This window comes from Nelumbo nucifera, chromosome 2 (genome assembly GCF_055504915.1).
Source record: "Nelumbo nucifera cultivar China Antique chromosome 2, China Antique-T2T, whole genome shotgun sequence".
In the NCBI taxonomy this organism is placed as follows: Eukaryota; Viridiplantae; Streptophyta; class Magnoliopsida; order Proteales; family Nelumbonaceae; genus Nelumbo; species Nelumbo nucifera.
The window spans coordinates 12,603,227-12,747,405 of NC_142650.1; the positions used below are offsets into that span (position 1 = coordinate 12,603,227).

Consider the following 144,179-nt stretch of genomic DNA (forward strand, 5'->3'; position numbering starts at 1 on the left):
ACAAAATTATATCATTTTTTGTAATGTGGCAGTTGTTTTTTATTTTTAAAAACAAAATCATGTTATCAAACACTTGACTGGCTTTAAGCTGTGGATGTTTCTGACCACCTGTGCTTATGTGTTTGTTAGGAGTAATCATGGAATCAGGTAATCCAATGGACACTAATTTACTAGATTCAGGTAATCCAATGGTATTTACTTGTAAAATTGACTAAAAACTTTAATCTCTGGTTAATTCAACACGCAATATATTATCCAATCATTTTCAGTTCAACTGTATGTAGAAATATATACAACTTTGCCATGAATGAGATTGCATTAAATTCAATTAATGCTCTGAAACTCGGATTGATGTCGACCTGTTAAGGTTGAAGGATCACGTCACGTTCTTAATTTCAATATACTATGCTCCAATAATCGGATACAAACGAAACATGAAAACAATTAAAAAATGGTGATTAATAGGAGTACCACAAAATCAAATAGTCAAAACGTATAGGCAACTTATGATGTCGATTTAAACGTGTACAAGTAGTTTAATATAATCATTATTTATAAATGTTTGACCAAATAAGTTGCACACAGGATTGAACATTGATACATCAAATCCCATTTGGGACCTGAAAGTCGGTTACGGTCAGAATGTAAATGATATCCGATTTATTTGAATGCAATCTCGTTCAACATGATCATCCGAATTTGATCCATTTGTGATTGGATTGAATATGGAATCACTCCTATCTAAATTAATATAGTTTGGTTCGATTTGATATGAGAAATGCTGGTATAATGGGCTTCTGATTTATAAATTGGAAAAATTCAAGAAGGGCCAAACTGTCATCTATGATCTATATCTATAATGCTATCAAGCATAGTAGAAATGTTAATTGTTTGATGACAGTTTGGTTCACAGTTGGAATCGGAATAGTGTATTTCTCATATGTTTGAATTAGTTTGGAAAGAGAATAAGAATTGGAATGGATTAGATGGATCAATTAAATAAATTGAATTGAATCAGTCCATGTTTAATGGTCTAAAGTATTTATTGGATTAGATTGGACCTGATCCATTGATAAAAGATTTATATTGGATTGGGTCGGATTGAACCAATATCCAATCCATTGACATAAGATAAAAATACGGATGTCGGTGGATCAGGATTGGGTAAACCCAAAAAACACAATTTGAATGATTCAAATAAATTGGACCAGTCTAGAATAATCCAAAGTACTCATCAGATTTCACCATTGACAGCCTTATGTAACTTCACTCCCTTTTTAGTTATTATTTAGCAGCCAGGATGAAACTGAAAGGGGTTTCACTTTCCGGCCATTAGAGTCATAAGGTGTGTTTTGTTTGGTCGATGCCTGATGAACTATTTTTTCTCTTTCCTTGTAATAACGATGGAGTGTAATGACCTACAAGTGGGCGTGACAATATTGACCCTAACCCATTTGATTCGCCTAACCCGCCTGCTTATAAATCCATTCATACCCACCCATTTCAGATTATGGGTCGAATGACCCATTAGGGTTAGGGTGGGGTTGGGTCGAGGGTTCCAATGGGTCATAAAGGGTCAGGGTTGTAAAGGATCAAGGTCCCAAGATCAATGTCAAAACATGAAAATAAACGAAAGTTTCTCTGTCATCTGTTCCGACTTCCTGTGTTCTGCCGATCGCCATTGCTAAATTGTCGAAGCTAATAGGGTTTCTTCATTCCGCCATTATAGAAGCTTTTAATGTCATTGTTTTCACCATAATAGAAAGATTTGATGGTTAATGCAGTCTCTGATAGAAGGAGCTTGCCGCCTTTGTTCTTTCTTCCACCCCCTCAGATACCGAGGAATCATTTTTGTTTTCTTCTTCCACTCCCTTTGTTTTTTTATTCTATTGCAGTCCACAACGATTAACACTGGTTCGATCTTAGCAGACATTTCTTGTCACGGGATCTTGGGGCATATGCTGTTTTGAGGGTTTTATTGCCGATGAAAAACTCTAGAGCTCATCAACGCATCCAAATTTTTGCCAAATCCAATCGAGTGTCGCCATTACTAGTGTACACAATATCTATTCAATTTTCTGCAATTGAACAGGTATGAAAATATTTTTTGTTAAATATTCTTTTAAAATTTATTTTTTGTTGTTTAATTTGTTCTAGTTATTTGAATGTTTGTGCTTTAGGTTTACCGTTTTCCTTTGAATTTCTTGCATATCTTTTTTTTTGAAAATTTAATGGAATTTCTTTTTGTATTTTCATATTTTTCTATCATTTTAGTGTTTTAACATTTTCTATTTTTTTGCCATTTATACATTCCTATATTTTTCATTATTTTGCAATATTTGTGTTTTTCTATAATTTTTATCATTTCATATAATTTCTTCAGTTTTCCGTAATTTCTATTTTTTAAGGGAAATTTTCCTATTAGTACCCTACACTTTGAGCTTAGTGCCACTTTGGTCCCCGAGCTTTAAAATGCAACAATTTAGTACTTGAACTTTTAAAACACGATAATCCAGTACCTGTTGTTAACTAGTTGTTAACTAGCCGTTAAGTGGAATTTGAAAAAAACACAAATACCCTTTGAGTGTCATTTAATTTTTTTTATCAACCATTCAAACATTGACAAAAAATTAATAGCCCCAAATCCTTGCATCTTCTATTCAAGAAAGTTGGGGTTACTGGAAAAGGCAAGGATTTGGGACTGTTAATTTTTTATCAACGTTTAGATAGTTGATAAAGAAAATTAAATAGCATTTGAAGGACATTTGTGTCTTTCTCAAATGCCACTTAACGGCTAGTCAACAACTAGTTAACAGTAAGTACTGGATTGTCATGTTTTAAAAGTTTGGGTATTGAATTATCGCATTTTAAAGTTTGGGGACCAAAGTGGCATTAGGCCCAAAGTACATGGTACTAATTGGGAACTTTCCCATTTCTAATTTTTATATTTTTCTAAATTTTTGCATTTTGTATTTTTTTCATTTTCTATGTTTTTACAATTTTTTATTTGTATGTGAAATGATAATTTTGTTTAAGTGTTTTATTATTTTTATTTGTTCTATAATTTTTTTATATTTTACATTAAATATATTTATTATTTTCATTGTTTTTGTGCAGTTTTATTTTTATTTAGAAAAGTATTTTTGAACTTTTTATCAATTTTAATTTATATACATGCATTTGGGTTAGGGTGGGTCATATGGACCGATCAAGGTGGATCATATGGGTGGGTCAGGGTCAAGGAGGGTTGTGACCCACTAACATCAATATGGTGACAAATGGGTTAGAGGGTCAATATGGGTTGTGACCCACTATGCAAAACCACCTCTACCTATAATCATTGAATCCATGGAAATGGAAGTATTCTTTTCCAATGCCAAGTCGGAAAGTCAGGTTTGGTTTATAAGAAATTGTTTTGATATATAATAAAAAGCCCATTATTTGTTAATGTTAAAGGTCAAGCTGTCACCTATGGAGTCTGGTCTAGAAAGGGGGGACGAAGACCGTCAAATATTGCCATCAATAGAAATTTATGACCATCAACACTTCAGGAAACCATTTATTATGAGGAAAATACCAAGAAATTAATTTTAAGTGTATTTTTTTTTTAAATTTTGTATTTTATATATATTTGTATTTGTACTCTTTTTAAATTGAGCCTTACCTGCATTTGATTGTAGTGCAATTTTATTTGCATTAGTACAAATGTGTGCAATTTTATTTTATTTGTACTGCAATCAAACAAAATAAGCTAAAATTAAAAACAGAAATATGTCAGAATTTACACTCAAACCATTTGCATTAGTATGGTTTTGCATAGTATAAATTTATTTGCATTGCAACTAAACACAGCCTTGACTACAAAATTTTTATATCATAATTTGACTTGCCTTGTTATTATTTTTCAACGTTAAAAATTAATTAGTAATGCAGACGCTCGAAAGGGGGTCTCAAGTCTAACTTGTTTGTCAAAAAAAAAAAAAAAATAATAATAATAGTCATATCATTCCCACTCAAATATTAGAAGGGAGTGTTGGAGCTGCGCAAGGTATTTTATTTAATAATGCGATTCCTCATGATGGGTGGCCCTCAACCACGGACACGCTAACTGTGTGTAATACATACCGAATATCGTTTTCAATATAGTTGGATTGGTTTGATCAAGTTAATTTGTACACGGCGCCATTAATTTACTGATCTGCATTGGTAAGCTGGATTAATTTATTTTAATTAAATAGAGAACCCTGAGATGGTATTGATGTTTTAAGAACTATTTAAGGATACCAAATTATCGATCAAATAGGACCATTTCATCAACCCATGTGCTCTTCTGTTTTTGACTTTTTTTCTAATATTTCTCCACCTTGAATAATAGGTTATTGTTCTACGTCAATCGCATGTCCTTTTTACTCCCAAGGAATAGCATGGAATGCTCGCCAAAATAACTGAGACTTAAGCCTAGTGTATGTTTTATATGTATAATATTATATGGAAAGTTTTGATTAAATTTACGGTTTATGAACCAAATTTTATTCGGTTAAAGTTCAACTCGATTCATAAATGAATCTATATATGTTGGACTAGAACTCAGCTCCAAGCTTAATTTAGACCAAATCGAATTGAGTTTTCACGAACCAATAAAAATCATATTCATATCCATCCCACTGCCTTCATAGTTCATTCTTAACTAACCACTACCACGTGAATCATGTGGTTGATCCATCCATATCAGGGTACCGTTGGTCTTATGCATTGATATAAAACGCTGGACCCTACCCTACGCTGCTACACGGTGTTAAAACAACAGTCCTATAGCTAGAAATTCCTCAACATATATATTTTTTCTTTTTAACTATTTTTAATCCTCCACAAAAGACCCTGTTTGGTTTGTTTGTAACTTCGTATTTTTGTAAGGGTAGAAATCAATGCATATATGCGTTTTTTGTCCTTTCGAAATGATGAACTGGAAAGTTCATCGAGTATCCGATCACTAACCTAACCCACTTTTCCGTCTTGTTACATTCATCGTATCCCATGAAAAGAATTAACAACAAAAGACACACCTTAATAATCTTATTCCCAAATCACCCTTCCTGTTTTCGAACTTCTCTTCATGGAACTTAATAATAAACGGTGTCACTATCGTAATCCCACGCAAACCAATGTTTAGCGTGTTATAAATACAAAGTGATTGTGATCAGAGACAATTGAAAGAAAAGTTTTTCCAGAAATAAGAGAAAATCCGAGATGAAGATGAAGTGGGGAAACAAAGATGTGGAGACAGCAGTTCCCCTTCTGCCGGAGTTCGTCTCGGAGAGGAATAATTTCGAGGGAGCTTCGGTTTCCGGTGCAGTATTTAACGTCTCTACCACCATCGTCGGTGCTGGAATTATGTCGATTCCAGCTACTATGAAAGTGTTAGGCGTAATTCCGGCCTTCATCCTCATCTTTGTCATCGCTGTCTTATCAGAGATTTCCGCGCGTTTCCTCCTGAAGTATACTCATTGTGGCGACTCAACGACTTACGCCGGCGTCATGGCTGAGTCGTTCGGGAGGCTTGGAGGTCTGGCGGTTCAGATTTGCATCTTGATCACCAACATCGGTGCCTTGATCATCTATCTTATTATAATCGGTAAGCAGGCATGCTTTAACTTTAATTTTTCGAGTTATTTCTGACCAGTCCGAATCATGTTATCGCTTATAAGCTGGTATCCTGAACGGGTCACTTATATCGTTAATTCGTTATCCTTTCGACGCAAGACCAACCAGATTCCTACTCTGGATCTGTGACGTGCTCTAAGCCCCAATCGAGTTAAACATGTGAAATTTCAATGGTTCAGAAATAGAATTTGGTACTGATTTGAAATTCCGAGTAAATCGATCCCCTCCGAACAGGAGAGGATTTGATTTCCTGACAAGTTTAATAAATCGATTGAGCCTCTGCTTCTGCCAATCTGAAAACTCAAAACTGAAATAACCCAAAGCGAGACAGTCAAGAATGACAAAGCTGCTTGTATTAAACCTTAGAAATGGCTACACTTTTTGGCTTTCTATTTCCTCACCTTACAAAAAGCGAAAAGAGGCTCAGAAAAAGGTAGAAGAAATGAAAAACGAATGGGGAAACAAACAAGGTATTTATTAATTTGACGTTGCGAAGTAGCAATCAGGCGACTGCGAGTGATGTGAGCTGCTGTTGATGGTAGCGTTGGGAGTTGTTTAACCAATAATAACGGCCCACGTCAGCCTTCACGTGAAGTGAGAAATTGGAGTGGGGCGTTATTAGTAGTTAAAGCAGCCAGGAGCAGCTCATTCGGACTCTGGATTGAGATGGTAATTAATGAGAATCAAAAGTGCATGAGAGTGAGTGATGTGGCTGGTACCTACCCACCCCCACCAACAGAGCCGGTTTTGGTCGACCCTCGAAACCAAATGACCACGGTAACCCTTCCGGTCCGCACACGAACCCAAATGGTGAGATACTCAGGTGAAGGTCGAAGAATAGACCATAGAGTAGACGTTGTTGGGTGGTATGGCGGGGTTGAGGTGCGGTGTCGTTGAATCCGAACTCCAGAATTGAAATCTGGTCGTGCGCCGCATATTCTGATCTCAAACGATGGCTGGCTTGCTTTGCGTATTTAATTGTCGTTGGTCAACGGTAAAACTTTTTTTTTCCTGGAAAAGTACGGAATACGGACATTGCAGATTTCTGAATGAGACGAAAATAGCCTTACTCGAAGTTCGGATTTCGGCAATCGGAGTTGAAATCCAGACGCATCGGACTGAACGGAGTATTCCCAAACTTCATGATGGACCGACAATAGACGATCGGGTCGCCGTGCCAACCATGACGTCATTTGAGTTCTGAGTGGATTAAAGATTAGCTTTTTGGGTTTCCTTAGCTTCTAAAGAACATTCTTTCTCTCTCTCTTTTTTTTTTTTGTTTTCAGGGAGTAATTTTGAAAGAGATTAGAAGAAAGGATCATATTATTATTATGCGATTAGATTTTGAAACAAGTGTTTTTTTTTTCAATCTTTAAATTGGGTTCAAACTTTTGGCAGGTGACGTGCTTTCTGGGAGTCAATCCGACGGGACGGTACACCTGGGTGTACTGCAACAATGGTTTGGCGTGCAACTCTGGAACACGCGTCCAATCGCGCTCCTTTTCATTGTGCTGTTTGTGTTGCTTCCCCTCGTCCTGCTGCGCCGTGTAGGTTAGTATTTAATAGAAATAGAACCCCTAAATCACTACCCTGCAGCAGGAGAGGAAACTGAAAGTCGAGCTATAATAAGCTTGGATCAGACTGCGGCAATCTGGCCAAGGCATGGATGACACTGTCACTGTGACGAGCCAATATTATGTTTTCGAACCATTTCTCAATGTCTTTATTCCTGCATTCAGAAAAAAAAAGGGGTAGCATACAAGGGTAATTTTTAGGGTTTAATATCAATAAAAATAATATATTTAAAAAAATTTCAAAAATAGATTAATTTCTTAAAAATAATATCAACAAAGAGTAAAAATACTCTTCATCTTCTTCTTATTGTCATTTATTCACCATAGCCACCATCCGCCGCCGCTTCCGCCCACTTCCGTCAGGTGGCAGCGGCGGCGCTGGTGGTTTCTCTGTCCAACGTCGCCACCTCCGCCTCCAGCAACATTGCCGAAGGTGGCCGGAGCAGAGGTGGCGGCGTTAGACAGAGAAACCACCAGCGCCGTCGCCGTCGCCGCTACGGCGACTCTGATGAACAAAGGCAAAAAGAAGAAGATGAACAGTATTTTTGTCCTTTATTAATATTATTTTTAAAAGGTTAAATTATTTTTAATTTTTTTAATTATATTACTTTTGTTGATATTAAACCACAAAAGTTGTCCTTGTATCATAAAAACCCAAAAAAAATAATTTGGAATGAGATCATTCGAAACAGTGTTACCCTCCTTTTAATTTCTGTTGTTTACGGTGTCGCCAGAGTCTTTGAGGTTCACATCAGCCATATCCGTTTTACTTGCTGTGGTGTTTGTGGGCATAAGCGCGGTGATAGCTCTATCTGCCCTCTGGGAAGGTAAAACAAAGACCCCGAGACTGCTACCAGACTTGGTCAATCAGGCATCCTTTTTTGATCTCTTCACTGCTGTTCCGGTCATTGTGACGGCTTTCACCTTCCACTTCAATGGTAAGATTTCTAGTCCAAATCCATGACACTTATCACCGATGATTTGTTTATATTTGATTCTTGTCTACCCACGTTTTGGTGCTAGTATCACTATCTCTAGTAGTTGTCAATTTCATACCCCCCACCCCCCCTCCCAAAAAAAAAGATTTTAGTCAAGAAGCCTGTTTAAGCTTTAAAGACAATTTCATTCTTAAATTGGTACTAACTGAATTTGAGACCTTTTTTTGGTATTTAACTGAATTTGAGACCTATGCTATACCATTTAGCTGACCCTAAATAGTTGGGATTAACTTTTCTATTTTGAAAGGTCCGATTATGATACTGGAAAGGCATCATACCTGAAAAACTGATAAGACAACCTGTAATCATAAAGGTGGTAACCATAAGCTGCTAGACCTTTCCAGCATGCCTTGTAATTTCTTCACGTAAAAAAAGGGGATGGAATATGAATAAAAAAAAAGGGATGGAATAAATATTTTGGACAAAGAAAAATCTATAATGCGGGAAAATATGATATGGAAAGAGTTTTGATCAATCAAAACCCACCCAAATTATGATAAATAACATCTTATTGGCTATCAAATTTATGATTCTAATTTATTATTCAATTGTTTTTTGGATATCATATATTTCCCATATCATAATAGAACTCTCTTGAACAAATAACTGCATGAAATCATAATTACTAACCTTACTAAATGTAACATGTCCTCTTTGACAAGTTTTTATTTGGGGAGAACCAAAAAGAACGTTCAACCACATTTACTGCGACCAATCGCTGCACTCCCTTGTGAGTTGCGATCCCTAATGAGACATGGGCACGCAATGGAAATTGAAAAGCAGTTCGCATGATGTCGGGAATTTATTTCAATTGCTCGCGCGTCCATGTTTCATTGGGGATCGCAAGCAAGTTCTGCGACCTCTCTTCAATATATTTGTGTCGAACAGCAGCCAACAATTAATATTTAAGAAAACACAGGTGAAACCTTTTCTCTATCTTTAAGGAAGATTAAAGCAGCTTGCCTAATTTAGTAGTTTGATATCATTCATGGGCTTCCATTCTGCAGTTCATCCGATAGGAGCAGAGCTTCGGAGACCTTGTGACATGGTCTCAGCTGTGCGGATTTCACTAATACTATGCTCCATCATATACTGTTCTGTTGGATTTTTTGGCTACCTGCTATTTGGTGACTCCATCATGTCTGATATACTTGTCAATTTCGATCGAAATTCTGGTTCCACGATCAGCTCATTGCTTAATGACACAGTCCGCTTAAGCTACGCACTCCATCTTGTGTTAGTCTTTCCTCTTCTAAACTTCTCTCTAAGGGCCAACATTGATGAACTCCTGTTTGCCAAATCCCCCATCTTGGCTTCAGACAACAACCGATTTTGGGCCCTTACCTGTGGTCTACTTGGGTTAATCTACATAGCTGCGATAGCCATCCCAAATATTTGGTATTTCTTTCAGTTCATGGGATCAACAACAGCAGTCTGCCTTGCATTCATCTTCCCAGGTGCAATAGTCCTGAGGTACAGACGTACAGTTCACAGACAGATTTTGTTTTTTATTATTTTTTTTAAAACGTAATTTCCATTACATCTTGACCTATGTGCATCTATTTCTATCAGGGACGTTCACGAAGTATCCACAGGAAGCGATAGGATCTCAGCAGCAGTCATGATAGTTTTGGCTATAGTTACAAGCTCTATTGCCATTTCCACCAATATTACAAATTTAACCAGAAGCAAATTGTAATTCTTGTTGTATTAAATTGAAAATGTTAATTCCGGTGGTCACCTATTATCAAATTTCAATCTTAAAATTCCATGTACAATATTAAGTGAGATTAATAGATAACTGTTAATATGGTATGGTTCTACACTAGATAATACAGTGAAATTGTCAAAATTTTCAAGCACTCAGAGAATTGCCAGTAGATATGCTGATCAGCTTTTTCATTATGATCAGTCCCTTGCAATATCATTTTGGATTCATCAGAACAGCAAAGTTGCAATTGTCTGCTCAGCATGTCTCTATAACCAGCTGACTTGCATGCATTGACCCTTGTGCCAGGACCATTAATAGCAACACTGTATGATATTTCTATCTTAAATCCATGCAGATGCTGTACTGCTGAAATCCCAATTCACATTGAAAGAGGATGAACTGGGAAAAACACATTCCAATTTGTACAAGTGTAAATGCAGACTGCAGTTGACATGTATGAAAAAGCAGGGAGGGCATCTGTCTCTCACCTTACCCATATCTTGACTATCCGTTGATGAAAATAAGATCTATAGCTGAATGCTTGCAATTTGTTCTGATCCATGAGATGGAGGTGAACTACTAATAACCATTTTTCTGTATATCTTGAACTTTCTAACTGCATCAAATAAACCACTTGTAACTCATTCTACTCCTTTAGTGATCCTCCAGTCAAACTACATTTACACGCAATAAACCACAGTACTTAAACCCTTGAACTGGTACTGGATTTTCATTCACAATAGTCCCAGCATTTACACTCTCTTCACTTTGAACAGTCTTGATCTGGTAATCAGAATGGAGATTGACACAATGGGCAAGTTGATTTATGTGAGGTTGAGAACCATTTGTATAGACATGCTGAATGGAACTTGTGCTTGCAAGTCTTGCAAGCGAGCCGAGGAAGGCTGTGGTTACTAGTATGGATGATGCTGTAACAGATGGGGCACTCCTCAACACCTTGAAATTCCTTGTCAAAGTTGCTTTTCCATATCCGTATTGCTTCAGCCAAGGCTCCATTCTGTATTTCATAACAAACAAATAAGCTGCTTATCAACCTAACAGGTTCAATTGGTTGAGTTTACAAAAGCCACATAATAATGCATATCTAGGAGGAAATCCTAAAAATCTCATTTGGCATGTTCTTTCCCCATATATATGCAATATTGCATGTGAAAAGGAAGAAAGATGATAATGACCCCTATTTCAAGTGTCCTGGTAACTAGAGGATCAGGAAATGAAGCAGAAAATTCACAAAGATGATGGAAAGCTATTACAGAGACCTGATTACGAACAAATGCCATCATTGACATCAACCATTTCCTCTTCTTTACTTCGCTTATCCCAAGACTCCTTGTGCAGTCAACATCTACAGGCCGTAAAGGGTAGGATGCAGGAAGATGAATAACCAAATCCATTCCTGTCTCCTCCTTTTTATAGGTAGCAATGACCTCGCAAGACGATTTGTTCACACTAACTGAGAAATTTTCATCAGCAACATCAGCCTTCTTGATCTGCATAAAGAGAAGCAGATAAGTTTCAGAGCTTTTTCTGATATGATTTACATAAAATTGATGAAAATTTCAGATACAACCATGAAAGACAAGTTCAAACAACTAAACACCATTAGCAATAATTCTAGGGTATCCCTTGGATGCCATTAGAAGATCTAGAGCTACATTCTTTCTGCCTTTATTCATTCATGTTATTAGAATTAACAAGAAATATTTAGGGGTTGAACTGAAACCCAAAATTCAAACAGATAAATAGTGTTCATATATACCTTGAGGCCCTTCTAACATACTCCATTTATTCAAACAAACAAACAAACATAAAAAAGCATTTATGAACTAATAAATCAGTGGTGCATAACATGCATAGGTTTCTTCACTTGTATTTTCCAAACTAGATTGTTTTGACCATCATGTTTAGGAAAACCTCAAGAAAAATGGACTAGAGTTTGCAGCAACACCTTCCATGTGGAAGGAACCCAATATGTTCACACATTTTCAATATTTTCAACATTTTACTTTACATAGAATTTTGTTGTACAGATTTATCTATCAACCAGAAGAGTCATTTCATATGATAATAACTACAAAAGGAAAAAAAAATCTAGAAAATCCTAGAATAACTTCAGTAAATTCAGGTTTACAATAGAATTTGCTTTCTCTTTCAAAAGAGATCATTTCTTTGCATAGCACTATGTGGAATATGAAGTGAATGGTTTCTATATGCACCTGTCTATTTCCACATTTTGCAGTTTACTGCCATTTCTGTCAGACTTAAAATGTTACCTTCTTAGTCCAACAAGTACAATTTTTCTGGTCTACATAGAGGGATTTGTCATGGGCCATTTCTTAAATATCAGGCTTACAAGTGTGAGAATGATGGTTTGAGTCTGAGAGCAGCCACTTTGTGCCAAAAGAAAGGTCAGCTTGCAGTTCACCCCACCCAAGACCACAGATAGCTGAGAGTTTGAGACCCACATTAAGTAATGGCCTTTTACATCCAGGGAATTGCCAAATAAACAATAAGAGTTGAAGCATGCAAGCCTCTTGTTCTCACACTCCTTCAACTTCAAAACTATATAATGTGATTATCCCTTCTTCCATAACCAGCCTCATTTGGTCTTTGTTAAGTTCGTTATCATTGTTGATGGAAATTTGTTGAGATGTGGAGTTGATTGGTCGTTTCTTGATTAAGAGCCACAAACCACCTTCAGTGCTATCTAATTAGTTGAAGGTTTGTATTGCCATGGTAAGAGCTGAAAGTACAACCATGCTAGAATCTTCAAGTTGCTTTTTTCAAGAAAAGCTATGAAATGTTGCCACCAAATTATATTATTTCTTCCTAGGCAAGTTAGGGTGCTAGCTTGAGGGCGAGTGTTGGAGTATTTAGTTTGTATTTGGAATGCAGTTTATGAAGAAAATATACAATCAGGAACTCTAAGTAATATGAAGCCAATTGAGGGTTTTCTTGTAAATTTGGATACTTCTAATATTTACATTTTATGTAAAGAGTGTCCCGATAGATTTTGCTTGTGTTATTGTTAGATTCTACGCCTCTTCTATTCTCTCTTCTCCTCTATCTTCTCATCTTTTCCTTCCTCATTATTTACGACTAGAATTAGCTACACTGATATAGATCCAATTTCAGCATCATGGTTACACCTTATCCTCAGGTAATTAGGGATTATTTTTGCTATTAATATGATTTTCTTTGATGAATTATGGTACTTTCAATATTTAGAGTGATCGGGGAATGCATCATATAATTTTTCCAGTCTTAAAGACCAAATGATCAATGTCAAACTCACACACCTGATGGAGTTCATCTGCAATCAAAGAAGGGCTGCACCATATTTTTGTGAAAGACTCAATTGCAGATGAAGTGGAACGATCACGTATTCCAGCAAAACAACCACGGACATAAGCAGGAAGAACACAAAGCATCAGACCATACACTGCACCAGCAAGTGAAGCCATTTGCTTTGTTCCAACAGGCCAAAGTGACTCTACAGAGAACAACAAAGAACCTGTTGTGATAGCACGTGTTGCTGCATTAGCAGCCTCTGATATTCCAGCTGGAAGTTCAACATCTTTTTTTGAGTTAGGTAACATTCCTGACTTCCAAGGAATATGCTGGAACAGGCACTCTAATATTATTGAATCAGCAAAATCTTGTAAGCACTGGACCAATTTCTCTCTTGCCGGTGATGATAATGGTAATGATTGTAGGTGTGACAATAGCAAAGCCCAAGCAACAAAGACACTTACCTGCCAATAAGAAGAGGAAAGCATCACAAACATCAAACTCCAAGATGGAATAAGTATAATACACATAAGCAGAAGTTGTATCTATTTACCCGATCTTGTGCCAGCAGATCCATTTTGAGAAGATTATAAGGGGATTTTCCTATCATGCATGAAATTTCCTCTCTGAAATGGAATGCTTCCTCTGCAGAAGAACTACCAACTTGAGATTGATTAGGTTCACTATCATCAATATCCTCATTGAAGTAACGAGCAGTATCTTCTTTGGTGAAAGCCATATGTGAAACAGGTTCAGTTGTAAGAATGGTAAATGCAGCAAACTGCAAAGAAGAAGTAGGTTCAGAGGAAAAAAGAATGGCATACAAAGAGCTTATGGACCCTTTGCTTAGGCCCCAAAGTTCCACTGATTTGACTGCTGAGTTTCTTGCATGATAAGAGGAGTTAATAACACTTGATGCAACTAAATCCCATAAATGAGAATGTGCAAGTCGAGTTGAAGCTACAATAGATGCGGCCTCAAGACAACAGGATCTGGAAATAGCCTCTGCAATACCCGTGGCAAAAAATAAACGAAGAATAGCTTCAACTATCCGATCTCTAATAGGATCAAACCTTTCTAATTTTAAGGTGTTCAATATCTTAGTATCTTCTGCATGTAGATCAGAAAACCCACAGAAAAGGGAGAATGAGAAAAGGGCAGTCCTAGCAATAGTCAGAGGAAAAGGATCCAAAATTTGAACTGCTTCCTCCAGCTCCTTTATGGTGACTTCCATGTCACCAGAAGTGGGCATGTTCACGACAATATTATCTACATTCTCTGCTATTTCTTCCATTAATAGAACTGCAGATTCAGTCCACCCCTGCAATTGAGACAGTAAAAATTCCCAGTCATTTTCATCAAACTCCTTCCAGCAATACCCAACTGAAACAGCCATAAGCTTGGATAATGTCATCTGTGCTGCAGGAAACTGACTAACTGCAGTTGATGCATTACTATCAGTTCTCTGCTTTCGAAATAAAACTAGAAGCAATTTTTTCTCCAAATGGCTTATCTCTCTTTTTTGTGCGATTTTCAAAGCTCCTATTTCTCCTATTGCACTTAATGGATAACAAGAAATAATTAACTGAATCCATTCTTCTATATCTGCAAGGGGAGATTAAAATGTATCAGTGATACCACAATGCAATGTTGCTTTTCAACAAGAAAACAACAGAAAGATATAATAAATAAATAAAGGTAGCATAGTGATAAGACCCAAGATGTCCACAGACAATGGAAACATTCAAACTGTGGCTTACCAGTACAAATATGCCACATGCAGAGCCCCACTACATGATCCCAACCAAGGGACAATGCCAAAATCGCTTTGTAGTCCCCCCAACACACACTCTCTCTCTCTCTTACACACACACAAATACGAAAAAACAAAGAGATTGTTTTCCCTTTTTAGAGTCATCACAAGAACTGGACAAAGGAGAGGATCTCATACACCAGATCTGCTTTGTTTTTTGGTGTAGGGATTGCTGGTCCTTGGTGGATGCATGAAATGGGGGGCTACACATTTTGCATGTGGGCAACATATATAATATATTAACAGACTAACCCTGCCAACCATCCAATAGGAGATCCTCTCTAATGTAAAGCTATAGGATTAAGCCATGTAATTACTTTTAACATCAATTTGAAAGAGAATATTGTAATAAAAAGCTACCTTGTCCACTTTCCCATGAAACTAAAGGTGGCAATGAGAGAGCTCTTTGAAGCCATTCCTTGATGATATAGTGGACATCACTTTCTTTGAATGAATCAATCTGAGCATTTTCACTAGATCCATCAGATCCAGATCCTTTGTGCCTTAATGGTTGAATAAGAACATTCATGACAAAAGGAAGAATCCTCAAACAGTTTCTGTTTACTGTTTCACCAATAAAAAGTTTATTTACAAGGAATTCAAAAAGGACAACAACCTTGGCTTTTCCCCATATAACATCCTTGATAATTAGAACTGAAAGCAAAGATATCAGAGCTCTCAAGAATGGCTCTTTGATAATCTCCACTTCATCATCTGAAGCAGGCCATACATTGAAAAGACCAACTTGACAACTGGTTCCATGAACAAGAGAACCATCAAGTAGGATATTGATGATGGAGTCCAACAGGCTATCTTCAGCTGGAGAATTTCTATTCTTTGCATGCTCTCTTAGAAGAGGTAAGAAGGAGCTCAAAGCAGAGCCTCCAGGCCACTTCCATGTGCACAAGATTTCAGCTGCAAGCCATGCTCGAGGAAAAGAAGATTTGGATGTTACCAACTCATTAGTTGCTTCTTCTGATGAAGATGGAACAGTTTGTGAGACCGCAAGAACTCTACCAACTCCAAGTTTAGAAATAAGCTTGTCAGTAAAGGCAACGAATTGTTGATGCCTGGATTCCTGTAACAGTAAATATGTTTTTTCATTTATTGGTTGTGTCTAACCTCACTACAAAAGAGAGCATTTATGTCATCAGAACTTTTGAAACTAAATTTAACAAGGAACCTCAGCATTCATGACAAAGATTCATTCTGCCTGTAACAAGTATCTGCATACTCAAAGGAGGACACATGGACATGGTACTTGAATGATGCCATCCTTCATTGAGTTTACTTATTCCCATAATACTTCTGTCTCTATAAGCAACTTGGATGCCTATCCCTTAATGATTTTTTTTTTTAAATTATTTTATGAGGTACAATGTCCTGATAGGTTAGAGCAGCCAAAACCAGAATTTGACCCAATGACATCCCCTATTAAAAAAGCTTCGAAATTGATCAGGAGAGAGGTTCTCCAATCCATCTTATTCTATGAAGGAAAAAGAAGGTAGTTCATTTTGGGAGTGGGACTATCAAGAACCGAGTTTATTTAAAATTTGAAGTCCTATAGTGTTGGCATAGACTTTACACCTAGAACTTCATGTGATAAACTGGCAGGTCAGAATAATTAATTATATTTTCAGTGCCCTTTAAAGATTCTTGGGGCATTTTAAACTCGTTCATATATCACTGCCAAAACTCTACAGAATTCTTGTAATAATGAAAGAGGTTCATACGTGTCTCTGAACTTGTTATTTAATAGAAGTACATTATTCAACTCATGCATATCCTCTTAGGTATTGCCTGCATTTTTTAGGGGAGACTCCAATATACAGAGACTGCATTATTTGTGTGATTTTTTTTATGAGTATTATTTGTGTGATTCCTCCTAAGAGAAATGGTACAGAGTTTGTTCCTTTATTCTAATACACCATTCTACTTGGGATCAAGGCAGTGGATAATACACAAATAAGTTCTACTGTTTTACAAGTTAGTGAATAGTGATACAAACAGTATTTGGAGGAGAAGATGCTGAAGAAATAACCAATAAATTCCACAAGCTAGAGAGATGTGCAATTAAAGGTTGTTATGTAGTATTAATGGGGTTGAAACCACAAGGAATGGATTTTCTACTATATAGCACACAGTCCGCATTGTGTTATAAATAAAGGAAGATGTGAAGTATATGGTGGTCAGAAGGCTGAACTTTGAAGATGCTAGAATCGATGAAGGAACTGCAAGTGAATGTGACTGACAACCTAGAATTTACTAAAATTGTGAGAAGCCGACAGAACTTGACCAAGCTAAGAAAGATGAAAGAAGACGTGAAATATATGTCCTTATGAAGGAAACAATGAAAGTAATATGTACAGAGATGTAGGAACCCTTATGCAGACTCAGCTACCTATCAACTTTTAAACCCTATGATGTTGATTAGATTTACAAGGGCTATATTTGAGAATCTCCAATCACCCGACAATCCAGCTGGTCTCTGTTAACTCTTTGTTTGGCTTAAGGCATCTACTAGTCCGTTTGTTTCCCTTATGATCCAATGAAATTCAGCTCTTACTTCTTTTTCAACCTTCCTAGTTTCTCTCTACTGCTGTATGCAAAGTAAAACTGTGGAAGTTGAAGCAAACATCTGCAGTTTGTACGGATGTACCCAAGTGCTTCAAGCACTCAACAATTCAAACATGTAAAAATTTCAATCTGTTTATTTACTTCCTGGTTGCATTACTTCAAATAGCTGGTCGGATAGTAAATATCTTGAATTCCTAATACTAGGAGATTGGCCCTCTGCCTATAATAAAGGCCCTTTAGGGAAGCCCAGAGACAAGTCTATGTAGGGATTTGGGGCAGTGCCCCCAACCTAAATTTTTGGCCCATATATAAAGAGATTGGTTTCTGATTTTAGTAGCAGCTCTCTCTATTTTAGGATTAGGAATCGGATATTAGTTGTATTTTTGTTCCTCTTTTAGTGGAAACTTTGCTATTTGAGATCCTATTTGCAACAACTAAGGCTTCAGATATTTGAACAGTTTCTGTTTTTGTTTATTTTAAAAGTTAATAGACCATTACTGGTAATACAAACAAGAGGTAATTCATTAGTTGATAAACCATTACAAAGGTGTGAATCTGTTAGGAACCTGCCTAACTCAGGGCTCTTCGAGGGAGCCAACCTCCTGAGGCCTTCTCTTGTAAAACTGATTAGCTGCTTTCTGTTGGTCTGTTCCAGTAGTCTTTACAGAATCCATGAATCCACAAAAAGAATAGCAGAGGCACATTTAAAAAAGGAACATGCCTGGGCTAAGGTGCAAGGCACAACAAGTGTGTACCTTTTGAGAGGGGTTCTGCGATTCTGTCTGGGTTCACACATGGAAAATGTGTGTGCCTAGGCGCACTTTTAAAACACTGGTGTGTTGCCTTACTCCTCGGGATTCTTCAGTGTATTCACAGGGAAACATGTAGAGAGTTTTTGGATGGACAGTTAAGAAATGTGTACTCCACTTATCACAAGAATGACTTAATTTGTCAATGACTTTCTTACTAAGTTAGACTCTCGTGTTATTTTTGAACTATTTGGCTTCTGCTTAAAACTTTGAGAAGACAAATATACTAGGTTCTTGGATTTGCATGCACCCACTATTTATAGCAAATGATAAACTTGCTAATTATTTCTATTCTTAGTAACTTTTAGATTAATTATTGCAGTGCCATTCTTAACCTTTTATTTAGTTTCTTACTCATGCTTTAGCATTAGAAGTTAGCACCAACTTTCATGGTGATCCAAGTTGGAAACTAGGAATATCCAAGGTAATCTTTCATAAACTACAAAAAGGAACAAATTTTGTAATCCATATAATTATAATAAATTAATGGTGGCCTTTTCTAATAGAATCTGTGATAGTTTATATAATTCAGTGAGATATCCAACTTGACACCATTTTACTAGATGCTGATGGGAACCACAGACAAAAGATAATAGAGGCTTATTATAAAGAGAACTTGCTAAGAAAAGTGAATATCAGTGCAAATAACTAAACAAAGATTCCTCACATGAGCATCTGTAAGAATACTTTTAGCTTTAAGGATGGCTGATCTTGAATCATTGTCAAGTGCAGGCGCAACCCACAAAGGCCAAAAATCTCTCTTGTCAAACAACTGGTCTAACAAAGTTTGCTCTGAACAATTATCCCAACAGAGGATATCAAGAATCTCAAGCATCCATTGACAGCACAAGGATATAACCTTGTCTGTATAAAAGGTATCTGTCTTGAAGATGGCATCCCTAATAGTCTGAATCAAAATACTTGTCAACTTCTTCAGATTGCACATGTTAAAACCCTTCCAGAAATTAGGACTTATCTTGCAACGAAAAGCATGCATGGATTCTCCAAAACTGAACTTAGAATCAAGCCTTTTCTGTGACTCGGCATCAAGTATACACCCAGATGTCATTGAACTCCCATCTATAGCAACCTCTGATGCCATGCTATGCTCCCAGTCAATAATAAACAAGACGGTTGAAATACATGTAAGAAGTTTGTGTTCCTCACTGAAAATCTTTAAGCAAAAGAAACTACCCTTGAGAACTTCAAAAGCAAATTGTGCCATCTCAAGTATGTTAACATAAGATTCACATTTAGGCATTAAATCTTTCTCCATGATGCATTCTATTAAGGAGCATGCATCCTTAGCCCATTTAAAAGGGGATTCCATGAGAAATAGGATAAACTTTTTGAGAATCTCCTCATATATCAGGAAAATTGCATCTCTGGAAACAAAATAAGATTGATCATCTTCTGTTGATCCACCAAGAACAGAACTGCAATGTAAGATGAAAAAGAAATTTTAAACCATAGAACAAGAAATTGGTAATGTATACATAGACTAGTATCTCTTTATCAAAAACAAATTTCATTTAATGAATAAAAGAGGGGACAATAAAGTGCAACATGCAACAAACTGCCACTTTCAAGAGGAAGGGTTGTGAACCCAGGTTTTGTCATGCAGATTTAGAAAGCAAACTATGAAGAAATATTTTTTGGTAATAAACAAAGAAGAAAAAATTACTAGTGAAAAGGAAACAAGGAGTACAAAGGATAGGGGATGAGAGATCAGCAAAAGAGGTAAAAAACAAATCAGTACATTATTACGTCATCAAGCCCCTCAATTCCAATGTCAAATACAGATCAAAACCTGGAACCAAAGGATTCCTTGCTATCCCCTGCAAAATCTGAAAGAATCAAGACCGACTCCAAAATCATTTTACCGATTATTGATGATTGTGACTTTTGTCTGTCTTCAAAAACTATTCTATTTCTTTCATTCCACAACTCCCCACAGATTGCAAGTGGCACACAGCTCCAACTATCTTTGCCTTTCTGTTTCCATTTTAGACTTGGCCAGCGAGCAAAAATTTCTCATGGAGATTCTGAATTCCACATCTCCATCTTGAACACTGAGAAAAAAGCATCCCCAAATGATCTTCACATAGCATCTTGAACACTGAGAGGGATGGCATTGCCACGAACACCTTTAATATCTTCCCTTCAACCTGACTCCTTGCTAGTGCCTTGTAGAATGACTTCACAGTCAACATGCCTTTATTACTCTCCTTCCAGCATCTTGAATCAGCACTTTCCAAATCCAACTCTGCTGCATGCACCTTGGCTAAAAGATTAACACAATTCTTCAATTTCCCAGTCAAGGAGGTATTTTAAATCCTGGAAACCATACAACCAAACCCTGAACTACTTCATAGCATCGAGAAACTGGTATGTTTCTCCTACTCAGTGTATACAGCCTTGGGCATACCACATAATTTTCCAATCCCAAACCGATCATCCTCCCAAAACCTAATACTTGCTCTGTTTCCAAAATTAGGGCAAACAAAATTCATTATCCCCTTCCACACACAAAAACCATAGGTTGACTTTACCTCATCCGAATCCCACCCAAAGTTCACCACCCCATATTTTCAAGCAATAACTCCACAAAGAATGCCTTTCACAACCAAACCTCCATAACCATTTTCCCAGAAATACTTTATTAAACAATCTCAACCTTCTAATCCCCAAACCCCCATATTTTTTTTGTCCTTACACACCTCCCACTTCACCAAGTGATACTTACTTGGCCCCTAACACTCCAATAAGAACCAAGGTTTGCACTTCAAAATAATAAACTGGTAAATTAGACAGCACACTCTTAATCAAGGTTATCCTTCCTCCTAATGACAAATACTCCTTCCATCCTGCTAATCTTTGATAAATTCTGTCTAAATTTGATTGCAAAATATAAGGTGATGATGATTTTGCTACAATTGGAAGTCCCAGATAAGTGGAAAGGGAACTTGAAATAAATGGAATACATGAATTGTTGTCCTGGAATATCACCCCCCTATCCCTCTCATTCTGCACCTGCCTAAACTTTCTGTCGGGGCATTAGTGGACTACAAATTCCAGCTGAACAAGATTTCCGTTCTGGATGCCAATACCTATAGCATCTCTCCAATCATGTCCCATACTCTAGGGGCCAATGAAGCCAAATTCCATCTGAACAAGATTTCCATTCTGGATGCCAATACCTATTGCCCCTACAATCATATGTCCCATACTGTAGGGGCTAACCACCAAAAAAGCGATCTCTCATTCATCCAATGACCATCTGAGAGCCCCCTTCTAATCTAACCTGAGCTTTCAGTAGTCGATCAAGACTACAATCAGTCTTGAATCCCAACTGATTTCTGATTGAGAAAATAGAAGGAAGAGGAAGAAGAAAGGAGAAGAAAGGAGAAGAAGCAGAAGTGCACAAGGGTTTTGAAAGGAGGGACAGATTGAATGAGTCTGCCGCCGCCACTCTCTTAATATTTATAGGTTATGTTCACTATATGTAGGAAAGGACAGAACTGCCCTTATTACTTACATGGCAAATAAAACAAATAAAAGACTGAAATAAATAACAAACTGAAATAACAAGCTGTCTAAGATAACTACCAACTAACACTAACATGACTAACAAAGGTTACACATGCTGTCATACGAACACAGTGGGGACCACAGCCGTGGGGCCCACATTAGTGTTCAATACACTCCCCCTCAAGTTGGAAATAGATATTTGTCATTCCCAACTTGAATAGGTCTGCCTCTAACTTCTTCCTTGGTACAGCCTTGGTGAGAAGATCTGCGAGCTACATGTTGGAGGTGATATACGGGAGACACACTTCTTGTGATGAGACCCTCTCTCTGACAAAATGTCGATCAACTTCGATATGCTTAGTTCTGTCATGCTGCACCGGATTGTGAGCTATATTAATAGCCGCCTGATTATCACAATACAGCATCAAGGGCTTCTCATAATCAATACCCAACTCTTCAAGTAGTGATTTCAGCAACTCTGTTAGCCATTCACCTGTATTCAGCTTCGGCACTAGAGCGGGAAACGACACTTTGTTTCTTACTCCTCCAAGAGACAAGGTTACCTCCCACAAGGGCACAATATCCAGAGGTAGACCTCCTGTCATCAACACTCCCAGCCCAATCAGCATCTGTATAGACCTCCACCTTCATGTGACTATTGTTCTTGAACAGTATACCTCTACCTGGGCATCTCTTCAAGTATGCTAATATTCTCTCTGCTGCAAGAAGGTGAGTAGTTCTAGGGGAATGCATGTACTGGCTGACAACACTGACTGCATAATTGATATCTGGCCAAGTGAGGCAGAGATATAGGAGCTTTCCAACCAACTGTTGGAACATAACTTTGTCTTCAAGAGGCTCCCCACCCTCTGCACTGATCTTGTGATTCTGTTCAATGGGTGTATCGGCAGGCTTGACACCTAACTTTCCAGTTTCCGCCAACAGATCTAGAACATATTTCCTTTGGGAGATAAAGATCCCCTGTTTAGATCTAGCAACCTCAATATCCAAAAAATATCGCAGTGCACCAAGATCTTTCACCTCAAACTCTTGATGAAGAAGCTATTTGAGGGACTCAATCTCACTACTATTATTCCCTGTCACTACAATATCATCCACATATACAGCAAAGCAGGGTCAAAGAAGAGTCCACCCTTTTAATGAACAGTGTATGATCTGACTGGGCCTGTACATAACCGAATTTTCCAAGGGCTAGCCTGAATCTATCAAACCAAGCTCTAGGGGACTGCTTTAACCCATACAATGCCTTATTCAATCGGCAAACCTTCTTACCTGTCTTTGTATCATAGAATCTAGGGGGCAACTGCATGTAGACCTCTTCCTGTAAGTCTCCATTCAGAAAAGCATTTTTAACGTCCATCTGGAACAAGGGCCAAGAATGACTTGCTGCAAGGGCTAATAGAACTCGAATAGTGGTCATCTTGGCTACTGGGGCAAAGGTCTCCAAGTAGTCTATACCGTAAGTCTGAGTGAACCCTTTTGCAACCAACCGGGCTTTGTACCTTTCAATGGAGCCATCAGCATTATGTTTCACAGTGAATACCCATCTACATCCAACTGGTTTCTTTCCTTTGGGTAGGTCAACTAGCTCCCAAGTATTATTTTTCAAAAGGGCATCCATTTCAACTTTCATTGCACCTTTCCACTCTGGAACTGATAAGGCTTCTTGCATTGTTCTGGGGACAGGGATATCAGCAATGGAAGTGAGATAGGACCTGTAAGAGGGAGACAGGCGATCATAGGATAGAAACCGGGAAATGCAGTGAGTTGTGGATGTGGTGCAGCGCCGTTTCCCTTTACGGACCGCAGTAGGGAGGTCAAGGTCATCCGAAAAAGGAGGGGAAGTAGCAACAGTGAAAGGTATCTCAGTGGGCCCTGGGACTGTAGTACCTGGATCTGGATCCGCAGAAGGAGCTGGGGCTGGCCTGGACTGCTGATGACCGAGATCAACCTGCCTGCATCGCCTATGATAGACTTTCAACTCCTGATCCCTCGGACAACCCTCACCAGTATAGCCTTCATCACTCAATAGAATGGGTAAAGGAACAACCTCAGATGAGTTAACCCCACTCTCACTGCAATCCCCCTGAGGAAAAAGACCCAAATTCTCATTCTCACTACTCTCCCCCTGAGGAGGAACCCTAGGATAATAGGGTGCCTCCTCAAAGCAGGTGATATCCATCGAGACAAATCTCCTCCTTGAAACAGGATCATAGCAGCAATAACCTTTTTGAGTTTGTGCATAACTGAGAAAAATGCATTTGGAGGCCTTGGGGTCAAATTTTGAATGATGAGGTCCAAGAAGCTGAACAAAACAGGTGCACCCAAAGGTTTTAAGAGGAACAGTAAACAACTCCTCGTCTGGGTATAGAAGGATAAACGGAGGCTTCATATCAAGAACCTGTGAAGGAACCCGATTTATGAGATACACTGCCGTGAGGATAGCATCACCCCAGAAACGGATAGGCACATTGGAGGTAAACATAATGCTTCTAGCCACCTCCAAAATGTGCCTATTCTTCCTCTCGGCAACCCCATTCTGCTGTGGTGTATGAGGACAAGTGCTCTGGTGAATAACCCCATGATCAAGTAGATAAGAGGCCAGTGGCTTAGCAAAGTATTCTTTTGCATTATCAGATCTGAGAACTTTGATTTTGACCCCAAACTGGGTTAAAATCATCTGATGAAAGTTTTGGGTCAGAGCGGGAACCTCATCTCGAGAACGCATAAGGTAGACCCAAGAAAAACGGGTATGGTCATCAACAAACAATAGAAAATACCTGTACCCACCCATAGAAGGGATGTGATATGGCCCCCAAACATCGGTATGCACAATATCAAAAGAATTATTACTTCTTTTATTACTCAAGGAATAAGATGTTCTACAATGTTTGGCAAGCTCACAACTCTCACATCTCAAATCTGACATCTCAACAGACTCAAATAAAGTAGGAAACAGACTCTTCAAAGACTGAAAAGATAAATGACCTAATCGATTATGCCAAAGCATAACCAGACTCACACACTGAGAAACAAAAGACTTCTTATCCGCTGGCTCTTTCCAATGAGGACTCTCTCCAAGCAGGTAGATCCCATTCGTCTCACGGCCAATCCCAATCACCTTCCTCGTCTCCAAGTCCTGAAAAATACATCGGTCAGGGAAAAAGGTTACTGAACAGTTTCGATGTTTGGTAATACTACTGACTGAAAGCTAATTAGTGTCAAGTTTAGGAACATGCAAGACAGAGGATAAAGAGATAGTATCAGATAACTTGATGTCACCCTTGCCAGAAATGGGAACAAGAGAGCCATCAACAATGGATACTTTATCTCTACCAGAAGACAAATGATAAGTAGTGAACAATGATGGCAAGCTAGTCATATGGTCAGATGCTCCTGAGTCAATTACCCAACAGTGTTCAGTATTACCTGGAGCTGAAGCATGGTAGGCTGAGGCCCGGGTACCTGAATGAGCAAATGCAGAGGTGGCAGAGGCTGATGGTGACTGAGATGACTGGGCCGAATTCCCAACCTCCTTTTCCAACTGTATCAAGGCAGCCCAAACAGTAGCTAAGGTATCTAGGGGTGTGCCTTTTGTGCCTGACGAGGATGCAAAATCAGTATTCACAGCCATGTGAGCATTACCCCTTTTATTCCTCAGTTTTGCTGGGACTAAATGAGGATGGAGCTTCCAACATGTATCTTTCGTATGCTTGGGTTTCTTGCAATGTTCACATACTAGATCCCGTTTGTCTTCCTTCTTCATGTCTCCTTCTGTATCACCCCCAGACTTAGGTTTAACTGCTGCCAGGGCTGGGGGAAAGGGCTGATGTTGCATCATAACATTCCTCCTGGTCTCTTCACTATGCACCAGAGAGTATGCTTGAGAAAGGGTCACACTGTCTCTTGTTAGTATCTGCTGTCTCACAATGTCAATCTGAATTCAGGCCAGCCAGAAATTCAAACACCCTATTGGTCTCGACTTGCTTTCTATGGGTCTATGCATCTTTCGGACTTTCCCACTCAAGAGTCTCAAAATGGTCAATTTCATGCCACAGTGATTTTAGTGTAGAGAAATACACAAAGACTGGTTTCTCTCCTTGTTTAAGGTTATTCACTTCACACTTTAGTTCATAGGCCCTAGCAACATTAAGGGGTTGGGAGTAGGTCTCCTTCATGACATCCCATATCTCCTTGGCTGTCTTTGCCCACAAGTAATTTCGGATGATATGTGGCTGCATCGAGTTGCACAGCCATGTCATAACCAAGTAGTTCTCCTGAACCCACTTGGTATACATTGGGTCCTCCTTGGAAGGCTCTTTCACATCTCCCAATAGATAGCTAAGTTTTCCCCTTCCCCCAATAGCCATCATGGCTGATTGGGCCCATTCCAAGTAATTGGATCCATCAAATCTCACAGTTGTGATCTGAAACGCAGTCTCAGACATACTACAAGAACTGCTGTTCCCAAACACACCTTCTCCCTGATTTTTGAACTCCATTCTTGGTCAAGAATCAGTAGTTAAGAACTATTAGGGTTTCCACACTAGAAAACAGCACTGAAGCAATCGATCACAATCAAAAAACTGTATGAAATCAGTTCAGATCTGATCTGAAACCAATCGGCAATCAGAATATATGCAGTTTGATAACAGTTCTCACTCTCAAAACAGGCTCGGAAGCCAAAACCAGGTCTGAAACTCACTTAGAATGTACTCAATCAGAATTAGGGTTTCAATCGTAGGGTTAGGAAGACTCTTGTGAGAACATAAACTGTGCTCAGCCGCACTTTCCAAGAGAATTCACAGTCAAGTCTAGACGTAGGGTTAATGACAAACCTATCTTGACCACCTCTGAGAGAAAATAGGAGGGTTCGGCCGCTCTCCTCCTAGATAGGTCCAACCTATCTTGACTGACAGATATCTCAAGGGAAAAATAAAGACTTACCCAGAGAATTCTGATCGCTACCTTCAATTGTGGCCTGAACCCTAACTTCCTCTGATTCTTCCTGATTACCAAAACATTCTGCAAGCCGCGACAAGTCTTCGAACAGCTGCTAAACTTTTCTGGTAACCTCCAAGAATCAGCCAACGAACAGTCTTTTGTAAGCTTCCAGCCCTAAATAGTTCTCATGTGGTCGGCTGGACTAGACTCACATGAGAAACCCTAGATAGGCTCTGATACCAAGTAGTCGATCAAGACTACAATCAATCTTGAATCCCAACTGATTTCTGATTGAGAAAATAGAAGGAAGAGGAAGAAGAAAGGAGAAGAAGCAGAAGTGCACAAGGGTTTTGAAAGGAGGGACAGATTGAATGAGTCTGCCGCTGCCACTCTCTTAATATTTATAGGTTATGTTCACTACATGTAGGAAAGGACAAAACTGCCCTTAATACTTACATGGCAAATAAAACAAATAAAAGACTGAAATAAATAACAAGCTGTCTAAGATAACTACCAACTAACACTGACATGACTAACAAAGGTTACACATGCTGTCATACAAACACAGTGGGGACCACAGCCGTGGGGCCCACATCAGTGTTCTCTACACTTCCCAAGGAATGTCATGGTCTTTTCTCTGATCAGGTCCCCCATGTCTCTTAAATAAGCTGCCTATTCCTGGAGGTCCTGCATTCCGTGACAAATTTCAATTCAAATTAAGCCCAATAGCTCTGTGGAGTGAGGTGCACACCTAAAACACTATTAATGGCCATCTATTCCTTGTAAAGTTTAATGTCCAAATGAAACTGTATCACGTGGAATACCTAACTTTTAGTGTAAACTCCATATCCAACACCTTGTCCAGTCATGTTGCTGTACCTGGGTAACAGACAAGAATAGGTTAGCCAACGCACCTCCACATAACCCTCTCTCCTCATGGAAAGGGCTGGGAATTGATCTACAAATATATCTGGAATGTCATTAAGGAGATCCAGTAGGCATCAAAACAAGGGGAAGAGATTAATAAATATCCCTGCACAACTAGAGGCTGTACAATGGGAATGTACAAACAAAAAATATCCACCGTCAATGTACTGATGTAGCACTACAAAGATATCCCATGAGTATCCTCAGATTTTGGATGCATACTCAGATCAGATTCATAACAATGTATAATGCTCTTTCTGGATTGGCTGAATACTCAATTTAATAGTGTTGTGCACCACAAGTGGCTATGGATAGTGTTGTACCAACCCTACACCAAGAGGGAAGTAGAGACAATGAACTTTGTTCCACTAATCTATCTATGATTGATTTTGGACAATCATAAAAGATAGGTGCTTTCTCTAGATTATCATGTTCTCATAAAAACACATTATTTATCCCTTGAAATATTTAATTTCCACTTCTCTGTTCCTTGGCAGGTGGCAACTTTAAATGTTTTTTTGGTAAGTTACTGAGACTATTATATTAGGGTCTTACAAAAGAAAAAACCACAGAGTCAGCTAGTAAAACATTACACAACTCAAAAATCAAGAGGTCCATGTAAGATTGCTTTTCTTATCCATTCCTTCATTTACAAGACAATCTGCAGCACCTTGAAATGTTTTAAACTGAAAAAAAAAATTCTAACTAGTATATGGCACCAATGCTCATGATGCCCTCAGGCTTATCCAGAGAATCCTTCCCTTCAAGTAGAAGATATATATGGATGCACCATCTTGAGTGGAATAACCGCAGAAGATTTGTTTTAAAGAACTCATTTTTCTATAAATATGGTGCAAATTCTAGACATTAGTATAGTGAAAATTGTCCATATATACAAATTCCAAATTATTCATTTCTTCATGATACTGATGGCAATTTTTTTTCTAATTGCTTGTACATATGATTCCCGACTCATTCTATTATGGTAGGAAAAATAGATAGATCCATTTCATGAGACAATCTAAGCATCAAAAAATGTCTTCTTGTAGAAGCACTTATTATGAGCAACAATAAGTTGGATAATGGGAATAAAATACATTAGACTAAGGTGAACACTATACTTACCCTAGAAAGCGAGCATGGGATATCCAGAGAGAAGGAGAGCAGCAGGCAATTGACACAGCAGTTGAATCTAAAAGTTTATGTTGCCATAGTTCTAGGTAGGAGCCATGCCAATGACCTAACTCTGGTACAGCCTTCTTTTTATTGATTTCTCCTCTCACCTTCTCCATGAGCATTGCCAACATGTCAATGCGGTCAAAATCTAATAAGAGCTCAGTTCCAGGATGTTCTAGTATTGCATATTTGATAATGCTAGGCCATTGTTCAGAGAAATGTTCACCATCAAGTAAAGCAAGTAAAAGATCCAATCGAGCAGAAGTGGAGCGGTTGTTTCCATATAAACACCAAGGAACAAATATTTCCTTGAAAGATTGCAGAAAATTCTCTGATTTTGATTTTTTGTCACCTCCGATAGAAATATCACTGCTCTGATGTCTTTGACCACCAATAGAGAGTTTTGATACTACTTCTTGTGGTCCAAATATTGAAACAGTAATAGATAAAAGTTTGACAGCATCTGGTGAATCCTGTTGGCAGGATGAATAAATGAGTACAAAAAAAAACAAAAAAATAAAAAATAAAATATTCAGGAGATAAATGGCTGCACACATCCTATGCAAAACCCCAAATTAATGTTAATGTGTAGCACATGATAAGGGTTTCAATATCATAGCAGAGGATATTTAAACTCATTCAACTTTGTATCCAATATCTGAAACTTTTACCACAAACATCCTTGTTGTCTGACATCTTGAAGATGCTCTGGTGATATATTCTCATGGAAATATTAATCTAGAACATGTTCCATTTCCATATACACTTTCAGATATACGGTTTACATGATTCTTACTTTCCTGTTAACACCTAAGGGGGAAATTTGTGTCTCTTCTCAATCCCTCGTTAACACCTGGCCAGCCAAGGCACTTAGAAAGAGAGAGTTTTGTGGGATGTATTATTTATCTAAAATTTTGAAGTTGGCATACTGTTATGTATTTTTTTTTCTGCAGCAAGGATTGGTGGTTGAGGAAGAACACTTGGTTGCCTCCTGGTATGCCCATAAGGTCATTTAGTTTTGAGCATGGAAGGCTTATATGGGGATGACCTCACATTCAGCAGTAAAGGGCAGCCCAGTGCATGAGGCTCCTGCAATTGTGGGGTCTGGCTGGGGAGGGACGATGTACGCAGACTTGCCCCTGCACATACAGAGAGGCTGTTTCCAAGATTTGAACCTTGGTCACCCAGCCACCCAGATTGCAATGGAGCAACCCAACCGTTCAGCAGTAAGCCATAATTTTATTAATTTAGGATAATGAATTACAGCCATAGTTTCTTTTCTCTTGAATTGATTTCTGTTCATCATCATCATCTAAGCCTTATATCAGTATATGGGGGTTGGCTACATAAGCCCTGTTTTTCCATTCCGCTCTGTTTAGTGCCATATCCATGGCCAATTTCCCAGTTCCAGAGCAGGATATGAAGAAGGAACTTTAAATGGTTCTGACAACCATGCCAAATCTGATCGACAGGATGGCTGGCTTGAGGTGTACGACTCCACCCTGATTATGGAAAAGTAGGGGTGTTTCAAATGATGTTAGACCAATGGTGTCGGTGAACCACAGCTTGCAGAAGGAAAATCTTTAGCAGAGGTGGCAGGGATCCAAGGCTGGCCAATGGATGCCATGGGCAAAGTGTTGTGAGGAGCCAAAGCAAATTACATTGTAGTGGAGCACAAGGACAACAATCAACGATTGCAGAGGTTCTACACATTGACAATGAAATTGCTATCTTGGAATGTGAGGGGCTTAAGGGTCCTAGAGAAATAGAGTGTTGTAAAAGCAGTGATCCAAAAATGGCGCCCATATGTGGTCATGCTACAAGAGTCTAAAAAGGAAAAGTGATCGAATGAATTTAGGGTAGCGGTGATTGTCAGTGGTTTGGAAGACCTACTGTATGGGACCTCTGGTAGTACCCTCATCCTTTGGGATCCAAGAGTAATTAGGGCCCACTATGTTTTTTGTGGGGACCTCTCTTTCAGAGGTCTTTGCTGCATCTAATGGAGATAGTGGGTGTTCTCATGGGTTTATGGTCCAACAGAGAGCAACCAGAGGGGGGAAGCTTTGGAGGGAGATTGAAGAAGTCCATTCGGTAGTCGCTGCCTTGGTGCATAGCTGGAGACTTCTCAATGTGGTGAGGTTTTCCTTTGAGAAGAAAGGAGGTTCTATGGTTTACAACTGATACATTGGTTTCTGGAGACTTTGTGAATAGAACGGGGTTGATCGACTTGCAACTACAGAGAGTAATTTTTGGACAAACCTTTCTCTATCAATGTTGGGTTACTTTCTAATCAAAATTGATCGGTAACAGGCTTTTCCAGATATAGTGCAATGAGCCCTGCCTTAACCTGCTTCAGACCACTTTCCTCTGCTTCTATTGTCTGCTGAGGTTTCTAGATGCCCAGCTGCTATTCGTTTTGAACTAATGCTCTTGGAAGTTCCTGGATTCTATGGTAAGGTTAAAAAATGGTGGGAAGTTGATGACGCATCATTACATTTCAAATAGAAGCTCTGATTCTTGAAATCAAAGATCAAGATCTGGAATCCTGAGGAGCTTGGTTCGCCAAAAGGAGAGGATGCTAAACACCATTGCTGAGTTAGATGAGAAGGAAGCTTCGAGCAACTTGTCCAAGAACAAAATCCAAAGGAGGGGTCTGGCAAGAGATGAATTCAGTAGGGTATGTCATATGGAGGAAGTATCTTGGTGACAGAAGTCAAGACATTGTGGTTGAAGTGGGAGACAAGAACACCCAGTTTCTTCACCAGATGGCTAATGCCAGAAGAAGGCAGAACACAATCACATCGCCTTTGTTGTAGACTTCTATGAAGCATTATTTGTCAATGGAATGCAAAAGCCCCGGTTAGATGGTATCAAGTTTGCTCATCTAGAGGAAAGGGGTCGTGCTTGGCTGGAGAGTGATTTTGAAGAATTTAGCAGGCTTTACAGGACTTGCAAGGGGACAAAACCTCGGGCCTGGATGGACAGCTTCTCTATAGGCTTTTATACAAGGTGTTAAAATATCATAAAGGTGGATCTGCTAGCCACAAACAAGGACTTCCAACAAAATGCAGAGCTTTCTCAAGGTGCAAGGTCAAACTTCATTTCTCTAACACCGAAAGTGTCTGGTGCCACTGAGTTGAGGGATTTCAGACCTGTTAACCTGATAAGCAGTGGGGAAGTTGGTTATTCTATCAAAGGGTGCATTCATGGACGGGAGACAAAATCTGGATGGCCCACTTATTGCAAACGAGTGCATTGATTCAAGACATGACAAGGGGAGTTGGGCTTGGTTTGCAAGATTGACTTAGAAAAGGCCTTATGACCATATGCATTGGCTTTTTGTTAATTATGTCTTGACTAGGATGGGCTTTGGAACAGTTTGGAAGTAGATGGCTGGATGAATTAGTGATCCATGGTTCTTAGTCATTGTTAACAGAGTCCCAGTAGGCTACATCGAAGGAGAAAGAGGACTTTGGCAGGGTGACCCTCTTTCATGATTTCACCTTTTCTATTCTCTTTAGTGGTGGATCCTTTGGGTAGAATGATAAACAAGGTTGTGGAAGGAGGCTACTTAGAAGGCTTCTCGGTTGGAACTGGAGGTCCAATGATATCTTTATTGCAATTTGCAAATGACACCCTAGTTTTCTCAAGGGCTGCTCAAGCAGACTTAATGTTTCTTAGGTACCTTTTTATCTGTTTTGAAGTGGCCTCTGGGCTGAAGATTAATCTTCAAAAAACCAAAATCATCCCAGTGGTTGAGGTGCCTCACATAGTTGAATTAGCAAGTCATTTGGGGTGCAGAGTGAGTACTTTGCCTTCTAAATATCTAGGCTTACTTCTCAGAGGGAAATATGGATCCAGTTCCCTGTGGGACCCAACCACTGAAAGATACAAGAAAAGGCTCCCCGAGTGGAAGGGTAGGTTGCTGTCCAAAGGGGGAAAAGTCACCTTAATTCAGAGTGTCTTGTCTAGCCTCCTGATCTATTATCTTTCACTGTTCTCTCTGCTAGATCCAGTTGCAAAATCACTTGAAAAATTAAGGAGAGATTTCTTATGGGATGGCCCAAACAATGAGAAGAAGCTGCAATTGGTTGCATGGGATTCCATATGTGAACCAAAGGAGTTAGCTGGAGTTGGCTATAAGAGGTTGAGACAGATGAACGATGCCCTTCTCTGTAAATGGTTGTGGAGATTTGTGGAGGAACCAAATAATCTCTAGCGCCAAGTCATCCACTGCAAATATGGTAGCGCCCCGATTGATTGGGTTTCCCTTCAGCCATAACAGTCTTTTGGAACAAGCATTTGGAAAGGAATAATGGCTCAGCTCCCTTTGTTTCAAAATCACATATCTTTTAAAGTGGGAGATGGGAGTCGGGTCCTTTTCTGGAAAGACAGGTGGTGTGCAAATCAACCGCTGGCAGAGGCTTTTCCTTCACTATTCTCCTTAGCCTGTAATGAAGACAGTGCTGTAAAAGACTTCTTTTAGTTGGTTAATGGTCAGGTGGTGTGGGTTCCAAGCTTTCAGACGAACCTGAATGATTGGGAGGTTGAAATCTTGGGTGAGTTGCTAGGCAGTATACAAACAGCCCAGAAAAAGATTGCAATTTTTCTACAAGATCTTTTCATTTAGCTATGCTGGGCACAGGACAAAAAGTAGATTGGTCAAAAAGTCCCATCTAAAATCAAATTTTTGTGTGACTGGCTGCAAGAGAGAAGGTGCAGACTGCTGAAGCTCTTTTGAAGCATGGATTTGAGGTTGATAGTGTTTGCAGCTTGTGTGGTTTGGTCTCAAGAGTCTATCCAACACCTGCTAATTCATTGCTCCTATTATCAGGTGTGGTGCCATTTTGCAAAGCTCTTCGAGCTGTTTTAGATCCCCCCACACTTTGTTAAAGGAGAGGTCTGAATTATTTTCTATTTTTTTTATCAGCAAGAAATTTGGATTAAGTTGAAATGATTTCAAATTATTTTTTGTATTCAAATCCTTCTTTATGGAAATAAGAACCTAATTTGGCTCCATTGTTTGTGTTATTCAATCTGATAATGCTAAAGAATACATGTCTTCACCATTTACTAAATTCTATAATGAGCATGGAATCCTACATCAACTTCTGTTGATATACCACAACAGAATGGTGTAGCTAAACACAAAAGCTGCCATTTACTAGACGTTACATGGGCCCTCCTTATTCAGATGCATGTGCCAAAAATTTATTGGAGTGGTGTTGTTCTTACTACCTGTTATCTCATTAACCGAATTCCTTTAGTAGTCCTACACAATAAGATGCCCCATTCTGTATTGTTTCCTGATGCTCCCTTGTTTAATTTACCACATCGCATTTTTGGATGTGTTTGCTTTTCTCATCTCTTTGACTATCAAAGTGACTAGCTTGAACCTTGTGTGGTAAAGTGTGTCTTTTTGAGATATTCAAAAACTTAGAAAGGGTACAAATGTTATAGTCCTTCTCTATGTTGTCACTTTGTTAGTGTTAGTGTTGATGTTACCTTTCATGGGTCTACTGCATATTTCTCTTCTAGTGCTTCTCTTCCTTCTCCCTAGGGTGGTTCTCTCCTTCTCCCTGTTCTTTTTTGTGACTCTTCTCCAGAGCTCACCAATACTACTCTACCTAGGCCACCTATTCAACAGATATATCTACAGACACGGCTAGCTTCAGCTCCAACTTCATCTGCTTTGCTGTCTGCAGGTCCTATTAACCCTCTACTACTACAATTGTGCAGCCTCCTTCAGGCCTTGACTTACCCATGGAGTGTTTATGTACCACACATCCTATTATCCACTTTGCTTCTTATTAGTCATTATCACCTTCTACACTTTCTTTTGTTACTTACCCATCCCTACATGAGGTCTGATCACCTTGTCATTATCACCTTCTCTATCCCTAATTTTCCTACATAAAGCCTTGTCTGATCCTAGGTGGAGGACAATTATGAAAGAAGAAATGTTCGCTCTTCATCAAAACAAAACATGGGATTTAGTCCCTCTCCCTTCTGGTAAGCAACCCGTGGGATGTCGATGGACATATGTTGTGAAATTTAACTTTGATGGTACAATGGAAGAAGTATACATGAAGCAACCACCTGGGTTTATTGCTTAAGGGAAGTATAGGGGTATGTTTTGCAAGTTAAAGAAGGCATTGTATGGTCTAAAACAATCTTCATGTGCTTGGTTTGGCAAGTTTAGTGAAGTGGTTGTGGAATTTGGATTACATAGATGTTTGCCTAACTATTTTGTGCTTGGCAAGATTTCTAGTGATGGTATCATTATCCTTGTTATCTATGTAGATGGCATTGTTATCACAGGAAGCAACTCACAAGGCATTAGTGAATTGAAGCGCTTTCTACAAGAAAGACTTCATACTAAAGACCTTGGCAAACTGAGATATTTCCTTGGCATAGAAGTTATGAGATCAATCACATTCTCTCTGTCACAATATAAATATACATTGGATTTACTTGAAGAGACGAGTATGATAGGGATGTATACCGGTTTCTACACCCATGGATCCTAATACTAAACTTGTTTTAGATCAAGTTGAGTTAGTAGATGATCCTATGCAATACAGGAAACTTGTGGGGAAGTCGAATTACTTGACTATTACTCATCTAGATATTTGTTTTGTAATGGGGGTTGTAAGTTAGTTGACTGTGGTTATTTGACTGTATTTGGGTTCACAAGTGCTAACTAGGCTAGATCAGTAACAGATAGAAGGACAACAACAGGATATTGTATTTTAGGTGGCAATCTTATTTCTTGGAAGAGCAAGAAACATAACGTTGTGGTTAAATCAAGTATAGGAGTCATGCAACAGGAGAACTACTGTGGCTCAAGAGTCGTCTTCATGAAATTGGGATTCCAATAAAGACTCCTATGCACTTACACTGTGATAATCAGGATGCCGTTCATATTGCAACAAACCTAGTTTTCCATGAGAGGATGAAACATATTGAGGTAGATTGCCATTTTGTTAAAAAGAAGACTCAAAGTAGTGATACTGATACACCATTTGTGAAGACAGGAGATCAGTTAGCTGATTTATGGACCAAGGCCCTACATTGTCCCCGTATTAACCTTATCACTAAAAAGCCGGGCCTATAAGATACATATGCACCAGCTTGAGGGGGAATGTTGAAAGAGTGTTATCTTAGGTGTACTTGGAAGACAGGGTTGTTAAGTAATTATGGTTTTAGAATAAGGACCTCCAGTCCACTGTCTTTTTATAATTAAGGGCATATTTGTAATTTTCCTTTTTATTTAATGTTAATACAAAGCTGGGCCGACTGCTAAGAGGAGATTAAGTCATTCTAATCTCTCTCAAAGACAGTTCAGTGGTTCTTCTCTTCTCTCCTCTCTTTCTCTCTTTCTTTTCAGCACTATATCTTGCTATTAATGTCTCTGCCATACCATATTTTACACAGTGGAAGTTACAATAGGGAAGGTTGATAGGAGTTTGACTTATCAAAAAAAAGGTTGAAAGGAGTTTGATTAGTTGGGCTGGTAGTTCAAAGCTTTTTTGTGGGAGTGTCTGCCCATATGTTGATCAGTGGTGATCCCTTTTATTTTGATTGCTATTTAAATGCTTTAATGTATATGATCTGTGCATACTTACAGGCATTTTTTTGTACATGAGTTGAGGGTGACTTGCCCTCCTTTTGATTATTAATATAATACTTTTACACTGCTTATAAAAAAAACCATTGTTAAATTATTAGTGTTTAAATATTTTCTCACTACTTTTTTTATCAATCATTTCATACTACTTTAACCCTTGACCTTCTTGGTCTGCCCCTAGCTCTTATAGCCTCTTCAACTCGCAAAAGATCACTTCTTCTTACAGGTTCTGTAGATAGTCTGACCAAACCATCTTACTCATTTTATTACCTATTGAAGCTACTCCTAGGTTCCTTCCAATGACATCATTTATGATCCTATCCTTTTTCATTTTTGAACTCATCCATTTCAGCATATGCATTTCTGTGGTTCTGCCACACTCATTTTTTGGACACGTTCTTAATTGCCGAACACTATACTCCATATAGCATTGCTGGTCTTACAACTGTTTTATAGAATAATCCTTTTAATCTGAGTGGTATTCACCTATCACGTAAGACTTCGAATGCAACCCTCGATTTTTCTCATCCCACTCTAATTCAATGGGTGGCATTCTTGATCCTCCTCAACCTCTTCCTTGTTATGAATTATCGAACCAAAGTTCCCTGAGTTATGAATTAATGGAAAATGTCACGTTTTAATCTCTTGGTATCCAATCGCAAATATACCCTGATTTGCACTTGTTTTTCTTTTTTTTTTTATCAACAACAGAAAATTTTTATTAAACTTAAAAGATGATACAAGAGAAATAGGGAGGGATAAGTTCTCTTAACCCTCCCCAACAAAATACACAAGCTTACAACAAAGACCAAAACAAGTTTCCCCTTTCCACCCCTTGTTTAGCAAGTACATCAGCAAAGGAGTTGGCACTTCTTTCACCCACTGAAATCTCAATTCCATATTCTAGATCTACCATTTAAACCTTCTTTTTTCATTTACATAATGCCAAAACCCAATATTCTCTTTTTATAGCCAATTAATCACCAACTTAGAATCACTTTCAACAATCAATCTTCTAATATTTAGCTCTTGTTTCTATTTTGGTCATACTTATTTTAAAACCTTTTGTTTCCAAGGTCTCTGACCATAAACGTAACTTTGCATTTAATCCATCATTAGTTTCAAAAATTAATACAATGTCATCAGCAAACCACAAGCACCATAGGGCTCCTGAATATAGGATAATTGATTTATGTTATTGATGAAAAATAACTAAAACAAATATGGGTCAATTTCATTGCAATGCAAAATGTGTACATGCACGAGTATGTACCCTCTTCTCTGCATGAGATAGGAAGGGTCTTCACAGTAATAATTGCAAAGAATGCATTGAAGTAACATACATTCTGCAACTCACCATAGATCTGATCAATGGAAAAGAGTTTGCCACCATTGGTCTTGATAAATACACTAAAGGCCACCTTTCACCTTTCTGAACTGCATATTCGTCCAGTAATATCAAAAAGTTCACAACTTGTTCAACGTGCTCAGAAAGTTTCTGTAGGTGTTCTTGCCTAAGTATCTCCAAAATGTCCTCTTGAAATGATGCAGAGAAAGGGTCAAGTAAGTCACACTCCTTTGAAGAAAACTCTGATAAAATTCCAATTATGCATTTCCCCAAATCCTGGAGATATCCCATAGGATACTTGATTGTCACTGGGTCCATTTTCGTTTCTTGAAAAGCTTGAGTGTTATTTTCAAAAGAGCATATAGAATTCCCATATGAGACACCACCATGACCTTTTGGGTGGACTACCAAAAGGTAATCATGCCACAGAAGTGTTACAAGAATATTCTGAACAAGACCAATTTGGAAATGAGAAATGGCATCTACCCCATTGCAAAATCTGCAAAGCAAAAAAGTTACAGAAAGCCGATAACCAGGAAATTAACAGAACATTGCAATATGGAGATTAGTGAAATTAAACACCTAATTCTGTTACGTAGTGGATACATAACAATCATATATGAATAAATTCTGAAAGAAGTTGGAAAATTTGCACCTTGATGCATTATGCACAGCCCAAATAAAACATTCTTTAAATGCATTGAAGAAGGCCAATCGATCTGCTGTTGAAGGATTAAATGGGTTCCTACCATCCCATAGGTATTGGAAGAAGCTCAGAAGAAATTGCTCCCCATGAACTGCTTTAACAACTATAGTATCTAATAACACAATTAGAACAGGATAGGAAGCCTGCCGTGATCCATAGCATCCATTCTTCAAGAAATGCCAAAATCGATTTACTGCAGTTTTCTGAACATTGGGAAGTGTCCAGCTGTCAGGAAAGCTTTTAGAAAACAACAATATTGTTTCCCACATTGAGGAGTGGCATGCCGGGTCCTTTTCTTGAAAAGCACCAAGTATATTGACAGACAGAGTCTTCATATTTCCTTCGTTAAAAACATGAGGTACATGTTTAATGAAACTCCCCAACACTGAATATGTAGCTGATCGAACACCAGGGCTCTGAGACTTCAGGAATTCCAGAAAATATTTGTGAGTGGAAAACATCTTTTCAGCAGAAGAAATAACAGTTGTCCTGGCCTTAGATGCATTTTTTGGTTCAGCAATCACGTTTTCAAAACCAGGTCTTTGCACTTGCATTCCCAACAAAATATCAAGAAGTGTAGCCAATGCTAGTAATGATGAAGAAATTACCTGCAACCCAAGGAGGAATTTTAAATATAGCATTAGGGAAGGACCAATAGCTTGGACAAAACATAAGAAAAACTATAATTTACAGATAAATCTGATGCACTATCTTATCATATCCAGGGATTATAACCCATTAAGAAAAACCAACAAGATAAGACAGATAATGACTTGATGGACTCAATTTAATCAAAAAGTAGGAAATATAAACAACCAATAGAAGAGCTATCTTTTCTGAAAGGTAACTAGCAATTTCATTAAAGTATAGGATAAATAATAGTTAAAAATTTTGCAAAATGATCCAAACTATACTTAGGATCCCAAAAGTATAAGGATGTAAATAAATTAAAAAAAGTACAACACATCCAGCCCTATATCTCTCAGTTAAAAGGTAGGGCTATAATTATATAAAATTTATAATTAATAATTTCAATAAATTATATTTATATAAATTTATTATATATATTGGATTAAAAAAACTTTTGAATAACTGAAAAGAAATATCCAATCTTCATTGTAACAAGATCAGTAACTGAAAAATTACTAATCTATTCATATTATTCTGAAAAGAATAACTCAGTGGCAACAGCACATCCTAAAATGAGAAGAGTGGAAAGTGAAAAAATTGTTTCTGACACACGCACACAAAGTTCATTGGCATAATTGGAATTATGAAAGATAAATGATGCTGGACTTCTAAAGCGAACAGCTAACAATGATCTGAGCCAATAAATGAATACAAAATGGAAATTTTGAAAATAAAATGTGTACACGCTGGTGTATATCTTCCAGTTCATCCAATGGAGCCACTTTATCGGATATAGCTTGTGGTGTGAGCTTTAGATTTTCTTCTATGTATAGAAGTATTTCATTTGCACACAGACTCAATGCATCTAATCTCTTCTCTTGTGCTGGAAAGGCTGCCTGCATTAATAGTTTAATGGTCAGAAATAACCACATAAATGAACACAATTTCCACTTAAATTTTAGTTAATAAATGATTGGGACAAAGTACAAAACAAGCAAACATGCATCATAAAAAAAAAAAGAAACACCAAGAAAAAACACAGGGAAGGCAACAGTGCGGGGCTCCAAAGGAAAATAAAATTAGGTATGGTTATGGCATATTAATCTTTTTGAAACAATTGATCACTTCAAACATGTAATAAGTTGAATTATAAAACAGTAATACTAAACGGTAGAAAATCTCATTCACTTCCTTGTGCTTGAAAAGGGAAATTAAGTTTAAATCAATGGTTCATCAAAGAGCATGGTGTTTATTGAAAATGCACATTATAATGCAATTACAAATCACCAAATAAAAACAGATAAGAATTAGTGTACCTAGAATACCAAGAAGAGCATAGCCCCTTAAGCAGGACTATATCTTTTTATTTATTTATTTAATTTTTTATCAGCAACAAAAAGTAAATGTGTTCATTAGAAAGATTAAATGGTACAACCAGTACTTGTAATGTGATGACAAATAGAGACCTTTATGCAGGACTATATCGGGTAGGATTTAGATAGAATCCAGCAACATCCAAGTCTGATCCAATTTATCAGTTAATCTGATCGAAAAAGTACAAAATTGAAGGTATTGTAAATTAATTTAAGGGTATCCTTTACAAAAGGAGGTATTGTAAATTTGAAGATTTATGTGTGAGATGGGGAAAGCAGCAAAGGGCTGGGCTAAGCTGTAAAATAAAGAAAAAAAGATACACTCTAATCACAACTTGCATACTCCTTTTTCTTGAATAAATGACTATCAGTTCTTGATAAAAAAAAGAAGGAACTAGAATAGAAGATAACATTAATAAACATGGAAAAATAAAAAGGAAACCACTAATCTCCTACTGGCATATACGACTATGCCTATTAAGCACAATATCATACTTTGGAAGTGGCATTTTGGCTCAAATATGACAAATTATGATGATTTTGAAATCGTGCCAACAGTACAGATGATATTGTACCATACCTGTAATGATCGTCTTGCAGACTGATAAACCTCAGGAACTGGGTCAAACTGAGAAAACCACCAAGGCCCCATCAAGGACTTCAGATGCGGAGCTAATCCTCTCCTGGAAGCCATGTTTTATTGTCACAAGCATGCTCATTGAAGACTTCTACAATTACAAAGTAAAAAAAGAATAGCAAGCTATGCCAGATCACAAACAAGGAATCTTAGGTTCACAAAGGAGTGATTTAACCATACTAAATATAGTAGGGATACAATTTGGATGATGATGATGATGATATATATACCAGATAAAGTGAACTTAATAAAAAATAAGAAAAAACTACAATATCAGGAAAAAAGGAAATAAATAAAGAAACCAGGGTTGCCACAAGACAACCTCCCCAAACACCCCAGAAGAAGTGGTGCAATGGTGTAGTTTAGTGGGGTGTAGTTTGAAGAGCTGAACCCCAGTAAACTGGTGCAAACATGGAAGCAAAAAAAGAAACTACAGAAGAAGTGGTGGTTTAACCTTGTCCAATAAAGCTTCTTTTGGTTCCCTAGCTTGTGACAGCAATGGTGTAGTTTAGTGGGGTGGTGGTGGCCAGGTTGCTGCCTCTTCCCCAGTTTTGGCTGAAGCTCTTGCTCTTTTTGAAGCAATCAAGGTGGTGGTCTCTACCAAGTGTGATCAAGTTATCTTTGAGTTAGACAACTTGCATATTGTCAACTGTTTAAGCTCCAGGTCGGTGGACTGTCACCAAGATATTCTCTTCATCAACAGGGATATTTTGCTTCTTTGTGAAGGTAGTCCAGTGAAGTTTGCTTGGGTGCCTCAAGATGTTAACTTTGCTGCTCACAAGTTGGCTATGTTCAAGGATTTCTTTCCTCACAGCTTCAGTGCTCTAGTTAGAAACCCTGCTGTGTAGTTGGTAATTTGTTTTCTTGTTGCTTGTTGTGTTCTGTTGTTTTCTTGTGTGTTAATGAAAGACAGGTTTACCAAAAGAAGAAGAAGAAGAAGAAGAAATCAAAACTTTTAATTTTCTTGAACTAGTAGCAATTTCAGAATTTTTAGGCGATTTGGATTTTAGTGGTTGAGTTTTTCAAATTTATTTTCTAGTTTGCTTCTGCCTTAGGCATAGATTAAGTTTCAAACTTCTAGAAATTGACCATTAGTAAAACAGAAAAATACTATTTATAGTAATTATCATTTATGGTAAAAAAGAAACCTACTATTTTTAGTAATTTTGGTGTGATAATTTTAGTAGAATTAGTTGAGACTTGAGAGTTATAAAGATTTGATAGTTTGAATAGGAAGTTTCTATTTTTCATTAGAGCTTGAATCTAATTAGGAAGTTGCTGCTTTGTTTCTTATTAGTCTAAAAATAGAGGCTGACAGTTCTTCTAAGCATTTTATGCTGTTATTCCTATTGATGGGCAGTAATAAAAGAGTTTTATTTCTGTTTTCTACAATAGAAATGGCAGAGTATTTTCTTCTTGCCTTTTGTTATCTTCTTTGTTTGTTTGTTACTGAACACAAAATCCAGGCCCAAACTTGGAATTTCCAAGTTGGGCTGGGCTGAGATGACCACCCCTAGATGTTTCTCAATAAATGCTAAAATTGATTATTAAAATTTATATATTAACAATTATTAAGACAAATTATATTGATTTCTGAAAATCAAGGTATATATATGTACACATTTTACTTTTTCCATCATTTTTCAATAGTTACCGATTGTGCCTCGATATCTCACACCTTATATAAACCATTAGAGTAAGGTTTTTTATATTTAATTACTTATTTAATGTCATATATATATTGTACTTATTGTTATTAATATACTTTTTAAGATTTATTTGAGTTTCCTAGTGTATCCATGTGTATCTTGGTTTTTCGTCTGTATCTATGCATATCCAAAGCATATCCCAATACGTCTCTTAAAATTGCCTTTCTTATACACTTTGCGTTTCTGATACTTTGAACCTTAGATGTACATGAATTATTGTCAATTCCCTCTATGTGGACTAGAATCTTCTAACCCCCTCATCATTTTACAGTTGTTACTTACAAACCTCCATCTTGGGAAGTAACCACCCAAAAAAGCTATCTCCTGGCTGCACCATGTCTGGCCAGCCCAACAGCCAAACAATTGGCTGATCTCAGAGTCTAGTGAAAGTTACCTCTGGTTCCAGAGCCAACTTTTTACCACTCTAGTAACATGTCAATACATCCAAGAATCCATATTTTTTTCTTAAACCAGCCCACAACTATTCTACAATCCCCTTCCATTTCTAGATCATCATGTTGTAGGGATTTCCCCAATTTCAGCCCTTACAATACAGAGAACTCTGTGTGGAACTACCATAATAATGGGACCAGAAAATAAGGTCAAAACATTAGCATTTGAAGAAGAGGCAGAGGTCAGAGATGTTGGTACAAAAGTGGTAACAATGACCAATGCAATTTTGAGGATTTCAATGGTAGATGCAAGGTATTAGGCAAGTCATGTGAGGGAAAAGAAAAGATTTTGGAGAGTATGAGTGGAAATGAAGGTGAAAATACATTTTAGTGTGGGCAAATTCAGGAACAGATAGACAAGAATATGGAGTTTTTTATTCATAAAAAAAGAACATTGAATTTTTTGGAGGCGAAGCTGAAGAAAGAGAAAATATTCAGCATGGAGTTTCTGATATCAGTGGAGAGCAGTTTGGTGAATGGAAAACTAAGTAATTTAGGAGGGGGGAAAAGTACTGGAAAAAAAACCTGCTCTGTAGTCTATAATAGAAAGAGCTGTTGTACCACACTGCCAACAGAGAAAGAAGGCAAGTGGCTGATGATTCGTCCATAGTTGTCACAGTGATAAGACGCTCATAGAGGGTTGCCTTGCTTAACCGCCACGACATTTTTAAATGGTGCTCTTGGATACTTTTATATTCTTAACTTTTTGAGATTATAATAACAAAGAAGACACTATTAAACTAAATTATTCAGTTTAAGTTAAAACACTAGTTCCTTTTTATCATTTTTCTCATTCGTTAGGGTTTCAATCAACATATATACTGCTGTGAACCCTCGAAAACTTCAAAACGTGAACTGATGAGCATGGAAGAACTCAAAATTTTATCCAATCAACACATATTGATTATTTTCTTCATCATCTTCTTTCAGTATTTCATTTCTTTTCTTCTTTTCCTAGGACAAAAATAGAGGCTGAGCCCCTCTATTTTCTGTAATTTCTTTTCTTTTTTTTTTCTTTTGATCAGCAACATAGAAATAATTTCACTAAAAATTAGAGCATAGAATTACAACAAGAGGTTGTGAAAGAAAAAGAAAAAAAAAATAGCTTAAGTAGAGCTGACCCAACCCAAATATTACAATTGAGCCCAATACAAGGATTGTTTTAGTACCCCTTGCTTAGTAAACCATCTACCAGACTATTCACAGTTCTACTAACCCATTTAACTTGGATCATCATGTCTTTTGACAGCCAATTTTTTAGAGTAATAATGAAATTTATTAATTCAGAAACTGATTTAGATTTGTAATTTCATACAGCATCCCTTGGAGAGGCACAAGCTGCAGCCTCTCCCAATAGTTTACAAGGAAACTAGGGATAAATTACAGAAATCACAGCTGAGCCCAAAACAGTCCTTCCCTATTTACCCCTTGCTTGGCTAACACATCAGCCAAAGCATTTGCTGATCTCCCCACCCACTGTATAGAAACTAACATATTCCTTGTCAGCCAATTAAACTTCTTAATCTCATTCTTGTAGCACCATATAATATCCTTGGGGTTTTTCAACCAGCCCACACCATCTTGGAATCCCCTTCAATAATTAAATGCTCTACCCCCAATTGGTTTGCAGATTTCACCCCTTGTACAGCAGCTAATAGTTCTGTCCTAACAGAATCTCTGAATCCTAAAGGGCCCAAGTAGAGCAGAACAACCTCTCCAAACTCATTCCTCAGAACACCCCCATTCTAGATAACCCCAGATTGCCCAAACTGCTTCCATCATAATTCATCTTTAGTGAGCCTTCGGATGGAGGAAACCAACTTGTAACTACCTTATTCTTAATGGAAAAGCACCTTGCTACTGCTGACCAGTTTATCCAAAAGTCATTAAATGAGAAATGATGAAAATTTTCCAAAGTCTTCAAAGTATTGTCATATTCAACACATAGCCCTTCAATTCCTGGCTGCTCCTTTCCTTCTCTTGAAAGATTCTAGCATTCCTTTCTTCCCATAAAGTCCAAATCAAAGCGGCTTGAGCATATCTTCACATAATTCTCCCTCTTTTTGTAGGCTAAAAGAAAGTAGAATGGTCAAAGATCATGTGTACTTCTGCTGGCAAGCTCCAGCTACACCCAAACAACAAGAGTAGCCAAGCCCACAAGTCTGTAGAAAATTGACAAGATATTAGTAGATGGTAACAATCCTCCCCATGATCTCTACAAAGGGTACACCAGTTGGGAGAAATACGAAGGAAGTGTCTTCTCTTTTGTAAGTTATCTAGAGTGTTTACTTTCCCATAGTACACTTCCCAACAAAAATCCATAATCTTTTGGGGAACTGACCTGCACCAAATTTCCTTTGAAGAAAAAAGCTGTTGAACAAAGGACTGAGAGATGGACTTGAAGTAAGAAGCACAAGTAAAAGTTCCTTTAGGCCTAAAAGCCCACACCCTTTTGTCGGGCTTGGAAGGATCCAAGCAAACCCGATTAAGGAAACAAAGCAAGTCAGAGTGGGAGTCAATTTCATTGTCCCTTAATCCCCTACAAAACCCGAAATCCCAATTAGTAGTCAAGGGTGTTCCCAAAGGTGAGACAAATTTTGAGACCACCTCTTTTTTATACAAAGAGAGAGAAAACAACAAAGGGAAAAGGTCCTTTAAAGGGGTATTTCTACCCAAATGTCCTCCCAAAATTAGACAGCATTATCAAAACAAACTTCATACCTAACAAACCTGAGATATTGAGGAAGGGTGTTGTGAACAGCCTTCCAAGGTGTTGCCAAATTAGCTTGCCTTGATAGACCAAGTCAGGAAGTTTAAAATGGTCCACAAACTTCCTGACTATATCATCCTAATTGGTAATCACCTCCTCATCTATCTCTAACTTGGTCACAAAATTCTTTCTCCTCCTCCAATTGGCCAAGTCATGAAAGAATCGGGTAGTCCCATCACCTTCCTTAATCCACTTGTGCCTAGATTTTAGTCTCCAACTAATTTCTCCCCTCAATGGTACCTCTTTCAAATCTTTTTTTCAATTATCTCCTCAGCCCTCCATCATCCTCAGTCAAAACATTTTGAGTTTCTTTCAAATCCAAGTCTTCTATCCAAGTGATCAAACTCAATTTTTGTTCCTCGAGTCTTCCAAAATGATCCCTATTCCACTCTTTTATTTTGGATCTTAACCTCTTAAATTTCTTATAAAACCTAACCCCCTTCCATCTTACCCCCTCATCTCCTCACCCACCATTCCTTCACTTTGTTCACAAAATCAGCTGGATTAGCCACATATTTTCAAATCTAAGAGGTTTAGGTCCAATAGCAAAGGACTTCATGCCCTATCTTGATAGGATCATAGGACAATGATCAGAAGTAACCGTAGGCAAAGCTCTGGCAACCAAGTTTTCCCAACTGCTCTCCCAATCTAAGTTAAAGAAAAACCTGTCCAATTTCAAACGAAAGGGGTTTCCTAAAGGTTGGACCAAGTAAATATGGTTTGTAGAAGTGTGATTTCCTTCAACTCACAATCTTCAATGAAACCACTAATTGTAATTGCCTGTTGGGGATTACTAGTTTCTTCAAAGAATCCAATTACATTAAAATCCCCACCTAGGCACCAGGGCCATCCTATAACCCTTTGATTGCATATAACACCTCCCACATTTCAATTCTCTCTCAATAGGAGTTAGGGCCATAGACATTGGTTAAAACCCACACACACCCATCTTCTACATTCCTGAACTTAATGGATATTGATAATCTACCTATTAATTCTTCCATTGCTTCCACTAAATCATTGTGACAATCCCCCCCCTCCCCCGAAGCTCCCCATGAGGGTGTTGAAGTCCAACCTACACCTCTAGACCTCCAGATACTTCTAACCCAACTTCCATCTAGTTCCATTAATTTGAATTCTTGTAATAGCACAATATCCGGTATTTCCTTCCTAAGTAGATCTTTGATCATCCTCCTCTTTCTTGCACTCCCTAGGCCTCTTACATTCCAGCTATTAAATTTCATGGGAAAAATGTAGTAGCATAACACCCAACAAGAAGCCTCAGTCTCCTTCTTTTAGGCCCTTCTTCCTATTCCCTCTACCATTGAATTCTAAATCTCCTTCAATGTCCGAGATTAGCCTTTCTACTTCAGATCTTTTTTTCTTCTTTTTTCCTCACCCTTCCTAATACAAGTTTTATCCTCTTCCTTATCTCCAACCTTTCCAGCCATTTGATATCCTCTCTTAGTCTGTGGTGCCAGTTCTACTGTTTTTCCTACCCTATTTATATGAAATAATTTTTTGCAACACTCGCTCTCATTTTGGTCACAATAGCTTTCCACAAACCCTTCCTTCTGTTTAAGTTCCTCCAAACCAGTACAGATCGGTTTCCGGATTCTATCTGCCTCCTCACTTGTCCCCTTACTACTTCCTTCCAACACCCTCTCTTTTCCTTCCACTATCACCCTTTCTCTTTCGTCAACTCCTCCTATGTGGGAAGCTGGTGTATCTGTTTCAGGCACAGCACACAAGTCAGTACGCAAAAATGAATAAACATCCATACCTGGTAAGACAGGAAGAGAACAAGAAACACCGGAACTGAGTTGTTGGCAGGTTTCATTTGGCTCTGAGGCCTTTCCCCTTTCTGGAAAATGTTGCAAAGGGGGTTATTATGAATGCTCCTTTCAACTTCATTCCTTAAGTGCCATGCGACCCCCTCCCCCTTTTTCATCCATTCCACAACTGTTCTCGAATCACCCTCAATAATCAGTCTATTAATACCCAATTCTTTGGCCTTCTCAACCCCATGAACTGCGGCCAATAATTCAGATCTAACCACATCACCTTGCTCAGTTGGGCCCGAGTATAAGGCTATTATGTTACCTTCCTCATCCCTAATGACCCTCCAACACCTGAGGGGCCCAGATTGCCCACACAACTCCCAATAAAGTTCAGTTTCTTCCAACCACAATTTGGGGGTGACGACTCCAAAACTACTTTTTGTCTTCTGGACGATGAGGCAGCTATTCCATACACACAATTTGGGGGTGACCTTCCCTTCTTTTTGTTGATACATCCTGTAATGATGTATTTATCATATATATATATATATATATATATATATATATATATAAGTGTGTGTGTGTTTATGTATATAGAATTCTGTTACTGTTGCCAATCCCCCAAAGAAAATTAATTGGAAACTCCTCAGGAGTGACAGTATGTCAAAGGTATACAAATTTTATCTATACTTACAGGCATGACAGCTGATGATATCATGGCAAGAGAAAAATCATTTCATATCAACTTTAAGGATTCCAAAATTCTGGAAATGCTATTCTGATCTTTCTAATGATAATTAAGATTAATGAGTCTGATATGCATAGGATAAGTTCAAACCCGACGGTGATGACAAAATTAGTCATGGTGTCATTAGTAGCTCGCCGAACCTCTCTATTGTAATCCTGCAACAGCCTCTTGTATTCAAATGCCTACATGACAATTGGAGTGATTGTCAAAAAAAAATAAATAAATAAATAAAAATGAATGGGCGTGGAACTGATTGCCAGAGACACCAATAATTAGAATACATAAAAAAAGAGATCAGTATAGGCAAAGATTCTATAAAAAAGCTAAGGCCGTTTGGCAAGTCTTTTTTGAAAGATCTTCTGGAAGCTCTGACAGTCAAAAGATGATGTGAGCTTTTGCATCAAGATCTTAGCAGCTTGAAGACTGTTTGGTTAAGGCGCATCTTTCCGCGCAAAGATGAGTTGAAAAAAAAAAGGCGAACAGCTCCATTTGGAGCTTCCCAAAAATAGTGTGGAACGGGCTTCCCATGTCTTCTCGGGGCTTTCGCGAATAGATCTTTTACCCAACCAAACAGGAAAATACCAAAACGTGGGCTGTCAGGCTTCTAAAAAGCCGACAGCTTGCATGTAAAGACGCACCAAACAGGGCCTAAGCCTCCATATATCCATCATGTGATTTTTTTTTCAACTGAAAGATACCCTCTTGAGAAAGAAGAAAGCTTCACTCAATTTATTTTTCTTTAGTGGCAGCTTTGCAATTTTTTGTTTTTTGTTTTTTGATGAATGATTTTTTTTTCAACTACTTTTTTTGTTTTTTGTTATGAGCCAATTTAGCCTTTATGAGTTATTTTCTATTTTCTAGTTGCTATTTTTCAACTTTCCAGTTGTCATACTAGTCCCAAAATAAAGAGTCATTTTTTATTGGTTAATTTAAAGAGCCTTATTACAGTTATCTTGGAATTCAATAACTTTCTTAATCAAACTATTCTTCATTTAGAGAAGTTGAAATTGTAATCATTTCTTTTTTTCTCTTGCAGATTAAGTCTTGGGGGTCAAAAGTTGCTTATTTGGTTTCAATAGACAGGCCCAATCTAACAAGATATCATGATCTTCAGAACCCAATGTCAAAAGTTGTGTATTTGGAAGGCCCACTATCTTTCCAAGGGAGGTAAATTAATTCTAATTTGGAGTGTCCTGTCAAACCTTCCAGCTTATTATCTATCCATCTTCCCAATTCCAAGGGAGGTGGCAGATAAGCTTGAGAAGGCTATGAGGGATTTTTTGTGGAAAGGCAAGAAAGACAAAGAGAAATATCACTTGTGAGCCGGGACCTTATCTGCAGGCTGATTGCTAATGTTGGGCTTGGAATAAGAAAAGTCAAAAGTTTCAATGTGCTCTTTTGTGTAGATGGTTCTGGAGATATGGCTCAAATCCTAATGAGTTGTTAAGGGAGTTGATAGAGGAGAAATACAGCTTAAATGATAATGGTTGGGATGCAACGTATTCCACTATGTCCTTCAGCTGTGGAGTGTGGAGGGGAATCTGTAAAGCTTTCCCTGCATTCTCAAGAGGGATAAAGCTCCTCTTGGGTAATGGATCTAGAATAAGGTTCTGGTTGGAACCCTGGTGTGATGAGTTGGCTTTGAAGGATAAGTTCCCTGATCTGTCTATTTTGGCTGGCAACAAAGAGGTAACAGAGGCTGAGTGCTTTCAAGCTGATGGATCTTCGGGTACTTGGAACCTTGCTTTTAGAAGAAATTTTTTTGACTGAGAGGTGCAAACTGTGGCAGCATTGATGTCTCTATTTAACAACCAGCAAGTCAATGTGAATCATCAAGATTTAAGGCAGTAGAGATGGTCCAAGTCAGGGGTGTTCTCAGTCAGCTCATTTTTATACTGGTTTAGTGAGTGAGCAGGATAGTTCATTTCCTTATAGAGCAATTTGGGGAAATGCAGCTCCCCCAAAAGTGAAATTTTTTGCTTGGGTAGTGGTCTGGGAGAAATGATTAATTAAGGATCTGCTGGTCAAGAAAGGAGCTAATCTAGCAAACGTGGATTGCTCCCTCTGCAATGCCCATAGGGAAACTGTGAATCATCTGTACCTATTATGTAGCTTCTCTTCTAAAGTCTGGAATCATTTCAGAAATTCTGATCCAGTTATAGGGTTCTTCCCGAACTCTGTGAAGGACCTGTTAGCAGGGTGGAGGATTCAAGGAATGTCCAAGAGAGGGAAAGCTTGTTGGGAGGTGGTTCCTCTAGCAGTGTTTGTGCACAATCTGGTCTGAAAGCAATAGTAGAATTTTTTAGCAGAAATTGAGTCCAGATGAGGTGGTTATCAATTCTGCAGTTGGCCTGTTGAGAGCATGGCTGTCTACCCTTACATGTTTCAGTTCTGATGACCTTTCGTCCACTTTCTTGAATGTAAATTTTTTTGGGGGTCCTTAAAGGTGTTTTTTGTACAAAATATAGAGGACCATACTTGTGTATTTTTTCTCAGTTAATACAACATTATATTTTACTTTTATCAAAAAAATCATTGAAATCAATAAAGATAGGCACTGTTACAAGCATCCCAAAGGGAGGCACAAGTTGCAGCCTCACTATTAAATCAGAGATAGCACAGTAATTACAATTGCACCCAATACAACTGATCCCTAATTACCCCTTGCTTAGCTAATGAATCAGCCAATGCATTAGCCTCCCTCCCCACCCATTCTATACTTAAGATTCATCTGCTGTGTTAACCACTGGAACTTCATTTCATTTCTATAACACCAAACCACTGACTCCGGATCTCTTAGCCAACCTACCACCACTTTGGAGTCCCCTTCAATCACCAGGTTCAGTCTAGGGGAAGACCACAAAGAGCATGGCTTGAATTAGTGACTAGTGAGAAATGATTACAATTTAACAACAGTCATGGCACAAAACAGAGTGGAATGGTGGAACAGGATTTGCATGGCCAACCCTATATAATTGGGATAAGGCTTAGTTGGGTTGGAGAAACGATAATGATTTATTGAAGAGGTGGTTTACCTTTGCTTTATTTAGCTCTAACAGGATAAGGCCAGATCATATTTGAACACTTTACTGATTCGGTGTTAGCCTTACGAATTTATTTATTTAGTTAGTTATTTTGGTGGGTAGGGTTGCATTTGCTTCACTTGGTTGTAATAGGATCAGCAATGAGTTATAGAAATTAGAACAGAGAAAATGACAACGCTTGCTGACTGTAGAGGAAGTGAGGTCAGTGATGGTAAACCCAGAAAAAGAGGTTAGCAAAAAGGAATCTGCAGGGGTCTACATCAGTCGCCGGAGTTTGAGGAGGGGGGTTGGACGGTGGTAGAACGAAGGAAAGGAAGAAAACGAAATCTCAGCCATAGAAATCAAAGGGGATTTAATGGCTGCCGTGGATTTTTGTCTGTGAATGAAGGACAAAAGTCAGCTTCTTTTCAAATTTCAAACACCATGCTTTCCAACGTGGTTGACATAAACCTCATCAACAAGTTAGCTAATGCAGTAGCGGCCTGCCTTAATTCCAAAGCAGCTGAACCGTCTATGGGCCCCATGGGCTTTATCTGCAACCAAAGTAAAGGGACGAATCATGTATTACCCCAATGGAACCCTGACCAATGCGCTTCAAAAGCCCAGATAAAAGCCAAGGGCCAGGTTCAGGCCTAGGTGTGGGGAGGGGGGAGGGCAAAGGGAAAGGCAAAGCCCAATTAGAACTTTCGCCGTCATCTTCTTCAGATTACGAGGGATCTGAGTTTGGAGAAGGCTCGAGCTTCACTGATCTTTGGAGCGAAGAATGGAGGCACGAGAGAGAGAGAAGGAAAAGGAGCTCCGCTCTGAGAAAGAGACACTTCAAGAAGGTCATCCAAGGTTAACTTAGAATGTGAGCAATCTCCTTGCACCAGTCAGTTAGAAGGGGGTTCGAAGGAAGGAGAAGCGACATTTTCAGCGGGCAGGGAAGAAGCCCCAAGGGCAGATCTCAGATAAGAGGAGTTTTGCAGAAGATGCAGCAGTTCTCTCTTCCTCCAGCTCAGAGAATCAGGAAGCCTTAGCGTTAGCTGTGGCTGCATCCAATGTTTTCAAATTCGTGCGATACACGATTTGAATTGTACTGTTCAAATCAAATCAGGGCTAAAACGATACAAATCGTATGTGTAAATCGTTTTTTGAATTAATCGTATGATTTGTAATCAAATCAGTAGTCTAAATCATAAATCACGATTCATATGCTATAGTTTGAAAGCTTCATTTGAGATTAAATGACCATTTAACCCTCTTCCTTTTTAAAGATTCACTTTTATAAAGAGGGGCAGAATCATCATGTTAAGTATAAAACATAGAATACCCACTTTGGTCAATCAAAGAAGACTTGCCATTCAAGGAAAAGACTTAGGCAGGAGACTGGGAGAGAAGAAACCCTCCTCCAGTTTTTTGGTGAAGCTCCAAACTTCCTTCTCTACTGGTCTGTGTTGAAAGGTAAGGGACTTTATTTTATTTTTTTGATTTCTATTGTTTTTCTGTCATCTATAATGGTTTTTGTTGTTTTACTGTTCCTCTTCTTCTTTTGATTTCTACTGTTCTTTCTTTCTTCTTCCTCATCCTTTTCCTCTCTTCTTGTTTCTTCTCTCTTATTTCAGTTGGTTTTTTGGCATGAAAACAGGGGCTCCGCCCCATTTATTTCAGTCATTTTTTGCCATGAAAACAGGGGCTCCACCCTACTTGCTTCAATCAACTTTTGGCATGAAAACAGGGGCTCCGCCCCAGGTCTTTCATTCATTTTTTCATGAAAACCATGGGTACCTAGTATCACCCTTTCGTTTTGAATAAAAACAGGGGCTCTGCCCTTTTACTTTTCACCCTTTTTCCATGTACAAACAGAGGCTTTTTCCCAATATTTTATTTTCTTGCATGAAAATAGGGCTTTATCCCTGATATATTGCCCTCACCCTTTTTCTAATCACCAAACAGGGGTTCATTCCCATTTTTCATTCTTTTTTACACAAAATACAACTGTATTATGCAAAAATAGATATGAGTTAACACTTTGTAGGTTAAAACAAATATGTATTCATTCATTTCACATGATAAATTAATTTTTTTAGTTGTATAACTTTCATTTGTAGTGTCTCACTATTGTATAAATTATATGAATATTATTAATTGATGACTTGATGTGTGTAGTTTGTTACTTTGTTGAACACTTGAAAGTTGAAAGTTAAAATTTAAAACAATAGAGACAAGACTCTATACTTATAGACTCTAGAGAACATTATGGTTCCTTTAAAAAATATTGCGGGTAAGAATAAGTAAATACTCATTTCATTAGTCATTATTCAAAACTCAAAAGATATCAAGACAAATAGTAGCCTTGTAGAAAACTTGAAATACAGACTTGTAGTGAGATACAATAATTGTGGCAGGGAATTCTGGGGAGGTGTCTTTAGGATGAGACAATACCTTGCATGCACAAACAAGAATATTCAAGCATGCAAAAAAAAAAAAAAAAACCCAGAGGAAGAATATGAAAAATTCAAGGCATTATTGGAAAATAAAGAAGGGACAAAGAAACAGAAGGAGATGGAAATGTATGAATCCAATGCCAGGGTCAATTTGAAGGGACTTCTATTTTGATGATCACCCGGAAGCAGAGGCTCCCAAAGGAAAGCGCAAGGCATCATGCACACTTTATACGTATGTACAAAAAGGAGGAAAAAGTCATCCACAAACAACTTTGAATCAAGTGTAGAAGAAAGGTGATAGAGATAAAGTTTGTCAATCCATTGTTCAATTTTTTTATACAAATGCTTTTTCTTTTAATCTTGTGAAAAGTCCCTTTTTTGCTAAAATGGTCAATGATATAAGTACATTTGGACAGGGACTTAAGCTGCCAAGTTATCATGAAATAAGAAATACTTTTCTGAAAAAAGAGGTAGGAATTGTTGAACAAATGAATGAAGAGTATAAAGAGTGGAGGAAGACTGGCTGCACACACATGTCAAATGGATGGACTGATGGTTGTAGAAGGTTCATTACAAATTTTCTAGTGAACAGCCCAAGTGGAACAGTATTTTTGAAATCTGTGGACACTTCAGAAATCATAGTAAGTGGAGAAAACTTGTTCAAGTTGTTTGATTTGGTGGTTGAAGAAATTATAGAGGAAAATATTGTTCAAGTGGTGACAGATGGCACATCAAACTATGTAACAGCTGCAGAGTTGTTGATTTAGAAACAACCAAAATTATTTTGGGAACCATGTGCAGCCCATTGCATAGACAATATGTTAATGGACATTGGGAATTTGCCTACCCAAGATGAAACAGTTAAGAAAACAAGATTCTTAACTAAATTAATATACAAGCATTGTTGGGTTCTCAATTTGATGTGCCATTATACTTGAAACAAAGAATTGACAAAATCAACTGTAACCCACTTTACAACTTGTTTTCTTACATTAAAAAATGTTCATCAACAGAAGAATGCATTAAGGAAGATGTTTCAATCAGATGAATGGGAAAGAAGTCCATTTGCAAGGAAAAAGGAAGGAATTAAAGCACATGACATTGTGTTGATTGATGTTAACTTTTGGGCATCAGTTAAATATTGCCTAAAAAGTACTCTTCCCTTGGTGAAAGTTCTTCGACTTGATTCAGATGAAAGGCTTGCCATGGGATACATTTATGAAGAAAAGATCGAGCAAAAGAAAGGATCGCCAAGAAGTTGGGAAATGTGAGGAAAAGATACAAGCCACTATGGGACATTACATGCAGCAGCTTATTAGCTAAATCCAGCTTTTCAATATGATGAAAATTTTAAATTTTTAATGCAGATTTAGAAATTAAGCAAGGCCTCTATGATTGCTTGGAGAAAACGATTCCCAATACACGAGTGAATTATAACTGAGGATCAAATTGACAAGTTTGATGTGCCATCTGTCAGAATCATTAAAAATCAAGATTCAATTGATCCAATTTGTCTATCAGACATGGAGTCAAATGATGAACGGATAACTGAGAAGGAAGATCCTGCCCTTTCTAATGATACCACATGGATAGATATGGGAGAGTGTTTTACAGAAGTTGAAGGAGTTGTAGATAAGTGAAGGAAACGTGGTAGGTTTTATTTTGCTATTATTATAATATACAATATTATAATTTATAACTTTATCATTTTATTCAAATAATCATAATTTCCTCTACCTTAGGTCCTAGAGATCCAAACAAGAGGAAAAGAAAAGGGACAATCCAGCTTCAAGATGAAGAAGAATTTGTTTCTTCATCAGATGAAGACATTCAACTTGTTGATGATAATAGTGATGATGATGATGGGGATAATGATAGAGAGGATGATGATTGATATATTTTGATGCATATTTTTAGTTGAAATATGAACTTATACAGAAGATTTATAGGGCTATACTGTTATATATATTTGTGCATAGTGGGGCACTTTTTTGCATATTTTGTGTAGGGAATCTAAATAGTATATTGGGTTGCCCCATCATTTTTGTTGACTAAACTAAAGTCTTGGATATATTCTCATTGTCATGTAAAGCTCATATTCATTCATATTTCAAGATATTGCTTTTTATTGACACTAGTGTGACTATAAGCCTGACATTACTATATAGTTATACGATGTTTATGGGTTAGAAAGCTTATACAAAGTCATTTTTTCTATTTTTTGAGAGATTTAGGTATATTTTAAAGTTTTTAACAGCTTTTGAAAAAATAAAAAAAAATCTTACGATTTGATTCAAACACTTTACGATTTACGATACAATTACGATTTTCAGAACATTGGCTGCATCTGAAGACAACAGTGAGTTTGAAGGCTCTCCATCTCTAGCTGAAGCACAAATGCAGCCGGCGCCAGAACCGTTAGCGGTAATCCTCCCAGCCAGCGAGGTCCAGTAGGCCCGACCTCAACAAGTGAATTTGATGTACATAACAGAAAATGAAGTTTCAAATTGGGTTTTGTCTAAATTTCTCAGCTTTGGGGAATTCCTAGGGGTCTCTTTAAAGGACTTGAAGAGGAAACAAAAGCCCTTTTGGTGGCCATTGAAAATAGATTTCTGGTAGAAGAGGGAAACAAAAATAGAAGGCAATCTAAGGGGTTGCTGAGGCCTATCTGGGGATTAAATGACAGTGCAGGAAGCGCGAGAAAAAGTAATAACTCTTCAAAATATTAGTAACGGAACCTTTAAAATTAATCACTTGGAATATCAGGGGCCTAGGGTCAAGCAGAAGGAGGATAGTAATAGGGGGCTTCTTAAGGGATAAGAAGCAGGATTTTCTGCCATTACAGGAAACAAAACTACAAAAATTAACCTTCAGAGTTGTAAGAAGCATTTGGGGTTTTAATCCATGTGATTGGATTGAACTTCCAGCTTTAAACACCACAGGAGGAGATCTGGAATAACAGCTCCTTCAAGCTGCTAGACAAACATGTGGGAGCATTCTCCATTTCAGCTAAGTTTCTGTGAGAAGCAAATAACTTGCAGCTTTACAGTGACAGGGATTTATGGGCCGGTTGAGTCCAGTTTAAAGGAAGATTTCTGGAAAGAGATAGACTTTGTCAGAGGAAGGTGGGGAGGACCGTGGGTGTTAGGGGGCGACTTCAATGCTACAGTTAGTCCATTTGGCAAAAAAGGATGCACCAGATTAAATAGAATTATGAAATCTTTTGTGGGTTTTATTCAGAGGAGGGACTTTATAAACTTGCCACTTTCTGGAGAAAAGTACACTTGGACTAACAACCAGGAAGAGCCAACACTAGTTAGGCTGGACATATTCCTGATCTCTCCTGAACAGGAAGAGATTTTTCCGAACTCTAGTCAGGAAGCACTGCCAAGGGTAGTATCTAAACACATATCTCTTCTACTAAACACTGGAGGTCTCAAAAAGACTCCAGACCCTTTCAGATTGGAACATTGTTGGCTGGATTCAGAGGACTTGGAAGCAAATGTAAAGAGGTGGTGGTCTAAAATTTCAGTTGAAGGTTCAGCAAGCCATGTATTTTTTTAAAAAACTCGAATGGCTGAAAGGAAAGACTGAAAGATTAAGGCGTGGCAAAAGGAAAAGTTGAGGAGTGATGAGGAAAAAAGGGAAGAACTTCCGAAAATCATTGCTGCTTTAGATGCGGAGGAAGAAGGTAGGCTTTTGGATGAGGAGAAAAGAAAGAAAAGGACTATAGCTAAGAAGTTGTTTGACTCTCTAATGTACCAAAATGAAGTAAAATGGAAACAGAGGTCAAGAGCTATGTGGCTGAAAGCAGGTGACAACAACACTGCTTTCTTCCACAAGGTTGCCAATGCAAGAAAAAGGATCAACTCCAAAAAAAGGCTGGAAATTGAAGGTTGAATAGTGGAAGAAGAGAAAAGCATAGCAGACACTTTTGTTGGTTTTTACAAAGATCTCCTCAAAGAACCTTACAAGAGAAGACCAAAGCTGGATGGTTTGAGTTTCAATTTTTTTTTTTTTATCAATAACAACATCTTCATTAAATTAAGAGAAGAGAGGGAAAAGAATACAAAGGGAGATAAAATAACTTAGCTCCCCAAAAACAGAAAACACAGGGAATGCAAAGAAAAATTAAAAACTAGCCCAGAAAACAGCCTCCCTATTCACTCCTTGCTTGGCCAACCCATCCGCAAATGAGTTGGCACTCCTCTTCACCCAGCTGTACTGAATCTCAATGTCCCTACCCAGCCATAAGAACTGTTTTTTCTCATTGTTAAAGTTCCACAAACCAATGTCCTCTGTCTTCAACCAATTAACCACCACCTTCGAATCACCTTCCAGAATCAAGCGGCTAATATTTAATTCTTTTGCTCTTCAAATTCCTTCAAGCGCTGCAAGGATCTCAGCCCTAAGAGAGTCACCTTCTCCAATAGGGCCAAAGAATAAAGCAGTAACAATCCCTTCCTCATTCCTGAAGACTCCTCCAATCCCAGAGGGCCCTGGATTCCTTACACTGCTGCCATCAAAATTCAGCTTTATAAAGCCCGAGGGGGGAGGGGACCAGAACGGACAAAGAGTCCTCTTGCATCTAGCAGTGGAAGCAATCTCTTTTCAGTTTCTTAGCAAGTCATCCATAGGACAATCTGAAAACAACTCCAAAGATTTTGGCCAGTGGACAGCTCTTAAAAGGATTCGATCTAACAAATCTTCCAATGTTTTTTCCTTGTCAGAAAAAATGCGTAACTTTCTTTCTTCCCACAAAGACCATCATACCGCTGCCCTAATACACCTCCACATAGTCTTCCCTCGCTTCTTAGGCCAACTGAAAAAAGAAGGAGAAAACAAACCTTGGACAGTCTCCAGAGGATACCAAGAACACCCAAAACGGGAGAAAACCCACTCCCAAACAGTTTTAGCAACCTTACAAGAGACCATGAGATGGTAGCCAGATTCCCCATCTGCTTTACAAAGAGCACATCTATTAGGAAGTAGACAATAGTTGGGTCTCTTTCTTTGAAGTAAGTCTAAAGTGTTGATTCTTTCCAGGAAAATTTCCCAACAAAAAAAATCCAACAGATTTGGAGAAGCCCTTTTTAGAAGAGGAGGTAAAGAAGGCTTTAGATGATTTAGAAGGGGAAAAGGCTCTGAGACCAGATGGTTTCACATTATTATTCCTTAAGAAGTTCTGGGAACTCCTTAAGGCTGATGTTTTAAAAGTTCTTGATGAATTTCATGATTTTGCAGCCTTGGAAAGAAGCTTGAATGCAACTTTTATATCCTTAATTCCAAAGAAGAAAGGGGCCTCTGAGTTGAAGGATTTTAGACCAATCAGTTTGGTAGGAAGTATTTACAAAATCTTGGCCAAGATCCTAGCCACTCTGTTAAGAAAGGTGATAGATTCCTTGATCTCCAAGTACCAAGGAGTTTATGTTCACAACAAGCATATTCATGATGTGGTTCTCATAGCCAATGAGCTAGTTGTTCAAGAAAGAGAAGTGGGAGAAATGGTTTGCTCTGTAAAATAGACCTAGAGAAGGCTTATGGCCATGTTAATTGGTCTTTTCTAGATTATTTGTTGGAAAGAATGCACTTTGGTTCAAAATGGAGAAGCCGGATGAAAGTTTGCATCTCCACTCCAAGATTCTTGGTCCTTGTTAATGGTGTAGCTAGAGGCAATTTCAAAAGTTCAAGAGGTTTAAGACAAGGGGATCCCCTATCCCCTCTCATATTTTTAATAGTAATGGAAGGCCTCAGCAAATTGGTGGATAACGCTATGGAGTTGGAGTTGTTGGAGGGTTTTGAAGTGAGCCCAAATGGTACTTTGTTATGGGCCCGGGAATAGGATCGCGTCACGGGTCGGTCTACAGGGAAAAGCTCTTGTTTTCTCTTGTTCCTCCCCTTCCTAGCTGAACCTATCTTGGCGTCCTAGAGGGTGATTTGTCCAAGAGATCACCGAACTCTCCTTTTACTCTCTTTCTTGACTGGAAATTTGATATCTTTATTCAATAATTTCAGCTCCTTAAATAGGAGATTACAAGAGGTAAGAGTCCTCCTTGTAGGAAGACTCCTTGATAACTAAACTGCTTACAGATAAGATAGATAAGACTCCTAGATAAGACTAATTAAACTGCTTACAGATAAGATAGATAAGACTCCTAGATAAGACTAACTAAACTGCTTACAGATAAGATAGATAAGACTCCCTACTCAAGAAGGATAAAAACTCCCTAAGATAAATCAGACTCTATACTAATCCAGATAAGATAAGAGTAAGAAAGCAGATAAGATAAAGATAAGGTAAGATGAACTGTGGCTAGCTAGATAATCTGATGAGGGTCCCACGTTACTGCTGCTGCCGGCGGCGGTACTTCTTCCCCACGAATGCGTCCATAACATACTTCCATTCCTATTTTGCAGTATGCTGATGAAACTTTTTCGGTAAGGCTTCGGAGGAACAAGTGCTTAATCTAAAGCATCTCCGTTTCTGGTTGAAATTGTTTCTGGCATTCTGGGTTAAAGGTGAACTTAGCAAAAAGTGTAATGATAACTGTGAGTGAAGTTTCTAACATACAGAGTTTGGCTGATCTTTTGGCCTGCAAAGTAGGTCTTCTACCCACCAGTTATTTGGGGCTGCCACTTGGTGCCAAGTGCACATCAAAAGCCATTTGGAACCCAATCTTAGAGAGGATGGATCAAAAACTGGCCACTTGGAAAGCAAGATATCTTTCCAAAGGTAGGAAGGGAACTCTTATCAAAAGTGTTCTAGCCAGCCTGCCTACCTATTTTTTCTCTTTTCCCAATCCCTTCGGAGGTGGCAGAGGTTTTAGAAAAAAAAAAAACGAGAGATTTTCTATGGGTGGGATAGAAAGACTCACACAAGTATCATCTAGTGAATTGGGGTCAAATAGGGAATGATGTGGTGGGGTTAGAGTTTGTCCATTCCATTCAAAAAGTGTTACCAAGCCCATCCACAAAGACTTGCACAAGTATCATCTGTGTTTAGTGATCTGATATCAAGGGCTGATGTGAACAACATGCTACGAGGCTGGAGAGTTGGGGGGAATGATGTGGTGGTTACCCATCTGCAGTTTGCAGATGATATTGTTATCTTTTGTGAAGGGGAAAGGGAGGAAATGACTAATCTACAAAGGTTGGTAACACTTTTTGAAAAGGTCTCCAGACTCAAAGTAAACTGGAGCAAAAGTTGTGTAGCAGGGTTAAATAAAGAGAGAGGGGAGGTAGAAAGCCTAGCTGTTGTTGGGTTGTGAGGTAGGAGATTGGCCTTTACAGTACCTTGGACTTCCCTTGGGGGGAATCCAAATTCTGATAGCTTTTGGGATCTGGTAGTGGAAAGGTTCACAAAAAGGTTTGCAGGTTGGAAGAGAAACTACATCTCTCTAGGGGGTAGAATAACCCTAATAAAATCAACCTTGACTAATTTGCCAGTCTATTACCTCTCAACCTTTAAGATCCCCACAAAAGTGGGCAGTAAGCTAGAGAAATTGATGAGAGATTTCTTGTGGGAAACAGGGGACACAAAAAGGGATCATTTGGTAAAGTGGGAGGTGGTGTCAAAGAGGAAGAGGAGGGATAGTGGAGGCTTAGGGATAGGAAACATCAAGCTGAGGAATTTGGCAGTATTGGGTAAATGGTTGTGGAGGTTTTCTTTGGAACAAGAGAACTTGTGGCATAATGTAATTGCAAGCATTCATGGCATGGTAGACAACGGAAGGGATGTTGGTCTTGATCCTAGGGCAACACGGGCTTCTCCTTGGAAAGCAATCCACAGCTTGCTACCTTCTTTCCTTCCACTGGTCAGGTATAATGCTTGTGCTAGTAACAAAGTACATTTCTGGGAGGGTGTCTGGCAATGGGGACACTCCTTTTAAAGTCAGATTTCAACATATCTTTTCCATGTCCCTCAACAAAGGGAGAGTGGCCTCTTTCGTGCATGTTAATGAAAACTCCTGGGACCTAGGGTTAAGAGAATCTGAAATGGGTAGAGTAGAATGTAGATGATCTTATCTCCCTTCTTGGTACTGCTTTCCTAGATCCTTCTTATCAGGATAGTAGAATTTGGTCAGTGTCCCCTTCTGGCTCCTTTACTTGTGCTTCTTTTTTCTCCGCCCTCCTTCATTCCTCGGACCCAGTAGGTTCTTTTCCTACAAAGGAAGTTTGGTGTAATCCTGTACCCCCAAAAAAAAGAGCCTTTTGTTGGGAGGTGGTGCTCCAAAAAAATTAATACTTTGGACAATTTACAGAAAAAGGACACTAAATCACTGCCTCTCTCCTCATGCTTGTTGCCTTTGCTTGGGAAACAGTGAGATAATTAGACACTTTTTGCTTTCTTGTCCCTTTGCTTCTTTTGTGTGGAATTGGTCTTCTTCCTTATCTGGCTGTAGGTGGATCCCTCCCCCAGATGTGGCAAGCCTCTTTAACCCAAGCTTCTTCCTACTACCAAAGAAAAGGGGTAAAGTGATGCGGAGGGCAACAAGAGCGGCCATTCTTTGGTCTTTATGGGAGACAATTACACATCTTTTGCTTTCTTGTCCCTTTACTTCTTTTGTGTGGAATTGGACCAATTGGTTTTCTTCCTTATTTGGTTGTAGATGGTCCCTCCCCTAGATGTGGCAAGCCTCTTTAACCCAAGCTTCTTCCTACTACCAAAGAAAAGGGGTAAAGTGATGTGGAGGTTAACAAGAGTGGCCATTCTTTGGTCTTTATGAGAGGAAAGAAATAACAAAATATTCCAAGGGGTACAAAAATCAACAGAACAAGTCATTGACTGTGTAGCCATCAAAGTTATACACTGGTTGAAAGTTAATGACTTATTCAAGGACTTTTCAATGGATGATATTCTAAGGGGGTGGTCAGCAGTGGCAAACTCCTCAACCAGACAGCTTCTATTTCAGCCTTATTGGACACCTGCAGCACAACAAAGGGTAAAATTAAACTTTGACGGAAGCTCCTTGGGTAATCCAGGACCCTCTGAAGCTGGGGAAGTTTTCAGGGATGGGGAGGGCAGAATGGTGGCACTATTTTCTGGTCATATAGGAGTGGGAGACTCTCTGAGAGCTGAAATTTTGGCTCTCCTACAAGGCCTGAGATTTTCCAAGCGATGGGGATTTCAGAACTTTGAAGTGGATGGGGATTCTAAACTGTTAATAGGTGGCTGCAGACAAAAAGGTTGGGTGTATGGACTTTTAGACAACAAATAAGGGAAATAATCTACTTGGCAAGGGATGCTGGGGTAATATTCAAATGGGTATGGAGGTCGGCCAACTCTGTGGCAGATAGTTTGGCAAAGCAGGGGACCTTCAGGGAAAATTTCTTTTGGGCTGTATTGTAATTCCTGAAGCTGATTGGGGTCAAACATTTTTAGTGGTTGACAGCGTATGATGTATTAATTGATATCTTTAATGAAAGTTACCATTTCCAATAAAAAAGGGGGGGCTTGAGAAATTTGGGCTGGACAATAATGGTTGGGACAGTGGTCCTCTTCTTTTGACTTATGGCTGTAACCTGTGGAAAGGAATCTGTAGAGCCACCACCCAGTTCAGACGTTGCATCAGGTTTAAAATTGGAGATGGCGGAAGGATCAGATTCTCGCTAGATCCTTGGACTGGGGAGAGATCTCTCAAAGAGTTGTTTCCCACTCTGTTTAATCTGGCAGTTGACAAAGAGGTGCTGGTAGCTGATTCTTTTGTGCAGAGGGGAGATAACATTAGCTGGACCCCCACTTTCAGAAGGGACTTTAATGATTGGGAGATTAACAGGTAGGAAGTCTCCTAGCTCTGCTCCAAGATCAGACTCTGAATTTGCAAAGTCATGATTCACAAGTGTGGAAGTGGAATAGATCAGCAGTGTTCTCAGTTAAATCTTTCTACAGATTTTTAGTATGAGGAAATGAAGTGCCTTTTCCTAGCCGGGCCATTTGGGGGACAGTGGGCACCCTCTAAACTCAAATTTTTAGTTTGGGTGGAAGTTTTAGAGAAATGCCTCACAAAAGAGATGCTGCTGAAGAAAGGTTTTATGTACAATGACTTGAGGTGCTGTCCATGCAGTGTGGAGATGGAAATAGTTAACCATCTGTTTTTGCACTGCAAGTTTGTAACAGTGATTTGGAAATATTTTCTAAAGAGCTTAAAGGTAAGGTAGAGCATGCCTGCCTCAGTTAAAGCATGCTTGGAGGCTTGGCACATACTGGGATGACAAAGAAGGGGAAATTATGCTGGTTCTCGAATCTTTTGGCAATTCTGTGGGCAGTGTGGACTGAAAGGAACAGTAGGACTTTTGATCAAAAAGCCTCCTCTGAAGCTGAGGTCATTAACAAGGCTACAGAGCTTGTTAGGAGCTGGTTGTCTATACAGACAGGTTTTAAAGAGGAAACGACTGGTTGTACTTTTTTGAGGGTGGCCTTTTTTTGAGGTCCTTTTGTTTAAGTTTTTTTTTTTTTTTGATAAATGTCCTTTTGTTTAAGTTTCTGTACAGAGCTTCTCTTTGTACAAAGGACCGGTTGATTAATACAATTATACTTTACCTTTTCTCAAAAAAAAAAAAAAAAAGAGTTACAAGTTTAAGGGTCTAGAAGAGCTAAGGGTAGACCACAAAGAAAATGAACTGAAGTAGAGAGAAATGAGTTAAGGGCTACACTTTAACAATGGTCATGACACAGAACAGAGAGGAATGATGGGATAGGATACATGTAGCCAACCGCATATATATAGTTGGGACATGGCTTAGTTGAGTTGAGTTTAATTGTGTTTCAGAAAAAATTTAGATACTGCAACTGAAATTTTTTTCAGGAACCCTAAATGGTAAAGCATGAAGCAACAAATCCTTAGCATACAATTCATAGAAGGAAAATCATGAGAGATTTTTTTTTTTTGATTAATGGAAGGAAAAAAGAAAGTTCCTGTGTTCATTAAATTCCTCTGATTAATAAAAGGAAAAAATGCATACCCATTGTGGTATGATCTGTACAATGTCCTCTCCCGATTTTTGCTTAAAAAGATCAGCCAAAGATGTCAAAGCTTTAAGCTATGAAAAGAAAAAGAAAAGAGCAATAAGTTCCTATGCAATAGCAACAAACCAAAAAAGGAAGATAAAAATCATATGTAACAGCATCACAACGATCTCTTTGGAACTTAAAAATAGCCAATACCATGCCAAAACTTAAGCCATACAGAATAGCAAGGCATCATCACACTGAATGGAAGAGAAAAACTGAAGAAAAATGTCATTGCCAAACAACCCATTTACCCCTATAACTATCTTCATACACTTGAATTCATTCTCTCATAAGCACCAAATGAACTTGTTCAAAAAGATGCATTGCAATTACAAAAAGGGTTAATTACTTATACATACCCTGTAAATGTACCCCTAACTTTCAAAATCTACTTATATATACCTCATCGACCTTTCAAAGGTTAAGTCTAACCGATTAAATCTTAAAAGACAAAAATATCCTTAACTATTCATTAAATTTTCAAAATATGCTATTTTCTTTCTTTCTTTCTTTCTTTTCCTCTTCCTCCTCTTTAACAATGCAAACACCACTGTTCGGATCTGCAATAGCACAACAACGCTACAATAGTGCTCATCGTTCACCTCTGCTAGACACATCAGTGCAACCAGAGGCATGAGGTCAGTTGTTGAATGGTCGCTAATCATTATTAGTACTTCAGAAAACATTGGATTTGGGTTTTTCAAACACCAATAGTGCGGCCCAGAACAAGTCAATCTGAACATCTGAAAACAAGAAAGAGAGGAAAAGAGATCATCATTCCTCTTCTTTTTCATGCTACTAACACCAAATCCCCAGACCCACACAACTGGAACGTCAATCCGGCATAGACCACGGAACGTCAATCCCAATTCCACGGTCTCTGGCCTTGCATCTAGAAACAGAAAGGAATTGCTTGGAATACAAGCTGTAAAATATGTGTTGTTTCATTTTCCCCCACACTACCAGCCTACCAGACCAGAAGACTTCTGAACAATACGTGCTACGCGTATACTTCTGTTCTGGGTCATCATCTACAGCCTTCACAAAGGGTTATAACAGCAACTACCAAAAGCAGAGTTAGAATTTTCCCCCTGTAAACCCATAATCACATCAACAAAGTCTATCCTGATGGACCTGATCTATTTTCAGACTTACGTGTTGCTACCAGAATCATGGTTCTGGACAAATCTTTCAGTTTGGTTGTACTCCAAGTTGAAAGCAAGAAGTGGCAATGCGGTCACTAAAAAATCATGCTACAAGATAGAAGTTCTGGTAATGGTTGTGCCTTGTGTGGGCCTGCCCTCAATCTGGCAAGCTCTAATTTTTTTTTTTTTTGATCAATAACATCATCTTCATTAAATTAAGAGAAGAGAGGGAAAAGAATACAAAGGGAGATAAAATAACTTAGCTCCCCAAATCTGGCAAGCTCTAATTAGTTGAGAGAGAGAGAAATAGGGAGTTTCCTCTTTCTGGTTTGTTCTGGGACGAGGAAGAGGGAAGGGAGGAAGAGGATTTGTCCAAGTTTTAAGCATTTAGAGGCAAAACTGGTATTAAGAAAATATTTGGACTGCGCTTTTAATGGTTCTAAACAGTACAGCACAGTGACAGCAGTCCTACTTATGTTACGCGGGGCCAATCAATAAGGTATATTTAAGTAGATTTTGAAAGTTCAGGGTATATGTAAAACATATCACGATAAAAGCTTCTAGAGGCAAAAGTACATCTACACGTTGCTTTTAAGTGTTTTTTGGTAAGATGGGAAAGAAGAAACATCAAACAAGAAAGAAGATAATGATACTCTTTAGGCCCTCTTTCTTCTGACCACCAAAAAAAGGAAGATAATGCGGAGATGTTGTTCAGATTCTATTCTATAGTTAATGTGGGAAGAAAGAAAAATGTTTAAGATGTTAGTCGAATGGAAATGTTTGAAATTTGGTATAATTTATTGTAAAAAAATTGTAACATCATAAATATTAATCTATGAAAATGTTCAGTAATATTTTAGAAATTACAAAGGGCATGATATTTCAATAATTATATCATTATGAAATTGATGCTTTTAAAATGATTACATCATTTCAAAATGGCCTCTTCCTTACAAGGATTTAAAAAATGCTTGCTCTTATATTATATAAAATATGAAATCAACTCTATTTTATGACTTATGTACAAATAAAAATATTTCAAAAAGGAAAATAAGAAGTAAAAATGAGGGTAAACCCCAAGGACCCCCACCCCATAGTTTGGCCTAGCAAATCCCTATTCTTTTTTATTGGTACCCCTTATTCTTTGGTCAAATCCCCCCCCCAACATTATCCAATGATCACATAAGCCATTGTTACCATTCCATTAAAGGAATGGACAGAATATGCCTAGGTGCCTTGTTAGATATTTTTAAAACAATAAAATGCCCTTTTCTTGATTGTTGCTGTTTTATCAGCAACTACCTATGTGGTTATTATTTGATCCACTTTCGAAAGTAATTGTTTGTCTTTCTTTTTAAAATGTGTTTGTTATTGCAAAAATTTATTATTAACCTTCTTATATGCATAAGTTTGTATTCATTGATCTTCTTAGCTTTTTTTCCTTCCATTTCATCTCTTTAAACATGCTATATTAGTGCATCTTCTTTTCACTGTATCAATTATTTCCATTATCTTACTAGTCAGAGTTCTGAGGTTCCATTAGAGTGCAGAAAACATTGTTCACTTATCACTGCAATTGGGTGTCATTGCAGCATGTAGTTTATAGAGAGCATCCTAGTGATGATACTCTTACTCATTTGTCACTGCACCTAGGTGTAAATGCAATGTATCATCATTAAAGAACACCTTAGCATTTTTTTTGAAGAGTAAATAAAAGAAACTTTATTAAAAGAAAAAAGATTACAGAGAAGGAGGTGACAAGAAAGCACCTCAGCACTACAAAACAACAAACACCAACAAAACACCAATACAAACAAGCAGAATACTGAAGGATTAGATCGGCTGCCTTTCAAAGAAATTAGTTCAAAATTTTTTGAACGAACAAGTAGAAATGTGGACTGGCTCTCCTATGATGACGTGGCTAGAGGAAGGATTAGATCGGCTGCCATCACCCAAGCTGCTTGGTCTGAACCGGCAGGAGGGAACAAACTTTGTGATGGACCGAGCAGCTTACAAAATGACCCACGTGACAACTTAAGTGGTCACGTGGGTCGGGGAAGTGAGAGGGAGATCATGGAGGCTTTCTCCCATCTATCATCATCCCAAAAGGGGACGTTCGAACAGGGGAGACAACAGGGGCGGAAACAAGGAGGAGAAAGCCACCAAAGCTCTCTGAAATGGGTCTCACGAAAGGACCTAGAAAGGATTTCAAATCATAGTGCTGCAGATCGTCCAAATCCGCGGTACACAAGGAACCGAATAGAAGAGAGTGAAGAGGAAGACGAAGGTTGGGTTGATTGCAGTTCGGATGAAGACACAATTGAGGAGATTTCGGATGAGGAGTCTAGCCTAGGAAGTGTGGGTGATGAAAGGTGTTATAAAGAGGAAGACAGGGAGGCTCTAAACTTGGAGCAAATGTTTCAAGAAGATAGGCTGGAAGAGGAAAAAACGACTATGAAGGCTCGGACAGACAAAACAGAAACTTTTGACAGGGCGGAGCAGTTACAGAAAGGGGGAACCGGAAGCCTATGCCTGAGAATGGAGAAACCCTTACAAGGTTTTAACTCAGAGCAAGATGTTCATAAGGGAGTAACTCAAGTCGGCCTAAATCTAAACAGAGATACACCATAGAGGGGTGAGAAATAGGGTGAGGGAAGAGATCCTTGTGTGAACCAGGTGACAGGAATGCTTTCTCACCAAACCAGAGAGACAGAAAGCTCCCAAAACCCAATACAGGGATTGACAACTGTCATAATCTGCTTCCTCCTCTGAACCCACAAATGAACTCAGGTAACTCCTTAAACCCTGTCAATTCAGTTTTTTGTTACTGATGAGTGCTGTGTCTTTTGTTCCAAATTCCCTTCCCATCCTAGAGTCAGAGTCCCATGTACAAGTAGCCACAATGAGTTTACAGGAGGAGAAGAAAGGGGAGGAATCAGAAAAGGAACCGTGTAGGAACAAAAAGATTTGGGAAATCATTGAAAGAATAATGAGTGAATTTGAAAATAATGAACTGCAGAGGGAGGATATGGATAAAAAGGAAGAGGAAAGCAGCAGAAAGAGAGGGCAAAGGATTGAGGAGATGAATAGGAGAGGAGAGCCCGGAAAAATGGAGAAAGGGGACAATAGTGAAAAAGACTAACAGAATTTGTAAGCAGGTTGGGGTGTAAACTAAAGGACCCAAATGATTTAAAAGCCTTTTTACGGAAAAAAAAAAAAGAGGAAAATAAGACAAGAAAGAGGAAATTGAGTGAAGTTGAGAGATTGAGAAGGGATGTTGAGGGGGATAAGAAGTTTGGGGTGAAGGGGGATAAGAGAAAAAGGGGTCAAATAGGGTTCAGACGTAGTATGGGTCGAGTGTTTAGGTTGAAATGAGAATTTTGATCTGGAATGCAAGGGGCTGGGGAGTGCAAGGAAAAGAGCAACGATCAGAGAAGTGATTAAAAAGTTTAACCGGGTATGGTGTTTTTTCAGGAGTCTAAAAGAATGGATTTTGACAGAAGATGGGCAAGGAGTGTATGGAGGTCTAGGGGGATTAAGTGGGCAGCGGCTCCATCTTGGGGATCCTCAGGAGGGATAGTAACATTGTGGAAGGAAGATGTGATGGTAGGATTGGAGGAATTAATAGACGACCACTCAATTTCATTGAACTTTAGGTAGGTGGAAGATGGATTTGAATGGGTCCTAACAAATGTATACGGCCCCAATGATTACAGGCAGAGGAAGAAGTTGTGGGAAGAGTTGAGTGATATAAGGGGGTTGTGTGAAGGACCTTGGTGTGTGAGAGGGGATTTCAATGTAATCAGGTTCACAGAGGAAACCAACAGTCCTAGACAGAGAGTGACTACAAGTATGAGAAATTTCAACCTCTTTGTGAATGCCTTTGAGCTTAAAGAAACCCCACTAGCAAACAATAGGTTCACTTGGTCCAACCTCCAGTCAAAACCAGTTTGCTCTGAACCAGGTTCTTGTTCTCAACAGATTGGGAAGAGCATTGGGGAAATGTAAACTCTAGGGCTTTGCCTAGACTTACCTTAGACCATTGGTCCATAGTTTTGTGTAAGGAAGATATGAGAGGTGAGGGACCTACCCCATTCAGAATTGAGAATAAGTGGTTGCTTCATCCGGGATTCACCAAGAAAGTCAAAGAATAGTGGGAGCTATGCAACCCCATAGTAAATTGGGAAGGTAAGAGATTCCACAAGAAGCTTCAATTCCTGAAATCTTAGATAAAGGAGTGGAACTTATTGGAGTTTTGAAGATTGGAGGAGATAAAGCAATTTCTGTCCGAGCAAATTGAGGAAATAGACTTGAAAGAAGGAACGGAGCTTTTGGAGAGGAAGACAAGGAGGCTTGATGGGGTTTGAGTAAACAATTGAGGAAGCAATTGGAGGAGCTTCTGCACAAAGAAGAAATAAGTTGGAGACAGAAATCTAGGTGCAAGCGGTTAAAGGAGAGAGATAGAAATACTAGATTCTTCCATTCAGTGGCTAATGGTAGAAGGAAAAAGAACTTCATTTCAAAGATGGAAGTCAAAGGAACAGTTATTTCCCACCAAACAGAGATAGCAGGGGCCTTTGTAAATCATTTCAAATCTATCTTTAGAAGGCCACTGAATGAGAGGGTTTTTGGTTAGAGGGACTGGATTGGCCGAATATAGGGGATGAGATCAGGAATTTATTAGAAAGGAAGTTTGAATTAGAAGAAATAAAGGAGGCTATGTTTTCAATGGATAGAACAAAAGCTCCGGGTCCAGATGGTTTCATGATGGCATTCTATCAGGATTGTTGGGAAATTTTGGAAAGGGATTTGAACTCCACTTTTATTGAAGAATTCCAAAGAAGGGGTGTAATTAATCCGGGTTTGAACTCCACTTTTATTGCTTTGGTCCCAAAGAAGAGAGAGGCTTCACACCCGAAGGATTATAGACCGATAAGCTTGGTGAGCGGCTTATATATAAAATAATCATAAAAGTGTTGTCTCTTGGGATTAAGAGAGTTCTCCCGACTATTATTGCACCCAACCAAGGAGCTTTTGTGAAGAGCAGGCAGGTTTCTGGTCAAATCTTGATTGCAAAATGAGAGTTTGGAGAGTTTCAGAAAGACCAAGAAAAAGGAAGTAGTGTGAAAACTGGATCTGGAAAAGGCTTATAACTTAGTTGATTAGTCTTTTTTTGTTGGAGGTCTTGGCTAACTTCGGGTTTGGGGAAAGGTGGTGTAAATGGATATGGGATGTGTTAGGAGTTACCACTACTCAATCTTTGCTTAATGGAAATGTGGTGGATTTTTTTCCTGCACTGAGAGGAATTAGACAAGGAGATCCACTCTCCCCTTTCTTGTTCACTTTGATTGCAGATGTTTTAGGGAGATTAATACATGGAGCTGATTCGAGGAATTTGCTAAGAGGGTGGAGAGTTGGAAGGGGGAAGATTCCACTTACACACTTGCAGTTTGTAGATGATACCATTTTGTTCATTGAAGGTGGGGATTGGATTAGAAACATGCCATTTTTCAGTTTTAGTTAACGGAGTGGTTAGAGACTTCTTTCTATCCTCTAGAGGGTTGAGACAAGGGGATCCTCTTTCTCCTTTCCTTTTCACCATGGTAGCCAATGTGCTTAGTAGACTCATTTTGAGAGCTGATGGGTTGGATATGTTTAGAGGATGGAGGGTAGGAAGAGAGAGTATTGTGGTGTCACACTTGCAATTTGCGGATGATACAATCATTTTTTGCGAGTTTGGAGATCCCTCAAAGGCTAGAAACTTGAAAGGAGTAATAAAGTTGTTTGAATGTGTGTCGAAGATGAAGGTCAATTTTGAAAAGAGTTGTGTAGTGGGGATAAATTTGGAGACGGAGGAGTTGAATGAGGTAGCAGAGTCCTTAGGTTGCCTTACATCTAGTTGGCCCCTGAAGTACTTAGGTATGCCTCTAGGAGATAATCCAAGAGAAGGAAGATTTTGGAATTGGATCGTAGAAAAATGCGCAAAGAAGCTGGCAGTTTGAAAGAGAAACTACATTTCCCTTGGGGGTCGGATCACTTTAATTAGAGCTACTCTTGCGAACTTGCCAACTTACCTTCTTTCCATCTTTAGAATGCCACAGAAGGTGATTTTGAAGGTAGAGAAAGTCATGAGGGATTTCTTGTGGGAGTCAGGGGAAGGGAGGAAGGATCATGTGGTTAGGTGGGAAATAGTCTGTAGGAGGAAGGAGCAAGGGGTTTGGGATTAAGCAATCTAAGGAAGAAAAATACAGCATTACTAGGTAAATGGTTGTGGAGGTGGCCTCTAGAAAGGGAGAGGCTTTGGCATAAAGTGGTAAGGAGCGTGCATGGTGTGGCAGACAATGGATGGGATGCTAGTGTATCTCGGCGTGCTACGCTGAAATCCCCATGGAAGGCTATTCATAGTATTTTTCCCGTTTTCCTGTACCTGATCAAGTATGATGCTAGTACTAGAGATAGGGTTTTGTTTTGGGAGGATGTTTGGATTGGTGACTCTGCCCTCAAGGACCTCTTTCCCTCCTTGTATTCCATCTCGTGTTTTAAAAATGAGCCAATTCAAAGGTTTGTATCCTCATCCTTTTCTTCTGGCATAAACTGGAATCTAGGTTTTAGAAGAGATTTGAGAGATTCTAAGCTTGACCAGGTTGCTTTGCTCCTTAAAACTGTTGATCCCATTTGCTTGGACCCTCCTTCTGTAGATTCTCGTATTTGGAAGACTTTACCTTCGGGATCCTTTTCTTGTGCTTCCTTCTTTGCTTCTTTGTGCTCCTCTCCTTTGCCTCAACCTTTTCATAGCAAGGAAGTTTGGTCCAAACCTGTCCCTCCTAAAGTTGGAGCCCTTTGTTGGGAAGTCTTCCTCGGGAAAATCAACACTTTGTATGTTTTGCAAAAAAGAAGACCTAGTCTTTGTATCTCTCCTAACTGGTGCACCCTTTGCAAAGCAAACGAGGAAAGTTGCTACCATTTACTAATCACTTGCCCTTTTGTTGTAGGCCTTTAGGAAAAGCTTTTTGATCTTTGTGGGTGCAGGTGGACAAAACCGATGCAGATTTGCAATCTTTTTGATCCTACAACTTTCTGGTGGCCAAAGAGAAGAGGAAGAGTTTTGTGGAAGTGAATTAGAGCTGCTTTGGTGTGGACTGTGTGGGAGGAACGAAATGCTAGAATCTTTAATGACAATGAGAGGGATCAAGCATGTGTGTTAGAAAGTATCTTATGTAGGGCCATAAGTTGGGTAAAATCCTTGGATCTGCTCTCCTACTACACTTTTAATGGCATAAGGAGAAATTGGGAACAACTAGCTAAAAATTCCACAGTCAGAAGCAAGCCAGTGGTGGATTGGAAGTCTCCTGATGCAGGCGTCATTAAACTAAATTTTGATGGCAGTAGTTTAGGCAACCCGGGGCCATCTGGAATAGGGGGAGTCTTTAGAAATGATGAGGGTCAGATTGTAACTCTATTTTCTAGTCCTATAGGGTGGGGAGACTCAATAAATGCAGAACTCCAAGTTGTGTTACAAGGAGCAGAATATGCAAGAGAGTTGGCAATGGAGCATTTAATGATTGAAGGTGATTCCAAATTGGTTGTTGGATGGCTAAAAGAATCAGAGACGGCAGTCTGGTCATACAGGGGGGCTTTGAGAAGATTTAAGTGGCTGACTTCAAATATTTCAGTCACAGTTCAATGGGAAAGAAGATCAGAAAATGGGCTGGTAGACCTCCTAGCTAAACAAGGAGTACATAGGAATCATCTTTTTTGGGCTCAATTATAAGCTTTATGATGTAATTTGGAGGCTGCACCTCGCACCTCTTAGTGGGGAATTGCATAATGTATACTTAGTTCTTTAATTAATAAAATTTTCATTATCATTATCTATCAAAAACAAACATGAAATTGACAATACAACTCTTTGAGCAAATGCCCAATCTTAAAGTGAACTTTGATAAGAGTTGTATAGTAGGGGTGAACATGGAAGAAAGGGAATTAAGTGAATATGCAGACCTGTTAGGTTATGCAATTTCAAAGTGGCCTATGAATTACTTAGGTCTCCCCCTAGGAGATAATCCCAAGAATGAAAGTTTTTGGAACCCGGTGGTGGAAAGATTTGAGAAAAGACTAGCTTCTTAGAGGAGAAATTATCTCTCCTTGGGGGGGGAATCACTTTGATTAGATCTACCCTAACTAACCTACCTGTGTATTTCCTATCAGTTTTTAAGATACCCACAAAAGTCTCTAATAAACTGGAAAAGCTAATGAGAGACTTTTTGTGGGAGCCAGGAGAGGAGAAGAGGGACCATAGAGTAGGGTGGGAGGTGGTAAGTAGATGTAAGAAGCTAGGTGGTCATGGGATTGGGAATATCAAGAAAAGGAATATGGCTTTACTAGTAAAGTGGCTATGGAGATTTCCGTTGGAAAAGGAAAAATTGTGGACAAAGATAGTGGCTAGCATTCATGGGTTGGAGGACAATGGCTAGGACCTTGGAATTCTGGCAAGGACTATAGCTTACAGATGCTTCTCCTTCGAAAGTCATCCATGATCTTCTTCCAATCTTCTCCCTGTGGATCAGGTATGATGTGAATTCCGGCAATCTTATAAAGTTTTGGGAGCAAACTTGGGTTGGGGATTCCCCTTTGATGGACCAATTTCCTTCTTTGTATGCCCTATCTAACTTGAAGAATGAACCCATCTCTTCTTTTCTTGTGCCTTCTGATTCCTCTTCTGGGTTTGGGTGGAACCTGGGCCTGAGAAGGGCCATTAAAGAGACAGACCTTTGGAGAACTTTGAACATGTTAACCATTCTTGAGAATGTTTTCTTGGACCCCTCTCAGGAAGATATCAAAATTTGTACCCCATCCTCCTCTAGTACTTTCTCTTGTGCTTCCTTCTTTGAGACATTATCTCAGCCTTCTACCTCTAGTGGTTTCTCTTTCCCTGTTAAAGAGGTTTGGAGCAAACCCATTCCTCCTCAGGTTGGTAGTTTTTGTTGGGAAGCATTCCTAGAAAGAATTAACACAAGTGACCTGCTTCAAAGAAAGAAACCCAATTCTTGTTTATCCCCACATAGGCGTATTCTTTGTAAAGTTGAAGGGAAAACCGGTTACCACCTATTGATTTCTTGCTTGTTTGCTAGAACTATTTGGGAATGGGTTTTCTCCCTTTTTGGTTGCAGTCGAACCCCTCCCTTGAATGTGCAAAGCCTCTTCTCTCCTTCTTACTTTAGTTGGCCTTTAAAATCAGGGAGAATTATGTGGAGATGTATGAGGGTTGAAGTCTACTGGTCTATCTGGGAAGAAAGAAACTCACGTACTTTCTCAGAAATGGAAATGACCATTGAGAATGTAATGGAGTGGATACATTTAAGGGTGACTCACTGGCTGAAATCTCTGAACCTATTCACAGTTTTTTTTTTATCAATAACCTATTCACAGTTTTTTCCTTGGATGACTTGATGAGGAATTGGTTAGAGATAGCTAATTCTGCCCAGTTTAATACAGTTTCTTCTCCCTCTTGGACCTCTCCCCCACCTGGATTCATGAAGCTGAATTTTGATGGAAGTAGTTTAAGGAACCCAGGGCTCTCTGGTATAGGGGGAGCATTCAGGAATGAAGAGGGGCTTATTATAGCCATGTTCTCAGGCCCTATTGGAGAAGGAGACTCTCTTAGGGCTGAGATCCTTGCGGCTCTGGAAGGTGCCCAAAGAGCAAGGGAGCTGAACTTAAGAAAAGTGGTTTTTGAAGGTGACTCAGAGGTAGTGGTGAGATGGCTGACTAGGGACATTGAGGTGAAATTCAGTTGGGTAAAGAGAACTGCTAAATCACTTGCTAATGGGTTAGCCAAGCAAGGGGTGAATGGGGATCTCTCTTTTGGGCTCATTTATAATCTTGTATTTTTGTTTTTGCTCAAATGGGGGAGCTAAGAAAGTTTACCTCCCCCTCTCTTGTAATTAAAGTTCCTTATTACTAATAAATTCTGCTGTTACTGATAAAAAAAAATAACAAGCAGAATACCGAATACAAATCTGCAGAACGAACACAATCCACCAAGGCTTCCCCAAAACTGGACATCAACTCTATTCAAACTCTGAGGATGCTAGAATCCAATCAGAGACGCAATGTCCAATCAAAGCCACCAGCACCTCAAAGGATTTAAAACAACACCTCCTGAAAAACCTCCGGTTCCAACCACTCCTCACTACACCACCCTTGAAAGTTCATCCTTCAGGTACATGTTGAATTGTTTCCCATGAAGAAACTGCCTGAACTGTAACACCTGTTTAAGCCCCTGCCTGTTGTCCTTCTAATTTCTTCAGACCTTCACACTCCAACCTGTAAACCTTAAAATCTTACCCTCTACCTGGACCCCAAAACAAGTTGAAAATCCTTGCATATCGTCCTTCTAAAGAACACCTTAGCATTGCACAAAACAATTCAGAATTCATATGGAAATACAGACATGCTTTTTAGGGAGATCAACACCTTGGCAAAGAGATTCAATTTCACTTTTGGGTGGATAAGGACTGCAAATGGAATGGCAGATATATTGGCAAAGCAAGGAGCTGATAGAGCTGGCTTGTTTTGGGCAAAATTGTAATCTGATGTATTTTGGGTTGCTGGGAACTCATTAGCCTTTTTGGGATTTCTTTGTAACTGTAACTTGAAGAGCTCTTGGGGATGACATCCCTGTCATCACATTGTACTGCAACAGCTTTCTTTAATTCTAATAAAATAATTTCTTCTACTGATAAAAAAAAAAATTCTGTCGGCTGACAACTTGATACAACCTTCTTCCTTGACCAAATATTGGGACTAGCAATGTAATACTAAGCTACCATTGGTGGATCTTTTATCAGAAAAGTAAAAATGTATTGAGAAAATAGAAATTTATGCCATAAGTACAAGGCGTACATGTTTCTGTAAATAAAATAGACACAAATATTAGCACAACATGTTTCCAATCCCCTGCTCCATCGAGAGCCCCTCGATCAGTTCAATTTTAACCCAAGGAATATTCTCCCCTGATACAGCAGTTCTCTACACACCCCTTCAAAAGCTAGGGAATCTGCCAAGGAATTTGCAGATTTTGACAACCCAAAGAAATTCTGCTTGTATTTGGTTTAGATGCCTAGCCTCCCTGACCATGTTCCCTAGAATCCAAGGACCATCTGCTTCACCTCTTATCCAGCTTATGATTGATCTTATGTCTCCTTCAATTACAAAGCCTGAAAAACTTGCTGGGTTTGCTAGTTACTACCCTTGCATTAACTGCCAGTAACTCATAAGCAAGTATCACATCTTCCACATTGTTTCTAAATACTCTACCAAAACCTGATGGTCCTGGGTTTCAAAGGCTGAAGCCATCATCAAAATTCATTTTAATGTTTGCTGGTGGGGGTTTCCAAATTGCATTGGTGCTGTTGATTGGCCAAAGAGGAGAAAGAAGCATATATTAACCAGCTTCCATTGATATTATCAATAGAAAAGTTGGAGACCTCATTAGATTTACATTATTTCTCAAGAATCCTGCCCAATACAAACTTAGGAATAGAGATATTTTAGTTAAAAGCTCCACTCTCTCTAAAAAAAAAAGTCCTCTTGGTGGGAGATCATACAATGAAGATCAAAATCTGTGGCATGCACTGGAAAAGAGGCACGGTTTGGGCCCTTCTCGTGTATTGTGTAATGCAAATGGTGAAACAGTGAATCACCACCATGTACATTGGTCTGAGATTGCAAATGATTATTCATATGGATAAATATTGTGAATCAGTGAATGATTTAATGAAAAGTGAAACAGAACTTCCACTGTTCCACAATAATATCCAATAAGTAGTAGTGCCAACCACCAATTCTACCTAAGATCACTTCAATTGCCATGGTAAATGCCATTGACGTGAAACTATCCGCATGGCAAGGTGCTTTTCTGGACACAGGACAAATACTTAATGGTGCATCAAGGAATTTGGGTGGAGGATTCAGAAGATATATTCTTTTAACACTTTAATCAGCATTTAAGATTTAAGATGTACATTTTCAATCAGATCCCTTTGCAACAAAATAATGAGCATGCTGAATCTACTCCTGGAGTTGCAAAGATTTGGAGGAATCCAGTTCCTCTAAGTACATGACTGGTGATCCTATGAGTATATGTTACATGTGTGATATGTATATCATATTATCATATATGTATTTTTACATTACTCAAAAAAATATGTATTTTTGTTTTTTTTAACAGTACCATATTGAACGATATGTTTTTGAGAACTATGGAAAAGCATGCAAATCTTCCATAAAAAACGTAGCACATGGATATTGTGGATATTTCTTACTAAGCTTTTCTTTTCTAATATGTGACCAAAATGGCAGCTTCACGAGAAATTAGGACTTCAGGTTTTGTTTTTTTGAGCTAAAAGATTGTTATGAGAAGTTCCAGAGAGCTACCTTTGTTATAGGATCCTTCCTGCCAAGCCTCTTTAAATGCTGTGCTATTTCACTATCCACATCCTACATACCGAAAGTTTTACACATTAAATAAACTAAAAAGAGAACAAATAAACAAGTCGTGTACAAAGGATGCAATTTCCCATTTATCCCTACGATTCAAAAAGTGCCAAGGTTCTGATCCTGGTCCTAGTTAACACGCCTTCAATGTTAATTTATCGACTCAATGGAGAAATATCAATTCATTGAGCTCATTTAGTCGTAGAGTACTAGAACTGAGAAATTCAAGTGACTTGACAAAACCATTCTGATGTTCTCAAATTATTTATAATTACCAATGAAATCTATATGAGTTACATAGAAAGCATATATGAAATAAAATAAAGAAAAGTTACCGAAAAAGGAAACGCATCGTCGCCCGGGAGAGACGATTCGAGCCGAGAACTTCCGACATAACCTCCGAATCCTACGGTAGCAGTTCCCGCAGGCAACAAAGATGCAGCTAGGCTGGGAAAGAACACAAAATCGAAATATTGAATTGTATTTATGAAGTTTAACATTAACAAACATAAAGCACCGAATGTAGTAAGAAGAAAAGTAGACTTTTGAATAAGAAATAATAAGAATACTATGGAAAAACACCTGCTGCTCGAAGGACGGGTCTTGCTTCTCGCTCCTTCTCCCTTTGGTCTCCCCATTTTTCTCAAATCTGATGCTGTTGTGCTCTGAACTTGCCTAAAAGCTAAAACCCTAATAATTGACCTACAGCCTGGATGCGAATTCAAAGTTTTGTCAATTATTCCCGGTGAAACCTGAATCAACGTCTAGTCATAGATCGAGACGGTGATAAAACACTTCGCGGAGTTTTCGTACCGTCGATTGCTCGGCGCCGACTGGTGTCGAAGCTCGAAGAAAGAACTAGTGAACTACTGCTACATCCCCGTGGGTCGTGGCTATGTTGGGCCCACTTCTAAAATGCCTATGGGCCTCCAAACTGATCAATGAAAAGCCCAGAATTAAATGAAGTATTCAGGAATTTGGGCTTGGACTTCTATATTCATAGAAAGAAGACAAATAGACAACGGACGATATCAGTTGATTGGTAAAAAATCTATGATGTGGGAACAAAAGGGAAAACCTATGATGCAGGAAAGACATTGTATGAGTTGATTGGTAAAAAATTTTTAAGAAATCATCATAATTTTTAAATATTATCCCATATTATCACAAGTGACTCATTTCATTCGAGTGCTGCATGGGGCCCAACGACTAGTCCCGTGACAATACGGCAGGGATATGGGAATAATTGGTGGAGATCAAATCTGCGCCCTGCATGCACATCTAAATGTGTATTGGAAATATCTTTTGAAGTTAACGGTGGGATGGGAATATCTCTTAAAGTTGACGGTGGGAGATGTTTCCAAATTTCAATACACGGTTGATATGCTATGCGGCACAGATGTGAATTCGTGGGTAGTAGACCCAACCTGACACTAGAAACAGATTTGGAGCAGTATGATAGCTTTCCCACATCATAGATTTTCCCTTTCACCGTCTAATTAATTAATAAATGATCAAAACAACTTCCATAAAATCACATTGCAATTTGCAAATACACAGAAAACGGAAGCAAACCACAGACTGGTTAGCATCAAGAAGTATAACTCTACATATTTGTATTTATACTGTTTCCTCAGTTTGGAAAGAATACAAATACAAATATATATAATGCAAATACATATAAAATATAAGACTTTGCACTCTATATATTTGTATTTATACAAAATATAAGGTTTCTGTTCCAGCTTTTATTTCACTTGAAGTACCCACTAACATGTTGGCCTCACTTTCCGTTCCAGCTATTAAATTCGGTGAATACCTGCAAGAAAACCTTCCCAATGATTTTTTTAGGAGGATATGAAACCTTGTAGTCGTAAACTGTTCCATTTGGTGAGTCCGGGCATTGAAGAAAACCTTGAAGAGATTTAAGAAATCCAGTGCACCTTGCATAGAACAAAGATGGGACAAGAATGAGACAAATAATGCCATTAGGATTGCACACAATGGAGAGAGAGAGAGACTAGGAAAAAGAAAAAAGAGACTATATCATTTACCTAAGGACCATGTTGGGTTCAATTCTCATTCTTTTTCATTATTACGTAAGATGAAATTATAAAATGGAAAATAATGGATAAAAATAGACAGAATAAAAATGAATTCTTTTCAGACTGACAAGTGTCCTATGTTGTTCATTTTCATTCTTCAAAAAAAAAAAATTTGTATCGGTATTCACAAACCGCCAACCTAGGTCTCCAATAATCAATGTTTACCAATTGGCATAGATGTTTTGTAAAAATACTTTCATAAAAATTCTTTTGTAAAAGTAATTTCGTAAAAGTGCTTTTATAAAAGTACTTTCATAAAAGTTCTTTTATAAAAGTAATTTCTTAAAAGTGCTTTTGTAAAAGTACTTCCATAAAAGTGATTTCATAAAAAGTACTTTCATAAAGGTGCTTTCATAAAGTAATTTCATAAAAGTACTTTCGTAAAAGTGCTTTTATAAAAGTGTTTTCGTAAAAGTTCTTTCATAAAAATGCTTTTATAAAAGTGTTTTTTAAAAGTACAAACTGCTTATATAAAACTACTTTCGTAAAAGTGTTTTTCATAAAAGTACTTTCATAAAAGTGCTTTTATAAAAGTACTTTCATAAAGTGCTTTAGTAAAGTACTTTATAAAGTGCTTCCGTAAAAGTGCTTTTGTAAAAGTACTTCCATAAAAGTGTTTTTATAAAAGTACTTTCGTAAAAGTGCTTTCCTAAAAAGTACTTCCATAAAAGTGCTTTCATAAAAGTACTTCCGTAAAAGTGCTTTTATAAAAAGTACTTTCATAAAAATATTTTTGTAAAAGTACTTCCATAAAAATGCTTTTGTAAAAGTGCTTTCGCAAAAGTAAACATCTATGGCAACAGTTTTATAGGTAGAGTTTCCTCAAAGAATGAAATGAGCAAGATGGGGCATGATTATTTTTCATGCTGCAGGCTAGTCAATTTTTGTGCTATAGGGTTGATTTTTCATTCTAAAAAGAATGTGGCCGTTGGTAAGAATTTTATAACCAAACACTCTAATGTTATTCATTCTTGCCCATTCTTGCCCATTCTTGCATAGAATGAGCAAGAATTAAGAGAATGAGGCCTAGAGCAATGAACCAAACATGGCCCTAATTACCTTACAAAAACTTGAACAAAGCTCTCAACATTGCTATAGCCTATAGGGTTCTACTACCACCACCACTACTATAATAATGATGATGACATGCTGTTGTTGCTTTGTCTTTTAGGCTGTGTTTGGTTGCAATGCAAATAAATTTGCACTGCTGCAAAACTATGGCAATGCAAATGATTTGAGTGTAAATTCTAACATATTTTTGTCTCAAATTTTAATTTATTTTGTTTTGTTACAATACAAATGAAGCAAATTAAGACATGGAGCAGAATAAAATAAAACCCAAAACAAAATTAAATGAGAAATTGCATTTTTTTTCATTTTCACACCTATGCATTTATACTGGTGCAAATAAATTTGCACTGCAGCCAAACACAACCTTAACAAATATGATTTTAAGGATGTTTGGACTTAATGGTTGAAGCTGAAGTTGGGTATCATAGTATAATCTAAAATACTTTATTATTTGATTAATTTATCTATCAAAATAAAAGAAATTGTCAACTACCCATCTTTACTATTTAAGACTAAACACACACCGGAGACAGATGGGTGTGGGTAATGATAGTAGCTTAGAATTATATTCTACTACAACTATTAAGCTTTTGACATAAAGGCCTCGTTCTCTTTTCGATAAATTATTTACCCAGGTAAATGTACTTACTCGGGTAAGTGTCTCCCAACAAAGACTTACCCATGTAAGTGCATTTACCCATATTCTTTTATTTCCCATGTAAATAAGGTAATGACCATGTTAACCATAAAAATCTATTATTAAAAGGGGTATTTTTGTCCCATTCAAGTGTTGCCAATTTTTCCCTAGGTGGGAAAGTTATTTACTCACCTAGGAGATGGGTATCACTTGCCCGGGTAAGTGATACCCAAGAAAATAAACTTTCCCTACTCCTCACATAAATCTGAAAAAAGAACATGAGATTCTTGGTCAATGGGAATCAAAAACCCATTGACAAACTTTCCCCCTCTCAAAATCCAGAAAAAATAACACCCCCAAAAGGTAATCAATTGAAAGAAAAATGGAACCTCACTAAGCTAGGACAGTGAATTTAGAATGCCACTAATTATCTATTTATCTTCACTGTTTTCACCGGATATCATGTTCTAGCCAATGACAAAATTTGCCTACTCCCCATGGTTGACTCACCTTTGCTATTGTCGTGTGAGTGGGCTACATGCTTGTTAGCCACTAACAACTTGGTTGGTTGAATATATATCTATATATTTTAATATCTTAATTATAAAAAAAATGAAAAAAAGAAAAGTTCAAAATTATTTTCAAATATAAAATACATAAAAACACAAAAATTACAAAAAAAAAACTATAGAAATTGAAAACATAATCAGAAAATAAAAATTATAGAAAAACACCTAAAATTATAGAAAAACATAAAAATTGCAAATAAATAAAAAAAATACAGAAAATTTTAGATTGTAGAAAATAGAAAACTGTAAAAAATATAAATTAAAAAAAATTGGAAATTGTAACAAAACACTAAAAATGCAAAAAAAAAAAGAAAAAAACAAGAAAATTGAAAACTAAAAAGACAAAAAAAACTTGAAAAATATAAAGATAAGATAAAAATAGAAACTGAAAATATACATAAAATGATAAAAATAAAAATATTATATATTATATTAAAAGTAAAAAATTGTAAAAAAACACAAGAAAGTGATCAAATTTTCAAACAGATAATAAAAAGCCTACACAAAAATACATAAAATGAAAAAAATGTAAAAATATCAACTAAAAAAGCAAAAATAATTTTTTTTAAATTATATATTTTAGAAAAATAAAAAATTACAAACAAACTAATAAAATGATAAATTTAAAAAAAAATAAACAAAAGAATACATTGCAAATGTTTCAAAACATCAAAGTTCTTTGAAATTTATGTTCGCCTTCTTTCAAATCTTTAAACTAGTAGATCGTCTTTTTCAAGATCTGAGCGAGAGAGAAGGTGCTACGGCGGCGACAAGATTTGAGAAAGAGAGAGGGTGATACAGTGATTAGCTTCAAGATCTGAGCGAGAGAGAAGGTGCTACGGCGGCGACAAGATTTGAGAAAGAGAGAGGGTGATACAGTGATTAGCTTCAAGATTTGAGTGAGAGAAGGTGGTGTGGCGGCCAGATCTAAGCAAGAGAGAGGGTGATGTAATGACTACCTTCAAGATCTGAGCGTGAGAAGGTGGTGCGGCGACCAGATTTGAGTGAGAGAGAGGATGATGCAGTGATTACCTTCAAGATTTGAACGAGAGAAGGTGGTGTGACTGCCAGATTTGAGCAAAAGAGATAGATAGATAGATAGAGAGAGAGAGAGAGAGAGTTACGATCTAACCCTAACCTAAATGACCATTTTCCCCTAATTCACCATTTAAGGATAATTTGGTCATGAAAAGTATTATTTATGTTGACATGGCCATTTATGTTAAGAAACATTAATGGTGCACTAATGGAAAGTGGGCTTTGGAAAATAAAAATTATAATAGTGAGTTTTGGACATTTTAAAAAGTTATAATGAATTTAAGAGAATTCATAAAAATGATGATGGATTTTGGACAATTTCCTTTTATTTTAAATTCTTAATGGTTGACGTGTCAATGGGTTACGATTTTACCTTGTCTTGAAGTTAAGTTGCAAAACCAAGTAAAATTTTTCCCTTGCTTTGATTTTAACAACGTTTGATTAATTAATAGGTAGGATCTATTATATCTATATATAGAACAAGTTGGGCCCATTTTAAGATCAAAAACCAAAATGTGGGTTCAATGTAGGACCCACATGTGGAATCAACAAGCGGGAACTGCATATTATAACCAATAGTTTGGTGTTAGATATATATGAAATTTTTATTTAATTTTTTTCCATCGGTCAATTTGAAAAAAGTATAAATATATATACAAATGCCTATAAAATAGGGAGAAATACAAATCAGCCCAGCTCGTAATTTATTAGGCCCAAAGTACAGGGGGAATGCATCCCGACCGTGAATTGATGCCAAATTCACAGGCAGGATGTGATTTATAGGGGGACTGAGCTAGTTGTAGGGGGCCTGGAATTCAGAATTCTGCATCGTGTGTCTACATCGTACATATTTGTGAGTCCGCATTCTATAGACCGGTGGGTTCACGGAATGCATGAACCTGCCAATCGGCGACCACATCGGTTGGGCAAAAAGAGGCTAACCTTAATGGGCCTTTGGCCGTTAACTAAAGTGACCGTTGAATCAGACACAAAATAACAAAAATCTTGTGAAACCCCAAAGTATCCTCTCAGTTCAAATCCTCCCTCCCATTTTCTGTTTCTTCTCAACAGAACCCTATCCCACACACCTGTCACGGGGATAATCGTTGGGCCCGTGCGGCACTCGAAAGGGACGAATATGCCTAAACAATAAATCAAACACACACAATGTTCCTCCACCTAACCCTATCCCGCAGTGAAGTGTCCGGTGGTACGTTCTCTGGCATCTTTTCTTCTTCTTCCTACAAACATAATGTTCTTTCCGGTTTTCTTTTTCCAACAGATTGAAGGTGAGTGAACCCGAATCGCAGCTCACACCGGCGGTCTCCAAATCCTTCTACGTTTCAGGGACATTTTTCCCTTGTTTGTTCTGCTTATTACTTTGTTTATGGTGCCAGCTTATAAACTTAGAAGATTCGTTTGTTATTACAAATCAACTTATAAAAGTCCAATTAATATATAGTGAAGCCCTAAGTTTTTTCTTACAGGAGAAGCAAGGAATCATGGGAAAAACTAAAGAGTTTTTAGCTATTGTAATTTTTGTTTCTCTTCAGAAACAAATGATTTTTATATGTTTTTGGGCATATAACAAGAGATTTCACTAGGATAAATGGAGACCGCCGCCTTCTACTTGTGATGCACCCCAACCACTAAACAATAGATTTCACCGTCTTCTCACCCACTCTGTCACGAACAAGTTGAACTCGTCGTCGTTCAGAGAGAGAGACGGGGACGACTTGGTAAACACAGAGACATGGCTCGTAGGATGATGGGTTTGATGGGGTGCATGCGCGTTGTAGTAGCTCTTTTCAGAGTGCAGCTGCACAAACAACACACACCGTCAGAGGTAGCACCGGTTGGACACTTCCGTCTTCCAACAGTTTCTACACCACCGTTGGAGGCAACTCTTCCGTCTTCAAAATCCAATCTTTCTGTCATTTCACTCAGCACTCTAGAAATTCTTTCAAGAGAGAAAAATAAGATTTAAATTTTGCTCCCTTGTGGGTTGTTATTTTAAGTGAAATAAAGAAACCTTTCCGCTCTTATATATTACTAGTTTGTATTTAAAATGGGGAAATGCAATTTCTTAGACTATGTTTGGTATGAAGGAAAAAAGTAAAGAAAGGAAGGGAAATATAGTAAAACCTTTATAAACGTTATATAGGTTTCCCTACCTTTTCCTTCAAACCAAATATAACCTTATAGTTTGCATCTTTCGTCGATCCTATTGTATTACCTTTATTTTAGACTAGTAAGGTTTATTTGAGATGATCGGTCATTCAAATTTGCTGACATTCTTCCGCTATAATATAATGCTTTAGAGTTTAGACTTGTGCTTGGTTTTATTGTTTATATTTTAGAATTGAGTGCAAGGGTGCTGAACAATTCCTATATTCTCTTTGTGGTGGATGTGTTCTGATAATTCTAAATTTATGATTGATAAACAAGCCTGGGCATTAGGAATATTATACAGTGTTCTTTTATCCTATTTTACTTTGTAAGCCGAAGGCTCATGAATCAGATCCCAACTTCTCATTCTGGTAGATTTATTCTAAACTTGTTTTGTTTTGTGAATTACTAGATGAGATTGCACACAACAGAAACGGCCCAGAATTCATAGTGTTATGTTGCAAACTTGCAAATGCGGTCATCAACCTAAACTTCCTTAAAGAAAATTTGGAGCGTTTAAATCATCCCTTTGCTAATTAATTAGGGTAGGTCAATCTTGTATCTTCTTTCTCATAGTTTGAACTTAATCATGCTACACTCTAAGAAATTCCATCAGTAACCACCATGATTCTAATAATTTGTGCAAATCATTTTCATTGTTTTCCTCGAGAGGAAGCGGAATGGGACCATCTGTGCAAATCATTTTCATTGGCCTCTCCACAATAATTTATGCAAACCATTTTTATTATTCAACAATAATTTGTGAAAATTATTTTCATTGGCCTCTCCACAATTATTTTCCTTGAGAGGAAGTGGAATACATAACCTCTTCACATCTAGAACAGACTTTAGGGAGGTAGGACTGTTGTGTCCATGCATGGCTTCAGTGTTTCCATTAAACTTGAAAATCAGGGTGAACCATTCCTTGCATAGAATAGAACGTAGACCTCCTGAGCAAGAACAAACTCTGGCGAAACAGTCACCACCTACAAAACACAGAGAAGACTTCTTTAAAATCAGTTTCATGAAAAGACATGACATAATAAAGCTCAATTAAGTCTACAAGTATATCGATATAGCCATTATTCTTGAAGTGGATGGCTGGAAAGCTAGAAACTTACATTATTCTTCTGGTCATAGCTAGTGCAAGGATGCAAGTCCAGCTCCAATGGGTACTCCACATGCTTGTGAATCTTCTCAACATATGAACCATCTTTCTTAAACCTCTTCGAATGAAATGCTGCAACTAAGCGGGCTTGGTCCAGGGTTAGCTGCTTGTCTACTACAACTACAGGAAAAATGGGCATTAGTGGCAGTTTTTTAGTTGGCAGATAGGCAACTACCGCTAGAAAGTTTTAAGTCTTTAGCTCGCAACATTCAACCCCGTGAAACACAGGCTTTTCCCCCTCCCGCTCTTTTATTTTCTCACCTTTTCGTATTCCCTCTCTCTCTCTCTCTCTCTCTCTCTCTCTCTCTCACTCACACACACACAGAGTTGACCATTTCTAGTTTCTATTTGCTCCTCTCTCATAGTCTTCCCGCACCATCAAAGACATCAAATCCGCGGCTCGTATTTCCGCTCTCCCCCCCTCTCTCTGTCGGCCATTTCTCATTTCTCTTTGCTCCTTTTCTCACAGTCTTCCCACACCATCAAATAACATCCAACCGGCGACGACATAAACAACGGCAGACTTCCTTGGATTTGAAGCTCCTTCGATCTGAAGCTCGGGTTCATTTCTCGACTGCATCGGCTATGGCAGACCACTTCTTAGAGTGCAGTAAGAAGTGGGAGGACCTCCTTGGATTTGAAGCTTGAGATCATTTTCCGATGCAACAATTTCTCATAATCAGGCCACAATCTTCTTGATTCAATGAAGGCCCTCTCTCTCCAGCAACTGTGTTGGTTTTTCTTTGTGCTGAAACAACCTCCTCGTCTCATAGGAAGGGTTGTGTCATTATTTTTATGTGCATCAGTGACATGATATAATCTGTCAGAGGATTTCCGTTTAGATATAGTGTTTTTTAATAGGCTCCAAAAAGCCTGTGGAAGATGGGCAACTGATATTTCTAACTGCAGGTAATTTCTATTTGTTAATATGCATTTAAGATCTGTCTATCGTTGTAAGTTTTCTACTGCTCAAGGTGATTGTAAGTGCTAACATGAATTTTCAACTCAAACACCAAGTTTGCTATTGAAAAAAATCTAGTCATGTTCTGGTTATGCTCGATCAGTTTAATTCGCATTGCCATCTTCTAGTCAGTTATTTCTTTTGTTTTCTATCATTTTGGCTTCACTTATATTTCTTTACTGAAAAATAGAGAAAAATTGTCCAATAAAAGAGAAAATCCAACTTAACAAGATTTTCTAATGAGCTATTGTTGCAATCTTACAGGTGATAAACTTCCATATGAAACTGTTGCTTCACTCTTAGACATCGTGGGAAAGGTATTCTCATATTCCCCAAACCCATTTCTCTGCACTTGAACATGTGACGTTGATATCTCTTTCCTTGTACTTTTTAACTTTTTTATTCTACAGTCACGTTTTACCTTGGGGATGTCGGAAATGGAGCAGTAATGAAACTTGTTCTCAACATGATCATGGGAAGGATCGATTAATCATTTTATCAATCAGATCATACACTATATTTATGGGTTTATGAATTGAGCTTATTTCATTAAATTATAAATTTAAACTGTACAGTATGGTGGCATCTTTTTCAGAAGGTTTTCTTTTTTTGGAGAAGGTTGGTTTGGATCCAAATGTTCTAGTTGAGGTATTTCCCAAGTCCATGGCATCTACTCCAACTCTGATTAAACTCCCTCTTTGAAATCATTTTCTTCTTGATATTTCTGTAGGTAATTTCACAAGGTGCCATAAGTGCACCAATGTTTTCAACCAAAGGTCCTCCAATTCAATGGTTCAAGCCACATATCCAATTGCATTTCCTTTGAAGCATCAGCAAAAGGTGAGTTCACATCTGCGCCCCAGGGGCGCCCCACAACGTCCCACAGCACATCCAATGATAATATCATAATTTCTGGTACTATCATCGGAAGATGTTTCCAATACACTGCAGGGATGATGTGCTGTGGGACGTTGTGGGATTGGTACAAGGTAGTAGCTACAAAATAGTACAAGGTAGTAGCTACAAAATAGTACAAGGTAGCGAAATCTCATGGTCTCAGTGACCAGGATTTCTCATTAGTCATAGAAGTTGTGCAGTTAGGTTCATCAAATTCTATGTTTTCTTTTTTCTTTTTATGATATATATAAATTCTCAACTTCTAGTCCAATTAGGCTCTGATTATGATGATAATAATTTGTTGTTAATGGGATTGGGACAATATATAGCTTATTTGGATGTTGTTCAGTTTGCAACCATAATTGCATTGATTAATTTTTGTGGCCATACCTTGAACTTGGGCAATCTGTTTAGATGCAAGTTTTGGAGTAATAAAGTGAACATGAAAGAACAAGAAATTAGTTCCTTACTTAAGAACTAATTTAAATTAGCCAGTCTATTTTCTTCATCATTTTGCTTGTTATTTAAATGAATGTTCATTACATCAAGAGTTAATAGAGACAAAATAAACTATTTTAATAGAAATAAATTATATAACAAGGAGAAAATGCTATTAATGGGAAATATCTATACTACTTTAAAAAGCATGATGGCCTTAATTTTGGACTTTTCTAAGGATAAAATTTACCCTTCTATATTTAAATTTAAATGAGTTGAAAATACAAAATTTAAAGATATTCAATGCATTCAATTCTCTCTCATTAAATCCAACATTTAATTTATTAATTTGCATTCATGTCCATTGAATCATATATTTAAGTAATTTTTGTTTCTTCTCATCATGAAGTTCTATTAATCAAACTCATACTTAATAAATTAATAATTCCAATAACATAAAAGCTTATACTTTTAAAATCTACCTAATAAAAATAGTGTTTACATCTAGGTGGCGTAAGGAATTAAATCATTTTAATAATAAAAAGTATAAAGAATCACAAAAATAATAAAAAAAAAGATAGAGAAAATAATGTGATTATCTTAAAAGAAATAAATGATAGTATATGGTGGGGGCTATACAACTATCGTGCATCTAAACAAATCAATGTATGATATATCATATATATAATATATTTATATATGATATGTACTATAGAGTAGGGTTCGGGTTGGGTCGGGTTGCTCGAGGGGTCAACCCTAATCCAACTCGAACTAAAGTCGGATTCATAAATTTCAACCCTAGCCCGAGCATCAACCCGACTAGACCTAAGTTGCAGCCTTAATAATAATGAGAAGAAGAAGAAGAAGAAGAAGAAGAAGAAGAAGAAGAAGAAGAAGAAGAAGAAGAAGAAGAAGAAGAGAAGGAGAAAAGGAACTTACCATCAAATGCTGTTTGATTTCTTGCTATCGGACGTCGATTGATGTCGTTCGCCGGTGATCTGGTAATGGGATTGATGAAGGATGATTTGACCCAACCTATGAAACGGGGACACGTAGACGTTGACTTGGCATGAGCGACAGCCCAGCGTTGAAGCCCGGTGCGACCAAGTGACGGGCCCACAAAGCAGTCCGCTACGTTACAGCTCACAAGGGGAGGAGTTCGCTGCAACGCGAACTCTGGGTTCCCCTGGCTATCTTTGAAGAGATACTCCGAGGCAACTGAAGCTCATGAGCTAAAGTTATTAGCTCGCCCGAGTTCCCTAGCAGACAAGTCATTACGGGGACCAATTCCACTAAGGGTAATCCTGGAGTGCTCCAAGCTCGCCGCAAAATAGCTCACGAACGAGCCGCACTAGCGCTCTTCAGGAAGCTTCCGACTGACATACCGTACCGGTCAGACTGCGCCATATCCTCTACTGATGGCGCAGTCCCAGTCCTTTCAACAGTCCGTGTCACGTCTCTCAGCAGGTAAAGGTGTGCCAGCCACTTTGGAAATGTGTCACTCACCCGGGCAAGGCGTACGCCACAACGACCACCTGTGCAGCCCTGGCAGGTAACGGCTGCGACAGGGGCCCAGTGGCGGTGATGCTCGACCTAGTGTGAGTGTCCCTATAAAAGCCCTAAGGGCAGAAGAGAAACTTCTTCTGGAATTTCTGGTCTCTTAAATATAGTGGTAACACGCTATTTGCACTCTTAGCCTTTCGCCTTTTCCTTGCTTCTACCGAGTTCTGACTTAAGCATCGGAGTGTCCCTGCCGGGCAGACCCCCAAGGGATTCTTCTTATTCTTCCCCGTCTCAGATGTTTTCCAGGAGCCACACGAGTGCCATTTAGGAGTGACCGGATTGCGCTACATCATTTGGCGCCGTCTGTGGGAATCGCTTCAAAAGGCCTTTCTTTCTAAACTTTCATAGTTCTTTTCTTCCTTAAAAAAAAAAATTCAGCACTCATGGCTTTCGCTAGCAACGTCGGACGAAGCATGGAAATGGATAACTCTAGGGAACAACCCCAGCTTCCTATTGTTTGTATCGAACAGTTCACCATCCCCCTCTCGGCGGACGGAATCCCCAGTTTGAATGTGCCTCTTACAGTGGCACCTGTCGTCGCCCCACTCCCTGCCACAGTCGGAGCGATGTTCACCGAACCTTCGGTTGTGCCCCCAGCGGCCAGCCCGAATCAACTGGAGGACTTGGTGCAGTGCATGGGGGCCATACAGGCCCAAATGCAACAGCTCCAGCAATTTCAACTCTATCAACAACATGTGCTGCACCAGGTCTCCTAGTATCAGTATCAGGAGCAGTTCCCCCAGCTGCCTCAACCTCAACTTCAGCAGCCGTAGTTACCACCTCGGCACCTAGCCTCGCAGCAAGCTAGGTCCCGCCGCCAGGACGAACGCCCCTCTGGCCAGGGTGAGCCCCCCCAAAACCTCCCAAAAAACCTGGCCTCCCCCCGCAGCAAACGAGAGAGATCGGCTACCCTGGTCTCGCCGCGGGCGGACTGGTTAGGAGGACCCCAGCTCACCAGGTCTACATCATCTCAGCAGTCAAAGTTTGAAACCCCGATCCTTGAGAACCGGTTCGAGATCCTGGCAACAGACTCCAAGCAGGACCCCTCTGTCCGTAGCCATCACCAGTAGACCGGGCTACTTCTTGAATAAACCATTCCGGACAGCGCAGAGGTGAGTAGCACGAACGCTGAGCCCACCAAGAAGCAGAGACGTCGCCGCTGAGCTCGCCGATCTGTCACCCATGATTTGCCCGAGCTCAAGGGCAAAGAAGAGGTAAGCTCGGCCGAAGTCAAAGCTCCCCTCCTCTCAGTTTCATCCCCCCTCGAACTCTTGGCAGTCCCAATGCCCAAAGACTTCAAGCTCCCCCCTCTTGACAAGTATGATGGGTCGTTTGACCCGAATGATCATGTAGATGTCTTCCAGTCGCAGATGCACCTAGCAAGAGCAAGTGAGTCGTGCATGTGCGTGGCCTTCTCCACCACCTTCAGGGGAGTAGCCCGCACATGGTACCGGAACCTGACGCCCGAATCAATAAGAAGTTGGGTGCAGTTCGCGCAGGCTTTCATGTCCCACTTTGTTACCAGTAAGCGGTGCCCGCGAACTGAAGAGAGCCTCCTCAACATAGTGCAGAGAGAAGGAGAATTCATCCGGGGCTACGTCAAGCGGTTCAACGATGCTTGCATGCAGATACCGCGCCTGGACCCCGTCGTGCGCCTTGCAGCAGCTAAGAAAGGCGTGACGCACAAGGAGTTCAAATGGCACATGGTCGTCAACCAGCTGGCGACCATAACTGAGTTTCTGAAGCTCATGGGCAGGTTCATAACCGCCGAAGAGGAGATCAACCAAAAGGGCGAGGGCGCACCCGAAAAAAGAAAGAGGGAAGGAGAGCCTTCCAGTTAAGGGGACAACCGAAAGAAAAAGGATACAGTTCGAGGGGCAAAGCCGGGTCAATTGTTCCGAGCTCCTGTAGCGGACCGAGCTGATTACACCCCACTGAACGCGAAGCGGGCCAAAATCCTGATGGCGATCAAGGACGCCCCGTACGTGAAATGGCCACCCCGTCTGAGGGGGAATCCCAATGAAAGAAATAAGAATCTGTATTGCAGTTTTCACAAAGATCACGGTCATAGTACCGAGAGTTGTAAAAACCTCCGCGACGAGATAGAGGAGCTCATCCGTCGCGGATATCTTAGAAACTTTGTACAAAATAATAATAACAATAGTAATAAATTAGGTCGACAAGGGGAGCACGGTAAGGATGCTCTCGAGTCCAGCAACAGGTCGGCCGAACAACCGCAGAGGCAGCCTCCGGAGGAGAGGCCAGTTTGGGGGACCATCCACATGATAGTGGGAGGTTCGATCGTTGTGGGTTGCACTTCAGCGGCAGCTCGGACGTCGGTTCGTGAGGCCACCCGGGAGGAGCAGAACCCCCCAAAGCTGTCGAGGACAGAAGAGCCAATTTTCTTCACAGAAGATGATGCACGAGGGGTTCACTATCCCCACGATGATGCGCTCGTAATAAAGCTAAGAATCAACGACTTCGAGGTCAGGCGCATACTCGTCGACTCAAGCAGCTCAGCCGACATCCTCTTCAAAGCCGCGTTTGACCAGCTTCAGTTGCAGAGAGGTGACCTGAAGCCTGCAAACACTCCTTTGGTGGGCTTCAGCGGAGAAGAAGTCCGGCCCCTTGGGAAAATAATAGTACCTGTGGAAGTCGGCACATGGCCTTGTGTGGTCAGATTCAAACATGACTTCTTGGTGGTCGCGACCCCCTCCCCCTACAATGCCATAATAGGTCGACCGATCACCCATGTCCTACGGGCGGTGGTCTCCACTTACCATTTGGCTATGAAGTTTCCAACAGACTTCGGTGTGGGGGTAGCGCAGGGCAACCAGCTCGAGTCCCGCAAGTGCTACGTCGCCGCCCTGAAGGGAAAAACCAAGGTGGCCGATGACCTCGAGCTGGAGCGGCCTATGGAGCAAGGCGAAGAATGAGCCGTGCCCACAGAAGAAATAGTCGCAGTTCCAACCTCAGCAGCAGACCCAACTTGGACACTTTAGACCGGCGCTTCCGTCTAGGAACCTCTATGATCCGAACTGGTAAGTTTCTTACTTCAAAATTTAGATATTTTTGCATGGTCCGCGGCAGAGATGCCCGGTATAAACCCCGAACTCATAACTCACAAGCTAAATACTGATCCTATAGTTAGGCCTATTAGACAGAAGAAACGCAACCTAGCAGCTGACTTCATAAGAGAAGTCCATTACCCGAGCTGGGTAGCCAACCCCGTCCTGGTAAAGAAGGCTAACGGCAAGTGGCGCATGTGCGTCGACTACACCGACCTGAACTGGGCTTGCCCAAAAGACTGTTTCCCGCTCCCCAGAATTGATCGCCTGGTGGACACGACCTCAGGGCACGAGTTGCTAAGTTTCTTGGACGCCTATTCGGGCTATAACCAAATTAAGATGGACCCGACAGACGAAGTAAAGACTGCCTTCATCACGGAATTCGGCCTATACTGTTACAAGGTTATGCCCTTCGGGTTGAAAAACGCAGGGGCAACCTTTCAAGGGCTTGTAAATAAATTGTTTGTGCCATTAATCGGCAGAAAAGTAGAATGCTATGTAGACGACATGGTCGTCAAAACTCAATTCTCACATGAATTAATACAAGATTTGCATTCTGTTTTTGAAATTCTGCGTATGCTTAATATGAGACTGAACCCAAACAAGTGTGTATTCGGTGTATCCTCGGGCAAGTTCCTAGAATACATTGTTAACCGGTGCGACATCGAGGCCAACCCAGATAAAATTAAGGCCATTTTAGATATGAGACCACCCCGGAAGTTGAAGGAGGTTCAGAGGTTGAATGGCCGCATAGCCGCCCTAAGCCGCTTCATGTCTAAATCAGCGGACCGCTGTCTCCCGTTCTTTAAGGCAATTAAGAGCAAAGGGTTCGAATGGACCCAAGACTGCCAGCTCGCGTTTGACGAGCTCAAGAAATACCTCGCTAGTGTACCAACTTTAACCCGGCCCGAGGAGGGCGATGTTTTAGAACTGTACCTCTCGGTGAGCGACGAAGTGGTCAGTTCGGTACTAATAAAGGAAATAGATCGGGTCCAATGACCCATCTATTATGTTAGTAAAGTTTTGCAGGGGCAGAGACGAGATACCTAGAGATAGAAAAGCTAGCGTACGCACTGGTAATCATAGCTCGGAAGCTCCGCCCATACTTCCAGGCTCACACTGTTATCGTCCCCACTGACAAACCTCTGATGCAAGTCTTACTTAAGCCCGAGGTCTCTAGTCGGTTGACGGAGTGGGCCGTTGAGCTCAGCGAGTACGACCTCCAGTACAAGCCGCGAATTGCCTTTAAGGCCCAAGCCTTAGCAGATTTCATCGCCGAGTGCACATTCAGCTCCGAAGTCCCTAGGCCGGTAGAGCACGAGGCCCCCAGCTTGGGTGAGCCCAAAGCTCCCAGGCCGGTCGAGTCCGAGCCCCATGATGTAGCAGCCAGTGTGGCATCTCTCCTATTTAGGCCAATCACGAGCTGCGATGAGGAGCCCTAGATCCTTCATGTAGATGGCTCCTTAAACCAACAGGGCAGCGGGGCCGGAATAGTCCTGCACGGCCCAAGTGGCACGAAATTGGAGTACGCGCTACGCTTCGAGTTCGTGGCATCTAACAATGAAGCAGAGTACGAGGCGTTGATAGCTGGACTAGCTCTAGCTAGAGAAGCAAAAGCCAAACACATCATTATTTGCAGCAACTCCCAGCTCGTGGTCAACCAGGTCATTGGCGAGTACGAAGCTCGCGAGCTAACCATGATTGCCTACTTGAACCAAGTCAGAGAGGCCCTACTCAACTTCCAGTCACACTTCACCAGGCAAATCCCAAGGTCAGAGAACGCTGAGGCTGACGCTCAGTCCAGACTAGCTAGCGCCAGCGACATCACCATGAGAACCGTGTACATAGAGGACTTGCCCTGGCCTAGCATTCTCGGGGGGATAGAGGAGGTCGCTCCCATCGTTCAAGTAGAGTCGAGCTGGATTGACCCACTCGCGAGCTTCCTGCTACACGGGACCCTCCCTGCAGATCGCAATGCAGCCAGAAGTGTGCAGCGTCAGGCAACCAAATACGTCAAGATAGACGAACGGCTGTACAGGAGATCCTACACGCTCCCCTATCTGCGTTGTTTGCGGCCTACCGAAGCCGAGCTCGTACTCCGCGACACTCATGAGGGGTTGTGCGGCGGTTACTTGGGAGTAGGGCCCTTGCCCAGAAAACACTTCGACAGGGGTATTATTGGCCAACAATGAAGGCAGATGCTATTGAGCTCGTTAGAAAATGTGACAAATGCCAGAAACATGCCAATATTCAGCACCAACCCGCTGCGAACCTCAAGTATCTCACTAGCCCGTGGCCCTTTGCACAGTGGGGCATCGATTTACTCGAGCCATTCCCGCCAGCAACGGGTGGTAGGAAGTTTTTAGTAGTAGCAGTGAACTACGTCACCAAGTGGGTAGAAGCCGAACCCCTCGTAACGATCACAGCCCGAAATGTTTAAAACTTCTTTTGGAAAAACTTCGTGTGCCGCTTCGGATAACCTCAGGTATTGATTTCCGACAACGGCAAACAATTCGAAGACATCAAATTTCAAGACTGGTGCCAAGACATGGGAATCCGACAGAACTTTACTTCAGCCGCACACCCTCAAGCAAACGGTCAGACAGAAGTCACGCACAGAGCCATCCTCCGCGAATTAAAGGCACGGTTGGACCGAGCTAAAGAATTGTGGGCAGATGAACTACCCAGTGTTCTATGGGCATACCAGACCACGGAGAAGACCGCTACGGGAGAAACACCCTTCAATTTCACCTACGGCACCGAAGCAGTACTCCCTGCAGAGATCGAAGTTCCTACGCTGCGGCTAGAAGCATACAATGATCAAACGAATGAAGATGAGCTACGTACCAACCTCGATCTACTCGACGAGGTAAGGGACCTCGCGTACATCAGGACCGCAGCCTACTAGCAGAGAGTAGCTCAGTACTATAACGCCAGGGTCAAGAGGCAGAACCTTCGCATTGGCGACATGGTCCTTCGTAAAGTTATGATACCTAAGCCCGGCGCTGGCAAGCTCGGGTCCATCTAGGAAGGTCCCTACCGAGTGGAGCGAGTGCTCGGGGAAGGAACGTACGAGCTCGAGACCCTCGAAGGGAAACAAGTACCTCAGACATGGAATATTGTCAACTTAAGACAATACTATCTGTAACAACCTAGTAAGCCACGAGCCACTCCCAAAGCCTAAGGGCAAAAATGCCGAGCTAACACGATCTCGGCGCAATAAGACCCAGTCGCCTTTGAGGCACGGGCAAACCTCAAAAATAGACTATAAGTCACCCCCAGATAGCTTGTCAAGGTGAGGAGTGTAAGCAGCTTGGGCTTAAACCCCACCAAATGTAGCTTGTCCTAATACAACGATCGAAGTAAAGAATAACCGACGGACAAATAGTTTGGGTACACGTGGCAATCGACTTGTGCACTATGGAGATGCCCTACTTCGGGTAAATAGCTTTAATAGCTTAGGTATCGAGATTGCCTTAGCAAAGATACAAAGAGCCCATCATACTTGGAAGAAGAAGGAAAGAACTTTCATTATCATTTCAAAAAAAAAAATAGAAGAAAAATAAGTGCAATAACCGAGCTAAACAGCTCGGGAAAGTCTGACTATCACGGGGCACAACCGCCCAACCAAAGACTTGTGAAAGACTGGGTTTACGGCACCCGGAAGCCACCAGAAGCCCAGAGAAACACTGCCTCAAGGATCTGCCTCCTCATCCTCTGGGGAGTTAGGCTCCTCTTCCTCCACTTGGTCCGCCGTCTCAGGAGATAGACCCTTCATAGTAATGCTGTCGAGGTTGAGTTTGGAGAACTTCTTCCGAACCAGCCACCGACAAAGCTTAAACCCAGAGCGGTATGAACCCGAACCATACTCCGCCTGGAGGTCCTGAAATTCCTGGAAGTCTTTAAAATCCCAAACCGCTTTCTCTCGCTTAGCCTCCACCATCTGATCAAAGTTTCGAGTCTGATTTAGAAGAGTAGACTCCAAGTCCCGCACCTGCTGCCTGAGGAGCTCCCTCTCCGCCGCCATCCTTGACGATTCCTCCCTGTAACGCGTGCTCTCTTCAGAAAGCCGGGCGATTTGAGCCTCCTGGTTGTGGATGAACAACTCCTAAGACTCGCTCCCCTTGCGGGTGTGATGGAGCTCGCCCCGAATCCGGTCGAGCTTGCCCTGTAGCTTCTTGTTAGCAGCCCGTTGTTCGAGGGCGTCGACGCGATGGATGTGCATCTGGAGAGCCCTGGCATTGATGGCGGAATTCACCTGTCGACAGAAGAGAAGATCAGAGGACAGCGGAGAGGAGAAAAACAAGAGAGAAAAAGGGAAAAAGGTCACTTACCACCATGCAATGGGCAGAGGCGAATGCGGAGAGGTCCCCGGGCTCCATATTCCCCCACGGAGCGACCTCATCATTAGTAATCGGCTTCCGGCTCCTCCGACGAGCCACAAGATAATCATTTACCCCTTCCCATTTCCCCACTGGGAACCGAGGGTAAGGACTTCGCTGGAGGGGATTACAGGGAGCCTCCCCCGGTTGAGGGAGCTCGTTCCCCCCAAGGTTAATCCCACTAGTCCCCTCAGGTGGGGGCGTCGGAGTCTCGGGCGGAGGAGAGGGTAAAACCGGCTCGGCAGACCCGAACTCAGTACTTCCTGAAGGAGGGGTCTGGTCGGGGCACGTCCTCTTCGCATGGCACCTCTGGTTGCTCGAGAGGAGGCGGCGCGAATCGGCACTAGACATGATGGCTGCCAAAAAAACCACAAGATATTAGTCCGGCAAGAAACAGAATACATGTGTACACAATATTGTTACAAGGCACTACGCGACCTAAAAAGGCAACCTACCCGGGCTCAGGCCTGCCTACGCGAGCTTCTTTTTGGCCAAGTAGTCCGAGCAAAGGAAGCCTACCGACGCCCAGGACGGCATCGTTTTCCGAGTTTCAGGGTCCAACTTGGCCCTGGGGTCCTGGATGGTGCCCCTCCAAGCAGTTGGGAAGGGCCACCCCTCGGGGTTACGGACCACAAAGTAATCCCGCTTCCAGGCGGGAATCTTATTCGGCAGCTCGTATAAGAGCTTATAGCCGCGACAGGGAGAGAGGTAATAAAAGCGCCTCTCCGGAGGAACCCTAGGAGCAGCATTCTTTATACAAAGGATAGAAGCAAAAATATCAAGGTCCAAATGAAGGCAGTACTCGTAACACAGGGATATAGTCCCAACCATGTTTCGAATAGCATTGGGATGAAGCTGGTCAATGGTGACGTTAAACTGATTTAACACCTCCACTATCAAGGGGTGCAAGGGGAGACGCAAGCCAGCCTCGAGCTATTCCTGAAAGATTACTATGTCATTAGGACCAGGCTCCCAGTGGAAGTTGCCAGTAGGGCGGCTGTAAACCAGGTCCCCAGGGAGGCGAAAGTAGCGCATCAGAGGCCTGAGTCTCTCTGTTGTCATCAAGGAAGGGCCAAAGGTATCGGGCTCCCTCCCCCTAGAAGTAGATGCTATGTCGCCGGTGGCCTCCCAAGCCTCCGGGATCTGTTCCCAGGCTCCCCCCGAGCTCGAGGGAGCATCATCATCCTGGCTATCGCCCCTGTGATAGGTGTGGTATGGGTACCTAGACATGGCTGACAGCGATTGGGACTCACCAGAGGAGACGGAACGAAGCAAGCTGAGGAATTCAGGTAGACTCGGTGAAGTGCGCGACCTCAGAATCCAAAGACAGCAAGATGGCGTGGGAGAAAATGAGGCCCGAGGGGGCCCCCTATTTATAGTCTTCACCCTTTCAAATTGACGGCCCAGATCAAAGAAGATCCAACGGCCTGCAGGCGCCCTGACCGCACGCTTTCTGAAAACCGAAGGCGATTGGCGGCACGTCTTCCATAATTAAGGTAGTCGCAGTCGCACGACGTTCGGAGTTAAAAGCCACCTCAACACGTTTTTGGAATCCGAAAAGTCAGGAAGATCAGAAAATCTCTTGATTCCCTGAAATACATTTAAGGAGGAGAATCAATCAAGTTTGAATTTCGGTCAAATCAGTCCATCGCGCTTCATAAACTCCTCACGCTAAGCCAGTACTCTTAGCTCGATGAGTGGGGGGCAATTGATGAAGGATGATTTGACCCAACCTATGAAACGGTGACACGTAGGCACTGACTTGGCATGAGCGATAGCCCAGCGTTGAAGCCCGGTGCGACCAAGTGACGGGCCCACGAAGCAGTCCGCTACGTTACAGCTCACAAGGGGAGGAGTCCGCTGCAACGCGAACTCTGGGTTCCCCGGGCTATCTTTGAAGAGATACTTCGAGGCAACTGAAGCTCACGAGCTAAAGTTATTAGCTCGCCCGAGTTCCCTAGCAGACAAGTCATTACGGGGACCAATTCCACTAAGGGTAATCCTAGAGTGCTCCAAGCTCGCTGCAAAATATCTCGCGAACGAGCCGCACTAGCGCTCTTCAGGAAGCTTCCGACTGACAGACCGTACTGGTCAAACTGTGCCATATCCTCTACTGATGGCGCAGTCCCAGTCCTTTCAACAGTCTGTGTCACGTCTCTCAGCAGGTAAAGGTGTGCCTGCCACTTTGGAAATGTTTCACTCACCCGGGCGAGGCGTACGCCACAATGGCCACCTGCGCAGCCCTGGCAGGTAACGGCTGCGGTAGGGGCCCAGTGGCGGTTATGCCCGACCTAGTGTGAGTGTCCCTATAAAAGTCCTTAGGGCAGAAGAAAAACTTCTTTTGGAATTTCTGACTTAAGCATCGGAGTGTCCCCGCCGAACAGACCCCCAAGGAATTCTTCTTATTCTTCCCCGTCTCAGATGTCTTCCAGGAGCTACACGAGTGCCAGGTAGGAGTGACCGAATTGTGCTACATCAGGGATAGTGTTCAGTTGAGAGGGTGGGACTATGGGAGGTGAATTTGAATGTAAGAGGGAAGGGAAAATTCAAAATTGTGTCTTGAAAGCTTCAACCAGCCGATTGTAAGGGATTTTGGCTTTTTTGGCTGGTTCAACCAGTCGAATGAATGTTAACGACAAAGTCCCATTAATTTGCTGTTAATACCAATGAGGTGACGTGTATTCCTCTAACTGAAGGGTCATGAATGTAAACGACAAAGTCCCATTAATTTGCTGTTAATATCAATGAGGTGACGTGTACTCCTCTAACCGAAGGGTCCACGCTGATGCGAGCTCCATATTTGTATAGTTGTATTTGTATTCCTTCCAAACTGAGCCTTCATAAATTAACCATATCACTTGCCATAAAAAAAAAGAGTACAAATAATTGTTCAGCATTCATTTCGAAGGTTAGATCTCCGAATAAGTGGAGTTTTCCACATCCTGAGCCATATCACGAGCAGGCTTGTTAATTTCCTACATACATTCTTAAATTCTACAGGCCCACGACTAGTGAAAAGAGTTTTCATACAATCCACTTAGTATATAGATTACCATGGAGTACTACTATTCATATTCTCATCATGCAAGACTGAGGGCAAACTTTATTTGGTTAAAGCCGAAAAAATAAACCAAAAAATTTGGTTAACATTATAAAATAAATGGCATTTGTATTTAGATGGACCACGGGTATTGTTTTGGTTTGGGCATCAAGAAGAAAACCGTTAGTCTTTGACAATTGAACAATTTCTTACGGGTTTAAATATGAATATGTTTTAAAGTGGACAATAACCTAAAAGCATCTTTAAAAGTTGACGAGGGCGAATTTGGCCCTCCGATGATATTGTGACACATGGTTCAGGCGCAACCTGGCCCTGATGCGATCTGGCAGTCTGGCCCAAACATGAACTGGCAGCCTGCACAGGCACGAACTGGTGGCCTGGTTTTGGCGTGAACTGGCAGCCTGACCCAGGCACCGAACTGGTGGCCTGGCACAGGCACCGACCTGGCGGCCTGGCACAGGCGCCGACCTGGGGACCTACGAGACGTGTTCGCCGACAAATTCGACATGCATATCCAAACACTCCCACGATCCTTGGAAGTTGGCCCATGTGCCGAATGATCCGGAGGGTGGCCAACGTGCATGGCGGTTACCTTAGGGAGTCTCGGACCACTTAAACGATTTCTCGGAAATCTCGGATGCGGTGCGTGAAGCCCACGCCAAACAATGCCTATATAAAGGCACCAACCCCAATGACATGGGGGGGGGGGGGGGCAAGTAAGCATATTCTAGCTCTCATACTTTGTGATTTTTAGCTTGCAGTCTAATATGAGAGTATTGACTTAAGCATCGGAGCGACCTCGTCGGGTTAGCCACCTTGGGTCCTTTGACATTGATTCATTGCAGGTCTCTAAAGAACTATGAAACTCAACAATTAATCCAGCTCGCCACCAGGCAGCTCGGCCCTCTGGTCAGCTCGGAAACTAAGAGGCAGCTAGGCCCTCTGGTCAGCTTGGCAACTAATAGGCAGCTCGGCCCTCTGGTCAGCTCGACAACTAATAGGCAGCTCGACCCTCTGGTCAGCTCGGCAACTAATAGGCAGCTTGGCACTCTAGTTAGCTCGTCATCTAACCTGCCTAGCTCGGTCCAGTCAGTTCGACACCTAACCTGCCCAGCTCGCCCCAGTTAACTCCGCACCTAATCTGCCCCCATCTCGGCCTGGTTTGCTCGGCATCCAGGTCCTCATCCAGCAAAAGTTCACTTCGGCCTCTGAGTTATTAGCCACTTAGAAGCAGACCAAATGATGAGATACTTAGCACAAAAAATTGATACATCACAAAAAATTGATCCATCAAAAGTCATTTGCAATAGCAGTAATTTGTGACTGACCTTTGAATTTACTTTCATTTGGATTGCATTTGGTAAGTGTGCAAAATTTATAGGTCCATGAAAATGCAAGTTTGGCAAAAAAGTGATAATACAAAATATTGGATTGGTTTTGCATTGATCTAGTTGGTTGTGATGGGCACAAATACAAATTTGAAGACTGGAATCTACCTTTTTTTACATTTTTTTTGAAACAAACTTCGCTTCCATTTGAATGAAAAAATGTAAGAAATGCTTCCTTTGGGAAGAGTGCAAAACCTTGTATTTTATATTGCACTATACATATTTGTATTTGTACTTTTTCCAAAAGAAGTAAAAGTGATAATTTTCATTTTTAAGGCATAGACATATTTTACCAAAATTCAATTCTTAGGGTGGGAGTGGGGTTTCAAATTTGCATGTTACTTGAATGCATAATCTCCATTTGTTCATTTACAAAAAAAAACCCTCCTTTTGCAAGTGTAAATTTTGATTTACTTTTGCTTTGGGTTTTATGTTATTTCATGGTTTTTGAACTGTTGTTGATTCGAACGGTTGGATCGTTCGGCCTGGGAACCGTGCAAACAACCGGTTCTGTTTTATCCCAAATCCGGTCCCTAGCCAAAAACCATGGAATAAGTCAACAATCTATTGATCTGGGTGGTTGAACCGTTGACCCATTTAATGGTTTTGGACGTTTTTTATTTTTAACTATTTTTATTTTTTTATTAGAACGAACCATCTATTTGAATCAAATGGTTGAACCATCAACCTAAAAACTGGTGGTCAGAATGGTTCCATTTCCGAATCGTTTTTTAAACATACCGTTATTTTACTTCAGTTAAACTAAAATAACAAAGTACAAATGAAATCACATTACAAACAGTCTAGTGGGCAAAGGACTGGACAATTCATATCCATTTCCCCATGGTGATTTATATCTAGTATGCTTCAGACCAGACCATAGAAGGAGCTCCAAGTATCATATTTAACAAGGAAGCCATTATCCACCACATTGAATATAATTTAGCACCAAAAGGCTTAGAAGGAGCTCCTAGTATCACATCAAACAAGAAATCCACTTTCCAATTTGATTACAAGGCCAAAACCTTGTCCAATTTGAAATCAATCAAAACAAAAAACAATATAGAATCACTTTTATGAAAGTATTTTTGCGAAAGTACTTTTATGAAAACATTTTTATAAAAGCACTTTTATAAAAGTATTTTATGAAAAATATTTTTACGAAAACACTTTTATAAAAAATACTTTTACAAAAGCATTTTTACAAAAGTACTTTTATGAAAGCACTTTTACAAAAGTTTTATAAAAGCACTTTTACAAAATCACTTTAATAAAAGCATTTTTACAAAAGTACTTTTATGAAAGCACTTTTATCAAAGTACTTTTGCACAAAAGCAGTTTTATGAAATCACTTTTACGGAAGTACTTTTATGAAACCACTTTTATAGAAGTACTTTTAGGAAAGCACTTTTATGGAAGCACTTTTAGAAAATCACTTCTATGAAAGAACTTTTACGAAAGCACTTTTATAAAAGTCGATGGAAGTACTTTTCGAAAAGTGCATTTACAAAAGCACTTTTTGAAAGTAATTTTCAAAAGTACTTTTTGAAAGTAATTTTTGAAAGTAATTTTCAAAAGCACTTTTTGAAAGTACTTTTATAAAAACACTTCTATGAAAGTACTTTTAAAAAAGTATTTTTATGAAAAAAACACTTACAAAAGTAATTTTATAAAAGTACTCTTACAAAGCACTTACAAAAATACTTTTAAAAGTCTATGAAAGTACTTTTACAAAAAATGCTTTTATGAAAGTACTTTTACAAAAAATGCTTTTATGAAAGTACTTTTATAAAAACACTTTTCTGAAGTACTTTCAATAAAGTGCTTTTGTAAAAGCATTTTTATGAAAATATTTTTATCAAAGCACTTTTACAAAAGTATTTTTTTAATGCTAAATTTAATTGGATTCAATCCAATTCATTTACATTTTAATGGACTAAATTTGATTTAGACTAATTTGGATCCAATCCATTTATAAGTGTACTCACATTGGATTGGATCGGATTAGACTAAACCCGTCCAATTGACACCTCTACTGACCACATTGAGTTGTAGACAATAATTATCTAGCTACCAGAAAAAGTTAGCCATGCTTGTTTTTCTTGTCGGCCATTTAAGATTTCCATTACAGATATCTACTATTTTCTAGTGAGGTATCAAGTGTATATTCCTCGACCCTCCAATACTGAACTTTCTCTCACACTATTGCACAAACAAAACTAGGATAGGTCAAAATCACACTGTTGCAAGAACAGAAAAGGGATAACAAATACGCACATGATATCAGGATATATGATAGCCATGACAAACTGTGAGACCCGCACCTTATCAATGGGCTCTAAAAGCAAAATTTCTTAGTCTCTTGATAAAATTCAACCCAGGTTGTCTGGGTTGGATGGATAATCACAATAACTAAAGGCTGATCTATAACATAAATGTTATCGTTTTCAATTGTTTTTGGAATCACCACATCAACAAGAAAATAACATGTTGATCTCAAAAGAAAAAAAATAAATTGAATCTATTTCAAAATGAACAATATATGTTTTTGGAACCATTGATATAATGGTTTTTAAAATAAAAAGAAATTTTGTAGTGTAAAAATTATATGATTTATAAAATATGACATTAAGGAGGTTTTGTACAACATGAAGGTTTTTGCTTTTATTTGTTTCCAAAATTGCCACATCAGCCAAAAAATAAAAACATATTCTTAAATTCTGTTTTGTTTTGAAAGACAAAAAAAGTTAGTTTTGTTTTAAAAAACAACACATGTTTTTGGAACCATCAAAATAATGTTTTTTTAAAACAAAAACAAATTTTGTAGTGAAGAAATTATATGATGTATATGGAACATGACATTGAATAGCTAGATAAAATCATCTTTCTAAAACCAGAAATTCAAGAGCATGTTTTTTGTTTTAGTTTAAAACTAAAAATGCCTATACAACCAAGAACATGCTTTTTGTGTTTTTGTTTTGAGAAACAGTTTGTTTCCAAACTAGATAATTTTGATTTGATTTTAGAAATGACAACGAGAAAAACAATTTACATTGTAAAATGCCCCTCCCTCCCAAAATAACTAGATAAAAACATGTTTTTAAGACCAGAAATTCAAGAATATGTTTTTTGTTTCAGTTTTAAAAATAAAAAATGCATACACAACCAACAACATGTTTTTTTTTTTGTGTTTTCATTTCAAGAAATAACTTATTTTCAAATCAGATGGTTTTGATTTATTTTTTGAATTTACAATAAGAAAAACAACTCAGTTGTGAAACACCCCCTAAATTTTCCATTTCTGAGTTAAGCCTAAAATGATCTTTCAAATATTGCTTCCCTAGCCCCTTAATGTGTGTAATACATGATTGGCCTTTGGAAAAAAAAAAGAAAAGGAAGATACTACATATTTCAAGAAATGAGAAGGATTTTAGAAGACCATCAACATCTCTACAAGACTACAACATTCATCCATCTCTACCATAAGAAGTGGACTTAGAAAAAGAAAGTGGGTCTAACTAACCACCATTATCCTTATAAAATAATAATGAGGTTCTCTTCAAACCCTACATCTACATGTACCATGCACACTAACATGGCAAAAAGAAATTAGCAAAATAAATTAAAAGACGAATAAAAGCTCAAAAGCAACAGTGATCCTTGTTTGTATTATTTTTTCACAAAGTCCTTTCATTTTTTTTTGTTTGCTGTTTTCTTGCAAATTTATTAAGTAGGTGTTTGGCATTAGTGTTGGGAACATCGCGCCATTTTCAGAGAAAAATGGTGTTGGACATGTGGAGTTGTAAGTACCGTTTTTGGAACCAGTGCTACTATATTGGCATTTTTTGATAAAACAAAACTGGTTTTATTTGGTACTAATGCGGAAAACAACATTTTCAACATTTATCTTATTATCTAATGTCCAAGATGATGCCATATTAATGCCATGCCATTGTATCATTTGAAACAACACACCATTTTCCTAGAAAACATCAAATTTAACATTGTTTCAAACCACGCTTTTCCAATTTTCAAAACGTGGTCTGAAGCAACGTCTTTTCTGAGAAAACAGTACCAAACAAGAGGAGGCATTGCTTCCAATACAGTTTTCTCTGACGTAACACCTAAAGATGCCAAACACCGCCTAATACTCTCTCGCTAGCGCCATATTTATTGAAGCATGTCGTCATTACATGAGACTTGTTCTATAATTAAGCTTCTGCTGAAGAATACAAAACATGGTACATATTTGGAAGGGGCTGTCCAGAGGGTCCTTCATATATATTTTGTACATTGTACAGAATTTAGAAGATGTTCAACTAGAAAACATGGTTGGTTTTGTTTTAGCCGAACAACCCCTTAATAATGGCAAGAATGTGTCATTTCTAATTGGTTTTCAAGACATTTTTTAATGGATCTTCATTTTCTATAATGCTCTAGAGATTATGTAAAAAAGAGTGATTCTTTTTTCTCTAAAGCTCCATTTGTTTGGAATCTGCAGGTATGGTGTGAATGCATGGGAGTGCAAATGAACGTACCGAATACTTTTGCATCAGATTTGACTTTATTTATTTCTTTGAGGAGCAAAATGGGATAATAAAACCATGTGAACTCCATTTGACATGAAAAAAGAATAAGGTAGAGGAGGCTGTTTGTTTGGACTCCAGATCTCTACAAAAACCGTGTAACTCAATCATGAATAAATACTTCACTTTGTTCATACAAGTACTAGCAGCTTAGAGGTATAAGAAGCTTGTGTTTATTCATGATTAAATTACATAGTCAAGATTCAGATCCATTCGTTTGGTAGGAGTGAAGTAAGAAATAAAATATTGTAGTCCCTATATTTTATAAAAAAAATCAAGGTAGAAAGGAGATGATACAAATTTTGCATTTATTTTTTGGAATGCAGAATTTTTATTACCAATTACCAATACTTGCAAATGAGACGAGTGCACTTCTGCATCAAGTAGGTAAAATTATGAACAAATTTATATTTGGCTTATATTTGTACTGAAAACAAAAGAGCATTTTAAACAAAAATTATGAGAAAATAATGAAAAATAAAAACTCCTCTTTCCCTTTTTTAAAAATAAGAAAGAATTAATGAGATGATGAGGGAAAACAAAATTAGGGTCGTTCAAAATTAATTACTACTACAAGACAAATTGTAAAGAGAATACCCTATATGCTCTAGAATCTTTTATGAGAATATATAAAAAGAAAGCCAAGCCACTTGAATAAAAGGGTCCAATATTAGAGATGGTCTCCTGAAAGCAAAAGCCATGTACACATAGCATTGTAAACGGATCGGACTTGGATTGCATCCGCATCTGATCATTATATATTGGAATTTGGATGAGATTCAAATTTAATCCACAACGATTTTATTATGTTTAAAATGACTAAAAAATTTAGTTATTTTTAACTTATATATGCATAATAAATATATAAATATAACATATATATATATATATATTAAATTATCAATTATAAATTTTATATAATTAGACAAAATATCTCTAAATATATATACATATTAAATTACATATATACATAAAATAATAGTTTTTATCGGATTCAAATTTTAACCAGGTGAGATGGGGGTTAATTTTGCATCCTATCCAATTATTAATCAAATATGCAAGTTTTAAAATCCAAATCCAGGATATTTGGATTTGGAGCTGAATTGGATATCAAGACTTTCGGAGTCTATATATATGTAGGAGATATCTGCAATATATAGTTGATGTTGTGGTCTAAAGATGCGTACATGATTTTTGCTTTCAGGATATCCGTGCTCTCTCTGTTGTTTCTAATAGCACTCTCTCCTTACAAGTCATTATAAAATGTCAAGTTCTATTAATTTCTAGTTTAAATTTTTGTTGAGTTTAATTATTCTTTTTGCCTCTCTCTATGTATCATTACTACTGAATGATCCCATACTAAGTACAGGGAATCGGTAATGTTAAATTTACATTATCGAATCAGTACTTTTAAGTTTATATTAATTAATATTTTAAATAATTATTAAAATTTTAAACTATTTTAAAAAATAGATTTTTAATAATTATTAGAATATGGATAATTTTCTTTTGTTATGATACATAGAGGATTAATGATTAAGTGAGATTGATAGAATGTAGGTAGAAGTGGTTATGGATAACCACTTTTGCATTTTCTACATTTTTTAGGAATAAATTGAAAATGGTGGTAGTGGGTCATGGGCTTTAGCAGCAACTTTTTAGAAAATGCCACTTGTCTAGCTTTCCAGAAAAATGAGAAGGCCATGTGTCTCAGTGGTGGGGAGCTATAGCCAAGTAGTGGGTCGTGGATTTTAGTAGGAATTTCTCAGAAATTGCCATGTGTCTAACTTTCTAGAAAATGAGAAGGCCACTTGTCTGAATGGTGGTAGTGGGATATGAGTTTTAACAACAACTTCTCAAAAAATGCCATGTGTCTAAATTTTAAAAAACCATGTGTCTGAATGGTGGAGGCTGTAGCTTGAAAGCCTTTCATATATTAGATTTGGATATTTGATGTGACTCATTTAGAGAGAACCCCTACCTCCTCAAGTTGTATGTATATGTACATTGTACAGACAATTTGGATATTTGACTAAACTTTTACATCATTTAATTTGTTCATAATGTATTTATACAAAAACGAGTTTAGTTCTTGCTACCCATAAGAACCCTATATACCTATACCACTCCACAAGACACTCCAACTCCAAATTTGCAAGAATTACATCTCCTATACTAGTATGTTTTCATTCATGGGGAGGTGTTCCTAATGTATAGTTGTAATGTATTGTGGATACTGTGGGCATCGTTCTTGTGAACAGTGGACCCAAATTCCATAGAAATGATACAAATTATCTTTACTAGATATTGAGATCTCTCATAGGCCCCACTTGCTTTTTAGGAAGTTACTTACCATGGTAAATGTAAGAGTGTCAATGGACCGGTTTTGGATTGGACCCCATCCCGTCCAAAATCAATTTGAGGGATTGGACAGACCAATAAGACATATTAGATTGGACCCATCTGGTTCAAAATATTTATTAGATTGGATTGGACCTGGTCCGTCCATAACAAATTTATATTGGATTGGGTTGGATTACGCCAATATATGGTTCATTGATATAAAATAAGAATATATGTGTCAATGGGTCGGGTTTGGGTTGAAACCAATCTAAATCAAAATGAATTTGAACAGATTGGATGGTCTAGACATTGAATTGGACCTAGGGGTGGCAACGAGCCGAGCTTTTCACGAGCTCCCAATTCAGTGGCTTGATTATTAAAAGAGCTGAGCTTGAGCCTAATAGAGCTTGGCTCGCGAGCCGGCTCGAATATATATATATATATATATATATATATATATTTGAAATTTAATATATAATATATATAATGAAATTATAGAAAATAATATATATATAATAAAAATATTATAATTCTTAATTTTTTATATATACATTTTATTTTTATAAAATACAAAATGAGTCGAGCCGAGCTGAGCTCGAGCTTATGAACTCTTGACTCGAGTCGAGCTTGAGCTCGAGCCTTGTAGAATAGTTTCGAGGCGAGCTTGAGCTTGGTACTATTCGGCTCTACTCGGATCGAATCCACCCCTAATTGGACCGGTCCAAATTGGTCCAAAACATTCATTGGATTGGATTGGACCTGGTCCATTTATAATGGACTCACATTTGACTAGATTGGATTGGACGAAATCTAGTCCAATTGACACCCCTAGGTACATGAACTTACCCGAGTAAGTGTTTCTTAGGAAATACTAGTGCATTTACCCATGTTCTTTTATTTCTCAAGTAAATATGACAATGACAATTTTAGCCATAAAAAACCGTTATTAAAATGGGTAATTTTGCCCTATCCAAGTGTGGGCAACTTTTTCCTTAGTTACCCACCTAGGATATGAGCATCACTTACCTGAGTAAGTGATACCCAAGAAAAATAAATTTTTCATGAACCATACATAAATCTAAAGAAAGAACATAGGGCTCTTGGTGGATAGGAACCAAAGTTGACCAAATTTACCTCCTCTTAAAATTCAAAAAACGAATAATCACTTTATTTTTTTTTTGGTAAAGGAAGAATTACATAACATTAGTTGCTCTTGGATTCCATTTCCGAGATTGAGCATTTTCTGGTGGAAAGTCCTGTGCACATGCATCTTTACTCATAATAGGAGGACCATTATTAGTCATTTTCAAAATGAAACTTTGTACGGGACTTGAGAGGAACATCAATGGCTATAACATCATCCCTTGCGATAGCAACTTTTTTATAGGCTTGAAAGGTGTACAACTGCAAATTCATAGAGTGCAAAACTTTATATTTTATATTATTTTGTATGTATTTATATAATACATATTTATATTTGTATTCTTTCCAAACTGAGCCACAAGGATAAAGAAAGTAGAAACATGAAGCAAACACTCCCCCAATGTCACGCAACAGGTGGATCCAATATCATAAGACTGAATCTAAATGGGATTTTGACATTCAAGGAGCATGCTATTTAAAAAGATAAAAAGAACAAAAAATAACTTTATTAAGGGTCATAAAACCTTACCCTCAAAACTATATAAGGAACATAAACCTTGCAAACAAGTATAAATCCAAGAACAAAACAAAAATTTAAGAATAATGGGGAAATATTTTAAGGATGTGAAATTCAAGAACATGAAGTTTGATATTATTATCATTTCTACCTGAAATGTTTTAGGTTGATCAACATACAAATTCATGGAGGTTTTTTCTATCTGAAATGTCAAATTTAATGTTTCATAAAATTCTATGATCAATACCTAACATACATTTTTCTAGTTGAAGTAATTCATATAATCCTATGTGATGTGGCTAATACATATTTTTCACCAATAATTTCCATTGATCAACCCAAAACTTTTCAAGTAGAAACATCAGCAGTACCAAATGCAAACTTAAGTTGTTATTGTAAGCTTTACTACAACTTTAAGTCAAAAAATCTGTTTCAAAAAAAGATCCATATCGGAAAAAATCCCCTAAAATGTTTAAAGTATAATTATCTTTCTTCCAATGAACAACCTGTTACTTATGAAGCCAAGATTAATATTCAATTAAAACAAGAAGCTAAAAGGTTTTTGTTAATGTGTATGGTTTTGTTTATCAAAATTAAAACCACATGTTGTTTTTGCTGATGTTGCATTTGACAAATAAAACTATGCATGTTGATGAAAACACCCTAAAGTTAGAACTAAAATAAGTAACATGAAGTAGAAGGGTTGTTTGAAACAAATAGTAGAAGGGTTGTTTGAAACAAGGAGCTTAATACAAATTCTGATTTATTTTTATTGTGCATATATTTTGTTTTAGCTGAAGATTAAGCTAAAATACCCGTTTGGGAAGGCTTAGCTGAAGATTGAGCTAAAATGATTCTGTTTCTTTGAGGTGCTTCAAAAGGTTGCTGAAGCAGACACTCTAAAAAAGAATAGGCTGTCAGTCGATTCCGATTTTCCAATTTTTTTAACCAAATACATTTTAAAATCTGTCCATGTAAGCTCCACCTTGAAAAGAGGGTAGCCCATCCCCATACGGAGCCATACCCTGATACCCATAACCCCAGGGGTGGAGCCAAGTATTTTGGTGAGGGGTTCTTGACAACCCCACCCCACCACAAAAAAAAAAAAAAAAAAAAAAAACGAAAAAACTTTTAATTTGTTAAAACCACCATTTATATAATTAATTGCAAGTGAAGGCAGAGTTAAAACATAGTAAAGTGGATCCTTTGCCCCCCTCTCAAAATTAAAAAAAAATGTTTATTTTTTCTTTAAAAAAATCTGTAATAGACCCAATAAAACCTTCCCATCCCATTTCTCTTGAAACCCTACTTCTTTTACTCTATTTCTTTTTTTTTTTTGGTTTAACTTGACTTCCCCAAAAGAAAATTCCTAACTGGGCAATTGCATAACCCCCAACCATGATGGCAACGGAGTTTGATCTCAAATCTCCGCTATATATATAACGCCTACAATTACATGCATTTATTTCTTTCTATTTATGTGGGTTGTTTGGTGTGCATCGCTGGACCCAAATTATCGTGACTCGGGCCAGCATTCCCAATAAGGTTTCTTTACAAATTGTCGGCTTAGCGATTCCCGGTACAAATAAGAAGAGGAACATTAATTTTTGGCCACAACTTGTGTGTGGTTGGCCATCTGCGTGGAATTTTCTTATGCCATCCACTTGACTCTTTGATTCCACTTGAAAGGGTAGGTTGCGTGAATTTAGGGCTGTAAATAAGTCGAGCTAAATCATAATGGTAAGCTGGATAAGCCGATCGAGCTGAGAAAAATTAAAATCTGCTGGGAGCCTGGGACCGTGGTTGCATGCAACCCTTCACGAAATACGAACACAGCAGCGTTTGAAGTAAAAATTTTGATGTAAGGTTTTAATTAATTCCAAACTTGTGTTTACTTGGTGCTGTAAGTAAGGCGAACTTAAATCTGAATAAACCCATCGAGCTGAGAAAAAATCTGCTGTGAACATGGTTATATGTAAGTTGTAACCCTTAAACATTTGATGCGATGTTGAATTCATTTCAAATGCGCGCTGTTGTGTTCGCATTTCATAGATGCTACAATCATGGTTAAAGCGCAAAATACCAATCAGCTGTTTGGTAAGGTTTCTTATTTTCATAGTAGAACCCTTCAAAAGATATTAAAAAAAAAACAAAATCATGATTAAAGCATATTTTTTTCTCCGGATTAAGCTATAGCTTGTAAGCTTTTCCTTACGTGAGCTGAGCCGAAAAGCAAATTCAACCTTGCTAACTCGGCAAGAGCCCATTGGGAGTTGAATCATTCGAATAAGGTACAACTTATATTTGAGTTAATTAATAGGAACCGTTCTCTTGATGTTGTGGTAATATCTCATGATGACAAGTGTGAGAAGAAGTTTTAACCTTATATGAAATAATTTTTTTATTATGACTTGCATAACAATCAAGGTAAGCATTGGCATTATATATACATAGACTATTAATTGATAAATAAAGTTGTATAATCTGGCCTATTAATTCAAGAAAGAGACTATACATAGACTATTAATTGATAAATAAAGTTGTATAATCTGGCCTATTAATTCAAGAAAGAGACAAGCCATGCCCGAACTTGACACACACTAGCAAAATGAGCATGAACACACCACCAAATTAAAGTTCCTTCCCATCTCAAGTGAAGCATGAGCTAACCACCAGTTCATGAGCCAAATAAATTAAGTAGGGCAAAGTTTTGTTCATCTTGGCTTGTTTTCTGCCCTTGTTGCTGTTGTGCCACCAACACTGTCAACGTTACCCCCAATTAGAATCTGAAATCCCATTTGACTGAATTGTATTTGGACCTCATTTGTTTTTAATTGGTTCAAATCTCTGAATAGTGAAATCACTGCAGTTTGATGAGTTAAGTTTGAGTCCTAGTTTCAGTCCAATAAGATCGGTATGTACGTGTATATGTTTATATTAAATTAATATATGCTAATTAATTAATAAATCTGGTTCAAATAAGTTCATAAGTTCAAGTCTCACCGAGATTATATTTTATTCATTCATGAATAGCATATGATATCTATGTCATTTACAATATTTTTAATTAAATCTATTTATTAAATATAATATCTAAATGTCATCCAAAGTCTGATCATAATACGAAATGCGAAAAGATAAGATTCGCTTTGAATCCATCTATGTACATCCAATCCGAATCCGACGCATTTCTACCCCATATGCAGCTTCCCTCCCGCCCCATTCAATCTCATGACATGCATGTGAAAATATGTTTATTAATGTTTATCAACCAAACGCCGCCTTAACAAAATGAAATAAGGGTACTTCAGTAACTCTGTATCCAAAATTAATGGTATATACATACCATGCTTAGTTGTGAGTTGCGAGTCGTGAGAGACTGAGAGTCTTGAGAGTTAGAGAGACACCACCAAACCAGTGCGGTCTCATACCCACAGTAACTCAGCTTTTCATATCCCCCAACCCAATGGCGATGGGTGTTCCAAATTAAAATAGAAAGAATATAGGGAAAAGGCGGAAAAGGTAGAAGAAAATGGCGATGGGTGTTCCAAATTCGCTCTTTATAAAAAGAAGAGGAAGAGGGATTCCAAGCCTTTGCTTTGTCTTCCTCAGGGGAAGCATTAAAGCCATGGTGAAATTTGGATATGAAGATATGTCCATGGCGATGAGCCAAAACCAAGGCAGGGTGTGTGAAGTGCAAGATGGAGAAGCAGGGCACGTGCATTGCTAACAAAGCACGATTTCTTTACATCTTACCTCGCAAGGTTAGTTTTAGCTGCGCTAGCTTAGTTGGTTCTTCATGTGCCCCCTTTCTCCATCATGCCACTCTGCTTTACTGATCAATATTCTCTGCGCGGTTGTGCGTCTGCTCATCCTTGGAGCCGCGTGTCATCGGCTGGAGGTAAGATCAAACTCTTCATCTACATCTTAATTCTGACTTTCTTCTTCTTTTTCTTTCTTTTCTTTTTTTTTTTGTATGTGTCTGTGTGTGTTTCTTCATGAATTGCAGAAATGGTCTAAAGTGATGAATCCCTCAGATGAAGGCAAAATGATCGTGTAGCAGAGTCAAATTCGTTCTCCCTACGTTATGTCCATCTCGCCCTCGTTTTATCTGTGGTCCTTGCTTCTCAAAAGTGATCTATAGCAAACCTAGCTACTGCAGAATTGAAGCCAGGAGTTTAGGAGAAAAGCATACTTCTCGGGTACATATACAGGTGTTTAGGATAAGGTTGGCTCACATAATCAATCCGGATCTGTACCGATCGCCGGCGTGTTCACTTTTGATTTGTTAATACGCCGTTGATTGTAGCAGATCCCGGCCGGCGCTGAAAGGCGAGATTGGTGAATTTTTTTTTTTCGAAACCAGCGAGATTGGTGAAATGGACGCCACACTTACGATAAGCCGTTCCACTCTCGCATTAAGGAAGGATGTTCATCAGTCATCTATTCGCAGTCACGCTGCACGCATCCTCCCCTCTTAGTCTCTTTCTCTTCCTCGTGCACACGCACCGACATGCATATTTACAGTGAAGGTGCCAGCTGGCTCGCGAGTAAAGGTGTGACTTTGAAGGAGGAATGCTGTTAAATGGCGAGTCCATACAATTTGGCTTTTTTTGCGCTTCAGACAAGATAAGGTATGTTTAGTAAAAACATGTCAGGTTTCAGTATGGTAGCCTTGTCGTGCGCAAATATCGGTTAAATTTTGTATGGGGTAAAATACAAAAACCTCTCCTCAAGTTTGTGACAATAACAAAAACCTCCTCATTAGTTTCATTTTAACAAACATCTTCCTAAATCTTCCGTTAATGACTTCAATAGAAAATTATAAAATTACGAAATTACCCTTGTTAATGTCAGATCGTTTTTTTTTTTGCATTGAATCTTTCGGAATTACAGATTGATGACACTCATCCACGTGTATGGTCTAAAACTAATATTTATCGACATCAATGCTCTTCCACCTTCTCCTTTCTATCCGATTTTACAAATTGGGTTACATCAAAACTACAAGTTTTTATTATCTCTCATAATCACAGTAGTGTTTAGGCCTGTAAACGGTATTCGAAAATCTGAACTCGGGTCTGAGATTTGGCATAATCGAATCGAATTTGGATAGTTTGAATTGGATATTCGATCGAATTCAAATACCATTTTTTACCGATTAAATTATCGGATCAAATTCGGATATGCATTGATCCAATTCGATAAATATTCAAACCAATTATATATATAAGTATAAAACTAAAAAGAGGTTTAAAAAATAAAAAAAAACAATTTCAGAATTGAGAAAATGAAAATTAACATTCGATGATTCTAATTTCAAAATCAAAGTTTACCTCTCTACCTCCTTGGCTCTCTCTAATCTCCACTCTCCATCTTTAGAGATATAGGGGTTGTAGGGATTGAACTATATGAGAATGGTTTTGAAGTATAAATGCTTGAAAAGCTTTCTCTAGAAAAGCTTTGGACCATATTTTGGTGGATTATTACCCAGATTATATGTTAATGGTTGGTATTTGTTCTATCTCAATGATCTAGTGAAAATTAAAATATGTAGGGTAAGCTTCAAAAATGTTAATAATTTCATTATGATATTTTCAAGTGAAACAATGCTTGAAAACCTAGAAAGAGAGAGTTTCTCATTGCCTATGTCCAAGCACTGAACAAAAGTTGTTAGAGGTATTTATGTAGTCTTTACTTTGCTCTTGGTAAGAGATGGCATGCATGGTAACACTGTAACCCTATTCAATGTAATTTGTCTAAACAGAAAATACAGCATGAACTTTTGTTTGTACATGCAAACCATTTCGTTTAAAAGGAAAGCTTTGGATTGCGTAGACTACTTGAAGATGATCAGATCTGTATCAGTATATCAGTGTCATCTTGTAATTGGTGCAAAGAAAAGTGAAGTCTTTCTCTTTCTGTTGAAATTGATTGATCTTATTTGATGTAGGTGAAGGATCTGTCAATGATATATAACCTCTTTTTGAGAATTACCAAAGGATTAGAGCCAATATCCACAATATTTAGAGAGGTGGGTATGAATTTCACAAATGGTGATCTAATCATTTCCCTTTTTGTTTTTGAAAATCCAGGAAAATCCTTAGTGAAAAGACAAACAAACTACTGGAAAAATCAATACATAAGAGTGTGTTTGTCTTTAGAACATGTAGTAGCAACTTTAATGTGTCCTATGTGCTGTAGCATGTAGTTTCAATTGGTCAAGCCTTGGTTAGAGATGCAGCAGATGAAGCAAGCCACAAAAAGGTAGGACATTTACTCTCCTTATCAAGGCCATATTCTTCTATTCTTTAACTTGGTGGACATATGAATCTATGTTAAATCTAATGTGCATATATATATATATAATATCTGCATAGATTTTTTGGTTTGTTCCATCATTATGAAAATTAACCCCCCCCCCCCCCCAAACCAAAGAACCCATTTCAGTTATAAAAATAAATTACTTGTGACTACCTTTCTTGTTCCCATAGAACAATTCCAAAACTAAAACCATCGGTTTTGTGGTCATATTGCTTTTGTGGAGTTTAATTATAAATAAACAAGAAAACTAGAGTCATGTATTAGAGGAAAATTAGAAGTTTAGAAAAAGTTAAATTTCAAAGTTTGTCTATTGTAAAATAGTTAATCAAATCAGATTTGAATCTATTTGGATTCATATTCAAAAAGTTAATCGGTCGAATTCGAATCCAATCGAATATTCGATTTATTAATCGAAATTGAAATCAAATTCAAATTGAAATATTTGATATCCATCGGATATCGAATCAAATTCGAATATTAATATTTATGATCGATTTTGAATTCGAATCTAGCCTAGCCTGATTCGATCCGTTTACAGGCCTAATAGCGTTATAATCGTCTCCAATATTTTTACTAAGCCCAAGCATAGGCTCCTCCTCCTCCAATAACTGAAGCAACTAATCTTCAACAAGAATCCGCTTCTCTGCAATTGATGAACTCCCACAAATAACAAAGCTCTACGGTTATTCCATGCTGTATCGCCTTTCCATTCCTTCAAGTCTTACCATCGGCATGTATCAAAAGAAATGGATACTGATTAATTCTTGATTCACAATACTCCCTCTTGCTTCTTTATCATGTTTGATGAACTTTTTCTTTCTCCACTTTACTACAGAAGTTCCATCGTGACTTGCCTCCAACGATAGTATTCGCGTATGGGACCTCCTAAATGGCCGCTACTGCTCCCGGTCCCATAGTCGAGACTCTCCCGAATAACCACCACTATTCCCGGTCCCATGATTGAGACACTCTGAGGAGTACCAACTTATGTGATGTAGCAAAATCATCTCCCTCAAAATCACATACTCCCATGGGATCGAACCGTTCCCACTGCCTTTCCCAAGAACGGTGGCGTTCCCACTGTCGTCCATCTCCACGACGGTGTCCACGAGCCACAAAGTGACGGCAGCACCTTTGCCTGGTTCACCTCCAACTTTAGAGACAGCGGACCCGCCTCATCCTAGCAGACTTACACACTTACCCCAACGCCCAACACTCCGGGAACCACAGGTACCACGATCATGCGCCTGTCTCTAATGACAGATGAGCTTCAAGAAAGCATCATTTTCTTCCCGAATTATAGAAGAATAAATCAAAGAAATGCCAAGTGGGGAAGATAAGGAGGAAGAAGGGAAGATAAGTGTGACATCTAATCGCACGATGAGACCAGATTGATATATACTTCTGATAAACAAGTGAAGCGTGTCATTTGTAACGCCCTCCGTGATATGAGCGACAACAAGGTCACTCATTGCTCTGGTTCCTCTCCTAAACAGAGTTTTCATTCCTTGCAGAGTAGCCAAAGAACCCCAAATCCCCGCTTTCGTTGGAGACCGAATCTTCTCCTCACACCTGGCGCCTCACACGCACATTCTATCATCCAATTGAGAACATCTCCCGTACTTATTAGTCATTGTTGATGGGAGATGTTCCTGCATGGTGGATGTGCTTGTGAGGTGTCCATTGTGAGTAGCAGATCCCGCTTCCTTTCGTTGTTATTCTTGGCCTTGGTGGAGATGCTATTAATACCCAGATTAGGATGAGTATTTGAAAACAAATTGATGCATCAACTTAACGTTTTTCCGTCTAAGTTGGTGATGGAAGTGATGTAATTATTGATTTTTTTTAAATTTCAGGGGAAATATTTATTGAAATAAAATTAAAGAAGAGGTTTTTATTATTATCAGAAACTTCAAGAGAGATTTTGTATTTTACCTTTTTGTATGCTAGACGAGAGGACGAGACATGATTTCGGATTTCGATTCCTCAAAGACAAAAATGGTGCGAATAGGCCGGCCGCATTCATACCCAAGCTCGAATAACTTTGTGTATACAAGCATTCGATGTATATCGAGGATATTTTCGATGTATGATTGGTTTATTTTTTTTTTTCAGACTACATATATAGTTTTGTTTGCTGGAGATCCGGTCCTCAGACCCGAGCTGGTTGTAGATTAATCTTTTCATGGGTCCTAACATGTCTGTGGGGCAAAGGATAGCACAAACTTGGTTAACAGATATGTTCAATAAAAAACCAGAAAAATGTTGCAACACATGGAGGAAGGTTTTTGAATGATCAAAACTTTTCTTAATGGCAAATTTCTTAAATTATTTTTAAGATTTAGAAAATTAATTAATTATATTCCTACTGTTTTAATATTTTAAAGCATCCTTATTTTTAACAATTGATGCACAGTTTTCTTTCCATTATCGCAAATTGACTATACGTGATTTTACGTGTTGGGTAATTGTCTAAAATCCATCATCATTTTTTATGAATTTTCTTAAATTTATTATAACTTTTCAAAACGTCAAAAACTCACCATATTAGTGAGATAACCGCATAACTTGATTAACAGGCATCACTAATTTATTACTTTACCCTTGAGTGCGAATATTAAAACATTTGGACAGACGTGTTGGCATCGTTCTTGTGAGTCTGAATTCTTCCATGCAAATTATCGACATGTGACGACAAGAGCCCAAGGGGCCTAATAGTGGGTCCAAGCGTAGGTTTGCGTAGTCGAAAGCTGAACAAAAGGGCGTGAAACCAGATCTGAGCTACATTGAGAACTTCGGCGGAAGATAACCGGAGAATGAGTTGTACTGCAAGAGAAGGGCGCGAAGACGTGAGCATCATTCTTGTGTCAAGAACGGAATTAGACACCCGTTTTTGTACAAGTGAAATTTAGACACCCGTACAAGAACCGGAGAAGGAGGGCACGAAGACGGGTGCATACGTTTTACTCTTCAATCCCCGGAGGAGGGAGCGAAGACGGGAGCATACGTTTGTCGCTGAAGATTGGGCGCTTAAGGAAAGATAAGTGCTTAAGGCAACCCCCAGGTTATGAGGACGATCGATCAGACTCCAGAAAAAATGGGTGTAGGGAGTGAAATGGGAAGCCAAGGCTACCAAACCGATCTGGGCTCCGAGTCGAACACGGGAAGCGCGAGAATTGGGTTCAGTGGCCCTCTGAGCGGCCCCTTTACCAGCAACAAGAGAGGTGACCCGGAGACGGCATTACTGGCCAGCCGTCTGGAGCGGCGGTGGCCTTCTCTGGGCTCCCAGTTCTCCATGAAGATACGACAGGTCTCACAGGAGCTCCGACGCATTACTTTCCAACAATAGGTTCAACAGGGTCGGTCGAACCAAGTCGGGAGCCACCCGTGCCGTACAAGGCCTCCAGTTTATCACCAACAAGTTCAACAAGTTCAAAGAGAGAGAGAGAGAGGAAGAGAGCAACATTAATTGAGAGCAGTGGAGACGAGCGTATGTTAGCAAAGGTGGTGACCGGTGAGTGAACGGTTTTTTCTTTGTTTCAAAGAAAGAATTAAGGGCATTTCAGTCAAAAACAATTAATAAGCTGATTCATCATTCAATGGCAGTTTGGTCATGAAACTTGCATATAGGTTGACGTGGATATTTGGGTCAATAAATTTTAACGTGTTTTAATGGATGGTGAATTTTAGAAAATAAAATCTTTGACATGGTAAATTTTGGATATTTTGAAAAGTTATGATGAGTTTAAGAGAATTCATAAAAAAGCGATTATGAGTTTTGGACAATTTCCCTAGGTGTTCAATTTAATTTAAATTATATCCAAAATACCCACTCAATGATTACACTTCTCTACTCAAACCGGTGGAGATGGCGTTTGATCAAAGTTATTATGAATCAGGAAGGTCGCCAGAGATCCACTCAAAAACACACGGCCGAGCAAACCAACGGAAGCTCCTTGTTCCCTGATCTCTCTCTCATACTAACTCCACCCATAAACCCAAAAAACTCACCGTCTAGCAAACCAGCGGCAACTCCACCCAAAAACCCACCTCTCTTCTCTCTCTCTCTTTGTGTGTGGATTTTGACATCAGATCTTTCTATAGTTTGGATTAAACAAGGATAATTTCTTCTCTAAGATCTGCAATGTAAATTAAGGGTGTCAATAGATCGGTTTTGGATTGGACCCGTCTAGTCAAAAATCAATTTGGATAGATTGGATGGACCAACAAAATATATTGAATTGGACCAATCTAGTCCAAACTATTTATTAGATTGGATTGGATTGGACCTGCTCTGTCCATAATAAATTTATATTGGAGTAGGTTGGATTAAGCCAATATCTGATCCATTGATATAAGATAAGAATATAGATGTCACTGGACCAAGTTTAGGTTGAAACCAATTTAAATCAAAACAAATTTGAACTGATTGGATGGTACAGACATTAAATTAGAACGATTCAAAATGTCCAAAATATTCATTGGACTAAATTAGACCTAATCCATTTATAATGGATTCACATTGAACCGGATCGGATTGGACTAAATCCAGTCCACTTGACACACTTTGTAAACTAAGTCGGTTTTCTCATCGACTTAGGAGCAGCCTAATCTCCGTCCATCGCGTATAGAATGTGTCCTAGACCATCGGTTCAGCTTAGAACTACCCTTGAATTTTCAAACCTGACTAACTATGTGCCTCGGAATCAGATTGGGAGGTATTGTTCAGATCATTAAGCGGTAAAGAAGAAGGAGAAGGTGGTTTTTTAGGATTGGAAATATTAGGATAGGAGATTACAGGAGAGGTGGAAGTGAGAACTAGCGGGGATTTGCTCTTGACAGTAGACGCGGCAGGGGCGACGGTGAAGGGTTTATGGCAGGATGGCAGCTGATCCTTCTTAAGGGTGAGAAAAAAAACTGAAAATCGAATCGGTTAAAAAAATCGATCGAAACCGAACTGACTGATATACATATATTTTCATATATTATATATATATATATATATATTTACAATTTTTTTTGTTATATATTTATAATATATAGTAAAAATAAAAATCTGAAAACCCATGAACCAAATCGATGGTTAATCGAACCAGGCAACTGATTAACTGGCTGATTTTGATTTGATTTTGGATACCGATTTTTCAAAAACCGGTAGTACTAGTTCAATTGCAAAAAAAGGCCCACGGTTCGGTCAACCAAACCATGAGCACCCCTAATCCTCATCATCCTCTGCGACCTAGATCTTATATGAAGATCACAGTAGACATGACAACAGTGACGGTAAAAGGCTTTCTGGTAGGAAGGGTAGCGGTGACAAACGTTGGCAAGACATTCTTCAGCTAATATTTTTTGTCTTGGGGCAGAAGACTGTTCTTCGGCTCGATTCTCTGTTTTCTACGGTTCGAAAATCAGTACAATGAGTTTGCAACATTTCGTTTGTAACATTACTACCAAAGCGATTAATTTGTGCCGCCTACATGATTGATCATCCACTTAAGGGTGTCAATGGACCGGTTTTGAATTGGACCCTGTCCAGTCTAAAATCAATTTGAATGGATTGGATGGATCAACAAGACATATTGGATTGGATCAATCTGGTCCAAAATATTTATTACATTAGATTGGACCTGGTCTGTCTGTAACAAATTTATATTAGATTGGGTTGGATTAATCCATATCTGGTCTATTGTTATAAGATAAGAATATATGTGTCAATGGACCTGGTTTAAGTTAAAACCAACCTAAATCAAAATTAATTTGAACAGATTAAACAATTCAAGCATTGAATTGGACCAGTCCAAATTAATTCAAAATATTCATTGCATTGGATTGAACCTGATCCATTTATAATGGATTCACATGAGACTGAATCGGATTAGACCAAATCCAGTCCAATTGACACCCCGTCCACTATCGATGACAGAGCCGGCCACTAACGAGGGATACAAATAATGTTAATGGGTTTCAGGGGCTCGATGACATAGCCAACCATACACAGCTCTTCTTCGTTTCAATATCACCGAGTGCCTCTGGAATTGATCCACTAATGCGATTCCCCAAAAGAAATCTGCGATGCACAATGATGTTTGAAATGCCATTAAATGATTCTTTTAGAATCATAGAATGAAAATGCAATTACAGGAAAAGAATAAGAGTTGTTACATGGTAACGAGAAAAAGAAATGAGAAAAAGAAAGAGGAGGATGACCACTGTTGCCGGAAGTTGCAGTAGCGGCGATGAAGTTGAGTATTGAGGAGTGAATCAGAGTGAAGGTCATACAGGGAGGTGATCATTGTTGTCATTTTATTTTGAAAATTTGAAAAAAAAAATAAAGGATAAAATAGTTTTTTTCATTTTCCCATAAGTTAATGGCAAAAAGGATTTGGTTAATTATCAAAAACAATAGAAATACTTTAAAATAATACTGAAACAGTAAGAATAGAGTTAGTCAATTTTTTAAACCTAAGCTTACCAATAGTGTTAAGTTAGCAAGTTTTATTACTCGTTGTGGTGAAGACTTGAAATCAAATTAAATCCCATTTTTGGTTGGGCTTACCAAAAAAAATCCCATTTTCCTCGGAGCTTTGGAGAATGGGCTAACCGCATTGTATAGCCCATAAATCGAGAAAAATTAGGGAAGAATAAAAAAGTATTTTTCAGTTAAGTGAAAGTTGGTTTGGGATACCCTCTCGAATCAGATCTGAAAGAATTACCTGTTATTTTTTTATTTGAATTTATTAGATATTTCAATTTAATTAGATTTTTTATGAAAAATCTTAAGAATTAAATGGGACTTGGAATTTTACATAAATTTATTTTTACTTATAATAGATATTTTTGTTTTATATTTAATTTTATACTGAAGCCGTCAAGCTAAAGGTGGTGGAGCATATATATTGTACCCGGTTTACAACGGGAAAGTAATCCTCCTAACATACAGAAGAAGGGGGCGGCCGGGCGGGGGAATCCTTTCTCGATCTGTGGGCTCTAGGGATGATCATGGGCCGGGTTCAGCTGGGCTTAGCACCTATGGTGAGTTGTATAGCCCAGCCCTGGGCCAAGCTCAATTTCCAAGCTGTGTTATAATTGATAACCCCAAAAACTCTTCCTCTCTCTATTCTGGCTCTGCCTCATCCAAGTCCTGATTTCCTCCTCAGTAATGGGGCTAGTCTGAATTAGATTGTGACAGCTGTGCATTTGAAACATCTTCTTATGAATGTAAACACAAGTATCGGAGATGTTTCTAATATACAGCTGCAATGTGCTGTGAGATGGGTGTGAGGAAGGAATCTGAATTTACTCTTTATAGAATGTATCTCACACCAACCTCACAGTCCTATGCACTTATGTCTAAGAACATCTCCCTATAAATAATAAACACAAACCGGAGACATTCCCAATATGCGACTGAGAGACATTGTAAGGTTGGTGTGAGGAGCGTCCTGTGAGAAACAGATCAGATAATAATGTCCCCAATGAGTACTAAGAAATTAAAACAGTTTGAAGTTTTGATATGTATAGCAAAGGTTAAAGTAGACATCTTAAGAGGGTGGGTCTACTGGTGGCGATTGGACGAAGCTGGAACTTTCACAGGCCAATTTAACACATTAACTTATTAAATACCCATTTAAGTTTTGTTTGGTATTGTAAGTCTTAATATTTGTACTTCAAATTTTACATTAGTGAGATGTAGGTGTTTTGACCTTCCCATGTCAAATTTGTGGGAGGCATATTTGATTTTCAGATTTTATACATCTTTTGCATATGATTGTATTTGGGGGGTATTGGCTCCAACAGAGGCATTTCCACATTGATTGATTGTCCTATGTGTTGTCTAGTTGCAGTTAATGGCGCTTACATGTTTTAATTTACTATAAAATATTATACATTTTTAGTATGCTAAAACATCTTTCATTCCTTATTTCAGTGGAATATTTCTAAGTATAAATATTGATACTTAATACACCATAATGAGAGTACGAATATTCACCGTACCGCCCATCCCATTTAACGTTTCATATAGAGTGAGATTATTCAAGTGCAACAAGCCCACAACCCATCCTACCAATCACGGCATCAACTTGAATTTGTGACTTAGTTATAGGTAAGAGTGTTAGAACCCATTCAATATTTAACAAATGCCAAAGCCAAATTAACCCAAGTTGCACCCCTAATACTAATATGATACCATGGATTGGGCTGTTAAGCAGATCAGGTGTAACATGATTGACTAAGGAACTGGAAAAAATAAAAAGGAAAAAAAAAGTTTGTTAAAAACCTCACGACCTTCTTAAAAGTGTATTTGCTAACTTTATGTTTGGTTTGAAGGAAAATGTAAGAAAAGGAAGGGAAATATAAGGAAATGTATAAGGGTCAGCCGTTTAGGAAGGGTATAAATATAATATATGTACAGTGCAAAACAAGATTTATTTTTGGTGGAACGAAAGGTGCTATACAAGATTAGGGGTAAAACGCCTCTAAAACATCACAAAAACAAAGGCCAAGGAAAAAAGAGGAGCTGGGAAAAGATCCGTTAAAAGTTACATGTGTCAACCAGTTTGTCGCTTGATTCGTTTCACGATAAACATGCTTGGAGGTGACGCCACAATCTATGAGCTCCTTAAGCTGCATACATTCTTTGATGACTGTTTTGAGATTCCAAGGAGCGGTAACCATGGTTTTTAAAACCGGATCGAGCTGAATGGTCGGACCGAAAAAATCAAGAACCGGTTCTATTTTTCACCAAAATTGGATTTTAGCTAAAAAAACGTTTATTTGATCAGCAAATTGTTGACCTGAACAGTTGAAATATTCGAACCATTTAATGGTTTTGATCATTTTTTTTTGTCAGAACGGGTTGACCGTTTTATTCAAACAATCGGACCATTCAACCTGAAAACCGGACCCCTGACTGGTTTATTCTCTGGGTCAGTTTTAAAAACTTGGCGGTAACTTTATTCATAAGACAATCAATGACCAGTCTCGAAGCATTTCCAATGACAATCATAAAATACTTGAAGCTGAGAGCCATGTTGTGCGCCTCTCATGCCACCCAGGCTTCAGCCAGATTAATGGTAGACTTTCCAATACAATAACTTTTTATATCTAATATTCTATCAAAATGATCCCTAGCAATACAACTGATGGAACATATATTATCCAGATTAGGAGAGTCATCAAAATTAAGTGCAAATATGAAGTTTACATGACAATAACAATTATGTCATTCGGTTTAACAAATCCATCTGGTATCAAACAACCCTAAGGAGTTCTCATGAAGCTCGCGACCAAGACGATTCATCTTTTATGGACCTGTCCCCTCCAAAAAAAGTGTTGATTTCCTCTCTCGGCCTTGGCTTACTTTCCATGTAAAAGTCTACTTAAATGAGCGGTAGAGGTCGAAATTATTGTTGTGGTCACTAGTCCATCCTGGCAAGATAGCTATAGCCTATAACCATCAATCTCAAGACGGGATCTGCTCTTCACACAGGGTGCCTTACATCGATTTTATAGGCACATCCCACCATTCATTTGGAATATTTTTCATACTTATACGTTATTCTACACTAGAGATGTTCTCAATATGTGCCCATAAAATCAGTGTGAGGCACCTTGTACGAGGAGCAGATCCCAATTCATCAAACTCCGTGTCACCCTATGGGAAGCCCTTATTTTTATTACTAGATGTGAAAGAGGTTGCTGATGATATTTTATGATATACATATAACAGAATTACCCTTTTCTTGGTTATTAACGAGATCCGTAGAATTAACCAATCCGTGGGGCTACACAATGGGAGTAATCATCCCCCAAACCCATAAGCCCCTTCAATTTTGGGAGTCTGGATCAAGTAGGCATGTCATGTAAGCATGTTAAATGAGTATTTTTTAATTTTTTGACACCTGTCTTTTGAAATACCTCTAACCTACCATTGAAAAAGATTAAAAATAGCTTTTAACAATTGTTAGAATATTTATAAAGTGATCATTGGATGTACTTTCTATGTTGTGCCTACTGGATCCAATGCCCAATCTAGGTGTAGATAGGATTCGATTTCAAGTCTTTACTACAACCAAAAGGAGACATGCTCAACCCAGCTACAGACGGGATTCATCCCAAATGAAGACCTATTTAGTGTATAAGAATAAGTGTGTAGAATCATAACCAAAATGGTTTATTCAAATTTCATCTGTTTAATGGGATGGAATGGGTTGTAGATTCCCATTCTGGCCTCCCCTCTTGGGAGTCTTGCACTTCTAGCTAGTTCCTGCTTATGCGTTATGGCAGAAACTTGATAATTTGTATTAGTTTCCTGAATTTCTGTTTATGTGCATATCGGCAACTTTCCTAAACCCTACCTAAATCTGCCACACGGAAGTTTGCAGCTCACATCTGTGTAACCATGGTCAATCAAATTCTGCAGTATCTACATTGGTATCAGCCTGTTTTTCCCCCTCAAATTTAAAACATGACTTGATCTATCCTTTTGTTTTAGATCGCTAGCATGTCCAAATTTTATTATGAGGTTGCTTCGATTTGAGCATGTTTCAGCCCAGTCTATGTAAAGCCATTTGAGAGGGCTTTTAGGGTGATTGAACTTCATTGACTTAGTCGCTTCTGAGAAGTTATCTGAGATGGTTTTAGGGTCCGTTTGGTTTATGGTGGGAATCGGAATTAGAATGGTCTATTCCCCCTATCTATTTGGTTCAGACAGTAATCTGAATCAGATTCCGATTGATGCTGCTTGGTTCATGAAGAGGTTGGAATCTGAATCAATCATGATTTTCAAACTTGTCCCTAATAAAAATAAAATAATAGAAAATGTACGAAAATACCAAAAAATACAGAAATTTTGCAGGAAAATACAGAAATTATAATAATTTTATAAAAAATTAAAAAAATGCATGAAAATACTCAAAATTTGCAGAAATTGCAAAAAAAATTGTAGAACTTTTATAGAAAAAAATACAGAAATTAAAACAATTTCTATATCTCTGTTTTTTCTAATCTTTTAAAAGTGGATGAAATGAGCAGAACAGAGGCCACACTTTATTATTATCTCTGTTTTTTTTCTAATCTTTTAAAAGTGGGTGAAACGAGCAGAACAGCGGCCCACTTTGTGGGGAAGCTCGGGGTGCATGTATAAGACCAGACATAGGGATTTGGATGGGGCAATCTCACTAAAAAAGAAGAAAGGGCAGGTGGATACTGAAGTAATGAAGAGAGAGACACTATCACGTACGAACGAAAAACCCAGAAGAATAGATAGCCTTCTTTGAAGAGCATAGAGTAGCCTTCTTAGAAGAGTGAGCTTTTCTTCGTACACACATTGACACATAAAGCACTCTAATCATACACAGCTTCTCTCTCTGGTATATGTTTCTTCTAATACCTGTGGAATGGGAAAGGAGATGACACAAACAGCAAGAAAAGCTCGAACAGATGAGTTGCAGTTGCAGAGGGAGCAGAAGCAAAAGCTTGAACAGACGACGCAGATAGCAAGAAAAGTTCGAACAGATGAGTTGCGGTTGCAGAGGGAGCAGATCAGAAGCAAAATCTAAAGCTCGAGCAGACGGCACAGACAACAAGAAGAGTGGTAACTGATTTGGAGGAAGAAGAAGGAGGAGGAGGCAGCAACGACAAGAAATAGTATGGAGGTTGAAGGGAACTCCATTATAGGTTGGATTGGAGGGTTTTTTTGTCCAAAAAAAAAAGGAAACCAAATAGCGGAATGGGAATCGCATTCCGGAGGAGGGGGCCGGGAATGGCTATTCCCCCGTATAAGGGAATGGCATTCCGCCTACTCATTTCCATTCCGATTCCAGGATCCTATTCCCTCGAACCAAACAGGTCCTTAGTCAATTTTTCGACTCCTGTAAGCCTTTCTTCTGACTTTACAGATTTTTATCAAATGAAATTTTTTGACTTTCTGGTTTTCTTGGCTCATGCAACGACAAAAGCCGCTGCATGATAACCCTCCCAAACATACACTATATTGGAGTTTTGTCAATTCATAACTGTTCTATATAATAATTTTTTTTAATTAAAATTTGGACACAAAAATGATTTCTTTTGAGTAAATACAAATTAAGGATTTTGGATTATTTGTTGTAATTTGTGTTTTTTTTTAAAGCATGACTTATCTCAGGGGATGTTTGGAACTGTGGCTGTTTTTCAAAAAAACGGTGTTACGTCGGATTCATATAAGCGTTTCAACAAATGCCCATATATATGAATATTTGGTTCAGGCGTTTATTAAAAAATTGGGCATGTCTCATAAATCGGGACCCCACGGATGCATGAAACGCCAAATCAGGCATATATATAAAAATTTGGCATTTCAGGCATCCGTGAACTGTTTCCCCCAATGGTTGACTGTTGTGTATCCTATGTGGTGTTTACCTGTCAACATATACATGAAAAAGGGTGATGAAAATCACTTAACCAAATAGCATAGTATTGCTCACTGAAGCGTTTTTTTTTTGTGAAAAACACATCTCCAAAGTATGAACATTTTTTATTAAAAATCAGTTCCAAAAAACACCTATGCTTCCAAACACTATCTTATATTTTGTATATTATTTAATAAAATTTTAAAGTAGCCGCCCCTTACCTAGATTAAAATTTGAGGCTAAAAAAATCATGAAAATATCAATCTGACCCGTGTGGATGAACCGCACTAGTTCTCATTGCAAGTAACTTCTCACCATGCAGCGAGATCTATGTATCTTCATCCTGTTATGCAGCCAAAGAAGCACGACAGATGGTCACTTCTTGAAATTAGGACACTGTCTGCTTGGTTTGATAGCAGAAATAAAAATGAGCAGGCTATAACTATCAAAGAAGAGAAGTTCTTCGATCCTTGAGCAAAAGACTCAAGCCTCCTAAAAATACACGTCCCCTCTTTTGCTATGTCAGCTTAATAAACGACGTTAAGACAATTTGAAAAACGCCCGTTAAGATTTCTTACTTACCTATCATGTTCAATATAAATAATCACCATAAAAGATTTATTTAAATCTCCTGGAACTCGATCTCCCTATGGAACCAAAGTATAATCGTTTTCTCATCTTCGGCGAACCAAACTCCCTTATCTCACAGTCAAATCACCGACAATATTGGAATGTCATAGCAGGAGCTTTATCCTGATTCTTGCTCTATATATTTATCCTGATTCTTGCTCTATATATTTATCCTGATTCTTGCTCCATATAGAACGCGTACTCAAAGTGAGACTTAATTTTCTTTGCAGCTCTATGAGAAAATTAGTTAATTAATTGCTATTCTGCATATGATAGCAAGGTTTTAAAAATCGACCAGGAACTGGAATTATTATGGCCACTGGTTTTTAGGCAGATAATTCAATTGTTCAATTCGAATAGATGATTTATTCTAATAAAAAAATAAAATGATCAAAAATTATTGAACGGGTTGAATTGATCAATAGTTCGATTGTCCAGATCAACGGGTCATGGACCAAATCAACAGTTTTTGGTCAAAGACCAAATTTGGAATAAAATATAACCGATTGTCTGAATGGTTTTAGGTCAACAAGGGTTCAAAAATATTGCATAACACAGTGAAAGAGTGAACTCCATCTCACAGTTGCTTTTTTCCTACTGTATTTTTTTTTAATATTTTTCTCACCCATAAAAAAAGCGTTAGAAAATCTAACATGCAATCTAAGTCCTTTCATTTTTTTTTCTTTTGATTAATTGCTTGTTCTTAGCAAACCAGGACCTGATTCTCCGTACCAATCTCCAGTTCTAAAAATTAAATCTTGTTAAAATACCTTTCCAAATGTGTATTGATTAATTGTCCTCTTTAATCAAGTAATTCTAAACTATGGATTAACTTTCATCTTTAATAGCCGATGGTGGATCTCATTGTAGCCTTGCGGACCCATCTAAAAAAGCCTAACCTCCCCAGAGAAGTTCTAAATTGAAAATCAATTATTGTCCCATGAGCAAAGACGACCTTGTTTTGCTTCAGCTGCGGTAATTTGAGTTTCAGGATGGGGAAATGAGTCCGGATCTCCTCCACTCAGAATGGTGTGCGCTGGGATGTACTTCCATTCATAAGCGAACACATCACACAATTCGCATGGACACCCATTTACATGTGCGGGAAAATTAAACGGCAAATTTTCCGTTACATTTACATGTTATAATTTTTAACTAAAATCAAGAAAAGGGAAATAAGAAGAAACCCGGATTGAGTATTTTTTATGGATGCCATTAATGATCGTAGAGCTCTCTTTCTTCTTAAAGCTTAAGCCTGGGGCAGAAGCTATTAACGATTGCAACTTCAGAGCAGAATTTTTATAAAGAAAATTAGTTTTTCTTCTCAAATCTTCAATCAAAAGCGGGAGTCAACTGCAAATAGACTTGTCTTTTTGTCTTCAACCTTTAGCAAGGTCACAAGTCTCATATTGTTTGAAGCTAAATTTTTAGCTTCAGTCAAGGACGAGTTATAGGTATTTTTCAGTTTTCGGGTCCAACCAAAGCCATCTAAATCATCCTGTTTAAAAACCACTTCCATTAACAAACGATTACGAACTCTTTGTTAGGACTAGAGGAGCCGGCTATCTAGTGAAACGATTGAAATCTTGCGGATTATTTGATAATGGTTTCTCATTAGGTAGTTGTTGTTTCTCTGTTTTTTTGTTTTTTTTGTCAATAGCTATATTGTTTGATAATGGTTTGAAATCTAACTTAGTTGATATTGTTAAACAATGGTTTGAGATCTTGCTGAAATTTTACGTTGTTGACAAAACTCGGTGTAGCTTTACCTTACTGAAATTGAATCTTGCTGAAATTTCACATTTTTCTTATGCAAATCATTCATCAATAGAACTCCCTATTTCAAGATATTTCTAATCTTAAATTGTCAATGTTTATTTTTCACACAAATGGTTTTTTCTTATGCAAATCCTTCATCAATTGAACTCCCTATTTCAAAATACTTCATGATCTTAAGTTCTCTCTCCTTATTTTTCACACAGATGGCTTTTTTCTCCATCGGATAATCCAAACTATATTTTTTTATCTTTTTAAGTTTTTATTTTAAAATATAAAAAGTAAGTCATTAACGGAGGGCGTTATCAGGACCCTTATATCTAACTGACGTGTTATCATCAAATAAATGGAAGTGTACCACGGCACAGTGCAGGAGATCTGGACTCGGGAAATAGTAAGAGATACCAATAGTGTGCTTTACCTTTGAAATAAACATGCTTTGTTTCACTGGAGATGAGAAGAACGACCATGCTTTAGTTCCTGTTGAGATTGATTTTCAAAGAAGGGTTGCGATAAAAAACGAACATGGATATTTTTAATTGTGATTATTTTGAACCTGGACGGGAAAGACGGGTAAGAAACCCTAACAGCATTTTGTTGATTATCCCAACGTCAGTCATTGAACTGACTAATCTAACATAGCATAAGAGTGAACGTGGTCCAACGGAACAAGTCTTTAGGACGCTTGAGTCTTTTGCTCATGGAGCGAAGAAAAACGACCTAATATTTAAGAGATTTTAATTTTATCTTTATAAAATTAAGTAATAATTTTTTTGTGTACATGCCCAATCTTTGTGAGTGATGTAGCAAAGAACCTGAATCAGTACATGGCTTTTGTCGTGTGACAAGGTTATATCAATATTCAAAATATCGAAAATGCTAAGTCTATCAGAAAAGCAATTTTAAGATACACATAGGTACACCTGAAAACATTATATATATTTTAATAAATCATAAAAATACATCAATAACACTAAACATAAGACCTCAATAAGTTGTATATACATATTAATATATTTTAATGGTTTTATGAAAAAATATATTGTAGTTAATTATAATTTCATTCAAAATCCTATGCCTAATTATAATTTATAGATTATAATTCTTAAGATTTAATGTTTTATGGGATGGGAAAAACCCAACTCTCCTATCCAACCATAAAGCATACATTGGCACAACTTATATGTGAAAATATAATTAATAATTAATTATTATTTAAATATTTATTATTCATTTCCAAAAGTTATAAAAAAATAAATAAATATCATATAATATATTCAAAAAATAGTTATTAAAGAAGAAATTTCAATTGCTTTTTGGATATGATAGATCATGCATAGAATTATAATATATTCAATCATTGTGATCAAATGATAAAATATAAATAATTAATTAATTTTTTTAATTCTAAAAATATTAAAATAAAAAAGTAATTATTAAAGAAGAAATTTCAATTGGTTTGTAGATATGATAGATCATCCATAGAATTATAATATATTCAATTGTTGTGATCAAATGATAAAACATAATTAATTATTAATTATTTTTTAATTATAAAAATAAAAAAATAAAGAATAAATTTCAATTGTTCTATGGATATGATAGATAAATCCATAGATCTAAAACATATTTAGTCTTTATAGGCAGAGAAAAAAATTATATTTTCAAATTTTTTGTTAATTTATATTTTCCCCAAATATCTTCATGAAGTTTCCATAAATCTACTGATAACACAAAAAAAATTGTGATTTTGAATGTAAGAAATGTAGATCAACATAAATTTAAATATTCGAGAAAAAAAATCACAAGATATTATAAAAAATTGAAAAAAAATTACCTATTTTTGTCATATTATTCAAAATTTGAAATTTAAAAAAAAAATATAATGATTCACACTTATTTCTTGCAAATTTTTGCAAATCTAACACTCTAGGAATGATGTTTGGAGTTTTAGAGTTATTTGGAGGTAAAAGAAGACTTATTTCGGGGAAAAGAAGCTTGTTTTCCCCCTTTATTTTTTTTTTAATTTTTTGTTGTATCTTTTTCGTCAATACGCCCCGATACACCCTTGATATGCCCCCAATATACTCCAGATATGCCCCGATACGCCCCCAATATAGGTCCAATACGCATGAAAAAATACGAAACGTCTAATTTCCATCTGTATCTTGTTCTATTTTTCAAAGATACGATACGCTACACCCGAAACCTTGGGCCAGATGTTCTTGTTTGGATTGAAACAAGGTTGGGTACTGATTTTGGGAACCAGTTCAGCAATAACACTGTTTCTTTGGGGAAAAAACCTGGTTTTAATTGCTAATATTTCTATTGAAGGTAATGATGCAAATCCCTATATTGTTTTGAATAAAATCCATGGGTCAATAGTAGAGAAATCTCTAATCTTATAGTAAAAATTGGAAAGCTCTTCAAGGTTTAAAAGAAGATGAATCAAGTTTTTTGGTGTCCTCCTAAAACAAGCTGTTTAAAGGTTAATGTAGATGGAGGCTTCTTGAATAAGGATAAGGCTTCCATTGGTTTTGTGGTTCGTGATGCTGATGGCTGTTGCTAGGGAGCTAGTTTTGGGACGACTGCTGTAAACTCTCCTTTTTGGCTGAATCTAAAACTCTCTTGGAAGCAGTTCTTTTTGCAGTTGACAATGATTTGCAAAGGGTGACCTTTGAATCAGAGTATGCTGTTTTAGTTGACAGCCTTGTAGGAAATAGTTTTTCTGTACCTGATGATTTGTTGATTTGTTGTGAAGATGTTAAGGCCCTTTCAGCAGGAAAAATTTTCAGTTTTGTTAAATGTTTAAGGGAAGCTAACTCTGCTGCTCATGGTGCGGCAAAGTGTGGATTCAGTTGGAGTTTCAGATTCAGTATTTAGATCCATTTTTGTCTGTCTTCCTCTTTAAGTTCAGATTTTGTAGGCTCTAGCTAGTTTACTTTCTATTTTTTGTTTCTCTCATGTTTTATTCATGCTTGTTTACTTCTCCTTTGTGCCCGTTGGCTTTTTAATGGAATTTCTTTTCTACCAAAAAAAAGAACCCATATATGGTAGTAATTAAGCAAATAAGAAGCATGTGCACATAAGGGGGATCTATTTTTTGTCATTTTCGTCCATCAAAAAATATTACAAGTAAAGCTATAATGAGATCATGATGAATAGTTCCTGGAAATATGGTTAGCCGAAATTTCCTCCTCCCAACTATGATCTTCCGAAGCTTGTACAAGAGGCTCGTCTGCACATAGACATTTGCAAAACGATGTTATCATGTTAATATTGAAATATAATAATCGATAGACAAGCTTTTTAAGTGTTGGACAATGATTGCTTTTGTTTTTTAAAACAAAAACAACTGCCTGTTTCGAGTTCACATCTAAGACCCCACAGAGTTCAAATCTGCGCCCCACTGGCTCTCGCCCCACACGTCGAGTATCCGCCATTTGTCCCTTCACACGCAATTAGCTTGTCCCGCGTGCAGGGCTAACGGGACAGCCGTTAGCCTCAAAACTAGCCCATAACCGAGTCAAACATTCTCGCGTGCTTGAGCTGCCGGTCCCATCCGTTCTTTTTTCCTCACCCGAGTTCTCTTTCTCCGGCACCGGCAACCGCTCTGGTCAGTTCACCTTGACCAAGTATTCTCCAATACTATCTTGTTGAAACACAATGATATTTTGTTTATTCATTTCAAATTAGAAAAACCCTTGTTCTTTGATTTTTTTTTTCTCATTTCAAATAAGAGAAACCACCGGCCATCTACAACGATCACCGGCGATCATCCGGCCATTTTACTGTCACAGGTACTCTCCAATTCTCATATTATCACTCTTTCACACATTTTCTTATTATTTTCTTTTTTTTCTGATATTTTGGTTTTTCAGAAATCAGAAAAACCACCGGCAACAGTGGTTTTTCATAAAAACCACACTTCCACAAGGCATTCCTCTGTGCCATTCTTTCTCTTGAGCCTTACCTATATTGAATTCGCCCAGTCATCTGTGGACAAGAACTTGGGTTTGGACGTTTGATAGCTGATAAAATGTCGAAACTTTGCCATCTTGAACTTTTGGTTTGGACATTTCAGTGATCATGGTCTCGGTGCCATCTTTACACCTCCAATACCAGCTGCACCTGATGGTACACTAAATCTAAGTTTCAGTGATCGTGGTCTCGCCGGTTGGATAAAAAAGAAAAGAAGAAAGAAATCCAACGCTTTGGTGGATTTTTTTTTTCTTTTTATTTTTTGTTATTCTTTGAATAATCAGAACCAGAAGAGCACAGTACACATGTTATCTTTTTGCCCTGCCCATAACAAAAATATAATTTCCAGGAGAACAATGAATGAAGGAAGCTTCTGCAAGAGGCCAATAGAAATCAAATGCCTGAATCGAAAACAATCTGCGCCTGATGATCCCTTAAATCTTTGTTTTAGCAATTATCTTCTCCCTGGATTTGATTTTTCTGTCAAATACTGCTTTCCTCTCAATCCAGAAGCTCCAGAAAATGGAAAATAACATCAACTTCCATAGGATATTGCCTCCACTGCTGAGATCCAAGACTAGCCATGCTGTTATCAGATCGGTCAAATGCCTAGGCATCACCCAGGATCCGTTGGGTAACTGAATGAAGTGTAGCCTGGTCAAGGTGAACTGACCGGAGCGGTCGCCGGTGCCAGAGAAGGAGAACTCGAGTGAGGGGAGAAGAACGGGGTCAGGGGACCGGCAGCTCAAGCACGGAGGACTGTTTGACTCGGTTTTGGGCTAGTTTTGGGACTAACGGGACGAGTTAACGGCCATCCCATTAGCCCCGCACGCGGGACAAGCTAATTGCATGCGAAGGGACAGATGGCGGACGCTCGGCGTGTGGGGCGAGAGCCGGTGGGGCACAGATTTGAACTGGACCCCACATGGCAATTGTTTTAACAAATAAACACAGCAAAATTATATTGTTTTTTTACTTTTTCTGATGTGGCAGTTATTTTGTGGAACACTCCCACAGCCTAAAACCTTAATGCATTTATAATAAGTATATTTGTATTTGTACCCTCTGCACAAAATTAACAATTTGGGAAGAATATAAATATAAATATATAGTGTAAATACATACAAAATACAAAATTTTATAAATGTAAATATGTACAGTATAAATACGACTCAGTTTAGAAAGAGTACCTCAACGGTGGCCGTCAGCCAACCAACTCATAGAGGATTCAGAGTGCAAGACAACATGTTCATGTCACCGGAGTGACCCGACCACCTAAGTCTTGCATTTGATTTCTTGAGTCTCTTTTTCCCCTTAAGTCAAGACTAGCTTAGGCTTTAGACTGCGTTTGTTTGTGTTGTAAGATCTCACCACCGGTTCGGTTTTGTTGGTATTTGTTTGTAATGTAAATTAAGATAAATGTAAAATGTTACCACCAGTTTAGAATAGTCGGCATTTGGATGGAGTGGAGTTTTATATCATAAATCGATGTAAAACATCACTTATAATGTAGTTTTATATCGATATCACATTGTTTTATGCTCAACGGTTCAAAGATTCCAAATGGCTCAATGTGAAACTCCATCAATGGACTTTTACATCAATAAAGTTTTACACCACAAACAAATGAAACCTTAGGGGCTGTTTGGCAAGTTTTTTTTGAAAGATCTAAAAGCTCTAACAGTTAAAAGATGTACTGAGCTTTTGCATCAAGATCTTGACAGCCTGAAGACCGTTTGGTGAAGGCTTGTCTTTCCGTGAGTCTTTCCACGCAAAGTAGAGTTGAAAAACACTGAAAAGCTCCATTTGAAGCTTCCCGAAAATAGCTCAAAATGGGCTTTGTGTGTATTTTTGGCACAATGTCTTTTGACAACTAGATCTCTTATGAACCAAACAGGAAAAGACCACAACACGGTATGTCGGGCGCTAACTAGCTGATGGACTCCACAAAAAGACACACTAAACGAGGCCTTAGTGTTTGCACGTTAAACCATTTGAGTGAGGTGTCTAACATTAAGGGGTTTTATCACATTATATCCTAAAACCTTGTGAACAATCAAATAGCATCATAAATATATGTTAAATTGTTGAACCTCTCTTGAAGTTTCTAATTGTTGTTGAAACCTCTCTTGAAGTTTGGTAATTGTAATCACCTCCCCTAGACTTTCTAACATAGTTGCAAATAGACTCTTTTTGTTAGAAATCTCTATAAAGAGGCATGAAAATGTCCAAAATACCTATCTAGTTGCTTTTGACCAAAATGTATATTTTCTAAATATTCACCTCATATGAATGGCTAGCCCAAATCCTTGATCTCTTTACCAAAGTAGATTTATTTTTCACGCTTGCACTTTTAGAGGAGGTAAAGTTACAACTTTAAATTCTCTCTTTTTTTTTTGGTTGTTTATTGTTTATAAAGTTTGTATTGTTTTTTCTTTATGTGTAAACTAGCCTCAATAGTAATTGCATGGATATTTTGGACATTTTCATACCTTTTATTAAGGGATTTTAATAAAAGAGGTCTACTAACAAATTCCAATTGTGTCAAAAAAAATCAAAGAAAGCGGTTGCAATTGCCACCAAACTTCTGGGGAGATAAAACTTCAGGAGATGTTTCAACAATTAACCCTGAATGTATTAATCAATCAATTTGCAAGTGGATTTTGATTGGTCAAAGCTCTTTGATTACTATATTTTTCTGGCATCATAGATTTTTTCGATATTATGAAGAAGAGAGAGGAAAAATGGAAACAAGAAAGGTCAATACCTCTGCAACAATGGAATTGCCTTTGTAGATGGTACATGATCTCTTAAAGGGGCAACCTTTCACTTTAAAATCCGGCTTCGAGTCCACCCGATTCTCACCAACTAGGAACACCAATAACTCAGTTAGCTTGGGTGAGTAGAAAGTCCTCTCCACCCTAAACAGAAGGAAGTTTTTGCACTCCCCATCGGCCCCTCTGTAACCTTGCCATACACCCTATACAGAAATGACCAAAGAAGTTGTATCACAGGTCATGTATAAATTCAATAAAATGCAGGAAACAATGAACTCAGCCTAGATACAATAGATCTTGCCGGAGGGATTGAAATTCAACCTACGACGTCTTTCAAGACATTTAACCTACGATGATAATTTTTGTGAAACAGAACCGCTTTGGATTAGTCTTTTCGAGATAATTAAAACCTGACTCAGGTTGGATTAGAATTCAAAAGGTAGGACGTTTGAGCATTTGGCAGAAAAAAATAAAAACATTGACAAATATTTCGAAAAAAAAGTACACAATCTTTTATTCAATGGGGATATAGTTCAGTAGAGTGCCCACTTAGTACAGGGATCGATACCCTGTATCTCCACTTATATTTTTAATAAGACAAATTTCTTAAATTATTCTTATGATTTAGCTAATTGATTAACTCACCCTTTACTGTTTACATATTGTCTCAAATTGATAATTTTTTAAAATTTCTAAATTATCCTTCACCTTTCCATTCCTCTATTTTCACCTTCCCATTAGAGTTTGGCTTCAGTCAGGGCACCATTCACACATTCGGAGGACGTGACATGCGTCCTCCGAATCATGAGAAAGGCTGCCGTTAGTTTAAAGTTAAGCAAAATGAGTGTTTTGCTCCTCTCCTCTCCTGTAGCATACGAGACATCTCTCCTCCCTCTCTCTCACCCCATTCGTCCGGCGGCGACTTAATGTTGATACGAGTGGCATCTTCCCTTTAGAGTTCGGCTTCAGTTCAGGCACCCTTAGTCAGGGCACCATTCATGCATTCGGAGGACGTGCCATGCATCCTCCAAATCATGAGAAAGGCTGCCGTTAGTGAGATTTGCCGTTAGTTTAAAGTTAAGCAAAATGAGCGTTTTTTGCTCCTCTCATCTCCTCTCCTGTCGCATACGAGACATCTCTCCTCTCTCTCTCACCTCATTTGTCCGGCGGTGACTTAGTGTTGATACGAGTGACCAGATGCCCTCGATTGGAATAACCTTACTGTAAGGATAAATCCTACGGCCGATGGCATATCCTACACCAATGGGTAAAAGTGTCCTTATGCTTAATGCTGTGTTATTCTTATCTCTGATTTGTTTGTTTTATTGTTGAACAAACTATTGCCATGTCAGCAAACCTAATCCTATCTAGTGGAAATCCAACACTGTAATTGATCCAACAGGCAGAATAGGTCCAACTGATGCTAAAACCAAGCTGACTTCGTAAGTGTTGGGATTCCCCTAACAGTAATATTTTTTCTTAACGTTAAAGAAAGCCCACACCTATAAATAGGGCCTCTTGTTGTGAATACAAGACTAGAAGTTAGTCTTTGGGAAATAATCCTCATTTGGACGTCAGCTATGCTGGGTCATCATTGAGCCCTTTGGTGTTTTTACTAAAGTGCCAAACAAGTGTGTTTTGCCTTTTTGTGTTTTTGGTTTATCTTTGTATGACAGGGGCTAACATTAACAACCATCACCGGAGGCGGGATCAACCTCAGATTTTGTTTTGTTTTCATCTCTTCTTCTTGTTGTGTTAATGGTGTTATGAGTTTACTGTGCTTTGATTTGAAATATCTTTCTTCTTGTTGCTCTTTGCTGCCCTGGATTCTATACTAAGTAAGAGTTGTTATTGGGTTTACGGGCCAGCAACTCGGTGTTACTTCTGTTGCAAATGATTGAATGTTGGTAAGGTTTTTGTTTGTGGTTTTTGAGGTGTTTTAGGATATGGGTTCGAAGAAATTTCATACATTTGGAATTCTAATATTTTTCTGTGGTTCTATCTATAGGACAATACAGCACTAGACTGATGGGTTTGTTGGTTTCTGACTCAGGGATTTGTTTTGAGGTAGGAATCTCATTTTTTTTTAAATATTCCTTCAGGTGACTGTTGCGAACTGTTGCTTCATTTGGAAGTGTTGTTGCGAAGGTGTTTTGGGAAGTGGTTCCAGGTGTCCATTTGGGCTTCTTCTTTCTATGAGGAGCAGTGTATAGCATAGTATCAGATGGAATATAGTTCATGGGGTGGTTGCCTTATAATCTGAAGTAGGGACTCCATTCGGTTTCAGTCATGGCGGTGTTGGAGTTCATTCCGATGATTTTCATACAATGGGTTTTCATGGTCTGTTTTGTTTGCTACCTGTGATCCAAATGATTTGTTGGTACTCAGAATTTGCAGGAAACCTCGCAGATGGGTCGATTATCTCGGCATGGGCAAATGAGTCGATTTTCTGTCAATGGGTTGGTGTTAAATGTGGAAATGGGATTAATGGTTCAGCTGCCAAGAGGGTGATTATGTTGACGCAGCCAAGCAGAGGTCTGAAAGGGATGATAACAAGATCATTGGGTAATCTAGATCAGCTAAAATGGCTTGATCTCTCTCACAATTTTCTGGAAGGAGGAATACCCACAGAACTATCAAATTTGCATCAGCTGGAGTTTCTTGATCTCAGCTTTAACATGCTAATGGGCCCTATCTCAGGATCACTCAGTGGTTTAAAGTCTTCCATTTGATTAATATCTCTAGCAATTTTTTTGATGGCAATATGGTGGTTGAACTTGGGGACTTCCGAAATCTTGTTGTCTTCAATGTGTGCAATAATTCTCTTACTGGGCAGGTCGACAACAAGATATGCAGTTCCTCCAGTTCTATTCAGATTCTGGATTTATCAGCAAAACAATTTTTCTGGTGGCCTTTTGGGAAGAGAATTTGCAGAACTGCAGTACTTATCATCCTTAGAAGTGATATTTTTCATTTCTTGGGACTGGGCTTTCGAATGGATTGTGAGGAGTTGGCAAACCCAAACGGGATTCTACTCCATAGAATCATGAGAGACTCTAAGGTTGATTCCACTGCCGGTGATAGTTGTTTGTCGCTGGTTAAGTCGCTGCCGGACGGATGGGGAGAGAGAGAGGGAGGAGAGATGTCTCGTCTGCGACAGGAGAGGAGAGGAGAGGAGCAAAACGCTCGTTTTACTTAATCTAAAGGCAAGTCTCACTAACGGGGTGATGATGCTTCAGCCCTTCACTCGATTTGGAGGACGCGTCCTCCGAATGCGCGAACGGTGCCCTGACTAAGGGTGCCTGGACTGAAGCCGAACTCGATTCAAATGTTGCTCCTGATGGTGATGTTTTTCCGTCTAGAGTGTTGCGGATTCAACTGCTTCTAACATTAAAAAAGATACGGTTAATCCTGTCCCAGATGGTTTTGATTCGGGTGATAGAAATTTAAACAATATGAACAGTTCTGTTCGATTCAACTATGATATGAAAAAGTTATGATATCTGAAAAATAACTGATCAATAAACTGGAATTTTAAAAGTAATAGTGAATAAGGTGTTATTTATTAAAATTCATGAATGAGTTTTGATGGGTCAAAACTTTTTCCATACCTATCTTTCCTCGCATCATAGATTTTCTCAGTTCTGTTATGCAAGACACACCTGCCTCCTCAACACATAGGGCTGTTGGTACTCCTACTACTACTGAGAATGCTGTCACCCGGGAAAATTCAGATGAAAAATCTAATGAAGCTATTTCTTATGTTCCTCCTAATTGCCAATGGTGTTGCTGATATGAGAAATTACACTCCTGCTGGAACTGGTGAAAATTTTAATGCTTCAAATGATATTGTGGGTTGAGCAACAGTTTGAGAGGCTCCTGGTACGTTATAAGTTCTATTTGTTCATTTGTCATTTTTGTTTGTAACTTTTTGATCAGTTTCTCCATAATTGAATGAGATAAGCTCCACCGTTATATACTGTTTTTTTCTCTCTCAGATATTTTAAGACAATATATAAATAATATTAATAGAGTTAACTAAATTATAAGGATAATTTAAAAAATGTGTTCTTTTATTATCTCTGATAATGGATATGGGGCCATGATCATCAAACATCCTACGAATCTACGATCGACTGGAAATACGCCTTGTTCGATAAAAAAAAAAAACAAAATTAAAAAAAAAAAAGCGGAGACACGCTTTACGGTTTGACTATTTTGGGTTTTTTC

General features: G+C 38.5%; 3 protein-coding genes and 1 long non-coding RNA gene across 8 annotated transcripts in view; 2 read left to right on the forward strand and 2 right to left on the reverse strand.

Annotated features, from left to right (window-relative positions):
- The first annotated feature begins 5,195 nt into the window (after positions 1 to 5,195).
- Positions 5,196 to 10,061, forward strand: LOC104597232 (Transmembrane amino acid transporter family protein). Of its 2 annotated transcripts, XM_010258676.3 has the most exons (5): positions 5,197 to 5,632; positions 7,060 to 7,212; positions 7,970 to 8,173; positions 9,241 to 9,706; positions 9,806 to 10,061. In XM_010258676.3, the coding sequence occupies exons 1-5, from the start codon at positions 5,248 to 5,250 to the stop codon at positions 9,930 to 9,932; spliced, it is 1,335 nt and encodes a 444-aa protein (XP_010256978.1). In that variant the 5' UTR covers positions 5,197 to 5,247; the 3' UTR covers positions 9,933 to 10,061. The 2 variants fall into 2 exon arrangements, with proteins under 2 accessions (XP_010256979.1, XP_010256978.1); XM_010258677.3 differs by lacking the exon at positions 7,060 to 7,212 and having other exon boundaries at positions 5,196 to 5,632.
- LOC104597233 (HEAT/U-box domain-containing protein) lies at positions 9,911 to 79,906 on the reverse strand. 2 transcript variants are annotated; one of them, XM_010258678.3, is made up of 17 exons: positions 79,776 to 79,906; positions 79,545 to 79,671; positions 79,298 to 79,409; positions 78,903 to 78,965; positions 65,271 to 65,348; positions 48,929 to 49,020; positions 41,322 to 41,424; positions 40,112 to 40,264; positions 38,688 to 39,346; positions 38,042 to 38,531; positions 29,004 to 29,527; positions 19,123 to 19,891; positions 15,430 to 16,147; positions 13,810 to 14,861; positions 13,265 to 13,720; positions 11,225 to 11,455; positions 9,911 to 10,962 (listed from the first exon to the last, which is right to left on the reverse strand). In XM_010258678.3, exons 2-17 carry the CDS (start codon positions 79,598 to 79,600, stop codon positions 10,735 to 10,737), a joined length of 5,784 nt encoding a protein of 1,927 aa, XP_010256980.1. In that variant the 5' UTR covers positions 79,601 to 79,671; positions 79,776 to 79,906; the 3' UTR covers positions 9,911 to 10,734. The 2 variants fall into 2 exon arrangements, with proteins under 2 accessions (XP_010256980.1, XP_088754505.1); XM_088898379.1 differs by having other exon boundaries at positions 79,545 to 79,893.
- A 35,193-nt stretch (positions 79,907 to 115,099) lies between these two features.
- On the forward strand, positions 115,100 to 120,817 carry LOC104597231 (uncharacterized). Of its 3 annotated transcripts, XR_735184.3 has the most exons (4): positions 115,417 to 116,700; positions 118,020 to 118,100; positions 118,271 to 118,333; positions 118,929 to 120,817. It is a non-coding gene; the product is annotated as an uncharacterized LOC104597231 (long non-coding RNA). The 3 variants fall into 3 exon arrangements; XR_016082178.1 differs by having other exon boundaries at positions 115,413 to 116,700; positions 118,020 to 118,333; XR_016082177.1 differs by lacking the exons at positions 118,271 to 118,333; positions 118,929 to 120,817 and having other exon boundaries at positions 115,100 to 116,700; positions 118,020 to 118,227.
- A 15,454-nt stretch (positions 120,818 to 136,271) lies between these two features.
- The window catches only part of LOC104597230 (LURP-one-like protein (DUF567)), an 8,484-nt gene continuing 576 nt past the window's right edge, over positions 136,272 to 144,179 (reverse strand). The window contains exons 2-3 of the mRNA XM_010258674.3: positions 139,940 to 140,152; positions 136,272 to 136,429 (exon numbers count right to left, since the gene is read on the reverse strand). Coding sequence (XP_010256976.1) covers positions 136,298 to 136,429; positions 139,940 to 140,152 — 345 coding nt within the window. The 3' untranslated portion in view covers positions 136,272 to 136,297. The remainder of the gene's footprint in view (positions 136,430 to 139,939; positions 140,153 to 144,179) is intronic.

Excerpts from the sequence above, each read along its gene's own strand:
- LOC104597232 (XM_010258676.3), top strand. The coding sequence starts at position 5,248 with ATGAAGATGAAGTGGGGAAACAAAGATGTGGAGACAGCAGTTCCCCTT. Across the intron at positions 5,633-7,059 it reads CATCTATCTTATTATAATCG|GTGACGTGCTTTCTGGGAGT; the intron begins GTAAGCAGGCAT and ends AACTTTTGGCAG. Across the intron at positions 7,213-7,969 it reads CGTCCTGCTGCGCCGTGTAG|AGTCTTTGAGGTTCACATCA; the intron begins GTTAGTATTTAA and ends CGGTGTCGCCAG.
- LOC104597233 (XM_010258678.3), bottom strand. The coding sequence starts at position 79,600 with ATGGGGAGACCAAAGGGAGAAGGAGCGAGAAGCAAGACCCGTCCTTCG. Across the intron at positions 19,892-29,003 it reads TCCCATGCTCGCTTTCTAGG|TTCTGTTCTTGGTGGATCAA; the intron begins GTAAGTATAGTG and ends CTTACATTGCAG. Across the intron at positions 11,456-13,264 it reads TTGCAGATGAACTCCATCAG|ATCAAGAAGGCTGATGTTGC; the intron begins GTGTGTGAGTTT and ends CTCTTTATGCAG.